Source organism: Pinus tabuliformis, chromosome X, assembly GCF_031772625.1.
Source record: "Pinus tabuliformis cultivar Carrire ecotype Pingquan chromosome X, CPIR1, whole genome shotgun sequence".
Classification (NCBI taxonomy): Eukaryota; Viridiplantae; Streptophyta; class Pinopsida; order Pinales; family Pinaceae; genus Pinus; species Pinus tabuliformis.
The window spans coordinates 1,110,222,281-1,110,366,459 of NC_142308.1; positions in this window are offsets into that span (position 1 = coordinate 1,110,222,281).

The following is a 144,179-nucleotide window of genomic DNA, read 5'->3' on the forward strand; positions in this document are numbered from 1 at the left end:
CTCCTTCCAGACCTGGTCCAAAAATTTAAAAAACAGTGTTTTATTCCCTATACGCGACATTGCCCTGAGTTAAACGCGTGTACACGTGGGTCTGTTATACCCAACCCGCGTGTATCTATTAAAACACTTAAAAAAATAATAAATTCCTCTTTTTCGGGCGGAGATCGCGGGTTTTACCTGCTGGATCACCTGTTAGTGCCCGTGGCCCAACTGTTCCCAACCAACTCCTAACTAAAAAACTACCTTGGAGAGGGTATAAAAAGACATCAAAGGGAAGTCCAAGGGGAGAGATAAAGGAGAGCAAGATTATTATGCTGAGATTTTCCCCTTAGACCAGGTCTGAAGTCCTTGGTGCTTTCTGCACTTCCCCCATTTTGCATAGGAAACCCTTGTTTCCATGTGTATTGGTGATCATTCATCCTTGATATCATCATTGAGTAAGACTTGGAAGGAGCTCTTGTTGGAGGCTTGAGGCTGGAATGAATCCGGGAGGAAGCTTTGCTTGGAGCCTGTTGAAGGTGTTCAGGTGATATCTTTCCGTTATATGTACTTTATTTGCCTTTATATATAAAGAAACACGTCTTTGTTCCCGAAACAATCTTTCTTTATGCTTATGAGATTCTTGTCTTGAATTCTTATGCAAGTGGTTACTCAAAGATTTTTATAACTAAATTTATAGCATAAAGATGGTTTATACATAAGTATCTGTACATGTACTGTTGTGTTCTTTGATTTGTTTGTCTTGCAGGTCAAAGGAAGAAGAAGGGAACTCCAAGAAGGGTTTGGACCCTAAAGGCCTTCTCGAACGTAGGACCTTAGGTACGTACCCTAAACATTAGATTTTGCTTAAAAGTAAAAATGATGGTTGTGTGTGTGTGTTTCTTTGGATAAGCAATTTTCAGTCTGGTAGAGTCTTAGCCCAAAGGACCCTAGGGGTACTTTCCCTTCAACCAGATATGGATGCTTAGTCTTGTTAGTATGCCATATTCTAGTACTCTTTCTTCTTATGAAATAAAAAGAAGGTTCTCTAGGTCTTCTTTCCTTGGGTTTTGTTGGAGTTCTTAGGGCTTCCATTGTAGCATCAATATCTTTTTCTTCCTCCTCTAAATTTTCTATCCCTCCTTGTGCTGTAGGGATTTTTTCTACCTCCTTCCTTTTCTTTTTAGTAGGCTTCCTTAGTTTCTCAATGTCCTTCGAGGCTCTACTTCTTTGTTTGGGATTCTATATGTGAGGGTGCTACTTAATTCTTGGTTCCTATCCCTACTAATTGTAACTTATCTAGTTCTATTTCTCTTTCTATCTCTAATAATTGGTGTTCTACTAACTCTGTTTCTTCCTCTTCTAACTCAAGTAACTATGTTCAGGGTTCATCTTGGGCTTCTGTGAAATCCTATCTATCCATGTCAATAAAATATTCTCGAGAGATAGGGTTTTGAAGGTGTTTTAGGAATCCATGAAAATTAGCTTGATGAAGCCATGATGGCCAAGTAATTATGTTTCTACTCCTTTACTTTTGTGCTCATCTCTTTCACAGATTGAAGGAGAAAATGTGGTATGATAAGCGTCTCATGGACAGGTAAGTCAATTTGGAATCTAAGTTGATATAAGATTCTAAACTGATAAGCGTAAACAATTCTTAATATCACTTCACAAGAAATATATCTAAGGATATGATATGCAACCTCATCCCATGGGTGTCATAGGCTTTCCCTCCAAATCCCATTCTTATCTTCTTCAGGTCGATCACCAGGAAGGAAAAATCATCCTTTTGCATCGATTGTTTCATGTCTCTCTTCCTTACTCCATTAATCCCCTTAAGAAGGGTAGTGAATTTTCTAATTAGGTATTTATCAAGATATATGATAAAACCCTTAACTATAGTGACTATTTCATGGCCTTTAGGATGTTTCAAGTTTAGAGGAAATTCTAAGGAAATCTCATTGTCATAACATCTTAATTTCTCAAAGAACCCTAGCCAATTATAGTCTTCCGAGATATCCCTAACCTTAGGATTCTAACGAATCTGGGTTGTATTTGTGGGTTATTTTCTATTAAATCCCCCTGCCATGGCATGACACAATTTTTCATAGAATTAGGCATGGATTTTTTCAAGTGAGTATTGGTTCTATGTTTCTACAGGAAGTAATGTTTCCTCTAGCAGCAGAGGATCTTGTAGCTAAGAAAAAAAATGTAAAATATTAAAAAAGATAGGAGGAGAAGACCTTTCAATTGATTACTCCATGTAAGTCATCATTGTTTTCCAATTTGTTCCCTTGAAAATATCAGGCCAAGTTTTGTAACTCCATGAATTGTTGAATTTATATTAAGAAGATCCATTAATGTTAGAAATTAGATAACAGAGCAGTGAAACACATAAAATATTGCCAAAACAAAAACACATAAAAGCATAAAACAAGAGAGACATAGATATACGTGGTTCACCCCATTTGGGCTACGACCATGGAGAAATAGCCAGTCAATCCTTTTCTATTATCTAGCAAAATGAAGAGATACAATGTACAACAAATCCGCTATAATTTCCTCTTCACTCTCACATATTATCCTCTCTCTTTCTTGCATAGAATAATAATACACATCCATGATAAAATTCCATCATATAAACTGAGGGTTTCCTTCTAGGGAAAAAAAACCTAAATTAACATAACTTTTAGCATAAGATCTTCTGCCTAATGAATTACCTAGATTGACTACAAAATTACAATATTTTTCAAGGAAAATTTTCATCTAATGTTTTCTTCAAGGGCGCTACCCCTTGAACCCATGCCCCCCTAGACCCCCTTGGCAACAATAGTGGGGGGAAAAACTCCCCTACACCCCTCATCAACGATTGGGATCCAACCACAGTTGAAACAAAAACCTCTGAATAATCAGGAAGATAATCAGACACCACACTGAACAATTAATATATACAATAGAGAGGGAAACCCTTGGAATTCATATTCCAATGTCTCTTCATCTTCTTAGTTTAATATTTACAATATTTGTACAATTTGAAGGATTAGGTGTCAACACTCCCCCCTTAATCTTAAGAGGTATTGGTAAGTCCAAGCATCATTCTGAATCTTCCAAAATTTTTTCTTCTAAGAATTATGGTGGAGATGTCTGCAATATGCTCATTTGTGGAACAATGTCATAGGTGCATATTATTTTCCTCAACATGATGTTGAATCAAATGAAACTTCATATTGATATGCTTAGTTCGATCATGAAAATTTGGATTCTTGGCCAATTTATTGCAGAAGTATTGTCAATTAGAAGAGGAGCTGAATGCACTTATTTCTCTTGCAAATCATCAAGAATTTTGTTGTTCCACACAATCTCATTGGTTTCTTCTGTAGCTCTACATATTCTACATCCATTGTGGAATCTTTTGGAACTAATTATTTGCATGACCTCTAGGAGACAACTCCTGATCCAAGACTCATAACATAACTTGAAGTAGATACTTCATTTTCTTTATCTCCATCAAATTTTGAACCAGAGTATCCAATCAAGATGAATTCATTTACCTATGTATATTTGAGTCCAAAGTCTTGAGCTCCTTCAAGTACCTTAGAACTCATATCCAAATGGAGGATTTTGTGAGTAGAGTTATTTAGATATTTTTCTTCCGTATCCATCACATAAATAATGTGTTTCAAAAAACTAATGCAGTTGATCCTTAGGATGATTAGATGAACCACATTAGTATGTTTTAAATGCATTGGAAATTTAAATGATTTATGTGATGGACCTGGAAGACAAATATTTACATTCCTCAGAACTCTTTTTGCAGTAGACCAATGAAACTCACAAGTTTTTCCATAAACTTGTAAAGGATTTAAACAACAATGAAATGTCTGGTCTAGTAGTAGTGAGGTAGTTAAGACTTCCTATGACTTGTTTGCACTTAGTTTCATTCTCAAATTCATTTCCTTCTTTCGATGTGAGATTTAAATTTTTCTCCATTAAAGTGGACAAAGGATTGCATTCAGTGATACCAAATTTGTTAAAAAAATTTCCAATGTACTTCTTTTGAGAGAGGGATATAAAATTTTGATGTTGAGTTACTTCAATACCCAAATAGTAGTAAACATACCCCAAGTCTATCATCTCAAATCCTTCCTTAATTCTATCTTTATGGATGCAATGCAATTTTCATTGTTCCCTATCATTAGTAGATCATCTACATACACCACAAGAGATACAACAAATTTTCCAACTTTCTCGATAAATAAAGTTGCATCATCAAGATCATAGTGTTTGAAATTTAGTTTTATAAGATGCTCAGTCAATTTATCATACCAGGATTGCGGTGCTTGTTTGAGGCCATAAAAGAATTGGATAAGATTGCATACTTTGTGCTCTTGTCCCTTCACAACAAATCATTCTGGTTGAGACATAAAAACATTTTCTTTCGCATATCCATTCAAGAAGAAATTTTTTACATCCATTTGATGGACTTAACATTTTATTTCACATATCCATTCAAGAAGGAATTTTTTACATCCATTTGATGGACTTTCCATCCATTCTGGATGGTAACCCATTTTGTTGTGGGAGAAAAAGTATCCTCATAATCAACGCCTTCTTTCTGTGTAAATAATTTTGCGATGAGCCTTGCTTTATGCTTGTCAAGTGAGGCATATGATTTATACTTGTTCTTGAAGACCCACTCGCAACCAATAACTTTGTTTCCAAATGTAGGGTTCACCAGCTTCTAGGTTCCATTCTTTATAAAAGCATCACACTCTTTCTGCATTGCTTCTTCCATTCATCATGAGAAGAAGCTTCTTTAAAGTGCTTTTTTGAAATAAATAAACAAATTTAATTCACAATAATAAGAAACATCCATATCAACAACTAAACCATAATCATATACATCACCTCCATTTTGTCTAGTATAACTCTTCATTCTTGTTTTTCCAACCTCATCAGGGTGAACACTTTCAACTGTGTTAGTGAGCCATTTTGGAGGACCTTTATTAGATGGAGCTTCATGAGGGGAAGAGAGTGCTTCAGAAGGAGACTCAACATATTTATCCAAGATAGGGATCCCCCCTTCAAGATGTGGAATCTCATTATCAAATTCCGAAAAATATTTTGCATTCCTAAATCTATCCAAGTGATCAAGCTTCCACTCAACAACAATTTCATTCTTGGAAGATTCAAGAAAAATCACATCTCTAGACAATATAAAAGTCTTATTTGCTTCATCATAGAGATGTTATTCTTTGGAGGTATCTGATTATCCAAAGAAGATACACTTTCAACTCCTGGCACCAAGTTTTCTTCTCTTTTCCTTTGGAATCAAGGCATAGTATGTTGAACCAAAAACCCTGAGATACCTCACTGAAGGAGTGTGGCCATAGCACATTTCATAAGGAGTCTTTTTTTTAGAGCATGAGATGGACATCCATTTTTAATATAAAATGCATATAGAACTACAACAACCAAAAAAATCAACTTTACATTTTTGAAAACATTGGCATTGGAAGTACCATATATAAGATTGTCTTGTTCATTATTTTAGCTACACCATTTTGTTGAGGATTATAAGGCACTGGTGTTTGATGTTGAATACCATTCTAGTGAAGGTAGTTTTCAGATTCATTTGAAGTATGTATGTACTTTTCCACTATCAGTAGGAATAGAGCCAATATGAGATTATGTATTGTTTTCAATTCATGCATGAAAGTTTTGAAAGTTTCAAAAACTTTAAATTTGTTCTTCAACAGATACACCTAACACATTCTAGTGTAGTCATCAATAAAAATCATCATGTATTTAGCTCCATTTATAGAAGGAACATGCATAGGGCCACACAAGTTAGAATGAATCAATTCAACTTTTTTATGTGCTTTGGAAAGAGAATCATAAAATGGTTGTTTCATATGTTTTCCTAAGATATAAGCATCACATTGCTTCAATTTCATAGGAATGGTTGGCAAACTAGTTGTTGGTTCACTAAGATGTCTTTTTTCAAGCAATCTTAATTCCTACATTAATTATCTACCCGAGGTAAGTCTTTTTATCTCAAGAGTGTCAGCACAATCTATGTAGTGAATGCAGAGGTTAGCTAAAGGTAAATTGTTGCAATCACCAGTAACTATCTTTTAAACTTAAGTCACACAACTCTTAAAGATAACTAAGGAAAAAATAACTTTGAAATAATTCTTAACACACTCTGTAATTTCGTCTACTTATTCCAAACTTGAATGAATCTGAATGCGAATGCAAAGAATCATGCTTGGAAATATTCAAATAGATTTAATGCTAACTCATTCGATCAAGAAAGAGAACTATAACAACTGAAAAACAATGTTAATCTATCGCAAATCAAAATTGAATGGAAAATCCCAATTGAACAACAATCTCGATTGAACGACAATTCTCAATTGAACATCAATCTTGATTGAATGACAATTCTCAATTGAACGACAATCAAGCAAATATGATAAATGACTTCTAAACAACAATTGCTTTTGTCAGTAGACCATGGAAATTAATTGACACTATCTCTAAGATCTATGGTATCATAACTCAGAAGGAACAATAATCTATTCTGAAATTAATATAACTAATTAAATCAAAGCATTATTCAGATATGTCACACAGCTAAATATGAATCGAAATGAACAACAATATGAATTGGAATCGTCAATCCTCACAATAAGTGAAATAATATTAACTAAATATTAAAAATCAATAAATATTCAAATGGAAAGATTATAACACAAGAAATCAGTAGAACTTCTCTTGACTGGGCCCAGAGTCGCTAGAAGCCTCCGCTAAGGAATACTCAGAATATAAGTGAAGATCAAACGCATTCTTTCATTAATATGAGTAACCAGATTATAATATCACTGAGATAACATTAGGATATGTCTCAAAAAGAATGAATATACATTACATAAGTCTAAACTGAACTTCATTTGCCTTGCGGCCTTATATATAATAATAAGAGAGAAAACTAGATAAAAGCGAATCCTCAGGATTAGGGGATCATGAGGATTTTGCAATACATAATCTGATTCTGTCATGAAATAGTATTGATTTGCCTGGTCTCTCGCTACCTTGCATGCGTCGGACACTGTCTTTCCCTTTTACGTCTTGGTGCTGCTCTGTCAAATGAACGGAAATTGACCAATCTACGTCTTTTGCACACAAGCATAGTGAAATGTCAATTTCCAGTGCCAAATTTATCTAAATTGTTACCAAGTGATTTCATCCAACTTTAACTGTAATTTCCTTTATTTCAGTTCATAAACGAAGATAATCGTGTAAAGATAAATATGAAATAAAGAAATTACTAAGGAGAAAATATACCCTTTTCTTGACCCAACATATTCCCCAGCTTACCTTGTTGCATGTCTTCATGCAATTAAATAGTTGATGTGTAGCTAAGTTAGGGAGTAGGCAGAATATACCTGCTCCTTGTAATGTCCGAAGCCATTTTTCTTCTTCAATATAATAAATTCCTGGGTAACATCCTGATCCTTCAAGGTGTAATATCAATGATACTTATCTAGAGGATACGATATGATTGGAGTCCTATACCGACATCCTATCCATTCAGGTCCCATAGTCAAAATCATATTACTGTATTTATAGAAATGAGAGGAGGCGAATTCAAAGTTCCGATATCCAAATGGTTCTCAATTTCTAACAGTAATGCTAGAGGCTTCCCACCTTTGTCTAGCTGCAGACAAGGCTTCCTCCTTAATCTCTTGGAAATACTCCTTTCCAACTTGTATAACATCTGTATGGAATGGCCCTAGTTGGCCTATAACACCAGCTCGTTTCATGAATTTCTTGTGTTTAATCAAGAGCTGCAAGGGTTTGGTTGGTTCTCCTCTCACCCATAGGTAAATTCCTTCTTCACGCCTCCTAAAGGTATTGTGGGCCTTGGCCCACTTGAGTTGATTAGTGGTGAAAGAGAGAAATGCCTGGAGTTGCACATCCCCTATAAAGGGCCCAGGGTTACTGTCCCTGTCGTCTTCCAGAAATAAATTGTGCATATACAACTCACAATGGAGGCGTTGTACATGTTTGTTATGTTCTCTAAAGAATTTGACAAAATCTAGGGTGGTTTTGATTTCCATCGGCTTACCAGCCTTAGGAGCTTTGATTTTTAGCAATAGGAATCTTTCTAGGGAGGTAGAGGGCATAATTCGTAGAAGGGGCTCTACATGACAAGGTGTTTATTGCCCGATTTCCTCCGTTAGTGATATCTTCTTCATGTGTGTCTGCTTCAAGAGGTTTTTCCACAGAACGAATTGGTTTCCTCTGTTCTTCCACGAAATCAGTGCATGGTAAGTTTTTCTCATGACCAAGGCTGTTAGCAGGGGTAGACTGGTTGGGGGTGCAATTCTATTCCTCAACATTCCTGGATTGTTCTCTACCTTCTCCAAATATCCCCATGTTTTCCAATACCCTGGCCACTTCTTCCTCATAGTATTGGAAAGGAGAATTTTGCGGACTTGTAGGTGGTGTGCGAAATGGTTCAGCCTCATCTACATAAAATGAGATGCTTCACTGGGCTTTCACTTGCACAAATCACCTACGCTTTGCTGGGTTCAGGGGCACGGAGGAATTCTTTCTTTTTAGTGTTTTTCTCGGACCTGGGGTTCTTGGCCCTTGCTGCTCTGTTACTGTGTTTTTTGGGGGTGGAGCCAAGGTAGGATTTATAACATTATCCCAAGTTAACTGTTGTTGGGCCAGTCCATTCATAATGGTTAATTTAATCAATCAGTGATGGCTGATTACTTTTTGTGGGTCCTTGGCTATCCTAACTCGACATACGACATCATGTAATAGAGAATTCAAGTAAAATGGCAAATTAATTGAATTTTTCTCTTTTAAAATGGCTAGAAGTTTCAGTTGATAGGGCTTTACCACATCGTGCTGACCGTCACAGGTAATGTATCTTTACACGATGATGGCCAATTATTGCCACGACTGCTTTAATGCCGAAGGATGGATCCATTTTCCTGTACGCACCAGTTGTTCTCCTGGATCCTGGAATACCTCAATCACATTGTGCAGAAGGACATGTTTTTTTGTCCATTCAGTTCCTTTAACAGAATTCCAGTGACTTTAGCTATAACTGCTTCAGAAACTGTTATATTTCTACCTCTGACTGTGGTGCTACCATTCTGCAAATTCTGCAGAAATTCCAACGTCAGCCCCTCATGAAAATCCTGCAACCTATTCAAATATTACATCCATCCTGCGCGCTTGAGAATTGTATGAGCTTGATCTGATACCATAAGTACTGGAGGTTCATTCCTGATAGCTCTTCCTCCCATGGTTTCTGTACTTGTAACTGGTTCACTTGTATGCAATTTCTTTACACTTCCACAATTCAGAACAGTAGCAGAAAATGTTACAGCAATTAACAGAGAAATGGCGATATTTTGGGATTTAATATCATATTTAGTTAAGGCATTGGTCCCGTCAACCATACTTAATGTAGGATCATGAGTTTGCATGCCAGCAATAATGGCTTCCATCCTTACCCCAATTAGAAATACTTGCTAATTATTACTCATTCATAATCATCATTCAGTCCTTCCTCGAAAGTTAATTCAAATGATTATCACACAATTGTTCTTAACTGTCACACATGTTGTGCGTACACAGGCCATCCCCCTTCTGACTAGAAAAGGGCATCCACATCCTTTCAGCATGTGAAAAGCAAGCGAAAGCATTAACAAGACATAAATGTCGACAACCAATTCTAAAAACAACGTGTTAATCAATAAATAAATTAAAGCAAGACACGTCATTGGAAATGGCCGAAAAGAAATTAAAATAAATATTTTAATACATTATGTCAAAATATTTTTGTCGGAATTGGTATTAATGACAAAGACATAATCGGCGGTATATATTAATGATAGATGTAAAATGATTGGACAATTTGGAATATAATGAATATATGATATAAATTTACCATGCAGATCAGCTTGTAAGAGTGTTGTTCAAATGGAAAATTCCCTTTAGAAACAAATCCATAGGTGATAAGAGCTTAGAGAACATTTGGTAGTGTAAGATGATACCTCAATACCATAAGTAGAGTTGCTACTGCCAACAAGCATTCATAGCCTCGACAGGGTTGCTTTTTAACCCCACAAATGAGCTAGAGTCCTCCTTTTAGAATGTAGATGGTTCTTATTTTTCTTGTCATAAAGAGACCACTATGCTGGCATGGTGACTAGATAACCATAGTGCCATTCACTAGGATATAACAAAGTGATTAGGCTGGCTCATGATGAGACCCCCTGCCCTTCTGATAGTTTTAAGCATCAAGAAGGTCATTACCTTGGTTTGGTAGCCAAATTGGAATGTCACTTGTTAGATCCTGATGATCATGGTAGGCTGGCTCATGATGAGACCCCCTATCCTTTTTAAGACAATGTTTGATTCTTTTTCTCATCTCATTATGTCCATTTTTCTAGTGGAATTTTTATTTATTAAAGAGAGGGAGGCCCATTTGCTCCTTAAGAGTCAGGGATGGTGTAAGAAGTAAAAAGATTCTAATGAAAGTTTATACTCTTATCCCCATATCATCATGTTAATGAGATTTATCCAATTGACATTGTAAAAACATAAGCCAACATGGTTTGAAAGTAATGAGTCATTTTATGATGTTTCCAGTGAAGAGATGTTTAGTTAGTCATTATAAAGATACACCATATCAGCTTTGGAACAAAGATAACCATCAAATGGCTGCATAAGTCATGATGATATTGTTATTATTGTTTTTTCTTACATCAAGCACAAATCCATTCAAATGGTGTTTATTCACAATACAAAGGAGAAATAAAGAAAAGATGACATTATGATCATTGAGAAAAATTCACAATTTATTCTATTAAAAAGATAAAAGGGTTGTTCAATTGATTGAACAACAATTGTTCAATCGTTTGAACAACAAAAATTGCAAACAGAAGTGTTGTTCAATCAATTGAACAACAGAAAAATCGCAAAAAAAGTGTTGTTCATTTGATTGAATGAAAATCGTTCAATCGTTTGAACAGCAAAACCAAAGAAAAACAAATGTGATGTTCAATCGATTGAACAACGAGCGTTCAATCGTTTGAACGAAAAAATCAAAGAAACAAAAAATGTGTTATTCAATTGATTGAATGGTAATCTTTCAATCGTTTGAATGACAAAATCAAAGAAACGAAAAAATGTGTTGTTCAATCGATTGAACAACAATCGTTCAATCATTTGCACGACAAAATCAAAGAAACAAAAATGTGTTGTTCAATCGATTGAAAGACAATCATTTAGTCATTTGAACGGCAAAATCATATAAACGAAAAATGTGTTGTTCAATTGATTGAAAACAAATCGTTCAATCATTTGAATGGAAAAATCAAAGAAAAAATGTGTTGTTCAATCGATTGAATGGAAAATGTTTAATCATTTGAACGACAAATCAAAGAAACAAAAAATGTTTTGTTCAAACGATTGAATGGAAATCGTTCAATTGTTTGAACACCACTTATCAAGAAATAAAAATTCCTATATTTACATGGTAATTTCTACTCTTAATTGCAACCAATCTAAAAGGGTATATACATTATTTACAATTTCTAACGAGATCTCAATTTTTTGAAAGAAACGTTGTTGGGTCATCACTTCCCACAACTAAAATTTTCATGGAGGGGTCCTCGCGTACCTGCTTGCAGAAAGACTCCTTGGTGAGCGGTTTGTGATAGAGGCATATTCGGTGTCCGTTCACCTTAAAGGAATGGCCAGATTCACCGATGGTAACCAAGGTAAGAGTAGCATTGTTATGAACTTCTTGAATCTCATAAGGGTCGAGCCATCTTGTTTGCAACTTCCCTGGGAAATCTTGGAATTTGGAATCGTAAAGGAGTTCCCCATCCCCTTTTTGAAACATTTTCTTCTTGATAAGGTTGCCATGCCATTTTGCCCTTTTTTGTTGAATAATTGCAGTCTATTGCAAAGAAAGCAGTCTAGCCTTATCTAGTCCATTAATCTACTGGATTCACTTGGTCTGGGCTTCTGTTAAATCCAACCCTACTTCCCGGGCCATCCTTAGAGTCTTTATTTCGAATTCGATCGAAAAAATAGGTTCTTCACTGAACATGAGCTGGTATGGAGAGTATCCAGTAGTATTCCTCCAAGTCGTGTGATAGGCCCATAAGGCCTTTGGTAGTCTAGTAGCCCAGTCTTGTTGGTGTGTTGAGACTGTCTTGGTCAGAATTGCTTCAATGACCTTATTGGTGCTTTCGACCTGCCCGTTCGCCTGCGGGTGATATGGGGAAGTGATCCTATGCATAATATGATGATTCCTGAGAGTGGCAGTAATCTTATGTCCTGTGAATTTCCCTCCCCCATCTGTGATCACTTTGCGTGGTAACCCATATTGCATAAACAACCCAAAAAGAAAGTTAATCACAACTTCCTCTATGGCTCTTGGTAAATCTACTGTTTCCACCCATTTTGTCACATAATCCATGGCAACCAGTATGTAGGCCTTCTGATTAGATGGTGGATGGAATGGGCCAACAAAGTCTAAATCCCACCTTTCGAAGGGTTCTATGACTAACTGAGGTTGCAGAGGCATTTCATCAAATTGGCCAGGCCTGCCCATCCTTTGACAGCTATCGCAAGCCTGGGCATATTTCTTAGCATCCTTAAAAATAGTGGGCCAATAATAGCCCATCTGTAATACCTTATGCCCTATCCTTCAATCTGCAAAATGTCCCTCATAGGGCTTGTCATGGCAAGCTTTCAGTATGTCATGAATTTCATCCTCGTGAATGCATCTGTGTATACACATGGCGGCCCATGTATGAAAAAGATATCCGCATATCCAAGAGAATCGGGCACTGCGTTGTACAATCAACTTCCTCTCTCTTGTTGTCAAATGCTTGGGTAGCTTCCTGACTACTAGATAATTCGCCACATCTACATACCATGGCATTTTTACTGCCACAGAAAATAGATTTTCATCCGGAAATTGGTTGTCTACCACCAGTGGATCATTCACCTTCAGAATTCATGAAAGAAAATCAGCAACTAGGTTTTCGTTCCCCGAACGATATTTAATAGTAATATCAAATTCTTGCAAAAGCAATAGCCATTGTATTACTCGACCATATGTGATAGGTTTATTAGCTAGATATTGAATGGCAAAGTGATCGTGTACAGAAAGACTGGGTAGCCAATTATATAGTCTTTAAATTTTTTTTATTGCATAAATAACAACTAAAAATTATTTTTCTATCACTGTATAATTAAGTTCTGCAGAATTGAGATTTTTTCTAATATAATATATAGCATAAGGTTTCTTGTCCTCCTCTTGGACAAGGAAAACACCTATAGCTACATCTGATGCGTTCGTGGATATGTGAAAAGGAAACTCCCAGTTTGGTCCACGCAATACTGGTGTTGTTGAGACTAGTTTCTTTAAACCTGTAAAAGTTGTGTCACATTTGTTAGACCAACTGAAATCAACATTTCAAGTCAAAGCATATAGACCTAATATAATAGCCTGCATATCCTAGGAAGCTACGTACCTCTGTCTAAGTGCAGGGGGTAGGCAATAAAAGAATTACCTAAATTTTTGTTGGGTCTACCTGTATTCCTACTGTAGAGATGTAGTGTCCCAAGATTACACCCTCGGTCATCATCATGTGGCACTTGACATTGCTTAAACATAACCTAGTAGCAATGCATCGTTCTAAGACTTTTTCTAATGTTTGCAATGCTTGGTCGAAGTCATCCCCATATGGAGTAAAATCATCCATATACACCTCAAGTCCTTCATTTATTAAATCAGCAAAGATGCTGAGTATAGCTCTCTGGAATGTAGTTGGGGCATTACACAAGCCAAATGGTAATACTCTGTACGTGAATGTACCCCATGGACAGGTGAAGGTTGTTTTGTCCTGGTCTTCAGGGGCGATCTGAATCTGATTGTAGCCACTGAAACCATCTAAAAAGGAAAAGAACTACTTCCCTGCCAAAGTATCAAGGACCTGATCGATGAATGGGAGGGGGAAATGATATTTCTGTGTCACCTTGTTTAGCTCTCTATAGTCTACATAGATACACCACTTCCTATTTTTCTTAGGGACGACCACCAATGGAGAGACCCATTTACTGTCTGAGATAGGATAAATAAAGTTTACATCCAACAACTTTTGTAACTCTTCTTTCACAACGTCCTTGAGATGCGGATTCAATCTCCATTGAGGCTACCGGATGGGTCGAGCATCCTTCTCAGTATAGATGTGGTGTGTACATAGTTGTGGGTATATTCCTTTAATATCAGGATAATCCCCTACAAAAGCCCCTTTATATTTCTGTAGGACCTGTATGAGCTTTTGCTGATGATTGCTTTCCAGACCATCATTAATATTTAGAATTTTGCCAGGTTCGATCTCTACCGATTTGTTATTATGCACATCAGTCATCTAAATATGCTGATCATTGGTATCCTTCAGAGGATCCTCCATGGCTTCATTATCCAAGATTGCTTTTAGCATTTGACATTTTACATTGCCCGCATTAATAGGCTGATTCATAAAATTATTAATAACATCATCTTCAGTCTGATCTTTAAATTCTAGTGCCTCTACTACTGTGAGTAGTGAACGGATGCTTTCCTCTGGGTACGCTAGTGGTTGTTTACATATTTTTACAATGGGTAGACTTAGCTTGGTAGGGGGATATAACAAAAGATTCTTTATAGCATCCCCCTTTGCAATAGTCATGCTGCCTTCTTGACAGCCAATATAAGCATCAGCTGTTACAGCCAAGGTCAGCCTAGACTTAGAGGGTGTCCATCTAATCTATTCTTTGGGTTTATGACAAGAACATCTACTAGATATTCCCACGAATCAACACAAACAACGATATCCTATAAGGTTCCTTCTGGCCTTACCACCGAATGATGAACAAGTTCTAAGAGAGTGGTTGTTGGTTCCAGGGCTATAATACCAAGTGCTTGACAGGATTCTGCTGTTAAAATATTAATGGCTGCACCCAGGTCAACTAAAGTGTTGGGAAAAGAGTGGCCATATATCTGAAATATCACTATGGGGTTTCCAAGATCTTCATACTTTATTGGAGTTTCCCCTCCCAAGAGTAAATCAGACAAAGTTCCTACAACGTGAATGGTGGGTGAGGTTTTTGCTTTCCTCACAAGCTTCTTTAGACATAGCTCTTTAATTGTTTTAGCATAGATGGGTATGTCTTGAATGTCCTGGAGGAGAGGGATTTTAATACAAAGATTTTTCAGTTCCCCTACAAGATCAAAATCTGGATAAACAATAGATTTGGGTATCGTTAACCTTTCGAGGAATGAGGGAGAAGTGGCTATAAGTTTTTCAGGATCTTCATGCTGATCTATCCCTTCTCCTTGTTTTAAGTCGATTTTAATTACAAGTGGTGGTATATGTACAGGTGGGGTTTCAATTTCGATTAAAGGTTGATCCCTGTTTTCCTTAGGGGTGATGATATGGCCTAACCTCAATCTGAGTTCATTACATTCTTTCTGCTTAACCTCATAATCTGAGCTTTCAATAATCTGCACCAATTGAACCGATCTGTTATTAGGATTTGGATTCAGTTGAGCTGGCAATTGAGGCCACAGAAGAGGTTGGGGATTTTGCTGTAATGTATAAGGTGCTGATAGTGTAGGTTGAGGCTGAGGACCTGCCCCCATAGGTGTGTTAGATATCCCTAGAGGTTGCTGCCAATTTGTAGACCAATTCGAATTTTTAGAGGTAGAGGCATACCAGTAGGATTGATATGGATTGCCTTTCCAAAAAGGAGTAAAAGGAGAATTTGGCCAACCATTTCCTGGAAAAGATTGCATTGGCCAAGATGTCATAAGGAATGGCTAGGTTTGCCAACTTGGGTAGGGTGATTGGCCCTACCATGTTGTCCCAAGGTTCTGTTGCTGATTAAACTGCGAAGAAGGAAAGAACTGGGATGCGTCTTGTGTCATACTTGTAGGTTTAGCCTAGCACTATCGATGCTGGTTCATCTGATATACCAGATCTGTTTCTTCTTCTGCTTCCTTAAATACTACTTTCAGCCCTGGTAATGATGGACATTGTTCAGTGGTGTGCTCTTTAATACAGATAGCACATGTCTGCACCACGTCTAATGGGAATTCTCGTTGGCTGTGCTTCTTTTGACAACATGGACAAAAGATGGCCAAGTTTTGTTCTAATAAGGCTTGTTTTTGTTTAGCCTATAAGACATCTAGCTGCATTGTGAGAGTGCCCAAGATGTCTGTCTTAAAATCTTCCAGGAGGTTACCGATTTCCATTTATGTTACACCTCCACTGTATGGTTTTCTTCCCCTGCTCATGGGATCTCGGCTTCCTGCTCTTGTATGTGTGCTTCCTCATGAACACCTAATGCACAAGCGAATGATTTCATCATAATATTCCTGAGAAATATCTCCTTTTCCCATTAAGTTTAAAGTTTCTACCCATTCCTCTTTCATTCCTTTAATTAAGATAGCTCTTAGGACTTCTTTTGGTAAGGCAGTGTGTGGAGACCTCTGCAAATTATAATTAAATCATTCTACATATTCTTCTAGTGTTTCATTATCTTTTGCAGTCATCTTAAAAATTTCATCTTTTAGTTCCCCAGTCTTACAAAAGTCCTAGTATCTTTTGAGGAAGGAGGTTTTCATCTCATCCCAAGAATTAATAGTTCACCCACCTAGACCCATAAACCATCTTAAGGTTTCTCCTTTCAGAGTGGAAGGGAACAATTTTAGCTTTTGGGGGTCAGTGGTGTAGTCATACCCTCTACAGAGGACATCAAACTCAAACAGGAAAGCATCGGGATCCTCTGTGATCATCCCATGGAAAGTTGGGATGCTCTGCAGAGGAATAGCCTTCATGGGGGCATTGGCCACTTGGTCAACTATGGGGTACTCTAATGTCGAGGTTTGACCTTGAGGTGGCTGATCTGCCATTTGGTCAAAGATGTGCCAATAATCTTCGGGGACTTCAAGGGGTGCTTCTTGAGTAAGCGGAGGATTAGCAACCCGAGCTGGCTTTGCAACACTACCTAGATCTGGGATCACAGGAGATCCTTGTTCAGACAGTTGTGGTTCTGCCTTAACGGTCCCATTGGTTTCTCCTTTTCCTTCTCTTAAGTTACAAGATTTTCCCTCTTGTAGAGGATCAGAATGTAAACTTATTGTAGCTTTAAGACTTTGTTCTGATCCTCCAACTTGTCTTCGAATCTCAGTGTAAGTTGTAGATGGTGAGCCTGCTGCTTGAGGGATAACAATAGAACTTTTCCAAGGTATTTCTTGGAATCCTACTGACTCTTGAGACTCTTCTTTTCTGACGACTTCATCTATAAAGGTAATTCTCCCAAGGTTCATTGATCCTTTGGGTATTGTTGATTTAGGTGGGGGCTTCTACTCTTTTTCTATCTTTCTGTTCCTATTCATTCATAAAAACCAATTCCTAATTAACCTCTAAGTTTGTTGAAAAGCGGGCTGGTAAGCAAGCACTTTACTTGCTAAGTACGCAATTTCTTATCTTTTGTTTTTAAAACCCAATTATTTCACAACAAGATAAAAGGAAATCACTTAAAACACTCTCCCCAGCAACAACGTCAAAATGTTGGTTCACTAAGATGTCTTTTTCAAGCAATCTCAATTCCTACATTAATTGTCTACCTAGGGTAAGTCTTTTTATCTCAAGAGTGTCAGCACAATCTATGCAGTGAATTCAGAGGTTAGCTAAAGGTAAATCATTGCAATCACTAATAACTATCTTTTCAACTTAAGTCACACAACTCTTAAAGAAATAACTAAGGAAAAAATAACTCTAAAAGAATTCTTAACACACTCTGTAATTTCGTCTACTTATTCCAAACTTAAATGAATTTGAATGTGAATGCAAAGAATCACGCTTGGCAATATTCAAATAGAATTAAAGCTAACTCATTGGTCAAGAAAGAGAACTATAGCAACTGAACAACAATGTTAATCTATTTCAAATAAGAATTGAACGACAAATCCTAATTGAACAACAATCTCGATTGAATGACAATTCTCAATTGAACATCAATCTCGATTGAACAACAATTCTCAATTGAACGACAATCAAGCAAATACGATAAATGACTTCTAAACAACAACTGCTTATGTCAGTAGACCATGGAAATTAATTGACACTATCTCTAAGATCTATGGTATCATAACTCAGAAGGAACAACAATCCATTCTGAAATTAATATAACTAATTAAATCAAAGCATTATTTAAATACATCACATGGCTAAATATGAATCGAAATGAACAACAATATGATTTGGAAGCGTCAATCCTCACAATAAGTGAAATAATATTAACTAAATATTAACAATCAATAAATATTCAAATGGAAATATTATAACACAAGAAAGCAGTAGAACTTCTCTTGAATGGGCCTAGAGTCACCAGAAGCGTCCGCTAAGGAATACTCAAAATATAAGTGAGTAGCCAGATTACAACATCACTGAGATAGTAGTAAGATATGTCTAAAAAAGAATGATTATACATTGCATAAGTTTGAACTGGACTTCGTTTGCCTTTTGGCCTTATATATAATAATAAGAGAGAAAACTAGATAAAAGCGAATCCTGAGGATCAGGGGATCCTGAGGATTTCATAATACATAATCTGATTCTATCATGAAATAGTATTGGTCTGCTTGGTCTCTCACTTCCTTGCCTGCATCAGACGTTGTCTTTCCCTTTTATGGCTTGGTGCTTCTCTGTCAAATGAACGAAAATTAACCAATCTATGTCTTCTGCACACAAGGATAGTAAAAAGTCAATTTCCAGTGCTAGATTTATCTAAATTGTTACCAAGTGATTTCATCCAAATTTAACTGTAATTTCTTTTATTTCAGTTCATAAACAAAGATAATCGTGTAAAGATAAATATGAAATAAAGCAATTATTGAGGAGAAAATACACCTTTTTCTTGACCCAACACCAGTAACACCATTTCTCTTCAATAAGTGAATATTGTCATAGTTTAGATGTCCAAATATAGCATGCCATAAGAGACTAGATGGTAATGTACCTTCATCATACTGAGCATTGTATGCATAGTTTCGTGCACGAACATATGTTATTTGAAACTTCAAGAGTCTTTCTTCTTCTATTCTTGTCATGACAAGTGATTTGTTTGATGTTTCTCTCACATTAAATTTTCCATTAAACACGTGAATGGAGTGACCTTGCTGGTGGATGTGAATAAAGGAAAAAAAATTCTCCACAATTCTGGAAGGTAGAGAACATCATATATAATAAATTCATGGAGACTAGGCAGTTTGAGCTTGATGGTTGAAATTTCAGATGGCTTGAATTTTGACTTATCTGCAAAGTAGACTACTCCATCTACATTGTCCTTGAAATCTTCAAAGAAGTCCTTTGGAAAGTTCATGTGCTTCCCCTATATCAAGCAACCATGCATCTTTCCATGAAGCAAGTGAAGTAATTAGCAAGTCATCAGTTGCTTCAATATTTCAATGTGCGACAATATAATGAGGAGATATAGGTCTTACCTTTCCCTGGATCTGGTGATTTAAATTTCTCTTCATTTCTTTTTTGTTTGATTCTATTCTAAGAGATCTTGCATGTGGAATCATCATGTATATTTTTGTTGCAACATATACAATGAAGAGCAGGTCTTCCTCCTTGGTGATTCCCCCCCTGCCTCTATGTTGTAGCAGCTACAACCACCCTCCAAAATTTTTCCTTAGATTTGTTATGGAGCCTCCCTTCCAACCTTCACAACAACATGTCTTGCTTTATCAAGTACACAAGCTTCAATGTTTTGCTTGCACATAGGCAGCCTGTCGATCATAACTCAATGCATTCCCATAACAAGTTGATCACCCGGACTTGGTTCAGCTACAGGTTGAGCATCTCCCCCAAGAAGTTGTACAATTCTGGAGGGAAACCAACCTTCCCTCCAGAAATTGCGCAATCCTGACTAGTAGCCTGTTGGGCTCTAGAATTGCACAATTCTGGCAGTCAACACTCACAGTGAAAATTTCACAATTTTCCCCAGCAGGGCTACTCAACCCAGAAATTGAGCAAATCTCTTGGGCAGACAGCCCAGCTCCCAGCGAAAAATGTGCATTTTCTCCCAGCAGTTGAGTAGTCTCTTTCATGTGCAACTAAGTTGAATGGTTCCCTCTGGGACCAAGAAAAATAACTTGCATGCATGGGCTACTTCCCTCGAGGCAGCATGCAAAATCATCCCTTGTTTCAAGGATCTATTTTTAACAGTTGGAGGTTACATGTAAGGATCATTTTAGAAACCTCCCACCAAGTTTCGCTTTCCTTATATTTGTGGCATGCGCATCACAACCTCGATGTTATCAAAACTCATCAACTGGACATAGCAGAGCTCATTCCTCACATCTACCTTGCAACTCTGACATCCCACAGTACATCTAGGAGATGTCGGCACACTCAACTTAGCTGTTTTGGTGTAAGCCCACTTTCCATGACTTGTGTTGCGTTTATGGAACTTTTTGTGTTTCACTTCATATGAACATTGTCTGCTTGATTTCAGTGAGCTCCTGTTGTCTTTTTGATACATTCTAGCTTGTACTAGCACTGTTTCAGTTTTCATCAACATCTCACTGTTGTCACATGCATGAAACTCTTTTTCATGAATGGTTGTTGATTCGGCGATTCGCCTCACCCACATGCATGTTCCATTTTCTGAATCTGTCATTCACCATTTGCATGCATGATCATTCACTTATGCTTACAATTAGTGTCACCATGCATTCAGACTCACATTCTCATTCAGCTTCCCATCGGTGAGTTTGGGCAACCTTGACCCAGACTCTGCCTTCATTGAGACAACATTGTGCAATCTAGGGAAGGAAGGCTCTATCTTCCTCTCCAGAAATGCGCATTTCTGCCCAACTACTATCCTCCAAGAGTGTTTTGCGCATTTATGAGGGATAGTGACTGTTGGCCCAAAAAATTGCACAATGCAGTCCTTGAGCCTGTAGTCACTACCAGCTGAGGTTGCATATTGCACAATTACAGAAGTAAGCAGCCAGACTGGACTCTACATTGCATAGTTCTAGTAGTCAGTCAGCCTCCCAACAACCCAAACTGTGTCTTGCACAGTCTTGGCAGTCAGTTGCCGACCTCTCGGCCGAAATTGCGCAACCTTCATGATTAGTCAAATGGGTATGTTGCAAGTCAATTCTCAAGTTCATTTTGGTTTTCGATTGACAAATTGCTTGCCATGAGTGCTGCCATGTCTCAAGCTATCGAAGGTGTTCATTTGCCTCTCAGCAACACAAGTACAATGGTTTCTAGGAGAACAAAGTCGAAGACACCATTCGGACTACACTTGGAGATGCATTGATCAAGTGTCTATGGACTTGCCTACCCACGAAGACATCAAGTTGTTCGTAGACAAGGACATCAAGATATCACAACAGCAACATCACAGTGAGCAACATCATGAACAAAAGTTGAAGGAAGCATACTGAATGCAATGAATGCAAGAGGAAGGTTGTTGATAACACGAAGGTGGAACAAAGTTGCAAGTTCAAGAATATCCACTAATGATGAAAGCAACTTTGGAGACTTAGGCGATGAGGTGATGACGCAACATGAAGATTGCGTGGAGACAACGATGGAACAAATAAGGGGTTGCATGTGCTGAAGCAGCAACTCAAGAGACAACATGAAGCTGCAGAGACAAGCGAATGAGTGTAGCAGGAACATGAACAGCAAGGGGTGCATCATACATTCATGAATGAAACTATGCCCATACAAGTTAAAGATCCATACCAGCAGCTGGCATGCAGTAGACATCGTGAGCAGTGTTGTTGGTCGCATGCAAGGGATTCAGCAGCATGCATGTCATTATGCACACACATGCGATCCAACCCATTTAGCACACTCACAAAGGCGAAGACAATAAGCAAGTCCAACCGGAGTTGAACATGTACTTTGGCAAGTTGATGCGCATGATCACCAGTACAAACTTGAAGATCAGCATAGACACTACGCATCAGTGTGTTACCAGTTTAGCTGAACCCAAGAAGACCATGTGCATGTTAGCAGACGCATTGGATGAAGGAGCCATACCAATGCACCGGATGCAATGGAGGCAAGAGTTCACTTCAGCGAGATGTCACCATGGGGTGCATGTACACCATCACGGATGACCAAGCTTGGCATCAGCTCACCTCCATCATCACAAGCATGTCAAAGAGTTGGTCTCACCTCAACAGACCGAGTGTCAATGATGTCTTGCATGGCTTGCTCAAGCTATTTTGCCTCACATGAGCACATGTGCATTGTAATGTAACGTCATGTCAAGTGGAAGTTTAGTGTCAGTAGTTTGATGTAACAGTAATAGAGTAGATGGAGAGTCATGAGGGTAGATGAACTATCACAAAGGCGAATGTCAAGGGTCACCCCACCCTTTTCTATAAATAGAACCTCATAACTCATTGTAAAGTCTTTTTGGTCAGCTAAGCTTCCGATAAGACTATCCTGGAGAGAGTTTGGATAGTATTGTAACGAGCCTTGGCTTCTACACTCCTCAGAGCTAGTACATCTCTTTGGAGGAGAAGGTGGATGTGGCTGTAACATTCCACTATTGGGACTAGTAGTTGGACATGGATGTATTGTATGACTGGAACTTACACTTCTTTATATAATAAGAGACAACACATTTTGTTAGTGTCGGTATCTTCATCCCTCCATTAGTGATCAAATTCTCTTGTTGCATTGCATGTTAAGTGTCTCACTCGATAAGCTGCATTCCATTAGGGTCATGGATCATCTGATGGTAGTGGCATATTATACATTTTCCCTCATGTTATTTACCTGCTGGCCCATTTTCATATATCTAGATCATCTGCAGTCATTTTTTGTTTTTAAATATGCAAAAGTCTTTTTTAGGGTTTTAGGTCTCAATAGGTCTAGGGTTTCATCAATAAGGCCTTGTCAATGCTCAATAACAGTCAATAGGTGCATGAGGAGGTCAAATAAAGTCTCAGAAACAATAATTTCAATAATCACATGCTCAGTGATTGATTTTTCCTCAAAACCCTGTTTTGAGGAAAAATGGAGTTTTATATGTTTCATGTACTAAATTTCATGTAATTCCATTTTCTCTGTATTTAATAATTTTAGAGGCAGCCCTAGTCACCTTGCCAAGCCTTTGCAACTCCAGTTCCTGCAAAAGAAACAAAATGTCAAAGCATTTAGTCCATCAAAGGCAAAAAGTAAAGCAAACTGCCCAAAACAGAGCTTTAAAAAAACAAGTGAAAAAATAAACATTAGCAAAGTGGGTTTTCTTGAGTGAAATATTAAAGACATTGCTATATAAAGTATTTTCATGACAAAGAAGGCTCATTTGTGTCCACAAGTGAAGGAGAGAAAGCGCATTCCCATTTTCAAAAGCCAAGAGAGTGATTTTGTGTTTAAAGGGTGAAAATCACAGGCGCGATGCACCTGGGTTAGAGCGCCGCGAACCGAGCCAACACGGCGCACACAAAGCCCACTCCCTGTTTAAAATTTATATTGGTACGACGCACCGAGGCAGCAGCGCACTTGTGAGGTGGCATGATGCACAGGTCTACAAGGCCTGAAATCGCTCACAGCTTCCTCCAAACTCTCAAAATCACTAATTCCTCATTGTCCAAGTAAGTTAACACTCCCTCATGGCCAATGAATGATGTTTGCTTAGTGTTCAATGTGATTCAATAGGGAAATATTGAAACCCTAGCTCCTTGCATTGCTTGTTGAAAAAGCACTACCTAGGGTTTACAAATTGTTGTTTTTGCTACTAAATCCCACCCTTATCATTTTCACTCTCTCACTCCCTCACTTTGTTTTCTCCCTCCCTTTTCATTTATATTTACCTATTCCCTATTCCCCATATCCCTAAAACTACTAACCCTAATCCCTAATCTCATTACCCCAAACCATAATTGATATCCCTAAACCCTAAATACCATTCCCAAACCTTTCCATTTACCTTACACTACAAACAACATCCCCAACCCCTCCTACATAGTCCCTCACTAATTCTTATCTTTTAGCAACAATTTCCTATTGTCACTCTAAAATGTCTTCATACTCATCTAAGAAAACTCAAGCATTGGCAAACATGGAGTTAGAATCTTCCTATGACGGAAATGAGGAAACAGTCAGTGACTCTTCCATAGAAATTCATGCACCAAGGAGACCTCATAAGAGTGGAAAACATAACCGGGAGGAGCCTACTTCACTTGCCGAGCTGTTGGCCTGTCCTCTTGCTGTCACATGCTTCCAACACCAATCCTGTTATCAATTTTGTGAGATGGTGGAAAGAGTCAAATACCACCATGAGTTGGCCAGACTGTTTGTGCTTCATCTTCATAATGGCCAAGTCAATTTGGCAGGTGTGACATTCACCTTGACACCTGAGACTATTGCTCAAGCAACCGGTATTCCAAATGTAGGTGAGCAGTGGAATAAGGGGCAGCTGGTAGATAGAGATCATTATGAGCCTTATATCAAGGCTGGTTTTCAGAGACATGTCAGTAGATTTTTCCCATTCAAGTACCTACAGGACACATATGCTCCCTTGATGAAACTCATAATTAAATATTTCAGTTGTGAGGGCAGATTTTCTCGTCTGTACACCTATCATATCAGATTGTTGATGCACTTTACTAGGGTGAGGATGATGAACCTCCCCTATTTCATTTGCTGGAATATTGAGAAGATGACCACATTAGTGCAAAGGAAGCCTCCTCATCAGCAGTATAATAGCATCTATCACTTTGCACTAATCAAAATTGTGGTTTTGCATCAGCTTAGTCTACTGAATGTTTCATGGGAGGATTTCATCTCACATGAGATCTTTACTGGTCCTCAAGTTCCCCCATCAGTTTTTCATGAGGTAGGAGAGCCTTCACATCAGCAGGAGGTTCATGAGACACAAACCACTAGTGTGCCAGTGTTTGTCACATACCAAAAGGGCACTAGGAGATTGTTTGCAGCAGCAAAATGAGTACTATCTCCACCCAGGGTGGAAGGGGTCTCGTTTCCTCCATCAGTAGAGTAGGTACAAGACAAGGGTAAGAAGCCCTTGAATGATGAGGGACCTTTAAGAGGTTAAGAGGTAGATTTCATTCTTATTCAGGATGATGACATTGATTTGAGCTCAAAGCTCAAAGAGATCATTTGAGAGTAGCAAGATGACATTCATCACTTGTCCCTCAACCTAGAAAGAGAAAAATGGATAATCAATTATTTGGAGTAGAGGAACAAACAGCTAGAGGATCAGCAAACCATCATGGAGCTCAAAAACATAAAGGTAAACCGACAAGCTGCCAAGAGGAGGAAAACCAAGTTGACAACACTTGAACAAGAAATTCAAGTTGATCGTGAATCTTGGCTTGAGAGGACAAATTTTCACTTGGAAAAGATGTTGGAGAAGGCCAACAGAGAGAAAACGATGTTGAGGCACATGGCATACCACTACTTGGAGAGAAACAAAGCTTTCAAAGCGAGAATTAGGACTTTGAAGGCCAAGTTGAGGAAAACATTGAGTAAGAGAAAAGAGCAAGATAAACTCTAGATCTTGGCTGAGGCTTCCTTAGCCCAACACAACACTTAATGAAGCATACTCAGCCCAAATTTCAAGAAACTTGGGATACTTTTTACAAATTTTGAATTTTTGAAACAAAAAACAGGTTTTTTTGCCTGGTGCGCCATGCCACCTAGCACGCGCTTTTGGTAGGGACCTCCTTTGGAGGAAAACTCAACATTTTTGGATTCCTCAAGTAAAAATATGAATTCTCACACGTGACCAAGAAATTTTGTCAAGTTTTGAGCTTCCAAAAGGGTCAAAAACACCTCAAAAATTCCCTTTCTGCCCCTTTTTGGCCACACAGGAAGCAGTGTTGGGAGAACTCATTTTTGGAGGGGCAAATGGACACCAAATTAAGAAATTCCACTTGTTCTGGAAAGTAGATAGGAAACAATTTCCAAAAATACCACTTGGAGCAAATTTGGTTTACGGGAAGGCCTCCAAAATCAGCTCCAAAGTAGCATGACACACAGGGATAGGAGCGCGGTACACAAGATGAAAATTTGTCATTTTTGCCAAAAAACTCTGTTTTTCACCTAGTTTTTTCTTAGTTTGACTTTTTTCTCTCTAATAGTCAAACTCATGATGTAATTTGATGTGACTTGATGGATTTTGATGTAAATATGCTAAAATTTCACTCATGGGGGTAGATACATCATGAAAAGGTAGTTTACAACTGAATGAATCAATTTCCTAGGTTTTAGAGGCAAGCTGTTCCACTGCCTACTTTTCAGTTGTTAGTTTAGATCTTGTTGAAACAACTCCTAAACTCATGAATTCCACCCCTAAAGCATAGCATGAGTTTTTTTTGCCTATATCTAGTAGTTTTTCAGTCATTTGAAAAGGTTGGACTCTTGTGAATGCTTTGAGCATTATTGTATATTCATTTCTACAGTTTGGCAAAGGAATAGACCAGGGTTTGTAGCACTTTGTGGGATTCTTGTGGCAACTTGATTTGGTATTGTTTTCATTTTGTAATGAAAGTTTACATGTGTTTATGTATGCCATCATCTCTCTCTATTCATCTTAACTAAACAAACAAGGATAAAGGTAGAATTCATTGAATTTGCAGTGCTCTACCTAGGGTTTGTTTAGTTATCTATGTTTTCAGCTGTTTGAAGAGGATTCCTGAGACTTTCATGCCCTCTCCAACTCCTCACCAGTCTAAAATCTCTCCATATCACTCAATTTGAAGTACTAAACCATTTTCCTACCTCGCCCCTTACAGATCTCTGCAAGACTGTGTCCATTCCCCGGACACAAATCTGCCTTTCACATTTGAGCCAGCAAACCAAAATTAAATTCAATCAAACTACTTAGAACACATACCTAGCCTAAAATCAGTATTTACATTAGTCATCTCAAGTTCTATTGACCATATTCTTCTGATATTGACAAGGAGAGAGCCCTCTCCTGACCTGGTAGGGCTAGCTACTAGTTTAAGTGTGGTTTGGTGTTACCCTAGACTTGCCTTTCTCAGCCTGAGGTAGATTTAGGCCCTAACACGTTTGATGCATATGTTGTATTATATTCCAACTATCTTTTTTATGCTAAATGACATATGTATTTGTTTGCTTATGCATGCATGTATGGACTATTTTGTATGAGTATGTATGAATCTTTCTAAAATGTGTTGTTGGTTTAACCATCACTTTGGATTGCTTGCTAACTTGCTTTCCATCTAGTGATGCATCTTTTCTCATGTGTTCCCTTCCACGCTGAGTACTATTACAGGTTTCTAAGGGGCGCACTCATCTCAATCCCTGTGTGTTAGAACCTCTCATACACCTTCCTTGACTCACTACAACTGTCAAACCCTTGCTACCAACATGGTCATCTTACTTGCCTCTATGCAAAATCGCGGTCAAGGCATTACCATATGAGCCACTGGTGGGACTCTTACACCAAACAATCGGAGGTCTAATTGGGACTTCTTACTAGAGAGATCCCCTTACATGTTGGCAGGTCCAACACCATTAACATTTTGGCGGTAGAAGAAGGGCTAGATGAAAAGTTGAGTACTCACAACTGTTTTGAATCTCTACACATCTATCATGACCAAATACCGAGTTTCTCTTCTGGAATGTAGTCAAATGAAAACGATTTCATCATCTCAGAAAAGATCTCAGATAACTTGTCTCATAAAAAATTTGATGGTGGAGGCTACGTAGCCTTGGTTAGGCACGCAGTCAGTGTTGTAGGCTCATGCGAAAGACGTTGATTCTTTGAAGAATACATGAGCTGTGCATTGTTCGTCTACACACTTTGAGGGCACCCAATGCACTGGTGTGCCACAATTCCCGAAAAATCTATTCATTCTCTTGCTCATCTGGTTGCAGAGATAGACCATTCTTTCACACACTTTAACTATAAAACACTCAACAAAGAAATTGTGGAATTACGAAAAGCACCCGATAAATCCGTTGAGAAGTTTTACACGCGCTTTTGTAATCTTGCATACTGTTTCCCCGAAGATGATATTGATTGGGAATTTATTAAAGGAAAATTTGAGTATCTTATTCACATATCTAAACCCTTCTTAGCACACTTCGGTGATGGAGATACACAATCATAGGTAGGCACAGTTTCTGTCACAAGTGATTGTCTGCCTTCACCTCATCAAACAGCTCCACCATCACGAAGTGATCTGGGAGATCATGCACAAACATCTATTGAACTGTCACATCCTCCCACCCCAAATGCTCTTGAGATGTGTGTAGATTTGTCTTGCAAGCCTGTTGGTTTTCACGTGGATTCATTCCCTCGATCTCCATCCTCACGTTCTGTTGATCCTCCAGATTGTACTATCCTGTGTTCTTCCATTCTAGACTCCCAACCTGTTGTGAACGAGGATCAAGTTGTCGATGAAGTTGGTGTTATGCATCCACCCTGCACCATCATTCATGACGAGTGTGTGTGGGAATCTAAATAAGAACCCACGGTGAAGGATGACTGCCTTCCAGCCATGCCTCATCTGCTTCATCTTGACATCCCTTCTGATTCTGCCAATGCTAATTTTCCCTGTGAAAACCCATTTCCAGATGTTTCTACTTCTGATCATTCAGTGGATACGTCGGATGTCAGTCTATCATTACAGTGTAGAGAGGACACATATTCCTTGGAAAATCCATCCAATCTGTCATCTATCTTTCGTGAAAACACAGAGGGTGAACATGTTTGCTCCTCATCTACCCCTCTACATGATTCGTCAAATCACGAGGATGCCGATAAACACCCTGAATTTTCCGATCTTGGTTGTCATGATCTATTCACTTCCTCATTTGATCACGATGTTGATTTAATCATTGTTAATTTGTCTAAGACACTCATCTATGATGATCTATCTGTCAACAAAGTCGAAACCCCCCAAATTGTCAAGGCACTTTAGCCCGAGCTGATGGTTATGTTAGGCTCTCGCTGTCCTGAGGTTGGTTTCACTTCCGATCAGGAAATTATTGAAACACTGAAGGCTCCTTGTCACTCTTTTCTTTGCATAGAATATCAACCAAACACTCATATTTCACTTCCTCCACTCGAACTACACGATTCCATCGCTCATTCGTTGGAGGAATCTTACACAACAAGCACACATGCATAACACAAGTGGCCTACCTTTCTCACGTTTGCTTGCAAGTCACAATCAAGAGAATGCATACACTCAACATCTGCATGCAGTGTAGCGCAACATCATGGCATCTCCACAAAATGCATGTCGTGCATTTTCACTCACATTTGTTCTGTGGTCACTTGTAAGATCGGAGTATGTTTGTCTTCATGGTTACATCTTTCTTGTTTGCTGCTTCACATAGCTGCCTTGTTCACCAACCATGCCTTCACCAACATGGGTCAACCAATGCGCTGATGGCAGCATTGGAAGTATCACTTCACATAATATGGCCCATGCACCATTAGATTAGGAGTAGGAGTAGTGTTTGCTTTCATTCAATTTACTTGCATACTTGTTTGCTTACTTGCTTCATTTGCTTGTTTGTTCGTTTGCTTGCTTGTTTGCTTACTCGATTTTCTTTCGCTTTTGATTTTTCTTTTTCTTTTCTTTGTTGATTATTAGTTCGCTTGTTTTTTTTGTAGGTTAGTCTCACATGAAACCATGTATGACTCTTGAAACGAGTTGGGTCAAGTACAAGAGGGTTTGTACAACTATCACTACTTGGTTATTTGTCATCTTGCCTCTGTATGAAGAACTTGTTACTCTTAGTCCAGGATACTTCGAAGGAAAATACGTACTATTTGAAGTGAACCTTGGTAAAAACAAAACGCTTGTGCGTTAACTAGTATCACCTACCCTAGTCGGTTGTTTTTGGGTTAATACTTTTTAGATCAGTCATGTAGACTAAGGTGAGGGGGGAAAACCTTAAAAGGCACGTCAGAGATATAATAAACTAATTCTCTACAGGAAAAACCTCTTCTGCTCTCAATAAGTCGGGATCCCTCTTCCACCTTTGAAATGAATAAGTGCTATGCATAGTTACGAAGATGAAAAATGAAAAAAATGGAAAAAGTGAAAAAGTTTGAAAAAAATTAAACTGAATAAGGTGAAAGAAGAGAAAGGATTCCTGCATAGAGAGGTGATGCAAGTAACTCCGTCGGAGTACTGACTAGGCTCGCTGGTAGTGGAGCCATGCTTGTGTTCCTATGTGACTTCGCTAGGGTACTGACCAGGCCTGTAGGCAGCGGAGCAACACCAGAGATGAAACTAAGAATATGACGACTATACTGCTTGTGCACCAATACACCCCTTAACCCCAATCAAAACAAATGTGTTGCCTTGGATTGGAATGTGTATCAATTGACCAAGAGCTTGGCAGATGCTACATCTTACAATCAAGCTAGTGTGGAAACCAAGAGGAGCTAAGAACTGAACAATACTTCCAGAGGTGTTAAACTTTCTTTTCACGAACAAGGTCCATTTAGAGAGCTGGAGTTCTACTAGTCTGTTGCCAAGTGTTGTAGCGGCTACAACCACCCTCCAAAATTTTTCCCTAGCTTCATTTCGGAGCCTCCCTTCTAACCTTCACAACAACATGTCTTGCTTTGTCAAGTACACAAGGTTCAGTATTTTTCTTGCACAAAGGCAGCCTATCAATCACAACATGATCATTCCCCTCATATGATGATCACTCGGACTTGGTCTAGCTACAGGCCAAGCAACTCCCCCAAGAAATTGCGCAATTCTGGAGGGAAACCAGCCTTCCCTCTAAAAATTGTGCAATCTTGACTGGCAGCCTGTTGGGCTCTAGAATTGCGCAATTCTGGCATTCAACACTCACAGTGAAAATTGTGCAATTTTCACCAATAGGGCTGCTCAAACCATAATTTGCATAAATCTGGGTAGCAGTCAGCTACTCTGCCCAGAAATTGTGCAAATCTCCTAGGCGCCCAACCCAGCTCCCTTCTAGAAATGCACATTTTCTCCCAACAGTCGAGTAGTCTCTTGCATGTGCAGCTGAGTTGACTGGTTCCCTTCGAGACCGAGCAAAACCAACTTGCATGCATGGGTTGCTTCCCCCAAGGCACCATGCAAAGGCATCCCTTATTTTAGGGATCTATTTTTAGCAGTTGAAGGTTACATGCAAGGATCATTTCAGAAACCTCCCACCAAGTGTCACTTTCTCTAGATTTGTGGCGTGCGCATCACAACCTCAATGTTATAGAAAATCATCAATTGGATGTTGTAGATCTCATTCCTCACATCAATCTTGCAGCTATGACATGCCACATTACATCTAGGAGATGTCGGCACACTCAACTCAACTGTTTTGGGGTAAGCTCACTTTCCATGACTTGTGTTGCTTTTCTGGCGCTTTTTGTGTTTCACTTCGTATGAACGTTGTCTGCTTGATTTCAGTGAAATTTTTTTGTCGTTTTGATACATTCGAGCTTGTACTAGCACCGTTTGATTTTTCATCAACATCTCACTGTTGTTGCATGCATGAAACTATTTTTCACGAACAGTCATCGATTCGGCGACTCTCCTCACCCAAATGCATGTTGTTCCATTTTCTGAATCTGTCATTCACCATTTGCATGCATGATCATTCACTTATGCTTAAACTCAGTATCACCATGTACTCAAACTCATATTTGCATTCAGTTTCCCATCAGCGAGTCTGGGCATCCTCCGCCCAGACTCTACCTTCACTGAGACATCATTGCGCAATATGGGGAAGGAAGGCTCTGTCTTCCTCTGTAGAAATGTACATTTCTACCTAGCCACTATCCTCTAGGACTGTTTTGCGAATTTCTAAGGGACAGTGACTACTGGCACAAAAAATTGTGCAATGAGGTAATTTCCAGCTGAGATTGCGCATTGCGCAATTCCAGTAGTCAGCAGCCAAACTGGACTCTACATTGCACAGTTCCAGTAGTTATTCAAACTCCCAACAGCCTAGATTATGCCTTGTGAAGTCTTGGTAGTTAGTCTCCCGACCTCTCGATTGAAATTACGTAACCTTCATGATCAGTCACACAGCTATGTTGCAAGTCAGTTCTCAAGTTCATTTTGGTTTTCAACTGAAAGATTGCTTGCCATGAGTGTTTCCATGGCTCCAGGTATCACAAATGTTCATCTACCTCTCAGCAACACAAGTACAATGGTTTCTAGGAGATCAAAGTCAAAGACATCGTTCAAACCACACTTGGGGATGCAGTTGATAAAGTGTCTATGGACTTGCATACCCATGAAGACATCAAGATATGATAGTAGAAGCATCATAGCGAGCAACATCATGAACAACAGTTGAAGGTAGCATACTAAATGCAACGAATGTAAGAGGAAGGTTGTTAACAACATGGAGGTGAAACAAAGTTGCAAGTTCATGAAGACCCATTGGTGATGAAAGAAACTTTGGAGACTCAGGCGATGAGGCAACGATGTGACATGAAGATTGTGTGAAGATAGGGAATGGAACAAAGAAGGGGTTGCATGTGCTAAAGCAACAACTCATGAGAGAACAAGAAGCTGCACAAAAAAGCGAATGATTGTAGTAGGAAAAAGAACAATAGGGGGCACAACATACATTCACAGATGAAACTACACCCGTACAAGTTAAATATCCATCCCAACAGCTAGCACAAAGAAGACATGGTGAGCAGTGTTGTTGGTCGCATGCAAGGGATTCAGCAACATGCATTTCATTGTGCACATGCATGCGATCCAACCCATTTAGTACACTCACCAAGGCAAAGACAATAAGCAATTCCAACTGGAGCTGAACATGTGCTTCAGCATGTTGATGTGCATGACCACCAGTACACACTTGAAGATCAGCACGGACACTATGCATCAGTGTGGTGCCGGTTCAGCTACACCAAAGAAGACCATGTGCATGTTAGCAGACGAGTTGGATGAAGGAGCCATACCAATGCACCGGATGCAACGGAGGCAAGAGTTCGCTTCAACATGATGTCACAATGTGGTGCATGCACACCATCACGGATGACCAAGCTTGGCATCAACTCACCACCTTCACCATCACAAGCATGTCAAAGAGTTCGTCTCACCTCAACGGACCGAGTGTCACTGATGTCTTGCATGGATTTCTCAAGCCATTTTGTCTCACATGAGCACATGTGCATTATAATGTAACATCATGTCAAGTGGAAGTTCAGTGTCAATAGTTGGATGTAACAATCATAGAGTAGATGAAGAGTCATGAGGGTAGATGAACTGTCACAAAGGGGAATGTGAAGGGTCACCCCACCCTTTGCTATTAATAGAACCTCATAACTCATTTTAAAGTATTTTTGGTCAGCCAAGTTTCTGACAATACTATCTTGGAGAGAGTTTGGATAGTATTGTAATGAGCCTTGGCTTCTCCACTGCGCAAAGCTAGTACATCTCTTTGGAGGAGCAGGTGGATGTGGCTGTAACATTCCACTATTGGGACTAGTAGTTGGACATGGATGTATTGTATGACCAAAACTTACACTTCCTTATATAATAATAGCCAACATGTTTCATGCATATGTTGTATTGTATTCCAGCTATCTTGTTTACTCTAAATGACATATGTATTTTTTTGCTTACGCATGCATGTATAGACTATTCTGTATGAGTATGTATGAATATTTCTGAAATGTGTTGTTGGTTTAACCATCACTTTGGATTGCTTGCAAACTCGCTTTCCAACTGGTGATGCATCTTTTTTCGTGTGTTCCCTTCCAATCCATGTACTATTACAGGGTTCCAAGAGGTGCACTCATATCAACCCCCATGTGTTAGAACCTCTCATACACCTTCCTTGACTCACTACAGCTGTCACACCCTTGCTACCAACAGAGTCACGTTACTTGCCTCTATGTGAAATCGTGGTCAAGGCATTATCATATGACCCACTACTGGGACTCCTACACCAAATGGTCTGAGGTCTAATTGGGAATTCTTACCGTGGAGGTCCTCTTACATGTTAGCGGGTCCAACACCATCAACATTTTGGCCCTAGAAGGAGGGCCAAATGACAAGTTAAGTCCTCACATCTGTTTTGAATCTCTACACATCTATCATGACTAACTACTGAGTTGCTCTTCCGGAATGTATGTCTTATGGAAACAATTTCATCATCTCGAAAAAACTCTCGGATAACTTGTCTCATAAAACATTTGATGGTGGAGGCTACATAGCCTTGGTTAGGCACATGGTCGGTGTTGTAGGCTCATGTGAAAGACATGGATTATTTGAAGAATACATGAGCTGCACGTTGTTCGTCTACACACTTCGAGGGCACCCAATGCACTGGTGTGTCACACTTCCTAAAAAATATATTTATTCTCTTTCTCATCTGGTCGTAGAGATAGACCATGCTTTTAATCACTTTAACTATAAAGCACTCGACAAGGAAATTCTAGAATAGAAAAGCACATCATGAATCCGTTGAGCAGTTTTACACGTGCTTTTGTAATCTTGCATACTGTGTCCCCGAAGATGATATTGATTGGGAATTTCTTGATGGAAGATTTGAGTATCTTCTTCACATATCCGAACCCCACTCAACATAGTTCGATGATGGAGCTGCGCAATCACAGGCAGACATAGTTGTTGTCACAAGTGACTGTCCATCTTCACCTTATCAAACAACTCCACCAGCACGAAGTGATGTGGGAGATCATGCAAACACATTCATTGAACTGTCATATCCTCCCACCCCACCTACTCTTGAGATCTGTGCAGATTTGGCTTGTGAGCCTGTTGGTTGTCACGTGGATTTGTTCCCTCGAGCTCTGTCCTCGCATTCTGATGATCCTCTGGATTGTAGTATCTTGTGTTCTTCCATTCTAGACTCCTCACCTGTTGTGAACAAGGATCATGTTGTTGACAAAGTTGCTGTTATGCAGCCAACCTGCGCCATCATTCATGATGAGTGTGTGTGGGAATCTAAAGAAGAACTCGCAGTAAAGGATGACTCCCTTCCAGCCATGCCTCATCCGCTTCATCTTGACATCCCTTGTGATTCTTCCACGACTAATTTCCCCTGTGAAAACCCATTTCCAGATGTTTCTACTTCCGATCCTTCACAGGACACGTTGGATGTCAGTATGCCATTATAGTGCGGAGGAGACACATCTTCCTCGGAAAATCTATCCAATCTATCATCTATGTTTCATGAAAACACAAAGGGTGAACATCTTTGCTTCTCATCTATCACTCTACATGATTCATCAAATAATGAGGATGCTAATAAACACCCTGAATTTTCTAATCTTGGCTGTCATGATCTATTCACTTCCTCATCTGATCACGATGTTTATTAAATCATTGTCAATCTATCTAAGACACTAGTCTACGATGATCTATCTGTCAACAAAGTTGAAACCCCCCAGACTGTCAAGGCACTTCAGCCCGAGCTGATGGTTATGTCAGACCCTCGCTCTCCTGAGTTTGGTTTCACTTCTAGTCAGGAAATTGTTGAAACACTCAAGGCTACTCATCACTCTCTACTTTTCATATAAGATCCACCAAAAACCTAGATTTCACTTCCTCCACTTGAACCAGGATTCCATCGCTCATGCCTTGGAGCAATCTTACACAGTAAGCACACATGCACAACACAAGTGGCCTACCTTTCTCACATTTGCTTGTAGGTCATAATCAAGAGAATGCATACACTCAACATTTACATGTAGTGTAGCACAACATCATGGCATCTCCACAAAATGCATGTCATGCACTTTCACTCATCTTTATTCTATGGTATCTTGTAAGCTCAGTGTGTGTTTGTCTTCACTGTTACATCTTTCTTGTTTTCTGGTTCATATAATTGCCTTGTTTGCAAACCATGCTTTCACCAACATGGGTCAACCAATGCACTGGTGCCTACATTTGAAGTATCACTTCATGTGAGATGGCCCATGCACTATTAGCTTAGGTGTAGGAGTAGTGTTTTCTTTCAGTCAGTTTGCTTGCATGCTTGTTTGCTTACTTGCTTCATTTGTTTGTTTGTTTGTCTGCTTGCTTGTTTTCTTACTCGCTTTGATTTCTATTTTTCTTTTGTTTTTGCTTTTCTTTGTTGATTGTTAGTTCGCTTGTTTTGTTCGTAGGTTAGTCTCACATGAAACCATGTATGACTCTTGAAACAAGTTGGGTCAAGTACAAAAGGGCTTGTACAACTATCACTACTTGGTTATCTATCATCTTGCCTCTGTATGAAGAACTTGTTACTTTTAGTCCATGATACGTCGAAGGAAAATACGTACTATTTGAAGTGAACCTTGGTGAAAACACAACGCTTGCGCGCTAACTAGTATCACCTACTCTAGTCAGTTGTTTTTGGGTTAATCCTTGTCATTTGAGTCAAGTAGAGTACGGGGAGGGGGAAAAACCTTAACAGGCACATCAGAGACATAATAAACTACTTCTCTACAAGAACAACCTCTTTTGTTCTCAATAAGTCAGGATCTCTCTTCCACCTCTGAAATGAATAAGTGCTATGAACAATTACGAAGATGAAAAAAGAAAAAAATGAAAAAAGTGAAAAAGTTTGAAAAAAATGAAAATGAATAAGGTGAAATAAAAAGGTTTCCTACACAGAGCGGTGATGCAAGTAATTTTTCCAGGGTATTGACCAGGCTCGCTGGCAGCGGAGCCATGCTTGTGTTCCTATCTGACTCCGTCGGGGTACTGACCAGGCCTACTGGCATCTGAGAAACACCAGATATAAAACTAAGACTATGACGACTATACATGTTGTGCACCAATATACCCCTCAACCCCAATCAAAACAAATGTGTTGCCTTCGATTGGAATGTATGTTAATTGAACAAGACCTTGGCAGATGCTACATCTTACAATCAAGCTAGTGTGGAAACTAAGAGGAGCTAAGAACTGAACAATACTTTCAGAGGTTTTAGACTTTCTTTTCACGAACAAGGTCCATTCAGAGAGATGGAGTTCTACCAGTGTATTGCCAAGTGTTGTAGCGGTTGCAACCACCCTCAAAATTTTTTCCTTAGCTTTGTTTTGGAGCCTCCCTTCCAACCTTCACAGAAGCATGTCTTGATTTGTCAAGTACACAAGCTTCAGTGTTTTTCTTGCACAAAGGTAGCATGTCGATCATAGCTCAATGCATTCCCTCACAAGATGATCACCCGGACTTGGTCCAGCTGTAGGCTGAGCAACTCCCCCAAGAAATTGCGCAATTTTGGAGGAAAAGCATCCTTCCCTCTAGAAATTGCGTTATCATGACTGGTAGCCTACTGGGCTCCAGAATTGTTCAATTCTTGCAGTCAATGCTCATAGTGAAAATTGCGCAATTTTCCCCAGCAGGGCTGCTTAGCCCAGAATTTACACGAATCTAGGTAGCAGTTAGCTGCTCTGCCTAGAAAGTGCGCAAATCTCCTGGGCATCCAGCCCAGCTCCCAACCAAAAATTCGCATTTTCTCCCAATAGTCGAGCAGTCTCTTGCATGTGCGGTTGAGTTGATCGGTTCCCTCCAGGACTGAGAAAAATTGATTTGCATGCATGGGCTGCTTCCCCCAAGGCAACATGCAAAGACATGCCTTGTTTCAGGGATCTATTTTTAGTAGTTTAAGGTTACATGCAAGGATCATTTGAGAAACCTCCCACCAAGTGTCGCTTTCCCTAGATTTGTGGCATGTGCATCACAACCTCGATGTTATCAAAACTCATCAAATGAATACCACAGAGCTCATTCCTCACATCAACCTTGCAACTTTGACATCTCGCATTACATCTAGGAGATGTCGGCACACTCAGCTCAGTTGTTTTGGGTTAAGCCCGTTTTCCATGACTTGTGTTGCATTTCTGGCTCTTTTTGTGTTTCGCTTCATATGAATTTTGTCTACTTGATTTCAGTGAGCACTTGTTGTCATTTTGAGACCTTCTAACTTGTACTAGCACCGTTTCAGTTTTAGTCAACATCTCACTATTGTCTCATGCATGAAACTGTTTTCACAAACGTCTGTCGATTCAGCGACTTTCCTCACCCACATGCATGTTGTTCCATTTTCTAAATCTGTCATTCACCATTTTCATGCATGATCATTCAATTATTCTTACACTCAGTATCACCATGCATTTTCACTCACATTCACGTTTAGTTGCCCGTCGGCAAGTCTGGGCAACCTAGGTCCGGACTCTGCCTTCATTAAGACAAAATTGTGCAATATGGGGAAGGAAGACTCTGTCTTCCTCTCTAGAAATGCACATTTCTGCCCAACCACTATCCTCCAGGACTGTTTTGCACATTTTTGAGGGACAGTGACTGCTGGCCCAAAAAATTACGTAATGCAGTCCCCGAGCCTGTAGTCATTGCCAGCTGAGATTGCGCATTGCGTAATTCCAGCAGTCAGCAACCATACTAGACTCTGCATTATGCAGTTCCAGTAGTCAGTCAGCCTCCCAGCAGCCCAGACTGTGCCTTGCACAGTCTTAGTAGTCATTCTCCCAACCTCTCGACCGAAATTGCACGACCTTCATGATCAGTTACACAGGTATGTTGCAAGTCAGTTCTCAAGTTCATTTTGGTTTTCAACTGACAGATTTCTTGCCATGAGTGTTGACATGTCTCAAGGTATCACAGGTGTTCATCTGCCTCTCAACAACACAAGTACAATGGTTTCCGGGAGAGCAACGTCGAAGACACTGTTAAGACCACTCTTGGGGATGCAATCGATCAAGTGTCTATGAACTTGCCTACCACGAAGACATTAAGTTGTTCGTAGACAAGGACATCAAGATATGATAGTAGAAGCATCACAATGAGTAGCATCATGAACAACAGCTAAAGGAAGCATACCAAATGCAACGAATGCAAGAGGAAGGTTGTTGACAACATAGAGACGGAACAATGTTGCAAGTTCAAGCAAATACACTGATGATGAAAGAAACTTTGGAGACTCAGGCGATGAGGCGACAGTGTGACATGAAGATCACATGAAGACAAAGAATGGAACAAAGAAGAGGTTGCATGTGCTGAAGCAGTAACTCAAGAGAGAACATGAAGCTGCACAGACAAGCAAATGAGTGCAGTAGGAATACGAAAAACAGGGGGTGCAACATACATTCACAGATGAAACTTGCCTATACAACTTAAAGATCCATCCCAATAGCTGGAATGGAGAAGACATGGTGAGAATTGTTGTTGGTCACATGTAAGGGATTTAGAAACATGCATATCATTGTGTGCACGCATGCGATCCAACCCATTCAACACACTCACCAAGGCGAAGACAATAAGAAAGTCCAATTGGAGCTGAACATGTACTTTGGCAAGTTGATGCGCATGAACACTAGTACACACTTGAAGATCATCATGGACACTATGCATCAGTGTGTTGTCGGTTCAGTCACACCCAAGAAGACCATGCACATGTTAGTAGATGAGTTGGATGAAGGAGCCATACCAATGCACCGGATGCAATAACGGCAAGAGTTCGCTTCAACAAGATGTCACCATGGGGTGCATGCACACCATCCTGGACGACCAAGCTTGGTGTCAACTCATCACCTTCACCATCACAAGCATGTCAAAGAGTTGGTCTCACCTCAACGGACTAAGTGTTAGTGATGTCTTGTATGGCTTTCTCAAGCCATTTTGTCTCACATGAGCACATGTGCATTATAAAGTAACATTATGTCAAGTGGAAGTTCAGTGTCAATAGTTAGATGTAACAGTCATAGAGTAGATGAAGAGTCATGAGGGTAGATGAATTGTCACAAAGGGGAATGTCAAGGGTCACCCCACCCTTTGCTATAAATAGAGCCTCATACCTCATTGTAAATAATTTTTGGTCAGCTAAGCTTCTGATAAGACTATCTTGGAGAGAGCTTGGACATTATTGTAACGAGACTTGACTTCTCCATTGCGCAGAGCTAGTACATCTCTTTGGAGGAGCAGGCAGATGTGGGTGTAACGTTCCACTATTGGGACTAGTAGTTGGACATGGATCTATTGTATGACCGGAAGTTACACTTCTTTATATAATAAGAGCCAGCATGTTTCATTCATATGTTTTATTGTATTCCAGCTATCTTGTTTACTCTAAATGGCATATGCATTTGTTTGCTTACGCATGCATGTATGGATTATTCTGTACAAGTATGTATGAATCTTTCTAGATGTGTTGTTGGTTTAACCATCACTTTGGATTGATTGCTAACTCGTTTTCTAGCTGGTGATGCATCTTTGTTCATGTATTCTCTTCCAAGCAAAGTACTATTACAGGTTTCCAAGGGGTGCACTCATCTCAACCCCTGTGTGTTAGAACCTCTCATACAACTTCCTTGACTCATTGCAGCTGCCACACCCTTTCTACCAATAGATTCATCTTACTGGCCTCTGTGTGAAATTGCGGTCAAGGCATTACCATATGACCCACTGTTGGGACTCCTACATAAAATGGTCTGAGGTCTAATTGGGACTTCTTACCGGGGAGATCCCATTACATGTTGGCGGGTTCAGCATCGTCAACACTCTATTATTATTCTTTCCACGTTCTCTTTTGCCACCTCTTCCTCTATAAGGATATCATGCCTTATTATTCTCTATATGTGCAAGGAACATAAATTCTTTAGAAAACTAAACAACTACTTATTCTTACCAAAATATTTCTCTTTCTACAAACTTATCTAGAATAGAGTCAAAACCAATCTCCTTAAGTTTTCCACTAGCTTGTAATGATTCAAGGTAGTTAGAATATTTGGGATATAATGCCTTGATGAAAGTTATGAGAGGAACATATATTTAAACTCCGTTAGTTTCTATATCATGCACAATAGCTCTAATTTCAGAGGCTAGGGCAAGGGGATCATCATATTTCAATTCAAGATTGAAGACACTACAAGGAAAATACCTTCTAGGCAGAGGTTATAACAAAGGTTTTTAGTGTTATAAAATTGGAATAAATTGTCAAAAAAACATCTGCTGAACATCCATTTGTGATAGTGGATGTTTTAGAGGATCTTTTAATGGAACTTCATCACAACTGAAAAAATATAGGTGACCAAAGGTTTTAGCGAATGATTTTTTGATTTTGATTTTTTATCTTTTTGATTTATTTTTTTATTTTTTTTCGATGCACTTCATGGAAAATGTAGCACCAATATGCTCATTTATAAATGCACTAGGATGTATACATAAATAAAAGCACCGAGGTGTTGAATCCAAAGTACATTGATGTGTAATATATACCGCACCAGTGCTAATAGACAAAAGAATCCCCAGGACGTTCATGTAAGGAATGATACTGAGGCACGCAAAAAATAAATGTTGTGCTAGTGCTTTTGTTGAAACTTGCGGGGTCGATGAGTATAGTTTTTATAAACAACCTGATGCGTTAGTGATATAAAAGAACCAATGCTATTACATTTCATAATGCACTGGTTCTAATAGATAGAAAAATCCCAGAGGCATTTGAGTAAGGAACGACACCAGGGAACACAAAAAATAATTGCAGTCCTGGTGCTTTTGTTTAAACTTGTAGTGCCGATGTGTACCATTTATCTAAATGCACTGGTGCGTTTGTTATATAAAAATATCGGTGCTGTTAATTTTAATAATGCATTGGGTTTGGAAATGATATTTTGTAGGACATGGGTGTTAGTTCTATGAAAGCACTGGTACGTTAAGAATTAGAATAAACCATGACATTAATTGCAAACAATACAAGTGCTTGAAGAGATAAATGCCCTAGTCCTATCGTTTTTTGAAAAGGCGCCGGTCATGCAATATGATGCCATCACAGTGCCTTTATATAACATAATGCATTGGTGCATTTTTATGTTATGGATGCATCGGTTTTTTGTATGAGATTTTCTATTTTTTTTGGAAACATCGACTTGTAACAGTGCAATTATTGTAATTTTAAAAATTTATTATTCATCAAAAATTGACATATATCTTATAACAATATTAATATAAATTAAAATTTGACTGGTGCATTTGTATATGATGTTTGGATTAATTTTTTATATTATCAAATTTCGTATCTCTTCATTATAATATTTAATTAGTGGTGTAACATTTCACAGTGACATTTGATAACACAGTAGAATATATTAGAATATATTTTATTATATATCAATACTATGCTCTTTGTTATACAAAATGGGATTTTTATTGGTAACCACTTGTCTTTAAATTGGGCACCATGTCCCTTTTTTTTAAAGAAACGGGTAGCATTTTCATTATATAAACTGGAAAAGGGCCAGGTCCCATACAATCTTGGAGAGAATGCTCTCAAAAATATTCATCTATTGAAACTGAAGAAGGAACCTATTGCTACCATTCTTATTTACATATGAGATTTGTACATAGCTTATACTATAAAATTTGAAAAAAACCCCACAATATTCTATAGATTGACATAACATAATTATAACTTCATAACAAAACAAGTACCCACTACTACTAGGGTTAATTTCTCTCAAATATTCTTCCACATTCGTAACCAATTCTTTAGTACCACCCACTCAAGGTTCCGGGTCCGGACCAGCAGCAATGTCTGTAGCACCATCAACATTGGGGACCATACCATCCTTGAATCAGAAGACTTCCTTTAACACCTCGACCACTGCAGTCTCCACTTTAATTTCAATGTTCTCCAAATTTTGTTGCAATCTCATCACGTCAATGCACAGACTCTCCATAGTCTTTTGCAGAAGTTCTATGTCTTTTCCAAGTTGTGATAACTGGGCATACAAAACCACCATATTTTCATTAATCACCTTAACTATTTCCTTTGCCACCTGCTTGCATGAATTGTCAACTAGACCTTCAATATTCCTGGAGCGTATCGACTCTGTCCCGCCACCACTGTCGTTGCTTGCAGAAGCCATCTTCATGGTGATTCTACCTTGTATTGAAACAATCCTTTGGTTTACCATTCACAATTAACTGCTATAAATAATGGCTTGGTTAATTCTAACGTTGCTCCCCATTTTTTCCTTCATAAATTCTAAGAGATTCAACATCATGGCATAGAAACTACCCTCCATCTCATCCATCGCCAAAACTAACCTGGAGTGAATTGCGATGCTAATTTTCTCCCCTATGAATGTAACTATATTAAAACACTAGGTAAATAACTAAGGACGAATCACCCACCTATCACCGCACATGACCTTCGATCTACTACTGCCACACCTGTGCCATAACTCCTTACCAATAACCCCAACTCCCAATGCACTATGAAGGGCCGTCAAGGATATAAACTTATTGACTGCTAATTTGATATGCTGAAGACCCGTACCCTATCTGTATAGCGCCAACCTGGAGAATTTAAAACGAATTAAGGAATGTGACATATTTTAATGGATTGATTGATACTTAAAAATCCTTGCTCTAAGGCCACCCTAACGTTGGATTGTGCATCTGCCAACTGGTTGTTAACCCGCAACACATGGATCATATCAACCTTTTCAATTTTTTTTAATTAATAATTTATCCTGATAATGATTGAAGCAGTTTCAACTTCGAGGAGGTTCTCATTCTCAGAGAGCTTCAAACATTTTTGAATTACCAATGATAATCAAGTTTTTGATACCATTAGCCATGCTAATACTCAAACCCTGCCAAAGAGAGAGAGCTTCAACTTGATTGTTCGTCGCGGTGCCTAGTCCCCATGCGAACTTTATTTATGTGTTTTCTTTGAGGTTTACTATTACCCCTCCCACTCCAGCCTCCCTGAAAACACTGTGTCCATTACATTAAACAAAATGTTTGGTTTTAATAGATAATTATTTCAAAAAATACAACACGTTGCATTGATATCCAAATAGATCATCATTCTTTGTTAGAACTGATGTCAGTTCTCAATCTACTTCCATGGCTCAGGTCATTTTGAGGAATGTTTTGTTGATTGCATCAATTATTTTCGTCTTCTTGAACTTGACCCATCTACAAACATAAAAATAAAGTGTAATGAGTGTATCTACATTTGTGAGAATAATGAAAATAGAAATAAATAATATACATCAATGTAAATTGAATAGAAATGTACCATATCAAGAAGTGATGCATAAACTTGCACATGGTTTCAAAACCAAGTCTCATGTCTTGTTGCAACAAATCTTTTGTTGGCATAGTTCCATACTTTGTTTCTTGCATGTTTTAAACCCCATTATAAACTATAGATTTAATATAAAGGATTTTTTTGTTATATTAATTATAAACTTAGAGAAGTAAAACAACATAGATACTTACGATTTTCACAATTAACTTTTGATATGCCAACATATACTCACAACCCTTACTTAACCCATCGTTAATCAGTTCTTCCGATGACTCTTCTTTGTATGTTAGCACCTATTTGAAGACATTCAAGGATGGTTGCTATAAAACAAATTAAAATATACAAAAATGAAACCTTTAGTTGTTACAAGGAAATATTAACAATTAATCACAAACTTTGAAATTGTCCTTTTTCTTCCTTGTCGTCCTATTTTATGTGCTGAATGAGTTCCATTTTGTTTTCTTTTCTGTAAGAAAATACTTGAAAATTAATATTTAAAGCTAAATTTTTATTTTTTTATATGTACACAGTCAATCATGATTACATACATTTGAAGCATGATGTTATTGAGATGGCTCCTCCTGTGATGCAATTATGTCCATTTCTTTGTCCATCTCCTTGTACACTTTTCTGGACATTCCTACTGACATATTTCACATATCATCTCATTGATCATTTGAGATTTTAATAATCTTCCTGAAAAAAGAAATGAACTATTTTTATATTGATATATGAAAACTATATATAACAAAATCCATATTAATAAATGAATGTTTTGTAGTAATATATGCATATAATTCTATAAAATCATTTTAATTAAGAATATTACTTTTTGAATGGTTATTTTTTGTTGTTGTATGTTTTTCTATTGCAAGTCTGTCATGTCCCATTTACCATTTCTTCGGAAATACTTCCTGTAGTCTAGATATAATTTGGTTCTTAGAATCATTGGATTAATTTTTTTATTATAAGTGGAAAGTACATCTATATGTTCATTCCACTAGATCCCTCATAGTTTTGTAAAAAATTTCCGCCCTTTCATTAACCTCCAACACTACTTGAGATGAACTAAGAACCAATTCATCGTCATTTATATGTTCTATAATTTTTCTCTTCTTAAAATGACATTGATCTATTCCTTCGTTGTTTTTTCATTCACCTGATTCGTCATTCATCATTTTCTAATTTTTCTATCAGCCTTTTATGCTCTTTTGCACTTAGATTAGAAATAATCTTAATGACCTTCTTCATTTTGTGGACCTGCATGACACACACCAACCAATACATATTAGTTAAACTTACATATTGTTCAAACATATTATTTTGTAAATAATTTACAAAGAACTTGCCTTCTCTGCTTTTTTTGATGTCCTATCATTGTGTCGATCAATATTTTTGTTACTTGACTCCTCTAAGTCATTTTTTATAAATATACAACATGTATCATTCAATACAAAAGCCATTAAGTATATTTTACAAATAAATTAAATAATTGTCAGACAAAAAGAGATCTGGTAATTAGTGCATTTATCTGAATAAATGCACGAGTGTGTTTATCCCATTAAACACACTAGATGTTTAATTGTTCAGCACCGTCATGGAATATTGATTTTAAAAATAATTTTAAATTATAATGGTGAGATTTGTAAGGCTAAACACACCACAATTATTTAATGGTGATATTTGGAAGAGGTGCACCGAGGTGTTATATTACACCAACAATGCACTAGTGCATTATATTATAGAGGGAGCATCACAGAACATATAACCATTTAAAAAAAATTGGAGAGGCCCAACAAGTCTTGGATCTAATTCAATAAGTGATTTCCCTACTTTACATATCAAACGACCTTTATATAGTAAGTACACAAATCCATTAAATTTAAAATGCCTAAAATGAAAAATCCTAATTGTGAAGTGGTAGAGGAAGTTAAACCCTAAGGTGAATTTTTGTAGAAAGATGCAAGGGTTTAAGGTAAATATTTATTTTTTTGTTTTTTTAAATTTTAATTAAATATAAATAGGAACAAAGATCGTAGAAAATTTTACTAGTAAAATCTATAGTAGTTTTTTTATTATATAGGGATTTTAATTTATTTTTTTGAATTGTGGATAAATCTAAAAATTATAAAAAAATTTAATAGTAAAATTTCAAATTTTTTCTATCTAGGGTTTTGAGTGAATCACCATACCTTTGAAATTAAATTTTTCCAAAATATTTTTCTACTCCACAATCCTCCCAATAAGTATTTCTTATAGATGGTCTTTCTTTTAATAAAACCCTAACAAAAATTGTAATTTTTTTATTAGCAAAATAAACAATAAAATTTTAATTTTTTACTATGCAGGGTTTTGAGTGAATCACCATACCTTTCAACTTGATCTTTTAAATAGTTCTACTACTCCAAGGTATTGTGCTGATGCATGCTCCCAGTAAGTCTTGCTTGTAGATGATCTTTCTTTTAATAAAACTGTAACAAAAATTGTAAATTTTTTTATTAGTAAAATAAACAACAAAATTTTAAATTTTTACTATGGTTTTGAGTGAATCACCATACCTTTCAGCTTCTGATATTTTGAATAGTTATACTACTTACTCCAAAGTATTCTGCTGGTAGATAGTGCTACTGGTATGTCTCTCTCACAAATCACTCCCTTGAAATTTTGGGTAAAATAATGAAATAGTGAATAACGTTTTACTATTTAAAAGACTTTATGAAATTAGATTTCAAAAAATCAATTGGCCCTCATTTTTTAATTTAAAAAAATGAAAAAATAGTTTTTTTTCAACTTCTCCCTACATTGGTGTGTTTGATAGTCAAGTGCACTAGTGGTTTATAGGAAAAGCATATTAACATTTTCGGGGCGCCAAAATTTTTCAATGCACCGACATGATACAATTTTTTTTTTTTTGAAATGTTGAAATGGTGCAATTGGTGCAAAAAAATTTCAATGCACCGACATGATACAATTTTTTTTTTTTTTGAAATCTTGAAACGGTGCAGTTGGTTCATCTATAGGAAAAACACACTAACATTTTCTGGGGGCCAAATTTTTTCAATGCATCGACATGATACAATTTTTTTTTTTGAAATATCGAAACGGTGCAATTAATATTTTTAACGTAGTTTCTTTTTAAAAGCATCCATGCTCTAATTGTTATAAGAGCACTCATTTGGTTGAATTTGTTTTTATTTTCTAAAATCTAGAAATAAGTGTGTAGCGGTGTTGCTTTTTTTTTTAAACGCATTGGTGCATTTTTGTACAAGAGCACCGATATGATAACATACTTTTTTTTTTCCAGATATCCGGAAACCATTGTGAGTATTATTTGAATGCCCTAGCGGTGGTAGTTTTTAAATGCATCGATGCATTTTGTTCTGATAAGTGCACCGGTAGGGTTTAAAATCTATTTATACATTATAAGAGCACTTGGTTGAATTCATTTTTATTTTTTAAAATATGGAAACAAGGGTGTACCAGTGTTGTTTTTTTTTTAACGCATCAGTGCGTTTTTGTACAAGAACACTGATATGATAACATGTTATTTTTGAGAATGTTGAAAATCGGTGCAGGTATTATTTAAACACCCTCATGCTGGTATTATTTAAACATATCGGTGCACTTTGTTTTGATAAGTGCACCAGTCATTCTCACATAAAATGACATATTAATATGAAATTATCCTTTAGGATGCATCCCCATGACTTTAAGTAGTTCATAGTATACATTTTTCTGCTTAAAGTTGCATTATTCTTGAAAAATGGTTTGAAAACTATATTGAAATTCAAATTGTAGTGATATGGTTCTCTAGATTAATTTTAGATATGCACACAACAATTTATTTTTTATTTTTTTCAAATGCAAGGAAAAATCCTCAATAACATCAAATGAATTCTTCAAATTCCAGTTTGTTCCATCAAAGTCCTTTAGGGTGTTATCCCTTTCCATCTCTAGTAAGTTTAGATTTTATTTATATTTCGATTATCTAATTGATTTTTTTTTAATCCATTTCAATTTGAATAAAAATGTATCCAAATTTGCAGGATCCTGATTCATAATCGAGTTCAGATGCATAAAATATTCCTCCATTTCAAAAATGTCATAAGCTCTTATCAAGAGTGGCATATTGCAAGAAGTTGGTAGAGGAAAATGGACAGCCTGGACAGCCTCTTCACCTCGCCAATTGGAACACGACATCTTCTAACTGTAATTATGGATCAATGATGGTAATAATTGTTTGGTATAATGTAATTTCAACAAACCAATTGCATTGATGTACTTACCAATATCATTGATATTGTACTAATGACATTCAATAGTTTTTGAAATTAGGATTCTAGTGATGATGAGCGACCCACCTACCATCTTTCGGTGCACCCCACTACAATGTAAACTCGAGAGAAGGCTGCATTAAGAGTAAGAATCGAAGAGGAAGCATACAAATACTGGTTCACAAATTTAATTTTTCATAGCGGTGTGTCACACTTACACACCAGTGCGCAAGTATAATATTAGCGCATCGACATAGAATGCTCACTTTATCGAACGCGTGGAGCTATAACTATATTTTTAAATATTATTTTTGCAGTGCATTTGGTAAATATGATCGCTCTGGTGCATGCATAAAATATCAAGCACCCCACATTTGTGATGGTAATTAAGAGGAATTTGTTTGAATTTCAAATAGACTTGGTGATGCATTTTTGTTTCCTATTTATATTATATAAAATAAGTATCTATTTTTATGTATTTATGACTAAATTATTTAAAGTAGACATATCTTTATCATTGTGAACATGATATACTTTTAGGTAGTAGAAATGTGAAAACATGAATTTTAGTGACTATCTCGTGATAAGATTGTGGAAAAAATAGTAATAATTTTTTAGTTGTGAGGCTTAGTAAGGGGTAATTCGTAGATGTAATGTAAGAGGGTTTGTAAACATTTTTACATGTGGGCTCACTATATTTATATTAATATGTCAAATTTACAATACATAAATTGATAAAAATTTACATGTGTGTTAATATAGAGCCAAGGGAGATGTTGTAGTGTCCTTAAAAAGTTAAAAGTAATAAAAATAATAAAATTCAAATTTATTACATTGTAATTTTGTTTTTATTAATAAAATTACGAATACTTTTTAGATTAAAAAAATCATAATATACATATTACATTAAAATATATAGGTAGCAACAATAAGTTAAGATTCATTTTACCTTATAAAATAGAATAATGATTATGTATCCATATTTAAATTTAATTAATTATAAGCACATAAAATTACAATATACCAATATGTTTAACCATGGATATTTACGTCCACTTTTCCATAGATAATATTAACTTGTAAATAGGTTTTGTTACAGTACCATGGGCCGATACCATGGCTCATGAATACAATATACCCAAAAACTATCTCTCATTTTACACTCAAAATATGTTATAAATATTTTATTTGAATTTAATATTATACCATTTTTATTAAATTTAAAAGAAAAATATTATAATTACTTTTGAGATATATCTACACCTCTATCACATGAAAATATATAAGATATAAATAGTAGCAATAAATTAAGATCCATTTCACCATATAGATTAAAATAATAATTTTGTAACCATATTTAAATTTCATTAATAAGCTCAAAAACACCTAATACTTACAATATAACAAAATTTTTAACCATGGATATTATTAACAATACCATACCATGGGCCAATAGGATGGCTCATCAATACCACATGCCTAAAAACCATCCCTCATTTTACAATCAAAATATGTTTACAATTAACAAGACTTTTAACCATTGGATACTCACCCCACTTTACCATGGATATTATTAACCATACCATACCATGGGCCAATACAATGATTTGCCAATACCACATGCCCAAAATTGATCTCTCATTTCACAATCAATTTTTTATAAATAATTCTTTTTTATTTTATTTTATTTTATTACGTTTTTGGGCCAAGAGACACCCTCCATCCCATAATGGAAGAGTTGTTGTAATCTATAGTTATATAATGTTATCTAAACATTTTCACTCGGTCAAATCACATAGAAATAAAAAATAAAATTATTAATTAAAACATTTTAACTCGGTAAAATTATATAAAAAGCAAAAATTAAACTAAAAATAAATGTGATAATTAAACCATCTTAGAAAGGGATCAAATTTTTAGAGGTGCAAACCTTTCTTCAAGTTTTGGACTCAGAAAAGAGGTTTTCACCTTGAGAGATTTTGCACTCAGAAAAGAGGTTTGTACCTTGAGATATTTTATCCCTCTAGGGGCTTGATAGATAGAGGTTTGCAAAAGGTTTGTACCTTGAGATATTTTATCCTTCTCGGGGCTTGATAGATACAGAGTTAACATGGATCTAGGCTAGTTAAGAAATAATAAAATATATTATTTGTCAAAATTTTAAATCTAATATAGTATCATTTTTGTACTATTTAACTCATTTAATATCAAAAATAGTTAAATTTAAACCAATACAATAGCTAATAAAGAACCAAAGTAGCACCAAAATGTTATATCTTTATTACTAGAAAAATGTTTACTTACGTCTTTTAATATTAAATTTAAATTGCTTCACTAGCCAAGAGGTGCTTTACAACTATGGGAGATATGTTGTCACAATGTTACATTTAAAAATAATAAAATAGCAATATATTAACAAATTAAAAATAATAACAACAAAAGAAGTTAATGTCTGCCATAATTACAATGCTTCAATTTACACCTTAATCTTATGCAACTTTACATAGAGATATAAAGTAACTGAAATTAAAAAAATAATTTGGCTTTTTATATTATGAGGAAGAAATGTAATGAGCAAAAAAAAATATAATTTACATTTTAGTATAAAGAAGAAATGTAATTTTTTTACATGACAAGAAATAATATTATTGATATTACATTTTGTGTAATTCATTCTAAGTTCCATTTACATGTGATATTTAAAACAAAAATATATTTACAACAAAAAATATTTTACTGTCAACCATACATAAAATATTTCATTGTCCATATTAAATAACATAATTTTATAGATACTTTATATAGAGAAAAATAAATTAATTTTAATTGAAAATTTTCTTATATTTTAGCTTTAGTGGGAATGATTGATAATTTTTTTTTTCCAATGTATGAGGGATATTTGTAATTTTTTCAATGTTTAATATGGATTTTATATGTAATATTTTAGAAAATATTAATAAAAAAAATTAAATGTATGTACATACATGAAAAAAATACGAGGGAGCATATTTTAACATTTTAATGTGGAGAAAGTTAATTATAAATAAAATATTTCAATGTCAACTACATATATATTATACCAGCCTAGATCTATCTTAACTCTGGATCTACGAAGAACCTAGAGGGATCAAATCTCTTTTCACTTTAAAAGATGTTTGCATCTCAAGAGATTTGATCCATCTTGGCACTTGGTAGATCCAATATTTTATCTATAATACTTAAGCTTTTTAAATTTAAAAATAGATTGATTTTTCTAAACCAATATTGAATTAGTTAAATTGTATTTTTTATTAATTTATTATTAACAATATTTTATATTAAAAATTGAATGAGTTACCCATTTTCGTCTTATCAAACTAAATTATTTTACCTTTGGTTATTTTTTCCTTGTGAGTATTGAAATATTTCACTAATTAAGTTAGATTGAATCAATGAAATATCTAAGTAATAAAAAAAAATTTATCGTAATTTTACAATCATAGTTTCAACCATACTAAACTTTGTGATTTATAAAAATATCTTTGCATTTTTTTAAAGTAAGTCGTTTTGCATGCAATTTTAGATATAAAAGTTTGATATAAGTTCACTGATACATAATTTACAATAAATATTATTTCATAAAAATGAACATCATGATGATAACCATCTAACAAACATAAACACCATCTAAGATACACATTCGAATGCACCTCTAACACATATAAACGCCATTAGCTAGCACACAAATCTAATAATCTAGTAGAACATCATCAAATTTATTGTTATAGACACTTTTGGGCACTGCAACCCCAGTCATAAATGTCCATAAACCAAGGGCTCCTAAGTCCCTAAAAGTGTTGTTCCGACCCCTAAAAGAACAAGGCCAGCTGATTACATCATCTCCCAGAAGTTCTCAATGAAAACCTACTCAGAACTGGTCAAAACTGGACCATCTCACCTGCTCCATGGTCAAAGTGCGCCGCATCCCACCTAAATGCACATGGGAGGTGCGATGCATACTGAAAAACCCTTCTATGGGTGAGAGTGGACAAATGGCAGGGTCAATTTGCGAGGTGGAAGATCATGGAATCTTCCATAAACTTCTCCTGTGACACTTGCCTCCCTGCATTCGCCTAGGGATGAGTAAGAAATCATCAATCTCCAAGTGGAATCAAGAACTATCAAAGAGAGGACACTAATCAAATCTTAGAAGCTGACTCACCCCCCCTTGCAAACATCTATATATGGATCTCTCATCCCAGAGATCCAGAGGCTGGAATTTTGTATCTTGTAAGGAAGTGTTGCTGGTTTCTTGGTGTAACATCATAGTGTTGGGTGATCTAAGCTTTTCATGAGGTGAAGAAGGGATTTCTTGCTGAGAGGTTGACACTGGGTCAGAACAATTGGTTGTAATCCTCTTTTCTATTCTTGATTATTAATAAAGCTATTCAAGTTTTCCTCCACATTCTTGTATGATTGATGATATATGCATTTGTGTGGTCAATATATATCTGGTCCTATATTGTTTATGATAGTAGATCTCTGTTCTTGGATAGTGTTATGCTACTTTGATTCCACAGGTGCTCTTTGAAGCTGGTTAGACGAGGAAGCGAGTGGCAAAGATCTATTAGAAGGGAGAGGAATCAAGCAAGGAGCCAAGCGCAAGACAGAGGTTGGTCTCCTTTGTTCTCCTCTTATCTACTTCTCATAAAGGAAAATGAAAGTAGTTTTAGTTTGTTTGTTTCTAAGATAGCTAGCAGTCTTAGTGGGACTAGTAGCTCTGCATAGACACTAGTTTTCCCAATAACAAAATGGCGACTCCACTAGGGAGTGAATAGATTGTTTGTTTGTCTATATTTGTTTTCTTTATAAACTTACAGACGAAGCCTGAAGTCAAGCCAGCTAGCCTTCGAACTGCATTTGCTATGCAAGTGAAAAGTAGATCAATGTTGCTTCAGTCTATCTTCGGGTTTTGTTTATGAACTGAACAATCGATTTATGAACTCTCTAATTGCCCTTGTGGTGGCTCTAGTAACCTCCTTAGATCTACCCCTGTGATTTAATTACTGATTATCACTTGCTCAACCTAAATCCCTGAACTGTGCTACAAACTGTGATCAAGAACTGGATCAAAAGTCTGAACCATCGCACCCTCTCTTCAAGGATATCAGTATGCATCACACTTCCTGTGTGTTGTAGGTGGGATGCATATTGGAATCCCTGTGTAACAGGTGCGCTGATCAGAAAGGGCTAATTTTTCCTCCAGACTTTGGTTTTTTTCACTCTTTTCAGCTCTATTCAGGAGTTTTGTTGTCTGTAGTCAGTATACCTCTATTGGAAACCCCTTCCTTGCCATTATTACACCTCCATTGTGCAAAGAACTGTAAATTTTTTTATGTATTGTGAGCCATTTTCAGTTCTCTTTTACAAAGAAGTAGCGTAATTGAACTGTCGTTTCTTGATTTGGAAGTGTCGCAAGTGTCGTTTTCAGTCATAGAAGAGAATCCGATTGTTCTTGATAGTCGATTACACTGTTACTCTTGTATTCGATTTGAATTAGTAGTTTTTCAAGTGTCGAAAGCAAGTTTTCAATTCCAAATAACAAAGTGTCGTCATTATCTTCATTTTGTCTTGAAAAGAAACTTGTTAGTAATGTCGCTTTGAAAAATAATTCAAATTTGCACTTAGATTTCTTTTTATCATTCACACATTAAGAAGGCTGAAAACAAATACATGCATGTGCATTTGCATTTAGACTGATTGTTGGTTTGATTTAGGACAGTGCATATAGTGTGTGCTCTCTGCTCTATGTTGAAAGAATATCATCTCTCTTTCTTTAGTAGCTAGGATTTTCATTGCAAAAAGAAGATTAAACGATTGTTTATCATCTTAGATTGCATTTTAGGAATTGTATATCTACATCACGCGGTGAACCTGAAAGGAAAATTTCTTAAGCAAGATCAACTTTAAAATAAATTTAATAAATCTAAAAACGCTTTGGAACCTAATGCACAACATTTAGAAGTCTAGGCTAGAGACGTATTCCGGCATCGTAAAGCCTAGTAACTGTTGTTTTCATTGCTGGTTGGGTGATTCCTCCACTTTGAGACGATAAGTGCCAGTACGGACTTGTGCTCCCACGTACCATCGAGTATATATTGGGAGACCACAATAGGTTTTATCCTTTATCCATAGGAAGCCGTGTCTGCCGCCCTATCGATCGCAATGCACTGGACACAACATTCGAGAAGATTGACTGTCGTACCGTAAAAATTATTCTGCAGTTTTGCGATTGGTTTGGTAATCCATCTGTCTAGATTTCCAGAGTAGTCTCTTTCATTCCTTTTCAGACTCCTTAAAGGAAAAGGTCCATCTGAGCACTTATCACTTCAACCTCATTAAAAATCGAAGGCGACTAGAGTCATCTTTTGTTTATTCTCGACTCTTAAAAATTGAAAAAACAAGTTGTCTGAAAGCGTCTAAAATTCATTTGATTTGGAAACATATTTCCCCTTGATTTTTAGTTGGTTGAGTAATCCGCAATCGTGGAAGAAATTCAATTGAGACCCCGTCATTCGCGGAGGATTACGAGTCAACCATCTTTGTCTCCAGAATCAAAACTGTTACGGACGAAGCGAACTCGTTTAACCGGTTCCAAATCCCCTGGTAAAGTTAGAACAAGTGTTCCGACACTATCGGAGACTCTGGTTACTGCAAACATTTCTGGTATCCCTGCCTTTACAGAAGAAGTTCCGCAGCCACCAAAGGACAGTATAGTTGATCCTAGTGTGGGGGTAAACACTTGTATTACTGAACCAACTCCATCTACAGCTGATTCGGAAGGTGTTATTCCCCAAACATCTGTCGCTGCAGATCCTTCTTCGGCACCAGAAATATTTTACGGACCTGACGGTCTACCTCTTCCAGCTGGTCTGATTGCTATAAAAGAGATTGTGGAGGATCCTCCACCTAGTACCCCATCGCAATTTGGAGTCGGGATCACCCTATATCCTTCTTCATTAGAAATTAGTCTACCGTTATCGGAAGCTCCTATAGAATCGCTAGGAAATATTTTGGATAGACTAGAAATGTTTGAACAACCATCAACATCTAGGACTGTGTCATCCGACACAGCAACGGTAGAACTTCCTGCTGTCACTCCGACAATGTTCGACGGCATACCATCCATCCCAAATAGCTCTCAATCGCTAGACGGGGCCCACTCAGGGGCTATTTCAATAGTATGGTCCGTTCCCATTTGTTCATCCGGAATAATATCCGGGAACTCTTATGTTGAATCTCAGCAAATTGATCCTTCACGGTGTCAATTTGGGCAGTCCGGTCCTCAAGGACAAACCATTCCTTTAAGTACCGATTACCACCATATGGGGGACAATATACCCTCTCATTGTCTCCTCCCGGAGGAAAACCATACGAGAGTTCACAAAAAAATTCAGGTTATGTTGGAATTACATCTAGCGGTTGGGTGCCAATACTGCCTCAACAACCAAGGGTTGTATACTCGATGCAATAATGTTTACCTATGTCAAATATACCAACTAGGCCGATTATTGTGACGGTGTCGCAAGTACAAGTGTTTCCTGTTGTATGCCAACCTCAGATTTCTCAGGTTGTAATGCAATAGCCTCTTGTCCCTGCGACTCAACCACAATCGCCGACTAGTGGAATGACATAGGCCCAAACGGGTACAATTACCCCTCATCCTGGTCAAACAGCCAGTATTGGACAACAACACATGGCTTCACAACCATGGCTGGTGCAATATCAACAACCACAATTCCAACAAGTTTACCAAGGATCTGAGAAACAAATCTTTGCAAATAATGGGCAGCCGTATATTCAGAACGGTCAAAATCAACCATTCTACAATGGTTATGCCCATCAACCTTATCAAAGTTACCAGCATCAAATGCATTATGTTGGTATGCAAAGACCAACTGCCCAGGCGATTCCATCTTATCCTGGGTATGCTTCGCCAAACCTGAATCAATAGTTACCCTTCGTGGCGACTTTAGAGTTACTGGATCTAAATCGGCTAACGAACGATCCAATTGCTTACGCCCCTTGGTGGCTAGCGATTCCGCATAAAATTTCGTTAGATATTCCTAAATTTAATGGAAATACGGGTGAATATCAGTTGAATCATGTGATGACCTTTCATCTGTGGTGTTCATCAAACACCCGAAATGATGATTCGATTAGACTTCGCCTTTTTTAGAGAAGGTTAACTGGTCCGACAACAAAATGGTATATCGAATTACCTAGAGCTTCGTTTGATAACTTCAGTACCCTAGCCACAACCTTTTTAACCCATTTTCAGTTACCCATAAGGTACGAAACGGGAATAGAACTTCTTACCAATTTCAAGCAAACAACGACCACTCACATATCCGATCATATTCATGAGTGGCGACATCATCGTAGAATGGTTAAAACGTATGTTCCTGATCAGCTTTTAGCTGAATGGTTTATTAAGTCATTATTGCCTTCCATTACAGAAGATGTGGAAAAGGGAGGAGTCGTCACTGAAGAGAAAGTTATTGCTCGTGCACAATATTTGGACTTGATTTATACTCAGTCTGGCACGGTCTACGATAAAATCCCTGACGCTCCCAGATGGAATTTTCCGTTCCTCCTCCTCCTAAATCGAATAATGACTCTCATGTCGGCGATGGCGTGATTGGTACGACAGACATGAAATCAACAAAGGCTACATCTAAATAGGCCCGTAAGATTTATAGTCAAAATGCAAAAGAAGAACTTCTCGCCTCGGAAGTAAATGTTGTCTCAACAGACAAAGGCAAAGAAACCAAGAAACCAGGAGGCAAGAAGAAAAACAAAGGGAAGAAGAAGAAACAGGAGGAATCATCACCTGAAAAATCTTCTGCAAACCCTTATGGAGATAAGAAACCAAATCGTCCATGTCTTATATGTGATGAGGATCATTGCACAAGACAGTTTCCATATAAAGCTGAGCTTAGAAAATTCTTCAAGAATTCAAAAACCTCGGCGGTATTGACTGATCCGTTTCCAAATCCAGGAACAAATCTGATTGCTAGTGACAATGCTTCCCTGTCCCAAGTGCTAATGTTGTCGGTTTCGAAACAAAAAAATGATGCTTTGATATCAACAAGGAATAAAGATTACGGGAATCCACAGCTGTCGAACAACATGGATAAATATCAACCTAGTAGTTCGACAACAACTTCGACAGAAGTTGCGCCGCCCATCATTCTAGAGCTAACAATAAAACCGCCAAAGGGAGTAGTACACAAGTCGACATTTAATCCTCATGCCAGAGTAGCACAATAATATAATATAGTGGAAGATCTGGCCCAATCGTCATCTGCTATGTCGACACTTGAGGCACTGCAAAGTTGCCCCTCCCAAAAGCAGGCTTTATTATCAGCAATAGGTGGGATTGACCCAAAGGATTCTAATCTTGTGTCCTTTAATCACAAAGGATATGACCCTCAGTTACTAGCTCAACTAGCTTTCCTCATTCAAGTGAAAGCCCTCAACAAAACTGTTCATCGAACAATTATTGATGAGGGGGCATCTACATGCATTATGTCGATGAGTTGCTGGAGAACTTTAGGATCTCCAACCTTGTCATGATCTTCGACGACATTAAAAGAATTTGATGGACGAACATATACCCCATATGGGATTTTAAGTAACTTGCAAGTTGAACTGGGGGGAAAAATAGTAGAAATAGATGTTGAAGTAATCGACAGAAACCTCGATTACAACATCCTACTGGGAAGGCCCTGGATATATGCTATGGCTGCGGTTGTGTCGACCTACTTTAGGAAGATTGCATTTCCTTTTCAAGGAGGAATTACAATTGTCGACCAACAAGCATTTCTACCCAATAGTTCCCAAGTTAAGGGAAGCATTCCGATGATCCATGGAAGCCCCCATTCGCTTCAAAAGATCGGAGTAGGCCTACTAAAAGACCCTATATTAATGGGGACTTTTGCCCTCCCACCTCCAATCAATCTGGTGGAAGTGGCGATGGTAGGAATCTGCGATATGATATCTTCTATTCAAAAGATCTTAGAAAACGATATTAACATGGATCATCTGCAAGTATTGCCTTCAAGCCCAATAGAAATATTGTAGCAATCAATGTTTTTGGCATGGGAGGCAGACCCAAATCAACGCTCATCAAGCGTTTGGATAGATAGGTCTAAGGAATATGACACCCCTTTAGATCCTTGGTCGCAAGTGCATTACACCGACGAAGGAATTGTTCAGTCAATGATAATTGACAGGGCGTCATGGGAAGATTACCACCATCGTTCCAATCTTCCGGATTGTTAAGAAGATACTCCTGATGGCTTTCATCATCCTTCATTTTTTGATTTCCTATCAAATACTGTAAACACGGTGGATTCCGAGCGAAACTTGTCCAATATTGAAGAAACTATCGCCATAAATATCTCGACCAAAATAGATGTTGTAGAGAATATTTATGTTGGCAAATGTTGTTCTCCTTCAGAACTGGAAATATACAAAGTTATTTTTTGCGAATTCAGAGATGTCTTTGCTTGGTTATATGATGAAATGTCAGGCATTGACTTGAGTATAGTTGAACATGAAATAAAGATGTATCCAGATGTCAAACCAGTACGACAACGGCTACGGCAAGTGCACCCCAAGAAAGCCGCTTCCATCAAGGCAGAAGTTGAAAAACTTCTCCATGCTGGATTTATTTACCCAGTTCCTCTAACCGATTGGGTATCGAACATTGTTCCTATAATGAAAAAACACGGAACGATTAGAGTGTGTGTCGATTATAGGGATGTAAATCAAGCTTGTCAAAAAGACAACTACCCTACACCCTTTATTGACCAGATAATTGATGAATGCTCCGGATGTGAAATCTTTTCATTTATGGATGGATTCTCCGGATATAATCAAATAAATATTCACCCATAGGACCAGTCAAAGACTGCATTTATTTGTCCGTGGGGCACATTTGCATATCGCAAGTTACCCTTTGGTTTAAAGAACGCAGGGGCAACATTTCAGAGGGCAATTAATTATGCCTTCCATGACATCAAAAACATTGTTTAGCCATATCTCGACAATCTTCCGGCTCATTCGCGAAAGCGGGCCGATCATCCGCAACATTTAAGAGCGATATTTCTACGTTGCCGACACTACAAGATACGACTCAATCCACAGAAATGTGTGTTCTGTGTCAGTTCTGGTCGTTTACTTGGCTTTTTAGTCTCAAAGGACGGGATTCGTCTCAACCCATGTAAGGTTCAGGCAATCATAAATCTACCTCCACCTTCAAATTTGCTTCAGATTCAGAAACTCCAAGGGAAAGCAAACTTTCTGAGAAGGTTCATTCCAAATTACGCCGAACTTGCTAAAGGTTATACACGTCTATTGAAAAAATAAGTACCCTTCATCTAGGATCAGGTCGCGCAAGATTCCTTTGATGCTTTAAAAGAATCCCTAAGGAAAGCATCATTAATGTACGCTCCTGATTATCAAAAAGACTTTAACCTGGATATGGCTGTAGTGGATACAACCATCGCAATGGTTTTAGTTCAAGAAGACAACGGAATTGAACATCCTATATGTTATTTGAGTAGAAACTTAAATGATACAGAAAGCAAGTATTCCTACGTTGAAAAGCTGTCTCTCGCAGCTGTTCAAGCGATACAGAGATTTAGACATTACATCCTCTTTCGAAAAACTACCATTTTGTCAAATTGAAACCCCATGACTTATATATTGTCGCGACAGTTGCTGGGGGGAAAATATTCAAAATGGATAGCAATTCTTCAAGAGTTTGATCTGGAATTTGTAAAATCCAAATCGAAGAAATCCCTGGTATTCACGGAATTACTATGCGATCTCCCATCGTCGTCCAATGATGAAACATCCGAAGAAACCATCGTGGATGAATCTTTGTTTCTGATATCTTCAAGCAATCCGTGGTATGGAGATATAATCATCTATCTCCAAACCCAAAAATATAGGTCTAATACCTCTCGCTTGGAACAAAAATGTATTAGATACCAATTAAAAGACTACATGATCGTTGGTTAATACACTTTACCATCGTGGTGTTGATACAGTTCTGAGGAGGTGCCTCACCCATGAGGAGGCCGAAAATGTCCTGAATGATTACCATTCAAGTGCGTGTGGGGGACATCAATCTGGTTACGCTATCGCACAAATTTTTTTACGAGCAGGATACTTCTGGCCAACAATTTTCAAAGGTTGCATAAACGCAGTCAAAAGTTTCCATGCATGTCAAATTTTCGATAGCAAAACCAGAAGACCACCCGCACCCCTGCAACCAATAGTTTCTGTTGGGCCATTCGCCAAATGGGGCATAGATTTCATGACATGTAACCCCACCTCGACCAGGGGGCATGGGTATATCATAGTTGCGGTAGACTATTTTACCAAATGGGCCGAGGCGATGCCCACATTAAACAACACTAGCGAAATAGTTGCCCTTTTCTTTTTCAATGATGTAGTCGCTAGATTCGACGTTCCATAGGCCATAGTCACAGATCATGGATCGCATTTTCGCAATCACATGATGGTTGAATTGGCTACCAAATTTGGGTTGTCCCACGACAGCTCTACTCCATATTACTTGCAAGCCAACAGACAAGTTGAAGCAATCAACAAAGTCCTGAAGCGGATGCTGCAAAGGATGATTGGAGTCCACAAAAGGAGTTGGCACTTGATCCTGTACTCATCCTTGTGGCCATACCGAACATCGGTAAGGAATGCAACCGGGTTTACACCCTTTCAACTGGTGTATGGCCTAGAAGGAATCTTACCAGTTCAGTGTGAGATCTTGTCCCTCAAACTCACAGTCGACCTTCTCCCTGGAACTTCAGAAGAGGAGGCTCGTTTCTTGAAACTAATCCAATTGGATGAAACCGGTCGTGATGCCACTTTGGCTAATGAAGCGCATAAGAAACGAGTCAAGGCACAGTTCGACAAGAATGTCGAACCCCGTGTCTTCTCAGAAGGTGACGATCTTACTTTACGACCAAGAATCCGATAAATTGGGAGCAGGTAAATTCAAGTCTTTGTGGATGGGCCCCTATATTGTTAAGCGTATATTAGCAAAAGGGGCCTATGAGTTAGTGGATTATGATGGGATTCCACTGGTGCAACCTCATAACGGGTTGTACCTTAAGCGTTACTATGCATGATTCAGTGTAGTAACCCCTATGCTTTTGTTACATTTTTGTTTTCGCTAAGAGTAATTGTTCCGGTCAAGGAATACACTTTTTACATTTGTCGCGGATGTTGAACCTATTGGAATATTTTTTTGGATATGCCAACGGAGCGATTCGTAGTTCGCAAAACCTATCTTCTGCGGCCTGGGCCATTTTTGATCCAAGCGGCGAGTTAGTAAGTTTCAGAGGGGTATTGTTATAGACATTTTTGGGCATTGCAACCCCAAGCATAAATGTCCATAAACCAAGGGCTCCTAAGTCCCTAAAGGTGTTGTTCCAACCCCTAGAAGAACAAGGTCAACTAATTACAGCATCTCCTAGAAGTTCTCCATGAAAAACTACTCAGAACTGGTCAAAACTAGACCATTTCACCTGCTCCATAGGCAAAGTGCGTTGCATCCCACCTAAATACACTCAGTAGGTGCGTTGCATGTCAAAAAGCCCTTTTATGGGGTGCGATGGGCGAGAAGGGACAAATGGCAGGGTCAATCCGTAAGGTGGAGAAGCATGGAATCTTCCAAAAACTTCTCCTGTGACACTTGCCACTTTGAATTCGACCAGGGATGAGTAAGAGATCATCAATCTCCAAGTGGAAGTAAGAACTATCAGAGGGAAGACACTAATCAAATCTCAAGCTGACTCACCTCCCTTGCAGACATCTATATATGGATCCCTCATCCCAGAGATCCAGAGGTTGGAATTTTGTATCTCGTAAGGAAGTGCTGTTGGTTTCTTGGTGCAATATCATAGTGTTGGGTGATCTAAGCTTTTCATGAGGTGAAGAAGGGCTTACTTGCTGAGAGGATGATGCTGGGTCAGAACAATCGGTTGTAATTCTCTTGGCTCTTTCTTGATTATCAATAAAGCTATTCAAGTTTTCCTCCATACACTTGTGTGATTGATGTTTTATGCATTTGTGTGGTTAATATACATCTGATCCTATATTGCTTATGATAATAGATCTATGTTCTCGTATAGTGTTATGCTGTTTTGATTCTACAGGTACTCTGTGAAGCTGGGTACACAAGAAAGCAAGTAGCAAAGGACTATCAGAAGAGAGAGGAATCGAGCAAGGAACCAAGCACAAGACAAAGGTTGGTCTCCTTTATTCTTCTCTCATCTATCTCTCATAAAGGAAAATGAAAGTAGTTTTAGTTTGTTTGTTTCTAAGGTAGCTACCAGCCTTAGTGGGATTAGTAGCTCTGCATAGACACTATTCCCGGTAACAAAATGGCAACCATATTGGGGAGCGAGTAGATTGTTTGTTCATCTACATTGGTTTACTTTATAAACTTACAGACAGAGCCTGAAGTCAAGCCAGCTAGCCTTCGAACTGCATTTTCTGTGCAAGTGCAAAGTAGATCAACGCTGCTCCAGTCAATCTTCGGGTTTTGTTTATGAATTAAATGATTGATTTACAAGCTTTCTAATTGCCCTCGTGGTGGCTCTAGTAACCTCCTTAGATCTACCCCTGTGATTGATTTACTGATTACCACTTGCTTGGCCTAAATCCCTGAACTGAACTGCAAACTGTGACTCGGAATCCAATCAAAGTCTCGTCCCTGGTCCAGCGTACTATCTGTTCTGTGAACTTCAAATGCAGCGCACTTCTCGAGTGTAGCAGGTGCGTTGCATTTCAGTTTCACTGTGTTACAGGTGCGCTGATCAGACAAGGCCTTGTTCCTAAATTTTGGTTTCTGTGTTCACTCTTTTCAGCTCTATTCAGGAGTTTTGCTGCCTGTAGTCAGTACACCTCTGTTTGAAACCCCTTTCCTTGCTGTTATTCTGCCTCCATTGTGCAAATAACTGTAAATGTTTTTTATGTATTTTTGAGTCATTTTTAGTTCTCCTTTACAAAGAAGTAGCGTAATTGTACTGTCGTTTCTTGATTTGAAAGTGTCGCAAGTGTCGTTTTCAGTCATAGAAGAGAATATGATTGTTCTTGATAGTCGATTACACTGTTACTCTTGTATTTGATCTGAATTAGTAGTTTTCCTAGTGTCGAAAGCAAGTTTCAAATTCCAAATCGCAAAGTGTTGTCATTGTCGTCATTTTGTTTTGAAAAGAAACTTGTTAGTAATTGTCGCTTTGGAAAATAATTCAGATTTGCGCTTAGCTTTCTTTTTATCATTCACACATTAAGAAGGTTGAAAACAAATACATGCATGTGCATTTGCATTTAGACTGTTTTTTGGTTTGATTTAGGACAGTGCATATAGTGTGTGCTCTTTGCTCTTTGTTGAAAGAACGCCATCTCTCTTTCCTTAGTAGCTAGGATTTTCATTTGCAAAAAGAAGATTAAACGACTATTTAGCATCTTAGATTGCATTTTAGGAATTGTACATCTACATCACGCGGTGAACTTGAAAGGCAAATTTCTTAAGCAAGATCAACTATAAAATAAATTTAATGAATCTAAAAATGCTTTGGAACCTAATGCACAACATCTAGAAGTCTAGGCTAGAGACGTATTCCGACATCGTAAAGCCTAGTAACTGTTGTTTTCATTGCTGGTTGGGTGATTCCTCCACTTTGAGACGATAAGTGCCAGTACGGACTTGTGCTCCCACATACCATCGAGTATATATTGGGAGACCACAATAGGTTTTATCCTTTATCCATAGGAAGCCGTGTCTGCCGCCCTATCGATCGCAATGCACTGAACACAGCATTCGAGAAGATTGACTGTCGTACCGTAAAAATTATTCTGCAGTTTTGCGATTGGTTTGGTAATCCCTCTGTCTAGATTTCCAGAGCAGTCCCTTTCGTTCCTTTTCAAACTCCTTAACGGAAAAGGTCCATCTGAGCACTTGTCACTTCAGGCTCATTAAAAATTGAAGGCAACTAGAGTCATCTTTTGTTTTTTCTTGACTCTTAAAAATTGAAAAAACAAGTTGTGTCAAAGCATCTAAAATTTATTTTAAATAGAATAATAATCACCTTTCCTACGTTGATCTTAAGTTGAGAAAAATGGAGTCCACCAACCAAGGAGTTCCCCTTGGAGGGAATCCTAGTCCCTTCTCCTCTTGGGGAGATGTTGGTGCACCCCATATGACCACATTGTCTCTTCCAGGATTGACAATCGGCTTGCCCGTATGGCTCTTCTCGACTTCTGTCATTCTGAACACCGTAATTCCTGAACAATCAAGTCAGCAACTAAATGATATTAGAGTTACCCCCCAACCCTCTACTTCATCCAATTCTTTCTCTCCTCCTTCCTCTTCGCTTGATGAAGCTGGTAAAGCCCAAAATCAAGTAACTAAGAAGAAGAAAGAGAAGAAGAAGAAGGAGCCAAAGGCGAAAAGGGGCAACCAAACATCGTCTAGTGAAAATCCACGCACTGCACCGACCAGGCCTAAATCGCCATGTGTTATGTGCAAAGGAGACCACTATCATCGAGATTGTCCTTGCATCCCTCAGATCTTAAGGGACTGGTCTCCTCATTTGCACAATCCGGTGTCATCAACCTCTGATGATCATGTTGAGCATACACCGTCAACTAGTGAAAGTGAAGCCCCTGGAAAAAAAGGAAAGTATAAATTTTCTTGTAAATTGTGTGAGGCGATCATGCCATCCACCATTGTCCCTTCTTAGATGAGGCTAAAAGAGTTTTGGACGACCGTCCAGTTTCACCGTTACGGCTCCCTCCTGGATACAAGAAACTCTTGCCAAGTCTGTCACTAGTTGAAAATCCGGTTGACACGGCCTTGTGGTCGGCCGAAGCGTCTATCATTGAAGATAAACCATTTGAATCCATACCAGACGAAAGTCAAAAGGTCGAGGTGGCAGTTGACCCGGTCGTGCCTTCAAAGGATCAATCTTCAGATGATACAGCCACCGAAGAGAACAAGAATGACACCGTTCAAATTCTCTTCGTAAACACAGACTCCGATGAACATGGGGGCATTCTACCCATTCCTTTACTGCAGGAAGGAAGTTCATTAGAGTCATACACGGCCGTTTATTCTGTCCCACCTCCAAGCAACTTGGTTGTTTCCTTTGACTGGAATCTACTAGGTAGACCCTATTTACCGACTAGTGTACCATTCCAAATCATCGCTCAAGTATATAGAATGGTCATGGCCGGTACCATCATAGATGAAGGGGCTTCTGTGAGTATCCTTTCCTCAACTGCTTGGAAAGCGCTTGGTTCTCCATCGCTTTTGCCTGAGATGAGAAATCTAACAGGCTTTGACAAAGGAACTAGTTGACCATTAGGGATCCTTCTCGATGTGGCCATAACATTGAGAGGGAAAACCGTTCACATGAACGTAATGGTAGTCCAAGGACCCCTGGATTATAATCTACTCCTTGGACGAGACTATATTTATTGCATGGGAGTCATTGTCTCCTCACTCTTTAGAGTAATGTGTTTTCCGCACGAAGGAAGAGTGGTTAAGCTCGTAGACCAACTTTCATTCCCCGATTCACACATAGCAAATAGTCATATACCAACCCTGAATGGTTTTTTCACGCAAGGGATGTCTCATCAATCCCCAGTCTGTCCTCCTGATGAGCATGAGTGATTCATAGGGCATGACTGAAACCCAGGGGGCATTCACCCTGGCCTGTTTCGACAGGAAAACTTCAGGTATAGGGTAGGTTTCCACGAAGGATATCTGACTAGTCTGACACACCCATCCGTTTAGGAAAAGGGGATTAGACTAGAATAAGATTCCCTCATCAAAGTTATGTGAGTGGAGGGGCCTGCGCCACTCACCTTTGTCTATTTCGGTAGACATCGCCGAAGAAATGTTTTGTTTGTGACACAAATAGAACAATCTTTGGTAACCTGAAAAGGGTAGGCCTTTCCCGATAAAACAAAAGTTTTGTTTGTAAATTGAGGGGTCACTTGAAAAGGTAGGCCTTTCCCGATAAAACAATTGTTTTGTTTGCAAATTGAGGGGTAACCTTGAAACTCTATTTCACTATACCTGGGGGCATGCAAACCTTTTGGCATGCAAGCGAAGAGCGACCATTTATTTTTTTAATTTATAGGCCCTCTATCCCTTTAAACTCGTAGGATTGGTCGTTTCCTAACTTGCATAAAGAAAGGATGTGGGGCAAAACTTTGAAATAATGTCGTTTTTATATATGAGACATCCTTATTATGCGACTGGATTAATCGAGCAGTTTTATCGTGGAATTCAAGCTCGTTAAAAAATAAACATAAGCAATGAGCAAGTGTTTCCCCTAGCGTTTAAGCTCATTAAAAAATGAACCAATTTCTGGTAAATAACCATCGTGAATGTATTACTTCAGCCTTTGAAGCCTTGGTCGTGTTCTCATCATCACCTCCACTCTGTATTGGCCGATCATTCACCTCCACTTGATTGTTTACCCCTTTTGAGGAATAGCTACGAAGAGTGATCTTGTTAGCCATCCTTGTGACACTGTCGTGATTGGAAAATTCCAAACCTTACCTGGAATCAGCTGCTACCCGAATCTATCACTCGTTCCTCAAAAAACGAGTCTCCTTTAAGCTCTTTTCAACTGACTCGTAAAATATGAAAAGATTGCCGAGATATTGGCCTCTCCAGCTCGTTAAAGTGACCGAAAGTGCTATCCCTCCTTTAGATTTTAATCTTTTTGGACCTGAGGGATTATTACACAAAAAGATCGAGCACTTGTCTTGTTCGGCTCGTTAAAATTACCGAAAATTCATCCCTTTCGTATTATTTTATACTTTTTCGGACTTAAGGGATTAGATGATGAAAAAGTACTTTGGAGTTTCCTTTATGTTCTTTTTTAGACTCTCTAAAATTGAAAAGGACCGAGTTATCTTTATCGTTAAACTCGTTAAAACCTGATAGCGACAAACTTGTCCATAACAGACAAGAACGAGTTTCACTATCGCTAGGCTCGTTAAAACATAGCGATGGGTTTGCCCGAAGGGAAAATTATAGAACAAGCATATGTTATCCTCCTCAAGCTTGAAAAAAATAAAGAGGTACTGGTCAGCAATGACTGGGGAAAAATTGGGAAGAAAACTTGAAGAAACTTTGTTGGTAGCAAGTCGCTCTTGAACATGACACTTTCACTCCGCATCCGAGTCAGGTTGGGTTGTTCCATTCACTGGTCACATCACCATGGTTCCATCACACCATCCACATTTGGGGTTAATGCTACCAATCCATCATGTAAGTGTCGCCGATATGTTCAAGAGAAGTCACTCAGAGAATTCACCTGTGTCTCACCCACTATAATACATTTTCACTCCATTCTTTCATGACTGCCACCCTGAACCGTATATCACCAGATTGTTTTCACCTCCATTAAAATCATTTACTCTGTTCTGTGTCATTGATGTGGGATTCACTAAGGCCCTCCTATGACAGATCCCTTCTTGTCGACATCAGCTCATTATCCAAGAAGTCGATCTAGGAACAACCTTTTTAGTACTTTGAAGCTTGCATGCCTCAATGGCAAGTTTCTCACTTCCGGCGACAGGTTTACATCAATGGCCTTCGACCAAAATATTTTACGTGGTGTTCGACGCCAAGTCCCTTATTCACACCACGTGAATTGTACTGCAGTATCTTGAGGATCATTATCATTATCGGTGATTCCTCTCGCACCTGTTAACAACTTACATCATTGGTTGGTAATCATGCGATGTCTTTCCATGTTCGACCCCAGAACATCTCTCACATGGATCGACTTGTACTTTGAGTGAAGATCGAACGAGATTGAAGACCCCGGATCTAGTTCCATCCATCCGGGCTGCGATATATATTCAGGAAAATAAAGACATCAAATGTACATCATTGCTGCACAGATAATCATCCAATCTAAGGGATGATGGCTCTACCAGAATCATCAGTCTACACTCAGACGATTGTCTGTCCTATGTACATGAAAATGAATTTATAAAGCTGAGCATGGGAATGCCCATGTCAGCTAGATCATGAAAATAAAATGAAGATAATGTATTGTATTGTATCTTATTACAGGTCGCCTCCCAGCTCGAAAAAACTTTGGATCCTCATGATAAAGCATTTCACCCGACATAAAAAAGATTAATGACCTCATGCTTTAGGGGGCAACTGTTATAGAAATTTTTAGGCACTGCAACCCAAGCATAAATGTCCATAAACCAAGGTCTCCTAAGTCCCTAAAGGTGTTGTTCCAACCCCTAGAAGAACAAGGTCAACTAATTACAGCATCTCCCAGAAGTTCTCCATGAGAAACTACTCAGAACTGGTCAAAACTGGACCATTTCACCTGCTCCATAGGCAAAGTGCGTTGCATCCCACCTAAATACACTCAGTAGGTGCGTTTCATGTCAAAATGCCCTTCTATGGGGTGCGATGGGCGAGAAGGGACAAATGGTAGGGTCAATCCGTAAGGTGGAGAAGCATGGAATCTTCCAGAAACTTCTCCTGTGACACTTGCCTCTTTGAATTCGACCAGGGATGAGTAAGAGATCATCAATCTCCAAGTGGAATCAAGAACTATCAGAGGGAAGACACTAATCAAATCTCAAGCTGACTCACCTCCATTGCAGACATCTATATATGGATCCCTCATCCCAGAGATCCAGAGGTTGGAATTTTGTATCTCGTAAGGAAGTGCTGTTGGTTTCTTGGTGCAATATCATAGTGTTGGGTGATCTAAGCTTTTCATGAGGTGAAGAAGGGCTTACTTGCTGAGAGGATGATGCTGGGTCAGAACAATCGGTTGTAATTCTCTTGGCTCTTTCTTGATTATCAATAAAGCTATTCAAGTTTTCCTCCATACACTTGTGTGATTGATGTTTTATGCATTTGTGTGGTTAATATACATCTGATCCTATATTGCTTATGATAATAGATCTATGTTCTCATATAGTGTTATGCTGCTTTGATTCTACAGGCACTCTGTGAAGCTAGGTACATAAGAAAACAAGTAGCAAAGGACTATCAGAAGAGAGAAGAATCGAGCAAGGAACCAAGCACAAGACAGAGGTTGGTCTCCTTTATTCTTCTCTCATCTATCTCTCATAAAGGAAAACGAAAGTAGTTTTATTTTGTTTGTTTCTAAGGTAGCTACCAGCCTTAGTGGGATTAGCAACTCTGCATAGACACTATTCCCGGTAACAGGTATGTATTGGTCGGTCAACAAATAACATCGCTGAATATAGCGCATTGATAGAACTTCTCTCTGATGCCATCACACATGGTATACGCCGACTTGTCGTCAGGCTAGACTCACAACTCGTCATACTACAGCTCACTGGTATCTACTCCGTCCGAAATCCAGCTATTTATCGCATGTTCCTAAGGGTCATAATTTTGGAAAGGCAATTTGTTTTTATTCAATATCAGCATATTTCCAGAAACTTAAACACATTAACGGACTCATTGGAAAATTATGTGTTAGATAAACCATTGCAACATTCATAAAAAGAAGCATTTCATCAATATTTGCATCAGGATCATGTAACTTAACCAAAATAAAACTCCAAAAATAATATATATATATATATATATATATATATATATATATATATATATATATATATATCTATATAGATATATATATAACTATTTATGGTTTACACATAATGTTCTGTAACCAAGACAAAATTGGTCAGATGACCCAAAACTCAAAATGCTAGGGGGCACCCTAGTCTAATGATGCTAGTGATAACAAGTCACCACCTGTGCAATCATGCGTAAAAGCCTAGTCCATCGAATCGGCACGCTGGTAGCATGTCGCTGCAACCTCAGAGGCAGCTCGTGAGTCCTCACGTCCGGAATACCAAGAGTGAGGCCTTCAACCTGATCCTGCAACGCTGAAAGAGTCTCGGCCACATCAAGGTCGCGAAGGATAGCCCTTCCAATAGCCTCTCCTGCTGGAGCGGCAACTGGCACTCTCAGGCGTACTACTGGCCGAACTGGTCCAACATCTGCATGAGCACATGAGTTTTGATTAGTCCTGATAGGAGAAAGCACAAAAATGTTATAAAGAGAAATGATAAACAGAGATATGGTCAAAGAATTTATCGATGACACCCCACTGCTCGCCAGTCGGCAGTACCAAATCCGAGTCACCCCGGAAATCCATACCAGCATATGGATACTCGAAAAAAACATCTCCTGATGGTTGAACCACTCGAAGAAGGTATCAGAAAAGGAAACCTGGGACTGACCAGCATGTTTAGCCATAAGGTCGACCCATCTCTACATCTGTGGCTCAGTCGGTGGAGGTAAACCAAGTGAAACATACTGCGGCTGCATCAGTGGGATCTTTTCCAAGGCAAAAGCGGTCAAAATAGAACCATATCCAAATTTCTTCAATCTTCCGTTTTTCACCTTGGTCAGTTGTTCTTTCATCACAGAGAGTACTGCACCACACCAGTTGAACACCTTTGGTTCAAGGAATTCCAGGGCATACTGCATATAAGACTTGTTGGCCACATGAAGAGCTGCACTACCGGCCAGTCTAGAAAAAGTGAACAGAATGGTCCTCAGGGACCTGTCAGTGACATCTCAGATATTGATCTTGCTGTCCTTACTCAGCTGAGATCCCTCTCTACAATACCTGCGAATGTAATCTCTCACGGATTCACCCCCACGGGCCGAACCTGATAATGAGATAGGGGCACCATGCCTCGATAAGCCGGTCAAAAAATAGATGTCCACGACAGTCAAAGGGATAGATTTGCCCCTAATCTGGAACACCTGGTTGGTAGGATCCCATGCATCGAGAAAATATTGCAACAAGTTGATTTGTTGCCTCATGCTAGAGATGCAAAAAAACTTGAACATGCCACAGTTTCGCAGTGCAATTACCGTAACCAGATCATGTAAAGCAAGCATGTCCTCTTCTTCATGCTCATGTTCTCGCCATGTAACAGGAATTTTTCTCCAATGAATCTTTGAAAACAAACAAGAGGAGATTCAGGATCTTGATTTGGTGAAAAACAGGCAAAAATTTCCATGAAAAACTGTGCACAAGTTTCCATCCTTGCACCCATCGCACCCCCAGCACTGTTCTGGGTGGGATGCATGTTGACTGGCCAATGGCCAAGCCAGCATGCATCGCACCTTTCGATATAGAAAGGGTGCGATGGAGCCAGGGCGAGTTTTTCAAACCCTAGAGGCTCAGAAAAACCAGAAAACATGCTCAGAATTCAAAAAGGAAAGAATGAAATTGAAGAACTCAGGTTTAGCTCTTACCTTGTCCATACAGCGCCAAGAATCGTCCACACAATCTCCCAGAATCAGCTAGTGAAAATCAAGGGGGAAAGCACCTCGAAATATCCAACAAACCAAAGTTCAAATGAAATGGTAAAATGAGAGGTAAAAACCAATTTTAAATTACTTTTCACATAATTCAAGTAAAATATTAGTGTTTTGGCTCATTTTTCAAACATATATTGTTTCTTACTAACTAGTTTGATGAAGCAATTGAGCAGGCGGTACAACCTTTGAAGGAACAAAGTTGTCAATGGTAAAATCAAGGTAATCAATGACCATTATATCGAGCAGTTTTAACGCAGAATTCAAGCTCGTTAAAAAATAAACATAAGCAATGAGCAAATGTTTTCCCCAGAGTTTAAGCTCATTCATTAAAAAATGAACCAATTTCCGGTAAATAACCATCGTGAATGCATTATCATCAGCCTTTGAAGCCTTGGTCGTGTTCTCATCATCACCTCCACTCTGTATTGGCCGATCATTCACCTCCATTTGATTGTTTACCCTTTTTGAGGAACAGCTATGAAGAGCGATCCTGTTAGCCATCCTTGTGACACTGTCGTGATTGGAAAATTCCAAACCTTACCTGGAATTAGTTGCGACCCGAATTTATCACTCGTTCCTCGAAAAACGAATCTCCTTTAAGCTCTTTTCATCTGACTCGTAAAATATGAAAATATTGCCGAGCAATTGGCCTCTCCAGCTCGTTAAAGTGACCGGAAGTGCTATCCCTCCTTTAGATTTTAATCTTTTTGGACCTGAGGGATTATTACACAAAAAGATCGAGCGCTTGTTTTGTTCGGCTCGTTAAAATTACCGAAAATTCATCCCTTTTGAATTATTTTATACTTTTTCGGACTTAAGGGATTATATGACGAAAAAGGATTGTTGGAGTTTTCTTTACATCCCTTTCAGACTCTGTAAAATTGAAAAGGACCGAGTTATCTTTGTCGTTAGACTCATTAAAACCCAATAGCGACAAACTTGTCCATACAGACAAGAACGAGTTTCACTATCGCTAGGCTCATTAAAACATAGCGATGGGTTTGCCCAAAGGGAAAATTATAGAACAAGCATATGTTATCCTCCTCAATCTTGACAAAAATAAAGAGGTACTGGTCAGCAATGACTGGGGAAAATTGGGTAGAAAACTTGAAGAAACTTTGTTGGTAGCAAGTCGCTCTTGAACATGACACTTTCACTCCACATCCGAGTCGGGTTGGGTTGTTCCGTTCACCGGTGATATCACCATTGGTCCATCATACCATCCATATTTTGGGTTAACGCTACCAATCCATCATGTCAGTGTCACCAATATCAAAGTCTCTCAGAGAATTCACCTGTGTCTCATCCACTGCAATACGTTTACGCTCCATTCTTTCATGACCACCACCCTGAACCTTATGTCATCAGATCGTTTTCACCTCCATTAAAATCATTGCTCCGTTCTGTGTCATTGATGTGGGATTCACTAAGGCCCTCCTATGACGGATCACTTCTTGTTGACATTAGCTCATTATCCAGGAAGTCGATCTAGGAACAACCCTTTCAGTACTTTGAAGCTTGCATTCCTCAATGGCAAGTTTCTCACTTTCGGCGATAGGTTTACTCAATGGCCTTCGATCGAAAGATTTTGCGTGGTGTTCGACACCAAGTCCCTTATTCACACCACGTGAATTATATTGTAGTAACTTGAGGGTCATCATCATTATCGGTGATTCCTCTCGCGCCTGTTAACAGCTTACATCATTGGCTGATAATCAGGCAATGTCTTTCCATGTTCGACTCCAGAACATCTCTCACATGGATCGACTTGTGCTTTGAGTGAAGATCGAACGAGATTGAATACCCCAGATCTAGTTTCATCCATCCAGGCTGCGATATATATTCAGGAAAATAAAGACATCAAATTTACATCATTTCTACACAGATAATCATCCAACCTAAGGGATGATGGCTCTACCAGAATCATCAGTCTGCACACAGACGATTGTCTGTCTTATGTACATGAAAATGAATTTATAAAGCTAAGAATGGGAATGCCCACCTCAGCTGGATCATGAAAATATTATGAAGATAATGTATTGTATTGTATCTTATTACAAGTCGCCTTACAGCTCGAAAAAACTTTGGATCCTCATGATAAAGCATTTCACCCGACATCAAAAGATTAATGACCTCATGCTTTAGGGGGCAATTGTTATAGACATTTTTGGGCACTGCAACCCCAATCATAAATGTCCATAAACCAAGGGCTCCTAAGTCCCTAAAAGTGTTGTTTTGACCCCTAAAAGAACAAGGTCAGCTGATTACATAATCTCCCAGAAGTTCTCCATGAAAAACTACTCAGAATTGGTCAAAACTGGACCATCTCACCTGATCCATGGTCAAAGTGCACTGCATCCCACCTAAATGCACACGGGAGGTGCGATGCATACTAAAAAGCCCTTCTATGGGGTGTGATGGGCAAGAGTGGGCAAATGGCAGGGTCAATTTGCGAGGTGGAAGATCATGGAATCTTCCAGAAACTTCTCATGTGACACTTGCCTCTCTGCATTTGCCCAAGGATGAGTAAGAGATCATCAATCTCCAAGTGGAATAAAGAACTATCAGAGAGGACACTAATCAAATCTCAGAATCTAACTCACCCCCCCTTGCAAACATCTATATATGGATCCCTCATCCCAGAGATCCAGAGGTTGGAATTTTGTATCTTGTAAGGAAGTGCTGCTGGTTTCTTGGTGTAACATCATAGTGTTGGGTGATCTAAGCTTTTCATGAGGTGAAGAAGGGCTTTCTTGCTGAGAGGATGACGCTGGGTCAGAATAATTGGTTGTAATCCTCTTTGCTATTCTTGATTATTAATAAAGCTATTCACATTTTCCTCCACATTCTTGTATGATTGATGATATATGCATTTGTGTGGTCAATATATATCTGGTCCTATATTTTTTATGATAGTAGATCTCTGTTCTTGGATAGTGTTATGCTGCTTTGATTCCACATGTGCTCTTTGAAGCTGGGTAGACGAGGAAGCGAGTGGCAAAGATCTATCAGAAGGGAGAGGAATCAAGCAAGGAACCAAGCATAAGACAGAGGTTGGTCTCCTTTGTTCCACTCTTATCTACTTCTCATAAAGGAAAACGAAAGTAGTTTTATTTTTTTTGTTTCTAAGATAGCTACCAGTCTTAGTGGGACTAGCAGCTCTGCATAGACACTAGTTTTCCAGATAACAATTATCACATCTAAAAAAGAAAACATTGTAATCTAACATCATCACCACACACATCCTCAAATTAATATAAATATCATGTCAAATAAATTCTATCGCATACACATATATCTGCAAGCACATTAAATGAACATATCTAACATGACATAACAATATACACATCAACACCAACATATAAATTAAGTACATAAACATGAACAAAATATATGCACCACATACAATTATACACAAACAAGTCAAATAACACATCAAGTCAAATAAGTTCAATAAAAAATATGTCGATACAATAGATGTAGTAGTGCCAACTTGGTTTGTAGTAGAAGATGATGGATAATCAACTACTCCCTCAATGTTTGTCGAACTAAGCTGAGGTGGGTCAAGAGGAGGTGGTTAGTTTGTAATAGAAGACGATGGATGGTCAGCTACTGCCTCAATGTTGTTTGTCTAACTCTAAGGTGGAAGACAAGGTGGATATCTAATTTATCATGAGAAACATAAGGCACATCGTCTAACTCTGACATCTCAACATTAGGCGATTGGAGAGGAGGTGTACTACCAGAAGGATCATCATCACCCTGACAACCATAATTTGGTGAGGTGGTACTACCAGAAGCATCATGATCACCACCGTTATAATCATGATCATGATCATAATCCTCCTCATCTTCATCATCACCCTCATTTGATGCATTTTTGGTTGCATGCCCTGTATCCCTCCTCGTTGCCAGTAGCCTACTAGATTTGATGATATGCCACATAAGAGTCACCATCTCGCGTGGATAGTCCCTCAAGAGATATATGAACCTAGGATTTGCATTGATATCTCGAGCCTTTGAAGGGTGATCTCCCTCATCAATCAAAACTATGGCTAATTTGTTACGATAGTCCATCTGAAATTGCAGACCAGCCCTATGACCTGAGATGCCCACACCCTCTAAGGATGTGCCTCACCCATCTCCTCATATCATCCATCTAGTGGGGGAGGAGGCATGTCCCCATCAAATGTACTAATGTCTAAAAAATACATAGTACAGAACAATAATTAGACAATTTAATAAAATAAGTTAAAGAACACGCTAGAATAAATTATATTCTAATTAATTAAAACAATAAAATTAAAATAGATTAATTTAAAGAAAACACTAATATTACCTCTATCATTTGGAGGCTTAGCCTCTATTAAGAGGATGTTGGGATATTGTCTCCTATAAATCCTTATGTACGGAGATGCTAATGCAACAAGCACATGGTCATTCTCACTTGCCAGTAGCAACAGTGCCTTGGTGTAAATCCTAGTGAGATACTCTGGCAGGCCCCTCTTGTGCATCATTTGCCTCCACAGTTGCATATGGAAGTTAGTGATCAGCCTAGGAGGGTAACGGTCAAATGTAAGCCTTGTATATGGAAACCTCCCAAAAAATAAACAAAATAGCTTTGTAGCAAAAGGGAAGGTCTCCCTCCAATGTCTCAATGCACAACATCTATCAAAATCCATGCAAAACTGCCTAAAAAAAATGGCAGACCATCTGATACAACATGGCTCCCAAATCAAATAATCAACATAATACAAAAGAGAGAAACTAATGCACTACCCATCACTGCTAGAGTGTGAAATGGTGGTGACAAATAAAGAGAGGCACCTAACCTCCTGTGCGGAAAAAGAAGAAATCCGTAGTTGTCCACCATGGAACTGAAAATCTGTTGGATAGACCGCATGAGACCCGACATATATCTGAGTGTAGGCAAACTAACTCTCAGCTGCAACCCCATGGGGAAGATCAGGGAATTGGGGAAAATTCTCCCCTCTCTTAAATAGGCCAGGGATAAAGTATATGTCCTCCTCAGTGGGCTTATACCACACTCTAGGACCGACATGGAAAGCCTTCTTCTGGGCACTCCATTGGAAGATCAGATGTGCCAATAAGACAAATTGCACCTTTAGGGATGTAGCCTCCTCATATTACTTGAGGAGGCCTACATTCCTTAAGAGTGCTCTGATCGTTGCAGTAATAGGGTGAGGGTATAAATCCCTCTCCCTCTCTTTGGCCTCATATGTTTGAATCATATAGTATGGGTCTTCCTATTGCTCATGCTCCTGTTACTACTCCCTCTGCTACCATCCATGCTACATAATTGACATATAAAATACATCAACCTCATACATAAAATACAATTTATTTTTATTAAATGAAACATGTATTTAAAAGTATGGAAACATAATTTTCAATTAAAAAATATAAAAATAAAAATCAGTGTTCTCAAAATATAGTCATGCACCAGCTTTGGTGCGCTTCCAATCATAATCACACCAACATTGATGCACACATAAGTACGATGCACCATTTTTGGTTCACAAATTTAATTTTTCATAGCAGTGTTTCACACTTGTGCACCAGTGCGCATATATACACTTTTTGCACCAGCGTAGAACGTTCATGTTATCGAACACACTGAGCTATAACTGTATTTTTAAATATTATTTTTGTGTTGCATTTGGTAAATATAAATGCACCGAGAGTAACACATTGACTTACAATTTATCATATTCCCGATGCATTTTTATTTACAAAACACACCGCAACAATCACGGTGCATTATGTTCACGCATTGAAATGCAATGCACCCTGTAAATTTACAGGGTGCATTGCTATTAGTGTGAGTTGAATATATCAAACACATCGTGCAAGGAGAATTTCTTTTTTAAAAACAATGGAAAAATTGACCTAATTTGCAATTTTAATCTAATAAAAAATTAAATTAGAGAAAAACATAGACATTACCTGGACATTTTGTCATCAGGAAGGCATTGTGGACATGTAATGGAGAAAACAAATTTTAGCACGGTTTGAAAAAATTGGAAAGTCAAGCAGTGAGCACGGTATGCAAGGATGGTGAGCAAGACAATCACCAATTTCAAGGCACTTGCATGAGGCAAGAGTGGCACCATTTCTTCCGAGATCTCCAACACTGTAGATGGTAAAAATAAATTTACGGTCATGAGTGTGGAATAGATCCAAGAGCACCATGTTTTTTTTTTAAATTAAAAATTCTTTTGCGATGCTTTTCTTAAGATGCCCCAGGGTGTTCTAATACAGATATATCACCACTGCTTTGTCTAACTATAACACCTATATATTTTAAAAAATTAAAATTGCATAGCAGTTATCTTTCGTAAACACCCTGGGGCATTTTAGTACCTTTACTGCACTGGTGCATTGTTGGAAAATAACACCACATTTTTATGAAATTTAAAAACCATAGTAGTGCTGCTTAGTGGTATGCACCAAGATGTTTTACTACATGAAGGACATCAGTGAATTGTGTTATTTAGTGCACCATGTTTTTTTATTTTATAAAAATAATTTTTTCACGGTGCGCCATGTTATATGCAGAATGGGTGCATTTGTGGATTGTAAAGCAACGATATGTTGGTATATTGTAGATGCACCATCCAAAAAAAAATTACTAAAACATCTTCACCCACCTTCACTAATGACCTCCACTAAAAATAGATTTTTGGGCTATTTTTATAGGGGATTTTATAAAAACCTCCGCTAGAAGGTCTTTTCCTTATAGTCAGAGTTTAATCATTAGCTGAACTACCTAAATCTTTGAGTGTGATACATATAATTATTTCAACTTCTTTAAAACACTAAAGGCATTTGTAAATGGTGCAATATGATGACTCACCTCTTGATTTAGTGATTCATCAATCAAGGCACAAACCTTGCTATTATTGTTTTCCCAGATGGCGAACTCTTTGTATGATGTGGTATTTTTTGATGGATTCCCATTTTATCCTTCACAAAATCCTTTCCATAATTCATTGAAAATGAGAGTATGATTTATCTTTCTACACCATTCATGGTAGTTTTCTTTCCTAGTGTGAGCACAACTCTGACAATAGAGATGAGAGAATGCATTTCAAGATGGGCTTAGAGCAATAATAATATGTAGTTAAAAGTTCTAAAATTTCCCTTTGTTCACCAAAACAAATATTGCAATATGACTTTGTTTACTACACCAAGCACTGCTCTCAATCTGAGTTATCTATATATCAATCTTATTAAAAAGAATCTCTTGAGATATTAAATGGATTTCAATAGTAAATAATCCTTTTACAACCAAACTTCATCTTATGTGCGTAATAGAAATGCAATATGAAACACATTCAATGTAGCATACAAGAATCACATTCAATGCAACATACACTATAATAAAACCAAATAATACAACAACTTGTGCAACGACAGTGTCACGGTCCAACCTCAACCAATACATATGACTCACAAGAGTTTTAAATAACACACATACCATGACACATAGAGACAGTTAGAGATTACATAAAATGAATCAATGCATTTAAGTGAATCAATGTTGGCTTTGGTAAAGATGTCTCAAAATAATTCATATACCAATGCCTCTATTATATAAACAATGGCAAATTTATTATATAAACAACAAAACAATTATTTCCTTTTTATAGGGAACCATCATATCTGGAACAACCAACTCTTAATGAAACAACCTTCTCATCAATGTTTCATGACATATGTAAATGGAACAACCCTTTACAATAGTTCAATGATCAATACAACATAAAGGAATAAATTATTCACTGATCAATGCACATACTAGGAGTTTGAATGCACTTATTGCTTCAACACACATATGATTCAACAATACATTCAAAGCTCAAGACCAACACTAACTCCAATGCACCATAGCCTTTCAAACAAGAATGGAGCTATGAAATGTTGTCTGCAATGTGCACAGAGCCTTGACATGTGCTTAAAATATAGTATGAGAGTTTATGCAACACATGAAATAGCATATGAACCATCGTAGGTGAAAAAATTTAGCACTACCAATAGATAGGTATGTAGGAAAAAGGAAGTGTTTGGGAAAGGGACTAATTTTTACTATTAGAGGAGTTACAAAGAGGGACAAGGAATGCCAAATAGTGATCTTGACTCTGAGACCATGTCAGACCAGGTTTGGTAACTACAAGAATTCTTGAATTTCTATTAAGAAGAGTCATTAATAAATACATTGGATAGGGATACCCTTGGAATTCTAATTCCAATGTCTCTTCATCTTCTTATTTTCATATTTACAGTATTTTCCCAATTTTGGAGGATTAGGTGTCAACAGGAAAAAAAAAACTCCCTAATTTTTTCTCTGTTTAGCTTAGATTGTCTAACACGGAAAACTCAGCTTGATAAATTGAGGAAATTTGAGAAGTTATACTTATGCAAAATGTGAGTGGGGGAATTTGAATTATGTTTATTTTGAGGAGAACCTTTCTTCTTGACTCATTCAAGGCTTCTATGAACATTGTAGGAAAGTATTCAATACCTTATAATAGTTTGCGTGTATCTTGTAGTAGTTTGAAGGGTCTTCTAGTAGTGCTTGTAGTACACAATTTGCAATCTTGATAGATGTATCTTTCTCCTATAGTGATGGTGGGGCTCTGTTAGCTCCCTATAATACTAGTGATTCCCCCATTACTATTGACATTGTATCCCTTATTGTTATTGTTGTGCCCTTATATTATTATTTTTATGTTGATTTTGATTATATTGTGACCCCTTAGACTCCTATATATAGAAAGGAGGTTTTTTCATTTGTATCATCCAAGAATTGTTCATTTGTGTAATTTAAAGGAGGTTGTCCCCTCAAAGAGGCTAAATTCTAAGGCGTTGATCTTTCTTTTCTATCTTTTTGTGAGTTGGTTTCATAACATATGGTATTAGAGCTTTGGATTCTATGGTTTCGCTGCTCCAAATAGGTTATCATGGAATTTTCGATATAATTTTTTTTTGGTGACGTTTAAGAAGCGAAAAAAACAACCCATTTGAACTAAAATCTTTCTCAACCTCGGGTCTGAATTTCTGATCTTGTCCCACTATATTTTCGGAGATATGATCTGAGGAAGTTAGGGTTTTTGTAGACTCCTGAATTACATTCAAAACAGGTGGCCTTGGAAAAATCGTCATAACATTCTCTTTTAGCTTTAGATTGAAATTTCATAAGAAGGTATAGAAAGAGGATGGACATTAGTTTTCTATGTATATTTTTCAGATCCGAAGGTCGAAACAGTGACACGTGGCACGTCGTACAAGTTCTCTCTACGGAAAAATTATATAATCAGGTCATATTGGGAGATTGGGCATAACTCTTTCTTGGAGAATATAATTTTGATCAAACTAGTGGAATTTGAAAGAGGACTCAGAGGGATACCGTAGGAATTAATTTTAGACCTTGGAGATTTGTAATTACAAAGATACAACGTATTCAATATTGAGCTTCTACAAAGTGAAAATAGGTGTGTAGTCTTTTTAAAATTTTGCATAAGTTTGGGTTGAAAAATTAGGTTGAAGTTCAAAGGGAATAGTGAAGCATAATTATCATTAATTGAAGCCGTGAAGAAAGAAAATGGAAACACCTAGGAAGCAACCTGAAAGCTCTAGCATGAATCATGAAGAAGAGGAAGAATTGCAACATGATATGTCAAAATTATGAGACCAAGTGCAACAAATTTCACTCTCACAAAAGGTAACCGAAGCTAAGATGAATGGCGTGGAGGCTAATATTAATGGCGTGCAAGCTAAGATGGATGACATGGAAGCTAAGATGAATGCCATGGCACTAAGATGGAAGATTTGAAGATAGATTTGAATAAGTTGCTACAAGAAATGCTTACTAATGGTAAAGGGTAGTAAAGGAAAATCATAATGAGAACAAATGAAATGTTAATCATGATTTCATAGACTCTAATGTTGGATTTAAGACCTACCATGTTCCAAAGATTGATATGAGGAAGTTTGATGGCAAGGATCCTATAACATGGATACTACAGATGGAGCAATTTTTCGATCTCCACAATGCAAAAAGCACACAAAAGGTACGCATTGCAACATTATATTTGGAACCAAAACAGTTTGTATGGTATCGATGGCTTTGCTCCCATAAACAAATTGTCACTTGGGAAATTTTTACGGAAGAAATGATAGCACATTATGAGGATGAAAAAAGAAACACTTTTTTTAGCCAAGTGATAAACCTCAAGCAAAAGGGTTCAATGATGGAGCACATTGAGGACTTCCAAAAATTGAATATAAAGGTAAAAGATATTCTAGACGAGCATATGATTGATTTGTTCATAGGTACTTTAAAGGATAACATCCAACATGAGGTTTGCCTTTGGGAACTTGACTCATTGGAGAAGGCATTCAGGTTGGCAAGAAAATGGAAAGAAAAATTATGGCAACAAGGAAGCCTACCACTCACAACTATAAGGATGGAAGTGTTGTTTCCCCTAGCCTTCCACAACCTACAAGGTTGACACCCCAAGAATTGGAAGAAGAAAGAGCAAAAGGGCTTTGTTATTGTTTTGATAGAAAATACACGAAAGGTCATAAGTGTGTTGAGAAGAAATTATTTTACATAGATTGTGAATAGGAGGAAGAAAAGGAACAAGAAATGTCAAAAGAAGAGGATATACACCATGAACAAACCCTAGAGAAAGAAGAAATGAATCCGACCATATATTGTAATGCATTGGATGGAATTACCACTCCTCAAACTATCAAGATAGAAGGACATATCAAGAACAAAAAGGTAATAATGTTGATTGATTCGGGCAGTACCCATAATTTTATTTATTGTAAGATAGCCAAGGAATTGAATTGCTTCCTATATCCAGCACCAAAGTGTCAAGTGATGGTTGCAAGTGGAGGAGCCATAAATTGCTCTGGAAAGTTCCATAATATCAAGCTATCCATGGGAGAATATGTATTTAGCCAATTCTTTCCATTCCAATGGGTGTGTTGATGTTGTACTAGGAGTCCAATGGCTACAATCCTTAGGTACAAAAACTTTTAATTTTCAAGAACTTTTCATGAAATTTTCTTCGGAAGGAAAGGAAGTTGAATTAAGAGGTATTGTAGGGAAACTAGGAAAGATAATCAGCTCTAACAGAATGAAAAAGCTTCTAAAGAAAGAAAAATGAGGCGTAATTCCACAATTATGTTCGCTAGAGGTTCCCACATCAAAATTATCTTTCTCTCCATATCTCCAAAAAGTCTAGGATAGTCATTCCAAGGTATTTGATACTTCCAAAGGTCTCCCACCTATTTGTGATCATGATCATGCTATTCATTCGATTCCAGGAAGTGTTCCTCCAAACATCAGGCCTTACAGATATCCTTATGCCCAAAATAGTGAAATTAAACGTATGGTTGCAGAAATGCTAGAGGGTGGTATAACTCAACCTAGTGAAAGTTCTTTCTCTGCTTAAGTAGTATTGGTGCACAATAAGGATGGATCATGGTGCATGTGTATGGATTATAGGGAGCTCAACAACCTCACTATTAAAGATAAATTTCTCATTCCTCTCATTGATGAACTATTGGATGAATTGCATGGATCAATTTACTTCACCAAGTTGGATGTTCATTCAGGATATCATCAAATAAGAATGAAGACTGAAGACATTCTGAAAACATCATTTAGAACTCATGAGGGTTATTATGAATTTTTGGTCATGCCTTTTGGCCTTACCAATGCACCTTCTACATTTCAAGGTTTGATGAATTCCATTTTCAAACCCTTCCTTAGAAAATTTGTGTTAGTATTTTTGATGTTATACTAATTAATAGCAAGTGTTGGAAGGATCATGTTCAACATGTTGATAGGGTGCTAAAACTATTGGAGGAGAAAAAATTATATGCAAAAATCTCCAAATGTTTCTTTGGAGTATAAGAGGTGGAATATCTGGGTCATATTGTATCTCATGAAGGTGTTAAGGTAGACCCTAGGAAAATTAAATCCATTAAGGAATGGAAAATCCCCACATCCATAAAGCATATGCGAGGATTTCTCAGGTTGACAGGGTATTATCGCAAGTTTGTTAAGAATTATGGGAGAATAACAACACCTCTAACAACATTATTGAAGAAATATACATTTTTATGGACTCCAAAAGCAACTAAGGCCTTTGAACATCTTAAAGAGGCAATGTGCGAAGCACCAGTCTTAGCTATGCTAGACTTCACAAAAACCTTTATTGTGGAATGTGATGCCTCAGGAAATGGAATTGGTGTTGGTTTAATGCAAGAAGAAAGACCCATTGCTTTCGAAAGTCGTCAACCAAAGGAAAGTATTTACACAAAGCTATTTATGAGAAGGAAATGTTGGCAATACTACATGCACTTAAGAAATGGCGACCCTACCTAATGGGAAGACACTTCATGGTAAAAACGGATCATGCTAGTCTTAAATACTTTTTAGAACAAAGATTATCTTCAGAAGAGCAAAAAAAATGGATCGCAAAGATGTTGGGTTATGACTTTGAAGTCATATATATAAAAGGGAAGAAAAATGTTGTTGTAGATGAACTCACAAGAAAGGATGAGGATGTGGAAGCATTTGTTTGTGCCATTTCTATTATCCAACTAGATTGGATAAACAAAGAAAGTGATGAATGGAAGAATGATGAAGAAGTGTGGGCACTCATTCACAAGCTACAACAAGATCCCAGTACATTTGATACATTTTGCTGGAAAAATGATTCGTTATGGTACAAATATTTCTTATACCTATGTCGGAATTCCCAACTCAAACAAAAGATTCTTATGAAATTGCATGCCTCTGCCTTAGGAGAGCACTCAGGATATTTAAAAACTTACCATAGGGTTAAGAAGGAGGTTTTCTAGGATGGCCTTAAATCTGATATTCAAAAGTTTGTGGTTGAATGTTTAGTTTGCCAAAAAAATAAATTTGAAACAATTAAGACCCCGGGTCTATTACAACCTTTATCCATTCCAAGTCAACATTGGGAGGAGGTTTCAATGGATTTCATCATAGGTTTACCCAAGTCCTTAGGAAATACTGTCATCATGGTGGTAGTTGATAGATTTACCAAGTATGCACACTTTTGTGCATTGTCTCATCCATTTAAAGCTAGTACAGTTTATACTACATTTATGGAAACAATTCAAAAGCTACATGGAAACCCAAAGATTATTGTAAGTGACAGAGATCCCATTTTCACTAGAAATTTTTGGATGGAACTATTTTATTGTCTTGGTACTCAGTTAGCTCATAGCTCATCTTATAATCCTCAATCTGATGGGAAAACTGAGATAGTAAACAAATGTTTGGAAGGATATTTTCGTTGCTTTGTATCTGATAAATAGACACAATGGGTCAAATGGTTGCCTTTGGCTAAATGGTGGTATAACACTTCCTTCCATACTGCAGCAAAAATGACCCCATTTATGGTACTTTATGGATATCACCCATCATCCATCACATCATACTTAAGAGAAAATTCTAGGTTCAAGCAGTGGAAGATTACTTCGAGCATCAACAACAAGTTCTCCAACTCTTAAAGGATAACCTAAGTTTGGCACATAATAGAATGAAACAATAGGCATATCAACATCGCAGCGAAAGAAGTTTTGATATAGGTGACTGGGTATTTCTATGGCTACAACCATATAAACAAATGTCCCTCAAGAAAGCTAAGAAAGATAATAAATTAACACCAAAGTATTATGGTCCATACAAGGTGTTGCAAAAGATTAGTACTATGGCATACAAATTGGAGCTTCCTGTAGCTTCCTGAGTGCACCCAGTTTTCCATGTTTCATGCTTAAAGAAGATTATTGGTGACAATCCCCTAGTTCAAACAATATTTCCAGAACTTGACGAGGAAGGAGAAATCATATTGGAACCTGAAGCAGTCATAGAAACAAGAACTCGACAGCTATGAAATCAATCAATTTCAGAGTATCTTGTCAAGTGGAAGAACTTACCCACTAAAGATTCTACATGGGAGGATGAGAATTTTATAAAAAAGCATCCAGAACTACTCAAGTGCTGAGGACAACATTTTTTTGAAGGAGAGGGGCATGTTAGGTCCCTATAATACTAGTGATTCCCCCATTACTATTGCCATTGTAGCCCTTATTGTTATTGTTGGGCCGCTATTGTCCCCATATTGTTATTATTGTGCACCATAGAAGCCCACTATTGTTATTGTTGTGCCTTTATATTATTATTGTTACGCTGGCTATTATATTGTGACCCCTTAGACTCCTATATATAGAAAGGAGGTTTTGTCATTTGTATCATCCAAGAATTGTTTATTTGTGTAATGTAAAGGAGGTTGCCCCCTTGAAGAGGCTGAATTCTAAGGCATTGATCTTTTTTTATATATTTTTCTGAGCTTGTTTCATAATAGCCTCATTATAATTTTTAAACAATGTTGCATTTAAAACACGAAGTAACAATATTGGAGTTCTCCTGAGTTAATTGGAATTGTTGTTAGTGGTTAATGAGAAGTGGCTCAACACACAGTGGGTGATCTAGACCCCATCTACTCCTTGTCATCCTTCATACTACACATATTTTTCCATTATTATGTGACAATTCACAACTTTTGTCTTATTATCTTCCACATATGTGGGTGATTTGGAGAATAGGTAAAGTCCATTGCCATATTTGGTCGAGACCCCTGCTAGATTAATTTGTCTATAAATCCTTCTTCCCTTTTCACTTTTTAACATTTTTTCATGCTTGGGATACGTTCAAATGGTAAGGTTAGGAGATTCCTACCTAGTGCCTGTTATAGACATATTTGGGCACTGCAACCCCAATCACATATGTCAATAAACCAAGGGCTCTCAAACCCCTAAAAGTGTTGTTTCATACCCTGAAGGATCAAGGTCAACTGATTACATCATTTCCTAGAAGTTCTCCCTGAAAAACTGCTAAGAACTGGTCAACCATACAGACTGCTCCATGCTAAGGGTGCAATGCATCTCACCTGCTACACACAAAGGGTGCGATGCATACTGAAAATCCCTTCTGTAGGGTGCGATGAGTGAGAGCAGAAAAATGGCAGAGGTGGTTTGCTAGGTGGAAACCTAAAGAATCTTCTAGAAACTACTGATATGACACTTGCCTCTCTGAATTCACCCAAGGATGAGTAAGAGATCATGAAATATCCAAGTGGAACTAAGAACTATCAGTGAAATGACACTAATCAGAATCCCAGAAGCTGACTCACTCTCCTACAAACATCTATATATGGATCCCTCATCCTAGAGATCTAGAGGCTGGAATTTTGTAATTTGTAAAGAAGTGTTGTTGGTTTCTCTTTGAGACATTATATTGTTGGGTGATCTTGCTTTTTATGAGGTGAAGAGGGCTTTCATGCTGGGAGGATGATGCTACATCAGACAACCAGGTTGTAATCCTCTGTTCTACTACTTCTATCAATAAAGCTATTTGAGTTTTCCTCCATATACTTTTATATTTCTGAATCTTGTATTTGTGTATGCATTTGTATGGTTAATGTACATTTGATTCTGCATTGTTTATGGTTATATATCTCTATGCTTTGATGGTATTTCACTGATTTGATTCTTCAGGTGTTATTTGAAGTGGGACAAGTGAGAAAGAGTGGTGAAGCTCTATCAAAGGAGAGAGGAAACAAGTAAGGATCCAAGCAAAATAATGAAGTTGGTACTCTCTACTTCTCTCTCATCTATCTCTCATAAAGGAAAACACAAGTTACTTTGAATTGTTTATTTCTAAGATAGCTACCTGTCTTAGTGGGACTAGCAGCTCTGAATAGACACTAGTTTTCCCGATAACAAAATGGAAATTCCACTGGGGATCGAATAGTTTGTTTGTTTACTGTTGTTTGCTTTATAAAATACAGACGGAGCCTGAAGTTAAGCCAGCTAGCCTTCGAACTGCTTTTGCTATGCAACTGCAAAGTAGATCAACACTGCTTCAGTCAATCTCCGGGATTGGTTTATGAACTAAACATCTGACTTGAAAACATCCTAAGTGCCCTGGTGGTAGCTCAAATAACCTCATTAGATCAGTCCCTATACTTTTTGTTTGCTGCCTATCAAAAGCTTAGCCTAAACCCTTGAACTTAGCTGTAAACTATGAGTGAAAACCAAGCTCAGTCTCGTCCCTGGACCATCGCACTATATTTCATTTGCAACCTGGATGCATTGCACCTCTCGTGTGTTGCAAGTGAGATGCATCCCTGTTTCCCTGTGTTACAGGTGCGATGATTGAGTGAGACTGTTTCTGCCTCCAAATTTTGGTTTTTTCTTCATTGTCTTCAACTTTATTCAGTAGTTTTGCTGTCTATGATTAGTATATCACTGTTGAAACCTTATTCCTTTGCATTATTCAGCCTCTATTGATAAAGAATTGTGAATGTTTTTTTATGTATTTTTCATTATTTACAGTTCTCCTTTGCAAAAAGTAGCTTAATCAAACTGTCGTCTTTTGATTCAAAAGTGTCACAACTGTCGTTTTCAATCACGAAAAAGAGTGTCGTAAAGTATTCCTCTTTTAGATAGTCAATTACACTTTTTCCATTGTACTTAATTTTGAAATTATTAGTATTTCAAGTGCCGAAAGAAGTTTTAAATTCGAAATAGAAAAGTGTCGTCTTAGTCTTCCTTTCATTTCGAAAAGAGAAATTGGTAGTACTGTTGCTTTGAAAGAAAATAGTTCAGATCTGTACTTAGTTTTCTTTTTTTCATTCTCACATTAAGGGAACTAAAAGACAAATACATGCATGTGCATTTGCATTTAGACTGCATGCGGAAATTTATTTAGAAAAAGTGCATTTAGTGTGTGCTCTCTGCTCTCTACTGAAATAATCATATTTTTCTTTCCAAGGTATTGATTCCAAGTGGTTTTGGACCATGATATTGAGTAAGGCCTAATAATATAAAAGGAGGAGAAGATCATTAGGCAAATTCACTCATGAATTGAATATCTAATGAAGAGCAAGATCTAGAATACAGGTTATTGGGTTATGGTGCATAGCTGGATTTGAATCAAGGATGAACATGAGTGCTTGATGAAGGATCAGTTCTATTGATGGATCAAGATCTTAAGGCTTGAAGAGAAGTATCTTTGTGTGGTTTTGATCTTTTATCTGAATAATTGGCGCATGTTGTAATCTGTAAATATGATGATCTGGGTATACTGATGTCTGGAATTGTCGTAAATTTTAAATCATCATTTACAGATTTGTACATAGGTTCACTTTAGCAGAGGCGTGTATACATGCTGGTTCTACATATCGAAACAGTGTATATGCATGTTCGCCTTGAGAAAACGGCGTATGTACGTAGGTTCGACACAATGAAGTAGCGTATACATAATAAAATATGTTTTAGCTACTTCTATTTATTGTTGTGGTGTTCTGGGTTCTAGCTTCGGTTCTGGTTACTGTTACTGTATTCTGGTTACAGCATTCTCAGAAGTGATTGATTGATTTAGTTTTGGTTGGTGAAAAGGAGATTGATTGACGCAGATATATTTGATGGATCCAGTCTGAAAATTTAAGAAACATGGTCCCTGGAAGAAAAGAGAAGGTTGTAGCCTTCTGTAGGCTAGTACCTACGTACTAGTAAACACATCAGCTAGTACAAGAGCTAGGGGGTTGTACATCCCTTCTAGGAGAAGCTGGAGAATAAGAGAAGGTTATAGGCTTTTGCAGGTAGAAGCCTGGGTACTAGTATAAGACTGCACCCGTACAAAAATTGTAAAAAGAAGTTTCTTATTAAAAGAAGATAGAGACGATTGCAGCAGGTGGTTTTCACCCACATTGGGTTTCCACCTTATATCTTGTGTTCATGTGTGTGATTGTCTATTCTATTTTTATTGCACTTGGTTACTGTTTATATGGTTCTAATGCACAGATTAAAGATCAACATATGATGAATTAACTAAGTTATAAGTTTGAAGGGTATACACTAGTTGCCTTAAATACAGTTGCATATACACACAAGTTCGATTAACAGAAGTAGCGTATGTAAATCTAAAATGAAATATTATTGACTTGCTAATACTGATTCACCCCCCCCTCAGTATTATTTCCAACAATTGGTATCAGAGCAGGTCCTTTAGATTATTTCCAACAATTGGTATCAGAGTAGGTCCTTCAGAAGAAGCTTGATCGCTTGAAGGAAGATCTATCATCATGAGTAAGTACAAAAGAGAGGGATCCATTAGACCACCAATCTTTGATGGGAGAAACTTAGTTTATTGGAAGGTAAGAACCATAACCTATCTTCAATCTCTTGGAACAGATGTCTGGGAAATCATGGAAGGAGGATATACATTTCCATCAGCAATTCCTATAGATACAACAGGTAAAAAGAAATATGAAACCAATTCCAAGGTTGTCAATACATTATTGGAGAGTCTGTCACAATCAGAATTTGTCAAGGTTATGTAGCTCAAAACCACCAAAGAAATATGGGGCAAGATCATTCTAAGCTATGAAGGAGACAATCAGGTAAAACGTGCAAAACTGCAATCTCTCAGAATTCAATATGAAACTCTCAAAATGCACAATGATGAAAGTATAGCTAATTACTTCTTACGTATAGATGAGATTGTTAATTGCATGAAGAACTTGGGTGAAGAGATAAAATATGTTACTTTAGTTGAAAATATTTTAAGATCCTTGTCTACTAAGTTTGAATCAAAAGTTTCTACCATAGAAGAAAAGCAGGATCTTCAGAGTATCACTATGACATAGCTACACAGAATATTAACTGCTTTCGAAATGAGAAAAGGACATCCATCAGACATGAGAGAAGCTGCATTCAAAGCTTCAGGAAGAGAAGAACTCAATGAATTAGGACATATTTCAGAAGAAGAGGAAGAAGCAAACTTTGTCAAGAACCTTCAATGGGGTTCTGGAAGATTTAGAGGTAAACTACCTTTCAAATGTTTTTCTTGTGGAAGAGTCGGTCACTATGCTACCAAATGTCCTCATAAAGAGAAGCTTGATAAAGGTAAGGAATCAGCAAAATGGAATAGAAAACAAAGTCTAAGTAAGAAGAGCTACTATATGCATGAAGATAACGATGGTTTATCAATAGTGATGAAGATAATAATGACTATAGACTTCTTTTGGCTTTTGAAGATGATGATTTATTGGATGCTTTAGATGAAGATAATATTTATGAAGAAATCTCTAAACTCAAAATATATTTGTAAGAAAAGAATATGATTATAGATACTCTAACATTCCAACTTGCTGAAAGAGAAAAACACAATGAAAAACTAGAATGTGAAATTGTGGGTCTAAGGAAAGATATTGAGAAAAAAAAGCTCTCAATCTCAGATTTGCTAAAGGATCAGAAACTTTAGATGAAATTATCAAAGTGTAGCATTCTCCTCTGATAAAGAAAGGCCTTGGATATACTGAAGAAGCATCTCAAGCACAAAAGCCGTCAACCTCCACTAAAAGCTATCTCGATGTAGAAAAGAGTAGTGAACAATTTTACAATTGTCAGCAAAGGCATAAAGCATTTCACCAAGTAAATCAGGTTCAATCTACTTCAAGGATGAACAAAAGTTACAACCAACCTCAGGTAAATCATACTCAATTTGCTTCAAGAATGAATGTCAATGGAAACTACAATCACCAGGACAGTAGATTCGTTAATCGCAGAAACTTCTTTAATGGACAATGTTTTTCATGTCATAAATTTGGACACAAAGCTGCTCAATGTGTTTCCTACAAGACCATCATGACTAGAGAAGCACGAAATCAAAGGAATGTGACAGGGATCATCAAAAGGACCTAAAATAACTTTTCACTTCTTGAAAATGAAATAGAATGCTCTATCTGTAACAACTTTGATGATGAAGATTTTGAATGCAGGAGTAAATTTTGGGAAACATCTCAGAAGGAGCAAACTTCATTGAGTCCCAAAATATAGAGAAAGAAAGAACCACAAACAGAAAGATGTGTTATAGCCTTGTATGCATAAGAACAAGAAAATCAATGGTACATCGATAGTGGATGCTCAAAACACATGATAGGTGATAAAGAAAAACTTCAGCCATACAATGCCTTAGAAAAGGAAAAGAAGGTCTCATTTGGAAATGACACTCCTGCTGTCATAAAAGGTAAAGGTTTTGTTCTCTTAAAAGAAAAGGTTAAAGTTGGGAATGTTATGTATGTTGATGGTCTAAAGCATAACCTATTGAGTGTCAGTCAAATGTGTGATCAAGGAAATGAAGTAGTATTTCGATCAAATGGATGTGTTGTTCGTGAGCTTGATACAGGAGAAACCGTGATCAAAGGCATAAGAACTCCAAACAACTTATACATACTCAAGGGAGGACAACAACAATGCTATCTAAGCAAAAATGATGAACACTGGCTATGGCATAGAAGATTGGGGCATCTAAGCTTCCCACAAATAAGGAAAGCATGCAAATTCTAGGCTATTCATGATCTTCCTGATATCAGCATTCTAGAAAATACAATATGAAAATCATGTCAATTTGGTAAGCAAACCAGAGCACATTTCCCTGAGAAGGAAGGATCAGCTAGTAAGCCTCTTGAACTTGTTCATACTGATTTATGTGGTCCATCAAGGAAAAAGTCACCTCGTGGAGAAGAATACTTTATATTGTTCATTGACGATTTTTCTAGAATGTGTTGGATAGGACTTCTAAAGCATAAAGATGAAGCATTTGAAAAGTTCAAAGCCTTCAAAGCTTTGGTTGAAAATGAATCAGATCGCAAAATCAAATGCCTCAGATCTGATCGAGGAGGGGAATTTACCTCGGATGAATTCTTCGACTTTTGTGAAGAACATGGAATAAAAAGAGAATTCTCCACTGCAAGGACTCCTCAACAAAATGGAGTGGTAGAAAGGATGAACATAACTATTCAACAAATGGCTCATGCCATGCTAGATGAGTCTGGAACTCCTACAATCTTTTGGGGTGAAGCTGCATTTGCTGCCATCACTATCCTCAACAAAGCAAATGTTTGGGTAAACAACACTCAAACTCCACATGAACTTTGCTATGTGTTAGGTTCCTATACCAATAGGTTTCATCTTTCATGATTGACAGTGGAAGTGCCAAATATGTTCATCTTTGATGCTGCAAAGGTTCCATATTTTGTGAAAAGAAAAAGAAAGTTAAAAAATGTGAAGAGGGTATGCCCTAAAAGAATTATCAAAGGGCAAAAAGAGTAAATTGGTCATAAAGAAAAATAAAAATGAACCCCAAAGAATGACCAGGAAAGTGGCCACTCAAAATGCCACTACTACCTTATTTACAAGTCCACAATGTGCAAGTATTGTTGGTATCACACTTGATGGGTGGCCCAAAAGTTCAATTTGGACCATGCCATGTTTAAATTGTTGTTGTAGAATAGAAAAAGAATGTCTGTCCAAACATTTCAAGCTTGGCAGACCAATAGCTAGGTAGAGAAATTAAGGAGCCCAACTGCTTAATTTGGGCCCTTGGAAGAGATAAGGGTACATTTAGATAGGAGGGCAGTCAAAAGAAAAGAGAACAATCAGGGTTTGCAAGTCTAAGTGCACCCACTCAAGAGGAAGAAAAAATGTTAGGTGTATTAGGCTGGGTAGGTAGTTTGAGGTTGCAGAAGCAGGCTTTTGATCTCTTTTTGTATGGTTAAACAAAACTTGTCTCATCAATGACAGAAATGTCAAAGAAGATGTTTAATGGCAGAACTTTGGAAGCATGTCTAATTCCCCTTCACTCCCCCTAAAAGTTTCTTACTAACACCCCTTGAGGACTTTGGGATCTACCCAACCAGTCCTACTTGCACTTCATTTTGTAAAATACTAAGTCAAGCTTTGACTTCCTTCAATAAAGAGAAGCCACATTTCTTGTGTAAAATCACTCCTCCACATTCCATTCACTTCTTATGTCTAAGTTTTAGTTCATAAACTTAGCCTCTGCCCTACTCTTTCACTTCGCAAACTCATATTAACTTCTAATTCTATTATATAGCTCCCTAGCTACTTTCCCACCCCTATTTCTATAAAAAATCATATAAAACCCCAAAAAATATTACATATCCTACCCTATAGCATTATAGCTATGTAACATGGTTTTGGGAAATAATAGTCCATCTGGGACTACTATTAACCCTTCCGCATCCTAACCTAGAGTTAATCTAACCTCTGGTTAAGTTAATAACCATTGCCCACCCCTTTACCCATAAAATTTTACCATTCTACCCTTTGCGCTCATTGTTTAAGGTTTTGATTTAAACGTTTATTTAAACATTAAACGTTCTGCCGGCGCATAACCCATTAACCCACTATCCAAAGTCTAAACCTTGGTGCATATGATTAAACACCGAATATTCGCGTGGGTCCCGTTCTGAAGTTGCACACCACCCAATCGCCCCACCAGCCGTCCGATGGCCAGCACTCCAGATCCAAGGGTGGGCGGTCATTTTCACGCCCTGATCTGCCGGAGGTTAACGTCCGGGGGATGGGTGGTTTCCCTACCGTACCCCCACCACGTGTCGGCCTCCCGGCGTGTTCAGAGGCCCCTCCCCCAATACCGCCTATGTTCAAAGGTGGTGCGGGAGGAAACCGGATACCGCTCCCCCGCCTTTGATGTCAGCGCCACGTCTTCGTGACGTCATCAACCTGCGTACCCGCCGGTGCCCCGTGTCGCTGCCACCTCATCTGCCTGTGTCCCCACCCTGCCACTGTGTCACCGCCACGTCGGCGCCCGAGTCAGCTGCCACGTCACCCTACCGTACCCGGGACCCGCCGATGACGTCATGCTGACGTCATCGCGGAAAAGCACCAAAAGCGCAAATGTGCCAAATTTTTATAAAATATGCGTTTTCGACCATTTTGTTAGTCATTTTCATTGGACATAGTGGAGAGCTGCTGCTGCTGTTTTCGCCCGTTTGCCTCCAAAATTCAAAATTCGACCAATTGAGCTGCTGCCACCTTCGAATTCGTCTCCACCGTTCACCATTGGACCAGTCCAGTTGCCCTCGGCGCTATTTTAACCAGGTATTTTCCAATTTCGCCTCTTTGCCCCTGTTCTTCCCATTTTTCTCCGTTTTCATGCTTGAAGCCTGCAAATTCCCAAGTTAACGACTCTGCCCCACCTAAATGTTGCCAAAAATCCACTGATAAACCCCTACCTCAAGAAGAACCCTATAAACCTGCGCCCGTTTGCAAATTTACCATTGAAAACTCATTTTTTAAGCTCGGGTTCCCGACAAAATTCCATAACAGCTCGGCATTGTCCCATTTCGCCTCATTCCACTAAAAAATGTCAGTACATTGAGCTGTAATAATCCCTTTCCCCTCTGCATTTTTCCCTCACAGTCTCTCAATCCAGAGAATTTGTTAAAGAGAAAACAAAGCCTTAACCAAACTCTGCAAAGTTTGCCTTTTCCACCACAGTTACAGATATTGAATACTTTGGGCTCAGCTGAACTCATTCTGCAACCCCTCTACAAATCCTCATAAGCAGTTATCCTTAGTCTGTTACTGCTCTAAAACTTCAGTCCAAATATAACATCAATTTTTTTTTATAATGGCCACTCCAACAGCTCTTAGTATCACTCCTATGAATCCACCAAACAGAGAGCTTGAAGCCATGCCTCTTGCTGATAAGGATTACCTCATTCAAGATTTAGTTGGGGACAGAAATCACTTACAGACCTTCTGCCAACTAAGAAACAAATTTGTAAACAACTATGACATGAATGGAATATGGGAATCTAATTTGCTTGTTTACTTTCTTCCCTCTGTTAATATTTCTCCTGAGATCATCCGCCTATGTGCTGAGAACTATGATCCAACTCAGAGAGCTATTAAGTCTCCATCTGGGAGCATACGTTTTCATATTACTCCTGACTCCATCAACCAGATGCTTAAATTCAAACAAACTCAGCTATTGTTCCCTTTCTCTATGAACTACTTGCTTGATGAAGGCTCCAAGCTCTCTAGCTCTCAAATTGCAAGAATTGCTAAGACATTCATGAGGGCAAACCGCCAACCTACTGAGCCACCTCCATTCCTATATGTCCATTTCAATGAGGTGGGCAAACTGCTAGTTGATATGATCTCCTATGTGCTAGGTTTCAAAACAAGTGAGCACATTGATGAAACAATGTTGGTTTTATTATCTGCATACAGTCTAGGACAACCCCCTGCTTTCAAGTATAATTATGCCAAGTTCATAGCCAACAAAATACATGACCAGCTAGTGAAACTGGATAGGGAGGGAGTCTTTAAATATTCATCATATATCTATCATTTGTTCATATATTACCAGTCTGAATGCTTCCAATGCCCCATCAAGAAATTGGATTCAAAGGGTGAAAGAAGGTCTGTCATCTTTTGGTCATCAGTTTTTCATGAGGTTCAAAACTCTCCATTTTCCTACTATGAGTTCATTGACCAATTTGTATACCCAGTCTCTTGTCTCCTAATGAGATCCCCTCCTCCTAGATTATCATATGACATACAGAAGATCTTGTAGCTGTCCAAGAAGTATAAAATAGGTGATTGTTATCTCTACCAAAATCACACTGTCATTAGAATCTATGGCTGTGAGCTCTGCCCTTACAGGCTCCCAAGATATGTACCAATGAGACTGTTTGCCTTGGAGTACTATAGGCAGCTTATCAATTCTGATCTCACTCACTTTCATAGTGCCAAGAAGAAAGCTCACCTGAAATTCAAAGACCATCTAGGCCCCTTCATTATGAACAAGAAAGAGGGTTGGCAAGATGCTGATCAAATATTGAGGGACAAATTTAAGTTAAAGAGGAGCTTCTGGTGGGTCCCTTATGACCCGGAGGGTTTTATCAGTGCCAGAAGAGTTAAATATAGGCTGATGGCCTATGACCATTGTAAATTTCCACAAATTGAACAATATGCTAACCAAGATGAGTGGGTGCAAGACACATTAGTTGAGGAATTTACCCAAGAAGAAATTATGGAGCGAAATTTCAAAGATTTAGAAAAAACTCTTGACTTGGATTCTTCTGATCAGGTAACTTTCAAACTGCCGCACCAAGTCAGAGAAGGCACATCCACTGCTGCAGCTTCAGAAGCTGCCCAACAACGGTTTACACCAGCAACAGGTACATCTAAAGGAAAAGAGCCAATGGATGCAGAACAAGGAATGGTGACAGAACAACCTGCCACCTCAAAGGAGAAAACTCAAGAACAAGCTCCTTCACAGCAAACTGAGCCTCCAAAAATTCCAGCATTGCAAAATCCTGCTAATGAGGAAAGAGGTAAGAAGTTTGATACAGAAGACTCCACACCTGCTAGCGGGTCTACACAGTAGCCTGAAGCCAAGAGGCAAAGAGTTGATCCTCCAATTGAGGAAGAAGTTAGTGAAGAAGTCATAGAAAGCCCGAGAAGGGAAGCAAGCCAGTAGACACCTACTAGCTCTTTCCAACAAGAGCAAGAGAGGTAGCATGGCATGGAAATCTCTTCCTCAAGGCAGCAAACCAGGTGGCCACCTAGCATCAAAACAACTTTCATGGAAATCAAAGCTCAGAATGAATTGTTAAGGGTACAGTTATATGATCAATTCCTTAAAGCAACACCTGCCAAACAACAAAGGTTGATGGCAGCATATGACTTCAAAGAAGAAAAAATGATTCTCAGCCATTTCAAGCCAAAGGTACAACAGCCCCAAACACCTGCAGATTATGTCAAGACAAGCTTAGAAGTCCTTGCCAAGGACATACACCCGATGGATCAAATAGAGCTGCATAAGCAAATGGGTGAGATGGTCTATGCCACCCTGGCAGATAAGGCCATGCTGGCTCATGAATTGAAGGAATCTTTAAAGAACACAAATACTCAGCTAGATTTGGAAAGAATGTCTTCCTCTGCCAAAGAAAACAGAATAAAAACATTGGAGGACATTATTGTAGACCTAGGGCATGATCCTAAGAATCCCAAAGCCATCAAGGCCCTTATGAAGAAAAAGGAGGATGATATTGCTGCGCTGAAAAAGCAAATGAGGCTCTCCTCGACTATGCACCCACAAACAACAGAACTGGTGCAAGAGAAAGAAGCTGAGGATACAATGGACCTACTGATGCAAATGAACCAGAGAATAATTCAGATGAAGGGAGAGTTGGAGAGAGCACTGCAAGGCAAGAAGGGAGAGTCGACCACCCAGCCACATCAAACCGCTCCAACTGTTGCTAATATTCCTCCTACACAAGTAGCAGTGACCCCTCCTATTATTCCAGGAACTACAACGGCTACAGATGCTACAATAGCAACAACAACAACACCTGAATCAAGCATGAGCATGGATGAAATGATGAAAGCTGTCAAGGAGCTAGAGCTTCAGGCAACAGAGATAAAAGAGGCCAAAGAAAAGTTGGCCAATCTAGAAGGAAAATATGATAAGTCCAAAGTGACAGTAGCTGAAAAAACAAGGGAAATTAAGGCTTTGAATGACAAAATAAAAGCCTTGGAGAAAGAGCTAACTTTGGACAAGACCATGGCTGAAATAAAGAAGATTTTGTGGGCCAAAATCAGCCAATCAATTACTGAGCAATGGAAACCAATCCAAACCATGCATGAACAGATGCAATCAATAGGCCTGGCTCAATTTGAGAATCAGAGGGCTAGAGCAACATTAGGGAATATGCCTGAGCAGGCCAGCAAAATGATTCATTTCCTGAACACTCACACCAAAGAGGAGTTGGCAGCCTTAGACATCAGTAATAGGACAGAAACTGTTCTAACAGCAAAAAAGGTGCTGACCCTTAGAAATTTTGTGCAAAGTTTGGAGAGAAAGTGTTAGGAAATGCAGGAAGAAGTAGATGATTTCAAGTTGAAGCTTGCAGCTTTGCAGAACAGAGGATTACCCGACCTGACAACCAGTGCTGGAAAACTACTGACCCATGAACAATATGCCACTAGGGTAAACAATTATGTTACAAATCAGATTACTACATCCACAAGTTCCTCAGAAGAAGCAGGGCCTCCCTCAGGGCAGTCTCTTTATGATAAATTAGAGAACCTGTTTTACATGGAGCATGAAATCAATCATCTTTTTGAGCTCCAGCCCACTTTTTACAAATACACAGAAGCTGATGAAACACTCATAAATATACAGAGACATCAGCTGCCTAGAGAAGATTGGTGGCAGGCAATGCTGGAAATTTTGCCCAAGTAATTTCGGTCTTTTTCTTCTTCGTTCAACTGCAGATTTCGGTCAGCTACAGGTCAAATACAGCTCAGCAGAGTTGAGTACGCAGGCACCAGACAGAGCATGAAGACAACAGGCAGAGCAAGTCAAAGCAGTGACTCAGCAAATCGCTGGAACAGCAAGCCCAAAACGCAAATCAAAAGCGCAGCCACAGCCGACTTTGTTGGTCCAAAAAGTCAAAAATTTTCTGACAAAAAGACAGCTAGCATACCAATATTAACTGCAGCATTTAATTCTTCATTTACTTCCTTGGAAGAGTTGGTGATGTAATTTATTACATGAAGACTCAGCATCTAGATATTTTGTATCTTATTTTTGTATATATACCCCCCCATAGAATGTATTTGGGGTTGGTTAATGATTCTCGCTCTAAGAGCTGCGCTGTAAATTTTAGATTTTTCTAATACAAAGATTAGTGGAGTTTATGATTTCTGCTCTGTCTAAATGTGAAACTGGTGAACTGCGTTCTGCTACAGAATTCCTGTGTTGTCTAATGAAACAATAAGTTTTTCTCAACCATGTTTTGTCTTTTTTATGTTTGTCAAATTCATATATATGTTTCCTGATCTTAGCAATAGAGAAAAAGAATAGCTCAGGACTTGTTTGAATGCACCTTCTGCTCAATCTCTGTTTCTAACTGTGTTTTCTTCAAAATTGGTCATAAATATGAATTCTTAATTTCTCATGTTTGTACCGATTCTTTCATTATGAATGCTGTTTAGGAATTCTTAAATGCTCCTAGATAAGATTCTCACACTTTCCCTCTATCAGCATAGTGAAAGATCCTTGATTGCCTTTCATTCCCTGATTCCATGCCATCAATTCTTAGATTTGAAGATTTGTTTCACGCATACCTGTCTGGCTCTGTAGTGTTACCTCTTCCCCAACAAGCACTTTCAGTTGTACACAAGCATTAACTCCACTGCCCAATGGTCTAAGCTATTCTGAAAACTACATATCAGTTCTATTTGAAATCATCATCCAACCAAATTCAAAACAAAACCCTGTGCATCATAACTAGCCTAAAATTACACCAAAACAAAGTTAAATCATAAAGAGAGAGCCCTCTCTGGTTGCAGGTAGGCTAGGACTTGTAGCTAAGAGATTGGTTAGTGGTTACCTCGGCCGTATTCCATTAGGAGCCGGGGAACAACCTGAGTGATAACATCATTAGCGACTCCACTGTGGACAGAATGAATTTTTCCAATTGCTGTCTATTCCTTAAAACTACAGATGAGGCCTGAATGTCAGCCAGGAAGCCTTTGAAACTGTTTTTGCTTTTCATTTACAGGATTAAATAAAAGCTGCTTCAGTCAATCTTCATTCTAGTTTTAAGCTCTAAATAGTTGTTCCAAAAATTTGATCAGTCCCTTCCTAAACTAGAAATATTCCCAGAAGAATACCAAAACCAAATTTGGAAGTTGGCTCCTAAGAAGAAAACTCATTATGCCAGCTCAAATCCTGACCCAGATCCTCCAACTGTTTTTGACAATCCTAATTTAATCCCTAAGATCCTTAGAACACAAGAAGAACAAGAAGATCTATCTGATTCTAGCCCGGAAGTAGTTCAACAAAGTTATATTCCAACCCCTGCTAAACCTTCAGTCTGTCATCACATTGCTCCTTCTTCTCCTTCTTCCTCATCCACCTCTCAAAGCACCTTCTCTACACCACCATCTACTACCCATATTTCTACCACGGTTACTATTGTTCCAGCTGTTCCACTCCTTCCTGTTGTCCCATTTATCCCTATAAATATGGCAAATAGATATGCCCCTTTACAGCTACCTGGAAATCCTGGGGCTATGCCTCAGGATTATCAAACTAATATCACTTATTTTGATGGTACAGGTACATACATTGCCCTACAACATACAAAGAAAATGCAAGACTACTTTGAGAATTATGAAATCGACGATGATGATGTGAGAATGAAAATTTTTGTCCAAAGTTTAACAGGGGAAGTAAGAACTTGGTTTAGAGCACTTGCTGTAAATTCAATAGCCAATCCGGATGCTCTTTACCAGAAATTTCTCAATAGATGGGAAAAGAAAAAAGATCCACTACACATTTTATCTGAGTATGATACTATAAAATGAGGCCCACAAGAAACTGTCCTAGACTATTGTGCAAGATTCAACAATTTCTACAATGCCATCCCTCAAAACCTTAGACCTCCACCTGACTTAGCCTTAATCAAATTCCATGATGGATTTGACTCTAACATGGCATATCAATTGAGGGAAAGAGCCCCTCTGACCTTAGCAGACATGCAGAATATAGCTCTTAGCGTAGAGGCAAATCTAATTGCTAAAAGAAATAGGGCAAGAGCTGAAAGAAGAACTACTTTTAAAGAAGAACCTTCAGCATTTGAACAAAAATTGGATGCAATCATCAAAGGTATGGACAGACTTGGGGATAGGGTGGAAACCATCGAAAGAAAGTCATCATGGGAAGGTCAACCAAGTACTGCTAGAAACCCAAACTTTAGAAAGAATCAAAATCCAAATGTTGGAAGGGCTGGTCCCGACCAGAACATCAGACCTCCTTTTCAAGAAAATTATGCCGAGGCCTCAACATCTAGTGAACCAACTGAGGACCCTCACATCAACTTGATGGGTTTGGACAGTGAACATCAAGTCTTTTTAACACAAGAGGATCAAGAGGCCCATAATTGCAATCAATTTCAAACCAAATCAGGAGAGTCATTTGATTTTAGAGAAGGCTATGATGCAGCAGTCTATGAAGTCCATAAACAGTACAAATTGAGGAGCAGAACCATAGATGTGCCTGAAACTATCAAACCAAAGGATGCTAAACAGCCAAAGAAAGCAAAAGATAAAGCTGTTCTCATAGAATTCTCTGATAAAATAGACTCAAACCCAAGAGAAGTTACTGTGGAAGATATATCAGATGTACAGCCCTCTAAAAATCAGCCATTCTCATCTGTCCCTTCAAAAGCAAATTCAAACAGTGTTCCTGAAAATATTTCTAGAAAAGAGGCATTTCAAAACAACGGTCAAAATCAAGAGAAGATCATTGAAGATCCAGCTGAAAAAGAAAATCTTGTTGTCCCCAACACAAAGCTACAGACAGGAAAACCATTTAACTTAGAAACAGAAATAGGTAAGCTGAAAATATCTATCCCTCTTTCTGAACTTGCCAAACATGAAGTGTATAGACAACAAATCAATAGGTCACTCCAAATACCAGACAACAGGGATGCTGTAAATGTTCTAGATGATCAACCTGAATTACTTTTTGGTCTCGAAGTTAATGGAAAGACAGAAAATGGAGGAGTTCCACCTTTTTATGTCAGTTTAAACATTCATGACAAAGTGTTACACAATGCAATGTTTGATTCTGGGGCCTCACATAACCTAATGCCTAAATCTGTAATGGAAAAACTAGACCTAGATATCACAAGACCATAAAAAGATTTGTTCTCATTTGATTCCATCCAAGTCAGGTGTCTAGGCCTAATTAAAGATTTGTGTGTTTCCCTAGTCCAATACCCAACCAAAACAATTCTGATGGATGTGGTGGCAGCTGATATTCCACCCAAGTATGGCATGCTTTTGTCAAGATCTTGGGGGGCCAAACTCCAAGGATCCTTGCAATTAGACATGTCTTATGCCACTATTTCAGTGTTTGGGCAACCAAAGAGATTATATCGTGAAACATTAATGAAATATGTGGTGAGTAGTCAGGAAAAGCCCCAAAACTTCCCCATCTACTCTATACATTCTGATATGGAATCATTCATTTTATATAATGCTTATATGTGTCCCAAAACCGATGTCAAACTCTTAGAAGCAGCACAAACACAAGGCATAGTTGAACAATCTAGTGGCCAAGAGCAAAAAATCCTTGATATGGTTAATGCAACAAATGGAAAGGACATAACAAATGACTTACAAGAACCCAATCTGCCCATGGTGCAACTTCCTAAAACTCTCAATGCTAGTCATAACCGTGAAATCCTATGGTATTTGGAATTTGATGGATCAGTCAACAAATTAGGAGCAGGGGCAGGGGTTTGGGTACACAATATGCAGAATAACCATGCAGAAGGTCATGCATACAGATTAAACTTCAGATGCAAAAACAATATGTCCGAGTATGAAGCCCTTTTGCTAGGACTCAAGCTAATCAAAAACCTGGGTGCAACAAAAGTCTCAAGTTTAGGGGATTCAGATCTAATCATACAATAGATAAAGGGAAATTTTGTACCAAATGATCCTAGGTTGAGGGCTTACAGAGGTGCAGCCATTGAAATACTTAACACTTTCTTAGAATTTCAGCTCATTAAAGTCTCAAGAAAGCATAATTTACATGCACATAGCTTGGCAACTTTTGCCAGCACATGCAAACTACCTTTTGAGCCTAACCACCATTTCACAGCTGAAATCAAACATAGACCTGCAGTCCCAGATAATGTCAAAAATTGGCAAGTCTTTGAAAGTGACACACAGATAAATAACTTCCTGACCTTGAAGGAGGAATTCTCTAGCATCAACATTGATACTAGCACTATGGATGATCAACAACAGACAGACACAATTGAACAAAATATATCAGCTGAAACAGCAAGTCTGATTTTGCATCCAACTACTTTTAATGACAAGAACGTACAACAGCTGAAGCAAACAGATTTTGATGAAATAGCTGAAGGAGAAGCTGAAGTAATTGAATTAAAAGACAATTTTCTGCCCACAGGCTTGACTCCTTTGGAGGATTTATTCGATTCAAATGACATTTCAAGGAAGCCAAAAATACAACCACTGAATGCTGAGATTGAGGACTGCAACATTGGAACCATAGAAAATCCCAAAATGGTAAAACTCTCCAAAGCCTTGCCTGCTGATCAGAAATTGAAATACATTGACTTGTTTAAGGAATTCCAAGATGTATTTGCCTGGAGTTATGAGGACCTCAAATCCTATGATACCTCAGTAATCCAACATACTATACCCTTGAAAGAGAATCAAAAGCCTTTTAAACAGAAGCTTAGAAGAGTGAATCCTATCCTTCTCCCTTTGATTGAAAAAGAAGTTAAACGAATGTATGAGGCTGGAATTATTGCACCTATCAGGTTTTCAGAATGGATTTCAAACCTGGTACCTACTAGAAAGAAAACGGGAGAGATAAGACTGTGTGTTGACTTAAGAAATTTGAACAAAGTCTCTCTCAAAGACCATTACCCCTTACCAAAAATGGACCATATCCTACAAAGGGTAGTAGGAGCCTCTAGGATCTCATTGCTAGATGGATTCTCAGGATTCAATCAGATTTTAGTACACCCAGATGATCAAGACAAAACTGCCTTTACAACACCTTGGGGAACCTTTAAATATGTCAAAATGCCTTTTGGGCTTAAAAATGTAGGGGCCACTTTTCAAAGAGCTATGGATATAGCCTTTTCCAAAGAAATCCATGATTTCCTAGTAGTCTACCTTGATGATCTTACTGCCTTTTCAAAATCAGACCAAGAACACTTGGAACACTTGAGGCAAGTTTTCCTAATTTGCAGAAAATATGGCATATCATTGAATCCAAAGAAATCACTGTTTGGCCTAGAGGAAGGCAAGCTCCTAGGTCACATCATTTCAAAAGATGGCATTAGGATCGACCTGGACAGAATTCAAGCTATCCTTCAAGTGCCTCATCCAAGAAACATCAAAGAATTACAAGCTTTTCTAGGGAAGATTAACTTTTTGAGAAGATTCATTCTGAACCTGGCCGAGCTCATAAGACTGTTAAACAATATGCTGAAGAAAGATTCTAAAGTCAAGTGGACTATGGAAGCCAAACAAGCCTTTGAGGACATCAAAAGAGCTTTGACAAATACACCAGTCCTCACAAGTCCCAGGTTTGATAGAGATTTCATCATTTTTTCCTTTGCTTCTGAACACACAATTGCTGCTGTCCTATTACAAAAGGATGACCAAGGATGTGAGAAACCCATTGCCTTTTTCAGCAAAGCTCTTAGAGATGCTCCCTTAAAATATCAGATCATGGAAAAGCAAGCTTATGCCCTTGTAAAGGCCATCAAAGATTTCAGAATTTACATTTTATATTCTCATGTGATTGCCTATGTCCCAAATGCTGTGGTTAAAGACATTTTAACTCAAGAAGGAATTGAAGGCAAAAGGGGCAAGTGGATAGCCAACATCTTAGAATATGACATTGAAATCAAGCCTAAAAAACTAATAAAAGGACAAGGATTAGCCAAATTAATGACTGAAACCAATTTCCAAGCCCTTGACATCAATGAACTGGACAACGAAGAGGAGATGGCGACTCCACAGATCAATCAAGCCTTTTTACAATCACCCTGGTATGCTGATATATGTTTTGTATTGTTAAACCTGCAAGCTCCTCCAGGGTTGTCCAGGACTAAGAAAAGGTTCTTGAAAATGAAAGCATCAAAGTTTTGTATCATAGACAATGTTTTGTTTTGGAAAAATCATGAAGGAATTTTACTTAATTGCCTAACATTGGATGAAACTGACAATGTCCTCAAGGAATTTCATGCAGGTGACTGTGGAGGACACTTATACTGGAAGTCTACAGCTGATAAAATCCTAAGGGCTGGATTTTATTGGCCCTCCTTGTTTGCAGATGTGAAAAAATTTGTAATGTGTTGCCACAAGTGCCAAATCTTTGAAGGCAAAAGAAAGCTGTTACCTTTACCCCTCAAACCTATCTCAACTGAAAGACCATTTCAGCAATGGGGTTTAGACTTCATTGGTGAAATCCACCCTTCATCCTCTGGCCAACATAGGTGGATTTTGACTGCCACAGACTACTTTACCAAATGGATAGAAGCAATCCCTTGTAGACAAGCCAATGACTCCATTATTATGCAATTTTTAGAAACCAACATCTTGTCTAGATTTGGCTGTCCAGATAAAATTATTACAGACAATGCTGTTGCTTTCAAATCCAAAAAAATGATCAACTTTTGCCACAAATACCACATGACCTTGGGCCATTCCACAACCTATTACCCTCAAGGCAATGGCCTAGCTGAGTCCTCCAACAAAAGCCTCATCAACATCATCAAAAAGGTCTTGGAGGAGAACAAAAAGAATTGGCATAAGAAGCTGGTAAATGCACTGTGGGCAGACAGATTGACCACCAAAAGATCTATTGGTACCAGTCCATATGAATTGGTGTATGGTCTAGAGGTTGTTTTCCCTTCATCTTTGGGAATCCCAGTATTAAAATTGCTGCAAGAAATACAAGCAGAGCCTAATGATATGCAGAGAAGGATTAATCAAACCATTCACTTGCAGCAGACAAGAGAAGAAGTATATCACAGAACCCAAGTACTGCAAGAGAAGCTGAAAAAGATGTTTGACAAAAGAACAAAAGCTGAAGACTTCTTCATAGGAAACAAAGTGCTGAGATGGGATTCTAGAAGAGAGGACAAAGGGAAGCATGGAAAATTTGATTTTCTTTGGAAAGGACCTTATGTCATTCATGCTGTACAAGGTAATAACACATATTTTCTGAAGAGTTTGGATGGCACAAATACTGAAGAAGGCCCAGTCAATGGGCGAATGCTCAAACACTATTTTGATTCCCTTTGATCAACATAACGTGACTGTATATTGTATATAAATATTTGTATCTCTAGCATTTTATTTACAGCAGTATGATAAGGAAACAAATGCAGCAAGTTTTGAGGAAAATCAGGGAACTGCACCATTTTTGATATATATCTTGAGTCTATCATAAGAAATCAAGAACAACACTTGGGAAGTATACAGATGATGATCAATACTCAGAGAAACCAGTAAAGACAAAGCTGTAATTTTGCACAGAGCATCTCAAAGGGTACTTCATAACAAGTTACAAGGATTTAGATCAATGGTCTCTAAGACAAGGAAGGTTCAAACTGCAGCAAGAATTGAAAAATAAGGCAATCTGACCTGCTGTTCTTGGCTTTTCATCTGGAAAATCCATCCCCAAGTGGAGCCACTATTAGGTTCCTATACCAATAGGTTTCATTTTTCATGATTGAAAGTGGAAGTGCCAAATATGTTCATCTTTGATCCTGCAAAGGTTCCATATTTTGTGAAAAGAAAAAGAAAATTAAAAAATGTGAAGAGGGTATGCCCTAAAAGAATTATCAAAGGGAAAAAAGAGTAAATTGGTCAGAAAGAAAAATAAAAATGAACCCCAAAGAATGACCAGGAAAGTGGCCACTCAAAATGCCACTACTACCTTATTTACAAGTCCACAATGTGCAAGTATTGTTGGTATCACACTTGATGGGTGGCCCAACAGTTCAATCTGGACCATGCCATGTTTAAATTGCTGTTGTAGAATAGAAAAAGAATGTCTGTCCAAACAGTTCAAGCTTGGCAGACCAATAGCTAGGTAGAGAAATTAAGGAGCCCAACTGCTTAATCTGGGCCCTTGGAAGAGATAAGGGTACATTTAGATAGGAGGGCAGTCAAAAGAAAAGAGAACAATCAGGGTTTGCAAGTCTAAGTGCACCCACTCAAGAGGAAGAAAAAATGTTAGGTGTATTAGGCTGGGTAGGTAGTTTGAGGTTGCAGAAGTAGGCTTTTGATCTCTTTTTGTATGGTTAAACAAAACTTGTCTCATCAATGACAGAAATGTCAAAGCAGATGTTTAATGGCAGAACTTTGGAAGCATGTCTAATTCCCTTCACTCCCCCTAAAAGTTTCTTACTAACACCCCTTGAGGACTTTGGGATCCACCCAACCAGTCCTACTTGCACTTCATTTTGTAAAATACTAATTCAAGCTTTGACTTCCTTCAATAAAGAGAAGCCACATTTCTTGTGTAAAATCACTCTTCCACATTTCATTCACTTCCTATGTCTAAGTTTTAGTTCATAAACTTAGCCTCTGCCCTACTCTTTCACTTCACAAACTCATATTAACTTCTAATTCTATTATATAGCTCCCTAGCTACTTTCCCACCCCTATTTCTATAAAAAATCATATAAAACCCCAAAAAATATTACATATCCTACCCTATAGCATTATAGCTATGTAACATGGTTTTGGGAAATAATAGTCCATCTGGGACTACTATTAACCCTTCCGTGTCCTAACCTAGAGTTAATCTAGCCTCTGGTTAAGTTAATAACCATTGCCCACCCCTTTACCCATAAAATTTTACCATTCTACACTTTGCGCTCATTGTTTAAGGTTTTGATTTAAACGTTTATTTAAACATTAAACATTCTGTCGGCGCATAACCCATTAACCCACTATCCAAATTCTAAACCTTGGCGCATATGATTAAACACCGAATATTCATGCGCGTCCTGTTCTGAAGTTGCACACCACCCGATCGCCCCGCCAACCGTCCGATGGCCAGCACTCCAGATCCAAGGGTGGGCGGTCATTTTCACGCCCCGATCCGCTGGAGGTTAACGTCCGGGGGATGGGCGGTTTCCCTGTCGTACCCTCGCCACGTGTCGGCCTCCCGGCATGTTTGGAGGCCCCTCCCCCAATACTGCCTATGTTCAAAGGTGGTGCGGGAGGAAACCGGATACCGCTCCCCTGCCTCTGATGTCAGCGCCATGTCTTCATGACGTCATCAACCTGTGTACCCACCGATGCCACGTGTCGCTGCCACCTCATCTGCTTATGTCCCCACCCTGCCACCGTCTCACTGCCATGTCGGTGCCCGAGCCAGCTGCCATGTCACCCTACCGTACCCGGGACCCGCTGATGACATCATGCTGACGTCATCGCGGAAAAGTGCCAAAAGCGCAAATGTGCCAAATTTTTATAAAAATATGCGTTTTCGACCGTTTTGTTAGTCATTTTCATTGGACATAGTGGAGAGCTGCTGCTGCCGTTTTCGCCGTTTGCCTCCAAAATTCAAAATTCGACCAATTGAGCTACTGCCACCTTCGAATTCATCTCCACCGTTCGCCATTGGACCAGTCCAGTTGCCCTCGGTGCTATTTTAACCAAGTATTTGCCAATTTCGCCTCTTTGCCCCTGTTCTTCCCATTTTTCTCTGTTTTCATGCTTGAAGCCTGCAAATTCCCAAGTTAACAACTCTGCCCCACCTAAATGTTGCCAAAAATCCACTGATAAACCCCTACCTCAAGAAGAACCCTATAAACCTGCGCCCGTTTGCAAATTTACCATTGAAAACTCATTTTTTAAGCTCGGGTTCCCGACAAAATTCCATAACAGCTCGGCATTGTCCCATTTCGCCTCATTCCACTGAAAAATGTTAGTACATTGAGCTGTAATAATCCCTTTCCCCTCTGCATTTTGCCCTCACAGTCTCTCAATCCAGAGAATTTGTTAAAGAGAAAACAAAGCCTTAACCAAACTCTGCAAAGTTTGCCTTTTCCACCATAGTTACAGATATTGAAGACTTTTGGCTCAGCTGAACTCATTCTGCAACCCCTCTACAAATCCTCATAAGCAGTTATCCTCAGTCTGTTACTGCTCTAAAACTTCAGTCCAAATATAACATCAAAAAAGTTTTATAATGGCCACTCCAACAGCTCTTAGTATCACTCCTATGAATCCACCAAACAGAGAGCTTGAAGCCATGCCTCTTGCTGATAAGGATTACCTCATTCAAGATTTAGTTGGGGACAGAAATCACTTACAGACCTTCTGCCAACTAAGAAACAACTTTGTAAACAACTGTGACATGTATGGCATATGGGAATCTAATTTGCCTGTTTACTTTCTTCCCTCTGTTAATATTTTTCCTGAGATCATCCGCCTATGTGCTGAGAACTATGATCCAACTCAGAGAGCTATTAAGTCTCCATCTGGGAGCATACTTTTTCATATTACTCCTGACTCCATCAACCAGATGCTTAACTTCAAACAGACTCAGCTATTGTTCCCTTTCTCTATGAACTACTTGCTTGATGAAGGCTCCAAGCTCTCCAGCTCTAAAATTGCAAGAATTGCTAAGACATTCATGAGGGTAGACCGCCAACCTACTGAGCCACCTCCATTCCTATATGTCCATTTCAATGAGGTGGGCAAACTGCTAGTTGATATGATCTCCTATGTGCTAGGTTTCAAAACAAGTGAGCACATTGATGAAACAGTGTTGGTTTTATTATCTGCATACAGTCCAGGACAGCCCCCTTCTTTCAAGTATAATTATGCCAAGTTCATAGCCAACAAAATACATGACCAACTAGTGAAACTGGATAGGGAGGGAGTCTTTAAATATTCATCATATATCTATCATTTGTTCATGTATTACCAGTCTGAATGCTTCCAATGCCCCATCAAGAAATTGGATTCAAAGGGTGAAAGAAGGTCTGTCATCTTTTGGTCATCAGTTTTTCATGAGGTTCAAAACTCTCCATTTTCCTACTATGAGTTCATTGACCAATTTGTATACCCAGTCTCTTGTCTCCTAATGAGATCCCCTCCTCCTAGATTATCATATGACATACAGAAGATCTTGCAGCTGTCCAAGAATTATAAAATAGGTGATTGGTATCTCTACCAAAATCACACTGTCATTAGAATCTATGGCTGTGAGCTCTGCCCTTACAGGCTCCCAAGATATGTACCAATGAGACTGTTTGCCTTGGAGTACTATAGGCAGCTTATCAATTCTGATCTCACTCACTTTCATAGTGCCAAGAAGAAAGCTCACCTGAAATTCAAAGACCATCTAGGCCCCTTCATTATGAATAAGAAAGAGGGTTGGAAAGATGCTGATCAAATATTGAGGGACAAATTTAAGTTAAAGAGGAGCTTCTGGTGGGTCCCTTATGACCCGGAGGGTTTTATCAGTGCCAAAAGAGTTAAATATAGGCTGATGGCCTATGACCATTGTAAATTTCCACAAATTGAACAATATGCTAACCAAGATGAGTGGGTGAAAGACACATTAGTTGAGGAATTTACCCAAGAAGAAATTATGGAGCGAAATGTCAAAGATTTAGAAAAAACTCTTGACTTGGATTCTTCTGACCAGGTAACTTTCAAACTGCCGCACCAAGTCGGAGAAGGCACATGCACTACTGCAGCTTCACAAGGTGCCCAACAATGGTCTACACCAGCAACAGGTACATCTAAAGGAAAAGAGCCAATGGATGCAGAACAAGGAATGGTCACAGAACAGCCTGCCACCTCAAAGGAGCAAACTCAAGAACAAGCTCCTTCACAGCAAACTGAGCCTCCACAAATTCCAGCATTGCAAACTCCTGCTAATGAGGAAAGAGGTAAGAAGCGAGATAGAGAAGACTCCACACCTGCTAGCGGGTCTACACAACAGCCTGAAGCCAAGAGGCAAAGAGTTGATCCTCCAATTGAGGAAGAAGTTAGTGAAGAAGTCATAGAAAGCCCGAGAAGGGAAGCAAGCCAGCAGACACCTACTAGCTCTTTCCAGCAAGAGCAAGAGAGGCAGCATGGCATGGAAATCTCTTCCTCAAGGCAACAAACCAAGCGGCCACCTAGCATCAAAACAGCTTTCATGGAAATCAAAGCTCAGAATGAACTGTTAAGGGTACAGTTATATGATCAATTCCTTAAAGCAACACCTGCCAAACAACAAAGGTTGATGGCAGCATATGACTTCAAAGAAGAAAAAATGATTCTCAGCCATTTCAAGCCAAAGGTACAACAGCCCCAAACACCTGCAGATTATGTCAAGACAAGCTTAGAAGTCCTTGCCAAGGACATACACCCGATGGATCAAATAGAGCTGCATAAGCAAACGGGTGAGATGGTCTATGCCACCCTGGCAGATAAGGCCATGCTAGCTCATGAATTGAAGGAATCTTTAAAGAACACAAATACTCAGCTAGATTTGGAAAGAATGTCTTCCTCTGCCAAAGACAACAGAATAAAAACATTGGAGGACATTATTGTAGACCTAGGGCATGATCCTAAGAATCCCAAAGCCATCAAGGCCCTTATGAAGAAAAAGGAGGATGATATTGCTACGCTAAAAAAGCAAATGAGGCTCTCCTCGACTATGCACCCACAAACAGCAGAACTGGTGCAAGAGAAAGAAGCTGAGGATACAATGGACCTACTGATGCAAATGAACCAAAGAATAATTCAGATGGAGGGAGAGTTGGAGAGAGCACTGCAAGGCAAGCAGGGAGAGTCGACCTCCCAGCCACCTCAAACAGCTCCAACTATTGCTACTATTCCTCCTACACAAGCAGCAGTGACCCCTCCTATTATTCCAGCAACTACAACAGCTACAGATGCTACAATAGCAACAACAACATCACCTGAATCAAGCATGAGCATGGATGAAATGCTGAAATCTGTCAAGGAGCTAGAGCTTCAGGTAACAGAGATAAAAGAGGCCAAAGAAAAGTTGGCCAATCTAGAAGGAAAATATGATAAGTCCAAAATGATAGTAGCTGAAAAAACAAGGGAAATTAAGGCCTGAATGAAAAAATAAAAGCCTTGGAGAAAGAGCTAATATTGGACAAAACCCTGGCTGAAATAAAGAAGATTTTGTGGGCCAAAATCAGCAAATCAATTACTGAGCAATGGAAACCAATCCAAACCATGCATGAACAGATGCAATTAATAGGCCTTGCTCAATTTGAGAATCAGAGGGCTAGAGCAACATTAGGGAATATGCCTGAGCAGGCTAGCAAAATGATTCATTTCCTAAACACTCACACCAAAGAGGAGTTGTGTTATAGACAATTTTGTGCCTTACAGCAACAAGCATGAATTGTCAATAATCCAAGGGATCCAAAGTTCCCTAAACATGATGTTCCTACCCCTAGAGGAACAAGGTCAGCAAACCAACAGCTCTCAGATCAGTTCTCCACTTGAAAACACTCAAAAACAAGCAATCCTGAAATCAAAGCAGGTGCTCCACTAGGTTTCTGCACTGAAACTCAGTTGCTCCATGGTGTACCTGCGTTACAAAGCAAGTGGAACAAAGGCCACCTGCGCTGAGCCAGATGGGACAAGTGGCACAATGAGTCATTGCTCTGGAATCTTCCAAAAATGACACTTGGATCAGGGATTTCGCCTTGTGATGAGTGAGAGGCTCTGTTTCTCCAAGTGGAAGCAAGGTTCTCCAAGTGGACTCAAGAACTGAATATCAACTAAAGATTAACTGAAGAGAGAGAGGACACAAGGCAGCTACACATCAGTTGCAAGCTGACTCATCCTTTCTCAATTCATCTATATATTGAGCTCTCTCCTATGAGCTCAGGAGGCTGGAATTTTGTGCAAAGTAATGATATGCTGTTGGTTTCACTATAGAGCTATTGGGTGATTGTTTGAGAGAGGTGAAGAAGAGAAATTCTTTCTGCTGGGAGGTGTTGCTGGATTGGAGCCTTCAATGGTTGTAATACTCTCAGAACCTTTACTTCTTCATTAATAAAAGCTATTGAGGTTCTTCTATGTGCTCTTGTTTCAATAATATATTGTGATAATTGCATGTTTGGTTTACACTAATCCTTGAACCAGTTATGATTGCATGCTTCTTGTAGTTTCCTTCTTTGTTATTTTGCAGGATCTCATTGTAGCTGGGCCAGCAAAAGAGCAAGGAGCTGGGAGTAAGCAGCCAAAGAGAAGAGTTTGGATTCGACATTAAGCGCAAGGCAACGGTTAGTGCATTTCTCCATTCTCTTTTTCTTTCATAAAGAAGTAAACCTTAAGTAGTTTGTTTTACAGTTGTTGCTAAGGTACTATCACCCTTAGAGTGGGATAGGGTCATCCGAGTCGGATACCTTTCCCTACAACAAACTGGCGACTCCGCTGGGGATAGTATCCGTTTGATTGTGTTTGTAGTATTTTGCTATTCATTTCCTGAACAAAAGAGTACCAAATCGAAAAGCTTTTGACTATATCAAAAGCGAAGTAGAGGGCAGCTACTCTAGCTCATTTCTGAGCAAGTTCATGATTTGAAGAGCTGATCTACAAGGATCCTTGTGAGCTCTTAGTGATAGCTTTCCACCTTCCTAATCATCCCTTTGAGTGTGCTTGACTGATTGTCTCTGATTTGAGCAAAAACTGTGCATTTTTGAGAAAATTATGACCCGGAAACTGTGAAAACGCAAGTTTTGTTTTCCAAAGCAGGTAGTACACAGGCTACCTGCTTTGCAACGCAGGTCCCGAAGGGGCTACCTGCGCTGAGAGCCAGACTGGCTGTGCAGCACCTGCGTTGGCCCAATTTTGCCTAGTGCTGTTGGGGTTTCCTCCTTTTCTCTTGCCTGTTTTCACTATTGATTTAGCTGCCAGTTACCAGTCTTGCACCTGTTCTGAAACCAATATTACTTGCCATCATTCTGCCTCTGTTATATAACAAAATTGTACTTGTTCTTTGTATTTCTTACTCATTTACAATTTCCCATAACGAAGAGTAAACTAGTGTTGCTTTTGGCCTCTTAGATCTGAACCTGTGTTAGGCATTTTGCTGGTCTAAAGAGTTAGCTTGTTTGCTGTCCATAGCTGATTAGTCATTTTACTTTCGTCATTATGGTTTGATTTCATGCATTTCCAGTGATTAAGCAAGTGAATCTTATGGTGTCTTTTGATTTTGGACAAACTTGTTTGTTTTCGCTCTAAATCGAAATCAAAGTTATATAACCACTTTCTTTTTGTAATCCATCAACATTAAGAAAGGGAAAAGAAAATACATGCATTGTGCATTTTGCATTTGAAAAAGTTTGCATGATGATTTAAGAGAAAGTGCATTAGTTTGTGCTGTATGAACTGTGTGAAAAGAATTTGCCTTTCTTCTCCCTCAGTAGTTAAGATTTTCATCAGTCAAAAAGATTTGAAAAAGCTTGCTTCTCATCTTAGGCTGCATTTAGGAATTTGTCATATACATCTCGTGGTGAACCTTGAAAGGCAAACTTTAAAAAGATCAACTTAAAATATACTGAATGAACCTAACAACGCATTGTAACATAACGCAAACATCTAGAGGTCTAGGTAGAGACGTGTTCCGGCGTCCTTAAACATAGTGACTGTCGATCTCTACGAAGGTGGGTGATTCCTCCTGAGAGTCGGTGGCACTAATACGGAGTTGTGCTCCCACGTACCGTCGCGTATATATTGGGAGACCCCTATAGGCAATTATCCTTTATCCATAGGAAGCCGTGTCGGCCGCCCTACTGATCGCGATGCAGTGAACACAACATTCACGAAGATCGACCACCCGTACCGTAAAACGTATTCTGTGGTTTCGCGAAAGGTTTGGCACACCCTCTGCCTAGATCTCCAGAGCAGTTTCTTTTGGCCTTTTTCAAACTCTATAACTGAAAAGGTCCAACCGAGCATTTGTCACTTCGGGCTCGTTAATACATCGAAGGAGACTAGAGTCATCTTTAGCTTTTTCTCGACTCTTAAAACATGAAAAAGCAAAGTTATGTTTAAAAGTGTCTAATAAAATTCATTCAAATCGGAAACACAAATTTTCCCCTTTATATTTTAGTTGATCGAGTAATCCGCAATCGTGGAAGAAAGTCAATTGAATATCCGTCGTTCTCGGAGGCTTGCGAGTCAACCATCTTTGTCTCCGGAATCGAAAACAATCCGGGCAAAGCGAACTCGTCGAACCGGTTCAAAATCTCCTTTAAAAGTTAGAACAAGTGTTCCAACAACATCTGAGATTCTGGTCACTCCAAACATTTCCGGAAACCCTGCCTCCATAGAAGAAGTTCAACCGCCACAGAGGGACAGTAATACTGATCCTAGTCTGGGGGAAAATACTTGTATGACTGAACCAGTTCCATCTGTAACTGGTCCAGAGAGTTTTGTGCCTCAAACATCTGTCGTTTTTGATACAACCCCTTCTTCGGCACCGGAAATCTTTTACGGACCTGACGGTCTTCCTCTTCCACCTGGTCTGATTGCGATAGAGGAAATTATAGAGGAACCGCAAGTATCCACTCCAATTCAATTTGGAGTAGGGGTCACTCTATTTCCTGCTACAACAGAAGTTTGTCGATCACCAGTGGAAGTTCCTGTAGAATCACTAGACGATCAATTGGATAGACTAAAAATGTCTGAACAACCGTCGACATCTAGGACTGTGTCAAATGACACGGCGACGACAGAATTACCTGCCGCAAATCCAACAATGTTCGCCGGCATACCATCTGTCCCAACTAGCTCTCAATCGCTAGAAGGAGTCCACCAAGAGACTATCTCGACAGTATGGTCTGTTCCTGTTTATTCTGGAGTAATGTCTGGTAACTCTCATGGTGAGACTCATCAAATTGACTCTTTTGGGAATCTAATTAGGCCATCCAGTCCTCCAGGACAATCAAGTGCCTTGAGTTCTGGATTGCTACCGTATGGGGGGCAGTATGCCCTTTCATTACCCCCTCCGGGAGGGTACCCATACGGGAATTCTCAACCTTATTCAAGTTATGGTGGAATTGCAACGAGTAGTTGGGTACCTATGCTATCCCAGCCACCAAGAGTTGTATATTCTATGCAACAGTGTGTACCTGTGACAAACATCCCAACTACACCGGCTATTGTGACCGTGTTGCAAGTTCAAACAATGCCTGTTGTGTGTCAACCTCAGATTTCTCAGGTTCTCATGCAATAGCCCCTTGACCCTGCGACCCAACCACAATCGCCTACTGGTGGGGCAACACAAGTACAGTCGGGTACAACTACCCCACATCTTGGTCCAATGGTTGGTATAGCGCAACAACCCGTGGTGTCGCAACCGTGGATAGTGCAATACCAACAGCCGCAATTCCAACAAGTGTACCAGGGTTCTGAACAGCAAATCTTTGCGAATACGGGACAACCATATAATCAAAATGGTCAAAATCAACCACTTTATAGTGGTCAAGTCCATCAACCATATCAATCATACCAACATCAACTCCATTATGCTGGTATGCAAAGACCAACTGTTCAGGCGATTCCATCATATCGTGGTTACGCTTCACCTAACTTGAATCAACAGTTACCATTCGTGGCAACTTTAGAGTTGCCTGATTTACATCGGTTAACCAATGATCCAATTGCTTACGCCCCATGGTGGCCAGTGATTCCGCACAAACTTCCATCCGACATTCCTAAATTCAATGGAAATCCAGGTGAAGACCCGTCGAATCATGTGATGACATTTCATCTATGGTGTTCGTCGAACACTTTGAATGACGATTCGATAAGGCTCTACCTCTTTCAGAGGACATTGACAGGTCCAGCGGCAAAATGGTATATAGAATTGCCTAGAGCTTTGTTCGACAATTTTAGCTCCCTTGCCACGACATTCTTAACCCACTTTCAATTACCAATAAGGTATGAAATGGGAACAGAGATATTGACCAACTTCAAACAGACAACCGCAACTCATATATCAGATCATATACATGAGTGGCGACGTCGACGAAGAATGGTTAAAACATACATTCCTGATCAGCTTTTAGCTGAGTGGTTTATAAAGTCGCTACTTCCGGCCATAACGAAAGATGTGGCAAAGGGAGGAGTCGTAACAGAAGAGCAGGTTATCGCTCGTGCACAATATTTGGACTTAGTATATACTCAGTCCGACACGCTCTATGACAAAATACCAGACGCCCCTAGACCAGAGTTTTCAATCCCTCCTCCTCCTAAATCAAATAGTGACTCTCATGCCGGTGATGGCGTGATTGGCACGGCAAACACAAATCCGAAAAAGACCCATCAAAAGAAGGCCCGTAAGGATTCGAATCAAAATGCGCATGAAGAAGTTCTTGCTTCGGAAGTAAATGCCGTATCGACAGATAAGGGCAAAGAAACCAATCAACCAGGAAGCAAGAAGAAACAAAACCAGGGGAAGAAGAATAAACAAGGTGAGTCATCTCCTAAGAAAAATTCTTCAAACCCTCCTGGGAATAGGAAACGGTATCCATGTCAAATATGCGATGACAAAGATCACAACACTAAGGATTGCCCGTTCAAAGCTGAGCTAAAGAGGTTCTTTAAAAGTCCTCATACCTCAACTGTGTCAAGTGATCAATTTCCTAACCCAGGTCAAAATCTGGTTGATAGTGGAAACGCTTCCCCATCTCAAGTGCTTATGTTGTCGGTTTCAAAACAGCAAAATGATGCTTTGATTTCGACAAGGAACAAAGATTACGGGAACCCACAGGTGTCGAACGATAAAGGTAAAGATCAACCTAGCAGTTCGACAACAACTTCGGCAGAAGTCGTACCCCCCATCACGCATGAATTAACAATAAAACCGCCAAAGGGAGTAGTGCACAAGTCGACCTTTAATCCTCGTGCCAGAGCGGCACAACATTATAACATAGTGGAAGATTTGGCGCAATCGCCATCTGCTATGTCGACTCTTGAGGTACTACAACATTGCCCATCCCAAAGGCAGGCATTGTTATCAGCAATTGGTGGGGTGGATCCTAAAGATTCCAATCTAGTGTCCTTTGATCACAAAGGTTATGATCCTCAGTTACCAGCTCAACTAGCTTTCCTCATCCAAGTGAAAGCCCTCAACAAAACAGTTCATAGAACGATTATCGATGAGGGAGCATCGACATGTATTATGTCGATGAGTTGTTGGAAGACTTTAGGATCTCCAACCTTGTCGCGATCGTCGACAACATTAAAAGCATTCGACGGAAGGATATATACCCCTTACGGTATCCTTAGTAACCTGAAAGTTGAACTAGGGGGCAAAACAGTAGAAATAGATGTTGAAGTCATTGATGGAAATCTTGACTATAACATCCTACTGGGAAGACCATGGATTTATGCCATGCAAGCTGTTGTGTCGACTTATTTTAGGAAGATCGCATTCCCCTTTGAAGGAGGGATTACGGTCGTCGATCAACACAACTTCCTCCCTAATGGTTCACAAGTTACAGGAAGCGTTCCCATGATCCATGGCAACGACCGGTCGATTCAAGATATTGGGGTAGGTCTATTGAAAGATCCCACTATGATGGGAACTTTCGCGCTACCACCTCCTATCTGCATAGGAAATGTACCATTTGTAGCAACATGCAATATGGTATCCACCTTGAAAATCACAGAAGGCAGAGTCGCTATGGATCATTCGATGGTTTTGCCACCAAGCCCCATTGAAATATTGTAGCAATCAATGTTTCAGGCCTGGGAGGCGAACCCCAATCAGCGCTCATCGAGCGTTTGGGTAGATAGATCTAGAGAAAATGATACCCCATTAGATCCTTGGTCGAAAGTACATGGGACTGACGAAGGAATCTTACAATCAATGATGATTGAAGGGGCACCATGGAATGATCACCACCATCGTTCCCTTCTTCCAGAATACGAAGAAGATACTCAGAAAGATCTTTACCACCCTTCAGTCTTTGAATTCCTAACAAATACTGTAAACACGGTGGATTCCGAGCGAAACTTATCAAATATTGAAGAGACTATAGCCATAAATATCTCGACAAAACCTGATGTTGTAGAGAATATTCATGTTGGCAAAGGTTGTTCCCCTTCAGAACTGGAAATATATAACGCTCTCTTTCGCGAATTTAGATATGTCTTTGCTTGGTCATATGATGAAATGCCAGGCATCGACTCGAGTATCGTTGAACATGAAATTAAAATGTATCCTGATGTCAAACCAGTAAGACAACGGCTTCGACAGGTGCACCCTAAGAAAGCCGCTGCCATTAAAGCAGAAGTTGAGAAACTTCTCCATGCTGGATTCATCTACCCGGTTCCTCTAACCGATTGGGTATCGAATATTGTCCCTGTTATGAAAAAACAAGGGACGATAAGAGTGTGCGTCGATTATAGGGACGTAAACCAAGCTTGTCCGAAGGACAACTACCCTACGCCCTTCATCGACCAGATAATTGATGAATGCGCCGGATGTGAAATCTTTTCCTTTATGGATGGATTTTCCGGGTATAATCAAATAAATATCCGCCCACAGGACCAGTCAAAGACTGCATTTATATGTCCGTGGGGCACGTTCGCTTATCGAAAATTACCCTTTGGCTTGAAGAACGCAGGGGCAACTTTTCAGAGGGCTATGAATTACGCCTTCCACGACATCAAGAGCATTGTTCAACCATATCTCGACGATCTTCCGGCTCATTCGCGAAAGCGGACTGATCATCCGCAGCATTTAAGAGCGATATTTCTACGTTGCCGACACTACAAGATAAGACTCAACCCTCACAAATGTGTGTTTTGCGTCGGTTCTGGTCGTTTACTTGGCTTTGTAGTCTCTAAAGATGGGATTCGTCTCGACCCCTGTAAGGTTCAGGCAATCATTAATTTGCCTCCACCTTCGAATTTGCTTCAGATTCAGAAACTCCAAGGGAAAGCAAACTTTCTGAGGAGGTTCATTCCAAATTACGCAGAACTTGCTAAAGGTTATGCACGTCTTTTGAAAAAGGATGTACCCTTCGATTGGGACCAGGTTGCGCAAGCTTCCTTTGACGCTTTGAAAGAGTCCCTAGTAAAAGCATCATTAATGTACGCCCCAGATTATCTTAGGGATTTTAACCTGTATCTAGCTGCGGCAGATACGACCATTGCGATGGTTTTAGTACAAGAAGTCAATGGAGTTGAACATCCTGTATATTATTTAAGTAAAAACTTAAATGATACAGAAAGTAAATATTCTTACGTTGAAAAGCTAGCGCTCGCTGCTGTTCAAGCGGTACAGAGATTTCGACATTATATCCTCTTTAGGAAAACTACCATTCTGTCAGATTGTAACCCCATGACTTATATACTGTCGCGACAGTTGCTGGGGGGCAAATATTCCAAATGGATAGCGATCCTTCAAGAGTTTGATCTGGAATTTGTGAAATCCAAGTCAAAGAAAGCTCTGGTATTCGCAGGATTATTATGCGATCTCCCATCATCGTCCAACGACGAAACTTCCAAGGAGTCAATAGTGGACGAGACTTTATTTCTGATATCTGCAAGCGATGAATGGTATGGAGATATAATTATCTATCTCCAAACCCAAAAGTTTCGGCCTGACACCTCACACTCCAAACAGAAACATATACGATACCAAGCAAAAGACTACATGATCGTCGGTGATACTCTTTACCGTCGCGGTATCGATACCGTTCTGAGGAGGTGTCTCACCCATGAAGAAACCGAAAAAGCCCTGAATGAGTGTCATTCAGGCGCGTGTGGGGGGCATCAATCAGGTTTTGCTACAGCCCAAAAGATATTAAGAGCAGGATATTTTTGGCCAACAATGTTCAAAGATTGCATAATCGCAGTCCGAAGTTGTCATTCCTGCCAAATCTTTGATAGCAAAACCAGAAGACCACCCGCACCGCTGCAACCAATAGTTGCGGTTGGGCCTTTCGCCAAATGGGGCATCGATTTCATGCAATGTAACCCCACCTCGACCGGGGGGCATGGGTATATTATAGTCGCAGTTGACTATTTTACCAAATGGGCCGAGGCGATGCCTACATTGGACAATACTGGTGAAACAGCTGCCCTATTCTTTTTCAATCATGTAGTCGCCAGGTTCGGTGTACCCCAGGCTATAGTTACGGATCATGGATCGCATTTCCGCAATCACATGATGGTCGAATTAACTGCCAAACTAGGGCTATCTCACGATAGCTCTACTCCGTATTATCCACAAGCCAACGGACAAGTTGAAGCAATCAACAAGGTCCTGAAGCGTATGTTGCAGAGGATGATCGGAGTTCATAAAAGAAGATGGCACCTAATCCTGTATGCAGCCTTGTGGGCCTACCGAACCTCGGTAAGAAACGCGACCGGTTTCACACCTTTCCAATTGGTGTACGGTCTAGAAGCGGTCTTACCGATCCAGTGTGAAATTTCGTCGCTTAAACTCGCAATTGATCTCCTCCCCGGAACTTCGGAAGAAGAGGCTCGTTTCTTGGAATTAATCCAATTGGATGAAACCCGTCGTGATGTCGCTTTGGCTAACGAAGCCCATAAGAAACGAGTCAAGGCTCAGTTCGACAAAAATGTCAAACCCCGTGTCTTCTCAGAAGGTGATTTGGTCTTGCTTTATGACCAAGAATCCGATAAATTAGGAGCAGGTAAATTCAATTCCTTATGGATGGGCCCCTATATTGTTAAAAGAGTGTTAGCAAAAGGAGCCTACGAGTTAATAGATTACGACGGAATTCCACTGGCGCAGCCCTGGAACGGGCTGCACCTCAAGCGTTACTATGCTTAAATAGTAACCTGCATGCTTTTGTTGTATTTTGTTTTCACCGAAGTTCTTGTTCTGGTTGAGTGATTCCCTTTTTCATTCGTTGCAGATTTCAAACCTTATGGAGACATGTGTTGGATATGCCGACGGAGCGAGTCGTAGTTCGCGGAACCTATCCTCCGCAGCATGGGCCATTTTTGATCCAAGTGGCGAGTTAGTAAGTTTCAGAGGTGTATGTATTGGGCAATCAACGAATCACATCGCTGAATATAGCGCGTTGATAGAACTACTCTCTGATGCCATCACACGAGGCATACGCCGACTAATTGTCAGGCTAGACTCACAGCTCGTAGTACTACAACTCAATGGTATATATTCTGTTCGTAATCCAGCTATTTATCGCATGTTCCTAAGAGTAAAGATCTTGGAAAGACGATTTGATTCAATTCAATATCAACATATTTCAAGAAATCAAAACACATTAACTGACTCATTGGCAAACTACGTGTTAGATAGACATTTGCAACATTTATAAAGGACACATCATAAAAAGTGTACATATGAATCATCCAAATCAACCAGAATAAGACTCGAAAATCAAAATATATATATAAGCTGTTCATAAAGTTCATACATAATGTTCTGTAACCAAGACAAAATTGGTCATATGACCTAAAAACTCAAAATGCTAGGGGGCACCCTAGCCTAGTGATGCTCCTGATAGTAAGCCACAGTCTGTGCGATCATGCGCAGAAGACGGGTCCATCGTCTAGGTACACCGATAGTATGCTGCTGCATCGGTAAAGGTAACTCGTCAATCTGTACGTCCGGAAGACCACGGGTAAGGTTCTCGACCTGCCCCTGCACAGCTGTAAGGGTCTCTGTGTCGCTAAGATCACGGATAATAACTCTCCGAGCAGGTTCCTCTGCCGGAGCAGTAACAGGTGGTCTCGGACGAAATGCCGGACGAACAGGACCGACATCTACAAGCGCACATGAGTTCAATTAAAGTCTTGAAAGAATAAAGCACAAGAACATTATGAATGAAAACAATGAACGGTAATATGGTTGAAGTTCTTACCAGTAGCATCCCACTGAGCACCGTCTGGCAGTACCATATCCGGATCACCCCGGAAATCCATACCAACATATGGGTACTCGGAAAAAGCCATCTCTTGGCGATCGAACCACCTAAAGAAAGCAACATTAAAAGAAATCTGGGATTGACCTGCATGCCTGGACATGTGATCGACCCATCGCTGCATACGTGGCTCGGTAGGAGAAGGCACTCCAAGATCAATGTACTGAGGTTGCATCAGAGGGATCTTCTCCAAGGCGAAGGCAGTCAGAATCGAACCAAAACCAAAGTTCTTCAGCTTCCCGTCCTTCACCTTGTTCAATTGATTTTTCATCTGACTAAGCACTGCATCGCTCCAGTTGAAGATTTTCGGTTGGAGACATTCCAAGGCGTGCTGCATGTGAGACCTGTTGGCAACATGTAAAGATGCGCTACCGGCCATCCTACCAAGAGTATACAGAATGGACCTGAGAGGCCTGCTAGTAACATCACGGATAACCACCTTGCCGTCTCTGCTCGGCTGGGACCCTTCCCTGCAATACTGGCGAACATAATCTCTCACGGAATCATTCCCCCGAACTGTACCTGATAAAGAAATGGGGGCACCCTGCCTTAACAGGCCAGTCAAGAAGTAAATATCTGTCACAGTCAATGGAATAGGTTTGTTCCTGATCTGGAATACTTGGTTAACAGGATCCCAAGCATCAAGCAAATACTGCAGTAGTGAAATCTGTGCTCTCATGCTAGAGATACGGAAAAACTTCAGTAAACCACAGTCTCGTAATGCGCCCACCGTAACAGGATCATGAAGGGCAATCATATCTTCTTCTTCATGTTCTCGTTCTCGCCATGTTAGGGCCATCTTGTTCAAGAATCCCTGCAAAAAAAACAAGAGAATGAGTCAGCTCCTGAAATTGATGAAAAACTGGCGAAAATTTCATCAAAATCTGTAAAAAATTGTTGCTTTTATGCCCCAAAGCAGGTGCCCAGTGTACTACCTGCGTTGGGGGACAAGCTGCCTTCAAGCAGCTTGGATCCCAACGCAGTTTTCGAATGAGGAACCTGCGTTGATCAGAGGGCGCCCTGGAAAAACCCCAGAGGCTCAATAGAACAGCAAAACAGGCATAAAACAGGAAAATGAAACCATGAAAATGAAGAGCTAAGGTTTAGCTCCTACCTGGTCCAAACGGCGCCGAAAATCGTCCGCAGAATCTCCCGGAATCAGCTGATGAAAATCGAGGGGAAAGAGGCTCCTCCAAAACTCCAACAAGCAAAATGCAAATGAAATGGTAAAATGAGAGGTAAAACCCTTTTTATTTGCTTTCTTACGTAATTCAAGGTAAATATTAATGTGTTAATCTCATTTTCAAGTAAATATTACCCATTTCTAACTAGTTTGTTGCAGCAAATTGAAAATGCAGTGCTATCAATGAAAAAGAGAAGATAATTATGGTAAAAATCAAAAGTAAACCATATAATTGAGCAGTTTTAGCAATGTTCATGCTCGTTAAAAAATAAACGCAAGAATTGAGCAGTTTTAGCAATGTTCATGCTCGTTAAAAAATAAACGCAAGAATTGAGCAGTTTTAGAAGAGTTCATGCTCGTTAAAAAATAAACATAAATTGTGAGCAATCTTTCCCTAGCAGTTCAAGCTCACTCAGAAAAAATGAACCGGTAAATAACCATTGAGAAAAGTAACCTTTGAAAGCCATATTAAAAGCCCTTGGTCGTGTTTATATGCCATCACCTCCATCCGTTCATTTTGGCCAATCGTTCATCTCCATATGTGTGTTTACCCATTTTGAGGAACAGCTGCGAAGAGTGATTTCACTTAGCCATCCTTGTGACACTGCCGTGATTGGAAAATTCCAACCTGTACCTGGAATCTGCTGCTACCCCTGTTTATCACTCGTTCCTCAAAAGACGAGTCTTCTTTGAGCTCTTTTCACTCACTCGTAAAATATGAAAAGATTGCCGAGTTTTGGCCTTCCAGCTCGTTAAAAGGACCGGAAGAGCTATCCCTCCTCTAGATTTTAATCTTTTTGGACCTGAGGGATTATTGCACAAAAAGATCGAGCGCTTGTTTTGTTCGGCTCGTTAAAGAAATAGAAAATTCATCCCTTCTGTATGGTTTTATACTTTTTCGGACTTAAGGGATTAGAAGACGAAAAAGGAATTTTGGAGTTAACTTTTCGTACCTTTTCAGACTCTCTAAAAATGAAAAGGACCGAGTTTTCCTTGTCGTTAGACTCGTTAAAATGATTAAATAGCGACAAACTTGTCTTTAGACGAGAACGAGTTTCCCTATCGCTAGGCTCGTTAAAACATAGCGATGGGCTTGCCCGAAGGGCAGGTTATAGAACAAGCATATGTTATCCTCCTCAAGCTTGACAAAAATAAAGAGGTACTGGTCAGCAATGACTGGGGAAAAAATTGGGAGAACCTCACAGCATTAATGGTAGCAAGTCACTCTTGAACATGACACTTTGTCCTCCGTATCACATCGGGTTGGGTTGTTTCATTCACCGGTCTCATAACCATGGTCCTCGCCACACCATCCTCAATTGGGGTAATGCTACCAATCCATCACATTAGTGTCGTTATATGTTCAAGAGATGTGGTTCTGCAAAGAGTCAACCGCGTCCCATCCACTGCCATACATTATCCTTCATCCACTTCATGACCGCCACCCTGAATCATACATCACAGTTTGTTTTCACCTCATCACAATCACTAGCTCCGTTCCGTGTCACTGATGTGGGATTCATTAAGGCCCTCCTTTGACGGATCGCTCCTTGTCGACATCAGCTCATTATCCAAGGAGTTGATCTAGGAACAACCCCTTCAGTACTTTGAAGCTTGCATGCCTCAATGGCAAGTTTCTCACTTCCGACGACAGGTATACATCAATGACCTTCGACCAGAAGATTTTGCATGGTGGTCGACGCCAAGTCCTTTATTCCCACCATGTGAATTGTGCTGCCGTACCTTGAGGGTCATCATCCTTATCGGTGATTCCTCTCGCGCTTGTTAACGGTTTACATCATTGACCGGTAATCAAGCGATGTCTTTCCATGTTCGACTTCAAAAAATTCTCACATGGATCGACTTGTACATCAAGTGAAGATCGGAAGAGATTGAAGACCCCGGATCTAGTTTCATCCATCCGGGCTGCGATATATATTCAGGACATAAAGACATTTGATATGTACATCATTACAGCAGATGATCATCCTTCTCAAAGGATGATAATTTCAGCAGAGGATTATCAGTCTACAATCAGACGATCGTCTGTTCTATGTACCAAAATGTATTTATAAAGCTGAGCATGGGAATGCCCGCCTCAGCTAGATCATGAAAATGTATGAAAAATAATGTATTGTATTGTATCTTATTACAGGACACTTCTCAGCAGATTGAATGAACTTCGGATCCTCTCAATAAAGCATTTCACCCGATAAACGACCTCATACTTTAGGGGACATCTGTTATAGACAATTTTGTGCCTTACAGCAACAAGCATGAATTGTCAATAATCCAAGGGATCGAAAGTTCCCTAAACATGATGTTCCTACCCCTAGAGGAACAAGGTCAGTAAACCAACAGCTCTCAGATCAGTTCTCCACTTGAAAACACTCAAAAACAAGCAATCCTGAAATCAAAGCAGGTGCTCCACTAGGTTTCTGCGCTGAAACTCAGTTGCTCCATGGTGTACCTGCGTTGCAAAGCAAGTGGAACAAAGGCCACCTGCGCTGAGCGAGGTGGGACAAGTGGCACAATGAGTCATTGCTCTGGAATCTTCCAAAAATGACACTTGGATCAGGGATTTCGCCTTGTGATGAGTTAGAGGCTCTATTTCTCCAAGTGGAAGCAAGGTTCTCCAAGTGGACTCAAGAACTGAAGATCAACTAAAGATTAACTGAAGAGAGAGAGGACACAAGGCAGCTACACATTAGTTGCAAGCTGACTCATCCTTTCTCAATTCATCTATATATTGAGCTCTCTCCTATGAGCTCAGGAGGCTGGAATTTTGTGCAAAGTAATGATATGCAGTTGGTTTCACTATAGAGCTATTGGGTGATTGTTTGAGAGAGGTGAAGAAGAGAAATTCTTTCTGCTGGGAGGTGTTGCTGGATTGGAGCCTTCAATGGTTGTAATACTCTCAGAACCTTTACTTCTTCATTAATAAAAGCTATTGAGGTTCTTCTATGTGCTCTTGTTTCAATAATATATTGTGATAATTGCATGTTTGGTTTACACTAATCCTTGAACCAGTTATGATTGCATGCTTCTTGTAGTTTCCTTCTTTGTTATTTTGCAGGATCTCATTGTAGCTGGGCCAGCAAAAGAGCAAGGAGCTGGGAGTAAGCAGCCAAAGAGAAGAGTTTGGATTCGACATTAAGCGCAAGGCAACGGTTAGTGCATTTCTCCATTCTCTTTTGCTTTCATAAAGAAGTAAACCTTAAGTAGTTTGTTTTACAGTTGTTGCTAAGGTACTATCACCCTTAGAGTGGGATAGGGTCATCCGAGTCGGATACTTTTCCCTACAACAAGTTGGCAGCCTTAGACATCAGTAACAGGACAAAAACTATTCTAACAACAAAAAAGGTGCTGACCCTTAGAAATTTTGTGCAAAGTTTGGAGAGAAAGTGTCAGGAAATGCAGGAAGAAGTAGATGATTTCAAGCTGAAGCTTGCAGCTTTGCAGAACAGAGGATTACCCGGCCTGACAACCAGCGCTGGAAAACTGCTGACCCGTGAACAATATGCCACCAGGGTAAACAATTATGTTACAAATCAGATTACTGCATCCACAAGTTCCTCAGAAGAAGCAGGGCCTCCCTCAGGACAGTCTCTTTATGATAAATTAGAGAACCTGTTTTACATTGAGCATGAAATCAATCATCTTTTTGAGTTCCAGCCCACTTTTTACAAATACACAGAAGCTGATGAAACACTCATAAAGATACAGAGACATCAGCTGCCTAGAGAAGATTGGTGGCAGGCAATGCTGGAAATTTTGCCCAAGTAATTTCGGTCTTTTTCTTCTTCGTTCAACTGCAGATTTCGGTCAGCTACAGGTCAAATACAGCTCAGCAGAGTTGAGCATGAAGACAACAGGCAGAGCAAGTCAAAGCAGTGACTCAGCAAATTGCTGGAACAACAAGCCCAAAACGCAAATCAAAAGCGCAACCACAGCCGACTTTGTTGGTCCAAAAAGTCAAAAAAATTCTGAAAAAAAGACAGCTAGCATACCAATATTAGCTGCAACATTTAATTCTGCACTTACTTCCTTGGAAGAGTTGGTGTTGTAATTTATTTCATGAGGACTCAGCATCTTGATATTTTGTATCTTAGTTTTGTATATATACCCCCCCAATAGAATGTATTTGGGGTTGGTTAATGATTCTCGCTCTAAGAGCTGCGCTGTAAATTTCAGATTTTTCTAATACAAAGAGCTGGTGGAGTTTATGATTTCTGCTCTGTCTGAATGTGAAACTGGTGAACTGCGTTCTGCTATAGAATTCCTGTGTTGTCTAACGAAACAATTAGTTTTTCTCAACCATGTTTTGTCTTTTCTATGTTTGTCAAATTCATATATATGTTTCCTGATCTTAGCAATAGAGAAAAAGAATAGCTCAGGACTTGTTTGAATGCACCCTCTGCTCAATCTCTGTTTCTAACTGTGTTTTCTTCAGAATTGGTCATAAATATGAATTCTTAATTGCTCATGTTTGTACCGATTCTTTCATTATGAATGCTATTTAGGAATTCTTAAATGCTCCTAGATAATATTCTCACACTTTCCCTCTATCAGCATAGTGAAAGATCCTTGATTGCCTTTCATTCCCTGATTCCATGCCATCGATTCTTAGATTCTTAGATTTGTTTCACGGATACCTTTCTGGCTCTTATTGGGTGTAGAGCCTGATTATCTTCTATATTCAAAGGTATCGCCACATAGGACCCCAGTTCGAAATGGGGGCGGCAACGCCGCCCGTAAAATATTCGCTGCAGGGGGGGTCCAGGGGGGTTTCGGGGGCAGCGCCCCCGAAGCTAAAAACAGTTGTAAAATTGCCTTTTAAAAATATAGTAATTTCTAGTCAATCTGGGCCGTTCATTAGGCGGATGATCTGATGGTAGAACTTATGTTTAGTTTAGGGTTTTTTGCCCTAGAAGGCAACCCCTCTCTTTGTATGAGGGTATTGTATTTGAGGCTGTGAGAGAGATGTGTATTCTGTGAGCGAGGAATAGAGAGGTGAGACTGTGAGAGAAAATAGAGGATATTACAGCGGATTTGCTGTAGGTTGTGTCTCTTCATTTTGCTGGATAATAGAAAGGAAGGACTGGCTGTTCGGGGTGGACGTAGCCCAAACTGGGTGAACCACGTATATCTGTGTCTCTCTTGTTTTGTGCGTTTTCTGTGTTTATATTTCTGCAATATTTTATGTGTTCCATTGCTCCGTAATATATAATTTTCTAACAGCTCTGTAGTGTACCTCTTCCCCAACAAGCACTTTCAGCTGTACACAAGCATTGACTCCACTGCCCAATAGTCTAAGCTATTCTGAAAACTGCATATCAGTTCTATTTGAAATCATCATCCAACCAAATTCAAAACAAAACCCTGTGCATCATAACTAGCCTACAATTACACCAAAACAAAGTTAAATCATAAAGAGAGAGCCCTCTCTGGTTGCAGGTAGGTTAGGACCTGTAGCTAAAACATTGGTTAGTGGTTACCTCGGTCGTATTCCCTTAGGAGCCGGGGAACAACCAGAGTGATAATAGTATGGTAAGACTCCTACTGTAAAATACTTCAAAATTTTTGGAAGAAAATGTTACATCAAAAGGACTGATGAAAAACTTGGCAAGTTTGAACCTAGAGCAGATGAAGGCATTTTCCTTGGTTACTCTTCCCGAAGTAAAGGATATAAGTGTTATAATAAAATACTTGGGAAAATTATTGAAAGTATTGATGTTGTGGATGATGAAGCAGGCAAAAATCCAAAGTAGGTAAAAACCGAAGAGTGTGAAGAAGATGAGGATTATCCTTCCACATCAAATCAGATTGATTTCGAAGAATAAGAAACCAATGAAGCACCAGAAGAACAGATAACAATAAAAGAAAATACTCCATCCAAGTACGTTCAAAAAAATCATCCAGAGACTCAAATTTTGGGACAGAAACAGGCAAGTGTGCAGATAAGAAGAACTATTATAGAAGCTTCAAGCTATCTAGCATTGCTTTCCTCCATCGAACCTCAAAAGGTAAATGAAGCATGCAAATATGAATGTTGGGTCAAGGCCATGAACGAAGAGCTTGAGCAAATTGAAAAGAATAATACTTGGGAATTAGTTCCTAGGCCTCATGATAAGAATATCATAGGAACCAAATGGATATTTAAAAACAAGCTGAATGAAAATGGTGAAGTTATCATAAACAAGGCCAGACTTGTTTGTAAAGGATATGCTCAACAAGAAGGTATAGATTTTGAATAAACTTTTGCACTTGTTGCTAGACTTGAAGCCATAAGAATGTTCCTTGCTCTTTCTAGCTTTCAAAAATTCAAAGTATACCAAATGGATGTAAAATATGCATTTCTTGATGGAGACTTAGAAGAAGAAGTATATATTGAGCAACCACATGGATTAATCCTTGGAAATGATCCAAAACTTGTATGCCGACTCAGAAAGTCTCTCTATGGTCTAAAACAAGCTCCAAGGGTCTGGTATTACCGTCTTGACAAATACCTCCATCAACAAGGTTTTTCAAAAGGATCAGCTGACAACAATCTATATAAAAAGATTGATAATGATAAATTGCTAATACTTGTAGTATATGTTGATGATATCATTTTTGGTAGCAATGAAGAAGCCATGAGTCAAAAATTTTCTTTGGTAATGTAGCAAGAATTTGAAATGTCCCTGCTTGGTGAGCTCACATATTTTCTCAGCCTACAAGTTCAACAAAATAAAGATGGTATTTTTCTATCACAAACCAAGTATCTCAAGCAGATCTTGAAAAAATATGGCATGGAAGATTCTAAACTAGTATGTACCCCCATGGTAACAGGATGCAGTCTCAGCTCAAATGATGAATCAACAACAGTACATCAACCAACCTACAAATCCATGATTGGCAGTTTTCTTTATCTAACAGGTACCTGACCAGACATCATGCATGCAGTGGGAATATTTGGAAGATTCCAAGCAAATCCAAAGGAATCACACCTTCAGGCAGTCAAAAGGATCTTCAAATATCTTCAAGGAACTCAGAATTTTGGTTTATAGTATCCTAGGGATACAAATCTTACACTTCATGCATACACAGATGCAGATTGGGAAGGAAGTGTGGATGATAGAAAAAGCACTAGTGGTGGTGCATTCTATATGGGTTCCAAATTAGTGTCTTGGTTCAGCAAGAAACAAAGTTCAATTGCATTATCTACAGCTGAAGCAGAATATGTGGCTACTGCATCTTGCTGCACACAACTCCTTTGGATGATGCAAACATTGCAAGACATTCAGATCACATGTACTCCACCCATCTCCATTCTATGTGATAATACAAGTGCAATCAGTATTTCAAAGAATCCAATCATGCATTCCAAGACCAAGCACATACCCATCAAATATCATTTTCTACGTGAACAAGTGCTTGAACAAAAGGTCAAATTGGAGTATGTTCCCTCCAAAGAACAAGTTGCTGATATATTCACCAAACCACTGCCCAAAGAGACATTTGAATATCTTAGATAGAAGTTGGGAGTAGTTGATGCATCATCTTGCTATTAAAACTTATCTATTTCAGAGAAAAGTGGTTGTACGCGAGTTTCATGAAGAGTATCCGCGTACATATGCTGGTTGCTGTGGATACAGTCGTGTATATGTTGGTTTGAAGAAAAACAATGGATGAAAGGAGTTTGATATGGGTCTGATAGTGATCATATGGCACAAGTTCAGGGGGAGCATATACTTATAGTAATGCATTGTTGGCATTATCTTATAAGATCTTGGTACAAATTCACAGTTTTTTTTTTTTATTCAGGTGGAACAAGATCAAGGGGAGATCATTGTTGTTGGTCTGGATGGTGATTAACAGATGTTGCTAATGATAGTTACTGATAACTATCATAGTATTTTTTTAAGATATTTGGTCTCTATGTCATGTATATCTTTTATTGTCAAGGTCATGAAATGACCTATTTTGTTTCCCCACTATGCATGGGATGGATGATGTAATGTTCTTGTTCTGACATGTATAAACACTTGGTATATCCTCACTTGGTTGGGAGATGGATGTATGTATGCGTCATTAGTGATAGAAAGGTCCTTTATGATGTATGTATAGAGTCATCTTTTTGCAGACCTTGCTTATATTCAGGGGGAGCATGGATGACACACTTCAACATATCAGAGAATTCAACATGTACTCAGGGGGCACATAAACCGTTTCCCTTGATGACAAAGGGGGAGAGTGACTTGGGGTTGCCATCAAGTCTAAAGGGGGATATTGTTGGCATTATGATACAGATTTGGCTCTATGACACAGGTGTTGTCCTTGATGGAAACTCACACAGATACAGATCACCTTTTAGGCTCTCAGAATGAAGAAAGAGAGGTATATGTAGGTTCCCCATTGACCAAGCCGCATGTACATGCGGGTTCACAGACCAAAAGGTGTGTATAGTGTACACACACACTTTCATGGAAGGAAAGGTGCGTACATGTTGGAAAACTTAGTTTTGGTCCGTGGTATTTGGTCCATGGTATTTTGATCCATGGTATTGGTCCAAGGTATCTTGTCCAAAGTGTTGACCCCAGGTATTTGGTCCAAGGTATTGATTCTAAGTGGTTTTGGACCATGGTATTGAGTAAGGCCTAAGACTATAAAAGGAGGAGAAGATCATTAGGCAAATTCATTCATGAATTGAATATCTAATGAAGAGCAAGATCTAGAATATAGGTTATTGGGTTATGGTGCACAACTGGATCTGAATCAAGGATGAACATGAGTGCTTGATGAAGGATAAGTTCTATTGATGGGTCAAGATATCAAGGCTTGAAGAGAAGTATCTTTGTGTGGTTTTGATCTTTTATCTGAATAACTGGCGCATGTTGTAATCTGTAAATATGATGATATGGGTATAACTGATGTCTAGAATTGTTGTAAAGTTTAAATCATCATTTACAGATTTGTTCATAGGTTCGCTTTAGCAGAGGCGCATATACATGCTAGTTCTGCATATCAAAACAACGTATACACAGGTTCTCCTTGAGAAAATTCTGTATGTACGTAGGTTCAACACATTGAAGTAGCGTATACCTAATAAAATATGCTTTAGCTACTTCTGTTTGCTGTTGCGGTGTTCTGCGTTCAAGCTTGGGTTTTGGTTACTGTTACTGTATTCTGGTTACAACATTCTGAGAAGTGATTGATTGATTCAGTTTTGGTTGGTGCAAAGGAGATTTATTGATGTAGATATATTTGATGGATCCAGTCTGAAAATTTATGTAACGTGGTCCTTGGAAGAAAAGAGAAGGTTGTAGCCTTCTGTAGGCCAGCATTTACGTACTAGTAAACACATCAGCTAGTACAAGAGCTAGGGGGTTGTAGCTCCCTTCTAGGAGAAGTTGGAGAACGAGAGAAGGTTGCAGCCTTCTACAGGTAGAAGCATGTGTACTGGTATAAGAATGCACCAGTACAAAAATTGTTAAAAGAAGTTTCTTATTAAAAGAAGATAGAGATGATTGCAGCAAGTGGTTTTCAACCACATTGGGTTTCGACCTTATATCTTGTGTTCATGTGTGTGATTGTCTATTCTATTTTTACTACACCTGGTTACTGTTTATATGGTTCTGATGCACAGATTAAAGATCAACATATGATGAATTAATTAAGTTATAAGTTTGAAGGATATACACTAGTTTCCTTAAATATAGTTGCGTATACACGCAAGTTCGATTAACAGAAGTAGTGTATGTAAATCTAAAATGAAATATTATTGACTTGCTAATACTGATTCACCCCCCTCCCCCTCTCAGTATTATTTCCAACATTCATCAAGTGCATTTAATTGTTGCAGCCTTTATTCCTATGCTTTGGTGAGATCCATGTTAAGTGAGACTACCACCCTTAACATGTTGTACTCGAACTCAATAGATACCAAGACTTTCTTTCCATATACTAGCTCAAAGGGGTGAATCTAATAGTGGTCTTCCAAGTGGTGTTGCAGGCCCAAGTGGCCTCAACAAGTCTTTCTACCCAATCCTTTTTGCTGGTTTTAATCATCTTGGTTAGTGTTATTTCCAATTCTCTATATGTAACTATGCTTTCCCATTTTCCTTAGGGTGATGCTAAGTAGACTTTCAGTTTTGGGTACGATGTTGCTTCATGATCCCCTAAATAAAATTGGAGTTCATGAAGAAACATCATACCCTTAAGAATTTAACAACCTTATTCTTAGTTGTTTCCTTACTACTTTCACATCAGCCCACTTAGTTAGGTATTTCATAGACACAATGATGTATCTCTTTTGTCTATATGGAGGATTGATAGGACCATTGAATTACATGCTCAACTTCTCAAATAGCTAGAAAGTCACTTGAGGCCATAAAGGCATTACATTCCTTTGAGTGGGTTTTCCCATCATTTGGCATTCATCACACTATGTTGTGTATCTTTGGGCATCCTTGTGAAGGGTTGTGCAGTAGTATCTTTCTTGTAGGATCTTGTAGGTAGTCCTCTTGAAAGAAAAATGGTCGCCATAGGGTCCATCATGACAAGATGAGAAGATGTCAAAGATCTTATCCTCCTTCACACATCTTCTCAAGATTTGATCAATTCTTAACATGAAGAAGTTACCCCATTCCAAGTGTAAGAGATAATCTTTCTAACAATTTTTCCTCTCTTTTGAGGATAAGTGAGGAGGAAAATATCCAAAGGATAAGAAATTAGATATGTCAACAAGCCATGTAGATAAGAGTTAGATGGAAAAAAGATGCCTGTCAGGGAGGTAGTGACCCACCATTTCTTCATCCTCTATTGGCAAGGTCATTCTTGAAAGAAATTCTACAACTACATTCTCTTTTCCATGTTTGCCAACTATAGCCACGATCAAATTATTGCAGTAATAGTAACCATCTAATTATGTGAGAATTCACATATGGTCTGTTCATTAAGTACTTAATTGTTGCATGGTCAGTATGTATAAAGACCTAATATCTAGTAATGTAATTCTTAAATTTTTTCAAATAATGTACAATAGCTAAGGGTTCTTTCTTAGTAACTGTAGATTTTTATTGTAGATTCAAACCATAGATCGTGATATGCTAAAACAATTGACTTGAATCTACTCTAGTCATCAGTGGAAAAAAAACTTGATCGATGAAATCACGAAGCTAAAAAGGAAGAATTTCAATCACACATAACACAATAATTTTGTGGGGAAAGCCTCAACTAAAAACCATGCTATCTATATATTGCATTAACCATAATATATGAGAAGAAAATACAATTCTTGTTCAACCTGAACAATCTCTGCACAGGTACAATCTCACTCATTGATTCATAAACCAGTTCAAGCCAATACTTAGCCAAATTTTCTGCCTGTTAAGCCCATACTTCCTTGCAATGTTCCCTTGGGAATTAACCCATATTTGATTGGGAAATTCCTCACTCACAACTGCACAATCCATCCATAGGCCTTCCTCTGATTGCATGCACCATTTGTACAATTCAAATTATTATACAACTGATAGTACACTATCCCTGAACTCCAATCTCAACTGGGTCTTCATATGAACTTACATGCATGAGTTTTTATGAGTGAATTACCAATTATTTGATTGATCACTGCATGTGAATTAAATCCAATTTAATTCACTTGACCACTCACTAGTTCCTCCACCAGTTATAAGTAGTTTAACTAAATTTAATTTAGTTAAACTGAATTAAATAATTACAACTCAATAAGAACTTGACCTGGGCCCCTAAAATTTAGGGATCAATATACATGACTCTACATAGACTTCCAACTTGAATTTACTGAGCTAACTAAGTCAACTTAATTTCTTTAACTTGTACAAGCTGATATGAGAAAAGAATTACAATTTAATTCTGAATTTAATTCAAGGACAAGTTAAATTAGGATTTTTCTTGATGCTATTTTTTAACATTTCTTCTTGTTATTTTCAACACTCCCTCTCAACAAGCAAGGAATTCAAATCTATCTTGATCTGGTACCTTTGGAATGTTTTGCATGCAACTCTTGCCATTGTTCTTATTTCTACAACAACACCTGCAACCAAAAAAAGCATCCAAACAAAATAAACTGAAACAACTGTGTCTACAACTATCTATTGGGAAAATTGTTTTTCCGTTGACTCTGCTCCCGAGCCTCTTGCCCCAATGTCAACACTACTTTGCACTCCTTAGTATCTAAATGACACTGGTCCTCCTTCTACTGAATATTATGGGCTCCTGTAGCAAGGTAATGATCCATGAGACAAAAAAAATCTCAAGGAACATGCCCAAATTTCTGCACTCTTTAGACTATTGCTTCACATCACCCCACCTCTAACTTGGAGGTATGGATGAATGTGCTTCCTCTACCAACTTGGCTCAAAATTTCCCCCTACTAGAGGTCTCTGCTTGAGTGGATGTCTCCACTTTGTCTCCTCTCTGCTTCTCCAATTGTGTCTTCTCCATAACTTGTTGAGGTTGCTTCTAAGGCTGCATCTAAGGTTGCATGTTGAGAGGTAATTTATGCTCCCTCTCAACCAACACGTATATAAAATTTTCCTTTCTCCTCAAGGATTTTCATGCATATTGTACCTCAAGTGCATACATGTTCTTGACTTGCACACCAATATGTTTCACTTGTCCCATGGAGACATGTCTAAGGAAAACCTTTCCTTTGTTAAAAATCACATCACAGCAATGGTCTTCCAATACCATGACAGAAACAAGATTCTTCTTTAGTCCTGGAACATACATCAGTTTTGTGAGTTTGAGTAGGGAGTCAGAATCCCTCTAAAAAGTAACAATACTAATGTTGGCTACACTATACCTCTCATCATCTCCAAACTCTATGTTCTTCTTGAGGTTTTTCTCCTCCAATTCACTGAAGAGATCTCTATTCCCCGTCATATGGAGAAAGGCACCACTGTCAAGATACCATGTGCTTCCCATTACAATGTTTTCCATGCATGCAATGAGAGTGAAATTAAGTTTGAATTGTGAAGCTAGAGCTTCACCTGCTGCTGCTACTATAGGCTCCTTCTTTCTTGCTTTGTTCTATGGGCATTTCATGGTATAGTACCTGAACTTGTGACAGTGAAAAAACTTGATGTTTGACAAGTCCTTCTTCTTGCCACCATACTCACCTTGGGACCTCTTTCTCTTGGATTTATTTTCTTTGATAACTAATGCAAAGTCCACTTCCACTTCTTTGGATGAGGTCCCATCTCTGGTGTTCCACTGAATCTCTTCTTGTACCAAGTCGGACCACAACCGCTCGTACTCTAGTAGCTTCTCCCTCCCATTAAATGAGTCCTGGTAACTATGACATACCTTGGGAAGGCCTAGAAGTGTTAGGATCAACATATCGTCTTTAGTAATGGTAACAACAACACTTCTAAGCTCATCCCGACATTGAGCGAACTTGGTCAAGTACTTTAGTTAGTATTGAGTCACCCTTCTCCATCTTGATATTTCCGAGCTTTTCCTTTAGTGCCAGCTTCCTATGGTCACTGCTACTTTGAAATAGGTCCATTAATGCCTTTCACATTGGAAATGGAGTTTCCTTACCATGGATATTCAAGACAATATGATCTTGAACTCCTTCTATGATAATCCTTCTCACCTTTTCCACACAATTTCTCCATTTTGCCAGATATTTAGTATTAGATGTTGGAAGCTTCAATATATCATGATCTATGAATTCCTTCATCCCATTGTCTTCCAACACTACCTCCATCCCATCATTCCAAGCTATGTAATTTGAGCTTCCCTCAAGGGAATACTCAAGTCTCAAACCATAGAACAACATCCTATTGGCTCTGAAGTATGAAACTGCAAATTCAATTTCACCTTCACAACAAACTCATATTCTTCTATTCTATAGTGATTTCAGCTTTGATACCATGTAGTTTTTTTTATTGTAGATTCAAACTGCAAATTTTGATATTCTAAAGCAATTATCTTGAATCTACTCTACTCATCAGTGGAAACAAAACTTGATCGATGAAATCACGAAGAAAAAGAGGAAGAATTTCAATCACACATAACACAATATTTTTTTGGGGAAAGACTCAGCTAAAAACCCTACTATTTGTATATTGAATTAACCAGAAGATCTGAGAAGAAAATACACTTCTTGTTCAACCAGAAAAATCTCAGCACAAGTACAATCTCACTCACTGCTTCACAAACTATCTCAAGCCAATACTTAGACAAATATGCTACCTACAAAACCCTTAATTTCTTGCATTGTTCCCTTGGGAATTAGCCCATATTTAATTGTAATTCCTCACTCACAACTGCGAAATCCATCCATAAGCCTTCCTATGATTACACGCACAATCTGTACAATTTAGATGATTATACAACCGATAGTACACTGTCCCTGAACTCCAATCTCAACTAAGTAATCCTATGAACTAACATGCATGAAATATTTATGATTGAATTGTCAGTTATCTAATTGATCACTGCACTTGAATTAAATCCAATTTAATTAAGTTGACCACTCACTAGTTCCTCCATTAGTTAGAACTAGTTTAACTGAATTTAACTCAGTTAACTAAATTAAATAATTACAACTCAATAAGAACTCAACTCGGGCCCCTAAAATTTAGGGATCACTCTACATGTCTTTAGATAGACTTCCAACCTAAATTTACTGAGCCAACTAAGTCAAGTTAACCTAGTTAACCACTACAAGCTGCTATGAGAATAGAATTACAATTTAATTCCCAATTTAATTCAAGGACAAATTAAATTAGGATTTTTCTTGATGCTATTTTTTAACATTTCTTGTTTCTATTTTCAATAGTAGATGTACAATTAAGCTTAGTTTTGGACAAATTCTTGCTAATAAAATAAATGGAATAAGGAATTTTACCCTCAAGTTATCCTAGTGCTTCCGGAATTACTTTATCTAATGCATCTATATAGATATGGAATGGAATAATCCAATTTGGACCTCTAAGGATAGGGTAGTCATCAAATTCTCTTTAATTTCTTCGGATTCCTTCTGATACAAAATTTTCCAACAAAAATGTGAATATTTTGTTAGGAAAGAAAATAAAGGGGAGGCAATCCTCTTAAAATCATTAATGAATCTTCGATTGTTTATTTTTCCTATTACTTTTGAATTAGGTCTATGTCTAATCTGGATCATAAAAACATTGAAATACAAACAACTCCAAGCACTTTGCACAAAAAAAATGTAATAATATTGAACTAATAAAGTACACAAGAATTTTGATGATCCAAAACTTGTTTATATTACAACTTTAATACAACAAACATAGGGCTCCTATACTAGGGATCATGTCCCTTACAAAGCCCTTCTACATGGAAAACTAGGGCTTAAGGTAAACAACATTTGATTCTCAATATTCCTACACAAAAAGAACAAATACAATGACTTGTTGTAGATGCACTTCACATGCAACCTTTTTGTCCTCTTGTCCTTGGTGTACCTGACAAGTCCTTTTCTACCTATCTCATAGAGAATATTGATGCTCCAAATACCTATATATTAGTTGCTAACAAGGGTTTTGTTGCTATAAATCTCTTGCACAATCAACTCCAACCAATTTTCCTTCTCATATTGAACTTTTCCACAAAATCACTATACAAATAGGCTTCTGATAGAGGTATGAAACTATCAATGAAAATTCCCTTTAGATCACTGAAATTATACCCTAAAAAAGTGTTTTTGAATCCAACATTATTAGGCAGACTTCAAAACATCATCTCTAAAAACCATCTACTTCATCAAATAATCACTTCTCACCATCACAGATCCTTCTCCTTTTCCCTAATTCCTTTGTTGTCCCTGTTTACAAACTGAGGTTTAATTCAGCCTCTCTTAGGGTAATCTTTACCATAGATAATCATCATACCTCCCTGAGGACTTGCAACCCTATTCAACAAACAAATCAAAGATATTTTAGGCCTCTTTTAGTGGCTTTCCCATATACCTTAAAAACATAATAGAAACTGATATAAAAGATATATATTTAACATTGTGGCTTCCTGGATAGAGCCGTAACTAGGGCATGAAACTCACACATAAACTTGGTTCAAATCCTTAACCAAACTTAACTTCCCTTGAATAGAAGATAGAGCATAAATGATGTTTTTCTCCAAGTTGTAACACTCCTAAGGTTCTGCATCTCTTCTAGGGCTCTATATGCTTCATAAGATGAGATGCAATGTGCGAAAAGACCTCTCATGGTCTCTTATATTTATATTTATCTCCAACCATTGAATTTATGGCTTCTTAACTCCATTAAGGTGTCCTCCCAAAATAATTAGAAGTAAAAAATGAATTCTTTTGGGTATTTATCCCATTAACTTGTGCCCAAAGCCCACCACTTGAGTACATTGTCCATAAAACACCATTTTCGACGTTAAACTTCTCACAAACCTAGTAACCCAAGGGTTGTTGGAGTACCTCCAAAGTTACACTTCTCAACACTCCCTCTTAGTGAGGGAGGTACTTCCACTACTCGAAAGTAACTTGTCAACAACACTAGTCCAATCTAAGGCATACACCGCTACAACATACCCTATATAATAAACAACACTATCCTTGGTAGTGTCCCCACTAATAGAAGCCTCACGCTTCTTCTTCTCATGATATGACTTTAGCTCATTTCATAATTTCTTCTTGCTAGTTGTAAAAGTATCTTTACTCCCCACTGACCATTTTCTCTTTGTGGGTTGTACATTCTCCCTCTAGACTTGCAAACTCCCACTCGAAATTGAATCCCTATGAGTCTCAGGAACATGCTTCTTCCCTTGATCTATAGGCTTATTCGTCAACCTGTATATAAGACCACTCTCCCTAACTCCAATGATTTTTCTAGAAGAGTTAGAGCCTTTGGCTTTGAGTATCGCTTTCCTATCTTGGAATATCACCTAAAACCCCTTTTCCTCGATCATTAAGATGAATAACACACTGCACTTGAGCTCAAGTATCCATAGTACATCTTGAACTCATAGTAGTCCACTTGAATCCATCTTGAATAACAGAACACTTGACCCTATGAAATATTTCTAACTCTTATGCCTAACCTCTATGTGTTATTTTGAGTCCCATTCAGTTAGAATCTTGAAAACTTCCCACAAACCTATCATATGCTTCAATGCTCCACTATCCATGTACTGTGAATCCTTGTCAATGGTACCTTTAGAGAAATGAGAAACTAGAGAAAATTATTCTTCAAAATTTCTTGAGAAGTCATAATCTCACCTGAATATGTAGAACCCATTTCTATCACCTTATTCTTCAATTTATCTCCATTATTCTGACATGAACACTTATTCACATAATTACAATACTATCCACATATAAAAATTCAACTTAACAAGTCCTTCTTTGCCTTTCCCTTCATATTTCCCACAAGAGTCATTTTATCTTTAGTAGACTTCTTTTTATGAAGATCCTTGTCCTGCAGTTCTTCTTGGAAGAAGTTGTCCCATAATTTGTTCTAATCTCGAAGCTTTCTCAAGCAACTATCCCTTTGATGAATGGATTCTATTCCTCATTAAAGCCCTTCAAAGTGGTCCTCACTAGATCTAACTCTGAAAGGTTATCACCCATGCAAGCAAGCTCATCATCAACTTGAGAAATCCTTTTCAGATATAGAGCCACAACTTCACCATCCAACATCTTGGTGTTCTTCAACTTCTATCTCAATACCAACAAATGATTCTCATTCTTATTCTAGAACAAGTCCTGAAGATTCTTCCACATTTCTTGTGAAATGTTCTTCTTGGATAGATTAGTTATCAATTGATCCTTAACATCATTTAGGATGATGAGATTAGCATTCACATCCAACTCCTCGTATACTTCCAACTCCTTAGGGTATGTTTTTTTTAATCTCCTTGTCAGAAAATTCCCAAATATTTTTCACCAACAAGAGAAACCTGATCCTTTCTTCTAAGGACTATTTTTGGACAAGCCATACAATAGATCATCATACCTCAGACTAGTAACCAACTTGGCCATGCTTCTAGTCCTTTAACAACAAGGCGACCAACTCCATCTTGATCTGTTCACTGTGCACACACTGATTTAATTGTCCCTTCAAAGTATCTCTTATATCATGTTGATTTTTCCTGGTACTTTAGAATTAGGTCTATGTCTAATCATGATCATAAGTACATTGAAATACACACAACTCCAAGCACTTTGACAACATAAATGTAACAACAATGGACCAATAAAGCACACAAGAATTTTGTTGAAATAAAACTTGCTTATATTATAACTTTAATACAACAAAAATAGAGCTCCCATACCAAGGATCATGGCCTTTACAAAGCCCTAATATCAGGAAAAATAGGGCTTGAGGTCAATAATGTTTTGATTCTAAATATGGCCACACAAAAAGAACAAATACATTGACTTGCTATATATGAAATTCACTTATGTCCCTTTGGTCCTCTTGTCATTGGTGTACCTGGTAGGTCCTTTTCCACCTATCTCATAGAGAATATTGCTACTCCAAATACCTCTACATACTAGCTTATCACAAGGGGTTTGTTGCTCCAAATATCTTGCACAATCATATCCAACCAATCTTCCTTCTCATAGTGAACTTGTCCACCAAATCACTGTATAATAGGCTTCCAATTTAATTTGTCCTTGAATTAAATTGTGAATTAAAATTGTAATTCTATTCCCATAGCAACTTGTAATAGTTAATTAAGTTAAATTGACTTAATTGACTTAGTAAATTCGAGTTGGAAGTCTATCTAGAGTCATGTAGAGTGATCCCTAAATTTTAGGGGCCCAGGTTGAGTTCTTTTGAGTTGTAATTGGATAACTCAGTCTAACAGAGTTATAGTAAGTTAAAATAGTTCTAACTATTCGAGGAACTAGTAGAGGCCTAGTAGTGGAGTAGTCCACTAGCGCATCCCCAGTACCACAGCAGCTAACTGAAGATTCATTCTTAAATAACTCATGCATGTCAGTTCAGAGGAAGACCCAGTTGAGACTAGAGTGCAATGGCAATATGCTATCAGTTGTATAATTTTATGAGTTGTACAGATGGTGCATGCAATTAGTTGAGGACATATGTTTGGACTGCACTGATATGGACGAAGGATTTCCCAATTAAATATGGGTTGATTCTCTCAGGAATTATGCAAGGAAGTAGGTGTGTGGTAGGAAACATAATTGGCTAAGTATTGGCTTGAGTTGGAATGTGAGGTAGAGAGTTAGATTATACTTGTGTAGGGATTGTTCTAGTGTGAACAAGAATTTCACTTTCTTCTATGATCTTCTGGTTAATGCAATATAGATAGTTTAGGTTTTGAGCTATTTCTTTCCCTAGATAAATATTTTGTTATGTGTGATTGATATTCTTCCTTTTCTTCTTATTGTTTTCATCGATCATTTTTTGTTCCACTGAGTAAAGTAGAGTATATTATTGTCTTGTGTTTTAGTAAATCACATGAGTTGTTGAATATACAAGTAAAAATCTGCATGGTATTATAGTTGAAGGCAGTATAAAAGAGGAGATTTCGATTTTGTTGTGCAGGTGAAAATCGTATTTGTAGTTCATACTTCAGAGCTGGCAATATGGCTTTCTATGGTTTGGGACTTGAGTATGCCTTGGAAG